This window comes from Chlamydotis macqueenii, chromosome 1 (genome assembly GCF_036417535.1).
Source record: "Chlamydotis macqueenii isolate bChlMac1 chromosome 1, bChlMac1.mat, whole genome shotgun sequence".
In the NCBI taxonomy this organism is placed as follows: Eukaryota; Metazoa; Chordata; class Aves; order Otidiformes; family Otididae; genus Chlamydotis; species Chlamydotis macqueenii.
Genome location: NC_141556.1, coordinates 170,124,458 through 170,251,997, shown reverse-complemented (window position 1 = coordinate 170,251,997; position 127,540 = coordinate 170,124,458). Strand labels below are relative to the sequence as shown.

Sequence of the window (127,540 nt, the reverse complement as noted above, 5' to 3'; positions counted from 1 at the left end):
TACAACCTAAAATGAATGTTTTGTTATTACCATATGGTTTTGAACATTCACAAGGAATTTAGTTTTTAATTTCTGTTGCCTTTGTTTTCATCAGTCTCATCTTATTCTTTATATTGTCTCACATTCCAAGTAAGCTTCACCAAATCTTGTGCAGTTGTTGATAAGTTCAAGTTATCAAACAGTGATTTTATGTATGGACTATAGAATCATAGAATAGTTTGGATTGGAAGGGACCTTCAAAGGTCATCTAGTCCAAACCCCCTGCAAGAAGCAGGGACATCTCCAACCAGATCAGGTTGCTCAGAGCCTCATCCAACCTGGCCTTGAATGTTTCCAGGGATGGGGCATCCGCCACCTCTCTGGGCAACCTGTTCCAGTGTTCCACCACCCTCATTGTAAAAAATGTCTTCCTTATGTCTAATATAAATCTTACCTCCTTCTAGTTTAAAATCATTACCCCTTGTCCTATTGCAACAGGCCCTGGTAAAAAGTTTGTCCCCATATATGCCCTAGGTTTTTTTTTAATAATGAAACATAAGACATTTGCTCTTGCATAATCTAATCGTATGCTAGAATTGCATCAGGTCTGCATTCTCATAATAGATTAGGATGAGCACATAAACTAATAAAAGTATATTAACTTTCAATTTTATTTTTATTTCTACAGAGAAACATGGAAATAGAATGCAAGATCTTTCTTTTCTTAGATAAAGTTACATGCAAATCAGAGTGTTTTTCAGGAAATGTTAGCAGCATTATAATGAAAGATCTGCATTTTAATTACAGATAACTACCAAAATGTCACAGATGTCTTCATTAGTCACTATGGGTTTTTTTGCAGTGATAGTAGAAATTACTGGTGAATGAAACGGGGGTGACAGCCCCTGGAAATTAATCAGTTTTATCTATCCTTGACTCATAGAAATTAGAGATGGAAAAGACCTTTCGTGGTGAATCATCTAGCATACTTTACTGTCCGTTAGAACTTTTTTTCAGTATATTATGTTGTAGCATTTTAGTGTGTTAAGTGAAGGAGCTTATACCTGACTCCCTTGGGAGCTTATTTCATAGCTTAAAATATTTCATTTGCCCTAATACTGCTTGTTTTATTTACATATATAATGCCAATGAAATTAATAGGACAATATGTATTTGCTACCAAGGAGTTTTCCATGACATTCACTGTTAATGCTTCTCTTCAATTTCAGCTGCTTTTCTTAATCATGCTTGCAAATGGAATATGCTCAATTTGTTACCATTTTGTGACTTTTTACTTAACATTAAAAAAAAAATATTTAGGCATCTTTTGAGTCTGAATGACCTTTTGAGGGAGTTTACTGTCATTTCCCAGGGAACTATATAAAAGGTGAACATTCAAAGTTGCTAGCTTTGAAATTATTAACTTCCTTCATTTCTATCCCTTCCTATTTTTTTTCTAATTTTCTTTTTTTAAAAAATAAATAAATAAAAAGAGTTATCACGAAATATCTAGCTGCTTTTTGGTATCAATATTACTCATGTGTATACAGCTTAGAAGCTGTGACTGCATAGGTGTGGTAGTGCAGATGTGCTAGTTGAACCATGTGAGAAATGAAATGTGTCTCTTGAATATTTTTATTTTCACGCATTTATTCTTAATTTTCCATCTAATTTTCTTTTTGTGCCTCCCCTAGAACCACTGCTGTTTTATATCTTCCTCTTTGCTCCCTTCCTCAACAAAATTTTCAGATGACAATATATTGCAGCAGCACAGAGACAAGAAAAATATTGTAATAAGGCTATTGATCTGCTATTTAAGATTGATACCTATATTGACCTCAACAGCTTTGGGAACGTGTACTTGGATAACATAGTAAGAGATGTAAATACAAGTAAAATAATTGTGGAATAGTGCAAAATAATTTCTGAGAGTGACTTGAATTTATGAAAAGATCATAAGATGTGTGACCATAAGATAAGTGAGCCATTTGAAAAATAAAGTAAGGAAAAAAGCATATTTTAGTTTGAGTTGCTAACAGAAAACTGATGAAAGGAGTTGGACAAATAAATTATAAAAACATGTTTCCATTCTTTTAATCAAGAAATGCTGATTTGTTTAAATGTGAGGTTTTTTCATTCATTTCTATTAGCATTATATAAATGGATATAATCTGTTAGAAATGTATTTGGAAAGGAAAATGCCATGGACATATATCATGCAAAAATCCGAGTATGACAGTCTTCAGACTGAGCATTTATTTGGTCATCCTGAGAGCTTTTTATGGGTTTGCTGATCATATTAACAAGATAGTACTCTAAAAACAGATAATTTAAAGAAATCAGGCCTATGAACATCAGCTGAAAATCTGAATGTCTATATAACACTCCAGTAATTCTGAGGAAAAAAAGGTAAAAAAAAATCTAGGGCTAGTTTTGGTCAACTGGGAAAAAGAGGCACAATCTTGAGATAAGAGCTCTTGAATAAATCACGTACTATTAGTGGTTACAATTATAACAGAACAGGGAAGTTAGATCCCATTTGGGATATTGAGTACATTTATGTGCATCAGATAAAATGAAGAGAATAAATGTGATAAAGAGTGGGATGGAGCAGTCAGGTAGGTAAAATTTTATAAATTAAGTAGGAAATAGTGCTTTTGCAAGGCAGAAGGGAGATGATAACATGTGGGAACCACAGAATAATAGTGGTGGGAAAGCAGATTAATTCATTTATCCAAGGTCCTGGCCTTGATTTGCAGGGCTTGCAGCCAGGGTGGATGCATCTGCTAGCAGACCCTCTTAGGAAGCAGTTGAAGGTGCATCCACCATTGTGAAACCTTGATCAGTGGGATAGACATAGAAACATCCAATGCTAGAGAATATGGGAAGGAATAGAAGAGGTAGGAACAGTGATGACAAAGATAGGTGGATTGGGATGACTTTGCGATGCAAGCCCGCTGCTGGTTCTCTCTACATTGTTCTGCAACCAGTTAGGCATTTTCCTAGATCAAAAACTGATCCACTGCCCTGTGAATGAGTGAGGAACTAGCCTCCGTCATGAATGCTGAGGAACTGCATGTCCAAAAGGTTTAGAAGTTAATGATTAGCACTTCCAAGAGGAAAAATATTGAGGGTATTTAGTGACACTCTTTTGAAGATACAGAAGGTATCCATTTGCTCAGTTAACTTAACAGCAATACAGTGTGTTGCCTTCCAGGAGACAGAGCCTGTAAAGCTACAGAAAAGGTTATGACACCCGTGTGACTGTGATTACCATGGGTCATAGGCTGTAAGAATGCTGCCAGGAGTGATCTTAGGCAGGTAAGTGGCTACATAGCTCTTGGAGCAAGCGTGAAATCTCAGCTGGAGTTCCCTTCAGTGCCCCTAGCTATTGATAACAGTCTAGATAGATATAGATAAACTCCATCAAAACATACGGCTGCAGACTTGTAAGCAAGGTGACTTTGTCTTCATTGCCCACAGGTGATGTTCTAAGGAGGACAACTGAGCAGAGGTAGGGTTCATTTCTTCTACTGGGGTTTTCAATCAGATGATACCAAAGATGAAGAAGCATTCTCTATAATGTAGAAGAGGAGAATTTTATAATAGATTAGCAAATGATGGCAGCATAAATTTACTGGTCAGCATTAAAGGCCTAAAATTGAAAAGAGGAATGTTTCTACACCCTGATGGTGATAGAAAAAATAAAAATGTATAGTAAACATTTTAGGTGTATAATCTAATGCAGTAGATTATATTTAGATGATTAACGCAAATGGTGGGCTTGATGTCTTAGTATACAAGTAAAATAATGATTTAACTTGTATTACAGAAACTTAGTTCACAGAATTAGAATATTGATATAGGAAAGTAGAGTTTAATCGTAAACAGAAAAGAAAGAACATGTTGCCTTTCATATTAAAAATATATAGAAAGGCATTCAAGCCCCTAAAATGGTGATACATAGGCATGGTGATCTTACTTGTCTAATGATAAAACGTTATTTACTGTTGTGATGAGGGTCTTCTGTGGAAAATAAAATCATAAGGAACATAAGGAAAAAAATTGTTTACAATGAGGGTGGTGGAGCACTGGAACAGGTTGCCCAGAGAGGTGGTGGATGCCCCATCCCTGAAAATATTCAAGGCCAGGTTGGATGGGGCTCTGAGCAACCTGATCTGGTTGGAGATGTCCCTGCTTCTTGCAGGGGGTTTGGACTAGATGACCTTTGAAGGTCCCTGTCAACCCAAACTATTCTATGATTCTATGGTAAGTGTCAGATATTGTGGCTTTTTAAGGGAAACTAACAATTGAAAACTAAACAATTGAAACTAACAATTGAAAAAAAATGAAAATTGAGGTTTTCCACTGAGTTTCTGTCAGTGGAAAACCTCCAGCTCTTCAGTCATCAGCTTGCAAAGAAATAGAGCAGATTGGTTAAGGTAAGTGATGGAGAGTAAGACTCTTTGGGATTTTGTTATGGCCAATTGGGAAGACCTTACAGAGAAAGTGAAAGTAGATGGTTACGGGTTAATCTGAAATAATGAGTTTCAAAGTTCTTTACTCCTAAGATGGAGAAAACAGCTAAAATGAATTGATTTTGGGAAAGCAGACTTCAGTGAACTCAGAGAACTGACAGTTGAGAACCTGTGGAAAGTGAACTCAAAGGAAGAGAGACCACAAAGTATGATAGATTCTTAGAAGTCATATTCAGGTCACAAATGTAAACTCAGTGCAAAGAAAGGCTAGGAAGTATGCTAAACAGTGTGTTTAAGTGGGATATGAACTCTTCAGCAACTTCAAACACCAGAAGGAATTGCTCAGAAATTTTTAAGGATTAATATAAAAGAATAGCATGAACTTGTAGAGACAAAATCACAAAAGTATAAAATGAGAAACGATTATTAGGAACCATAAAATATTCTGTAAGCATACTGGTGTTTAGAAGAGCAAAGAAAAATCTCTACACAAAAGGAAATGATATCCAGTAGTGGAATATCCTGGGAAATCGGAAGTGTTTAATGTCTTTTTTCTTGTTCATTCTTTACTAAAAAGTCTAATGGTTTAACACAATTAACACATATGGAAATAGACTTAAGAATTATTGTAGTATAAGAAAAAGAAAAGGAAAGAGATTCATGAGTCATTTTCAAATCTGCTCAACCAAGTAAAATTCACAGTAGGAGATACAGCAAACTGAATGAGACCATCTCAAAGCCGTTAGTATTTATATTTGAGAACTCATGCAGAATGGATGATGTTCCAAAGGACTGTAAAAGGGTAAAATTAGCACTAATCCCTGAAAACCAGAGGGAAGGAAGTAGACCAGGAAACTGTATACAATTCAGCCTAACTTAAAATCCTGTAAAAGTACAGTAACAAATAAACTAATTGAAAGCAAGATGAAAAATAACAGCCCTCATCAATTTGTCCATTACAGATCATGTCAAACCAAATTATTTTTGGTTTTATGACATAACATTTTTGACAGGGTAACAAGCTGATGGATAAAGAAGCAGCAGCAGATATGATTTATTTTGACCACTGAAAGCTTCAGGCACCATTTCACACGACAATTTAATGCAGAAGCTAGGGATCAAGATGATCCCACTGCAAGGTGGCTGCACAGCTAGGTGCAAAGTAAAGCTCAAAAGGAGAATTTCAATGGCTTGCTGTCAAACTGTAGGGATATATCAAGAAGGGTTGCACAAAGGCCTATCCTAGGCTGGACACTACTTAGTACTACCATGAATATCTTGTATCAAGGAAAGAGAGACCGTTAACTACATTTGCAAGCAATATAAATCTGGCCACAAACACTAAAGATGGCAGGTTTTGAATTCAAAATGATCTTGACTGACAGGAGTCAGTCAGACTGAAATAGTTATGTTTGATTTATATAATGACAACTGAAAGGTTTTACACATTGGTAGAAAAAGTCAAGGGCAGAAGTATAAGATGGAAAAGGCTGGCTTGGCCTTAATTTTTCTATGAAGGAACTGGTTTCCTGATTACAAACCAAATGTGACTTAAAATCTTATTTTATCTGTTCATTAATTTTTAAGGCAATCGTGTTAGATAGATGATCTCTATGGTTGGAGATAGGCATCTTCCTGTGCCCAGGCTTGTGGTCAGATGTACCTCTTCTTCTCTTCTCCTTGCACCTAGTTTCTCATTTAGTGGTGGATGTTCCATCTCTGCTTTAATTGTCTGATGGGTACCATATACATCAGCTATCTTTTCTCCAGAACTATGAAGTGAAGTCTTCTAGTCTTGGATGGCCCTTCTTCAGCAGCCAAGAAAGGCAGCATGTGTTGGAAATACAACTTCCTGTTTATTTCTAGTTGATGGCTACCATGTTTACTTGATCCTCAGGCTGCTTAACTGATGATACTTCTAAAGTACTGCCGTGAATATTACCATTTTCTGTCTCCAGGATAGTGGCACCACTGCATTGTGAGAGATGTAGTGGAATAAATCAGGCACACAGGAAAGAACTAGGCAGTTGCTTGAGGTCAGCTCCAGGGCCCACCCCTATATAAAGTTCCAAGCCACCGCCCTTAAAAATGTGTTTGCATAAATAAATAAATATCTGTATGTCTAAGTAATTATATAGTTTATAAATTTGTACAATTTCTAGACATGCACGTATTTATATTTTCCTATATGTAGCACATGCACAGATCAAAATGGAGGAATTTAGTATCTCCAAATATCTGAACTGATTGAAATCTGTAGAGAGGGTTACTTAGCAATGCTAAGCAAATTAATGAAATTTAAGAAGATTATCTGGAAAAATGCCTAGGGATTGAGTTGCACTGTAGAGATAGTGGACATTCTTAAATTAGACTACACAGAGTATTAATAAAACCATTTTAGCAAAGTGCCGAAGGTATCAGTCGTAAGTCCGTAACATCTGAAGATGTAAGGCAAAACCCTCTAGTGAGAGGGTGTGAGGGACCTGTGAAGTTACCCAGCTGTCATTAAAGGAATGAAAGTGGGTTTGTACTATAGATGAGCTTTCACAGAAGAATACTGAGTGCCTATGATCTCAGATGAGCAGACTTAAAATTAAGCTAGATTTTTATCTGTTTCTGAAATTAAAAGCCTGGACTTATGAATGCTCTCATGTATTTAAATGTGAGGCCTCTGCTATCATAAGCATTTTTACTCCTTGAGTTGATGTTCTAGTGAGATTTCTTCCTGGACAAATTAGATTACTGCTCTGTGAGTCACACAAGAGCCTGAGGAGTGTAAAATATTTAGTATGAGCATGATTAGCTCTGTATACAATGACATAAATATGAAGGTACTCTGCACACAAATTATTTGTGTTAAGGTAGGTATGAGGTATTCGCATTTTCTTAATTAGAGCAGAGATTGTATTTACATAATTTGGCTTGATTATGAATGTTCACACAAGGCTCTGGGAAATTGTACTGAACCCTTTTCAGAAACATTTGCACTGCCTTAGTATTGGGAGACGAAGTAGACAGTGTGGGGATATTCAAACAAAGTATAGTCTAGACAAGGATTCAGTGAGGTGGACTATACTTTGCTTTAGCTTTTATTGAGGCTCTTATATTACAAAGACCACTGCACTGAGTTCTAAATAATGAACTCTTTCTTGATTTCATATTAATAGTTAATCCAAATGGAACAATACTGAGTTGTGATTGAGTAAAATATTTGCATTTGTAACCATGATTTAATGGCATGCATAAAACCTGTTTTATCCCATTGAGCTTCTTTGAAAACCTGTCTTAGCTAAATTACCAGCGGCAGGTTTTTAAATGAACAAGACCTTTACTTAATAATGGCATCATAAGTGGGATCATATGCCCAACATGGTGATATCTTTCTGCCATTTTTTTATACCTAACTTCTATGTATAGCTGCTAATATTTTTTCTGGGTTCTCTGACACTTGTCTATAAAGTTAAAACTAGTAAAATAAAACAAGAGAACTGGCAAAACATCTAGACTACTTTCATCAGTAAAGTTTCTGAAACACAAATTCCGCATTTGACAGATCAGTGACTCTTCTGATTTTTAGAATATGACATGTACAGAAAAAGATGATCCATTGACTGTTCTTTTTGTTCTTTATGAGCTTTCCACCACTGCATATTGTGAAATATCTGAAGAGAAAATAAGTTTGGTTTCTTTACAAGGAAAATACTCTAAATATAAATATAACTATTTGTGTATAGATATAATACTTTTCAGTAATAATGGCTGCTGAGGACAATCAGGACTGTGTACTGTCCCATGACTTGAGCCGCTCCTAAAAATCAAGTGAAATTTAGGCTCTTGACGTCAGGAAATGATCCAAGAGCTTTTAAAGATCATGCTACCTAGAACTTAAAACATATCTCTACCTTTAAGCTCCCTAACTATTTAATTTAGATACTAGATGGTGAGGTGGCTAAACTCATACCTAAGTCCGTTAGAGGGATCTAGTCATCCAGGCATTTCAGTCAGACTTAACCCATGCAAAATTGCACTGAGGTGTGCACAAAACTCAGTGTTTCTATTCTCAAAAACCAGGATGGGCACAACAGCATCTGTTTTTTCACCATAGGTTCATAGCCACTGCAACATGTTTGAAAGAAATGGGAAGCCTTGCGGTCATATCTTCTGCAGCCTGAAGTGATGCACAGATCTCCTTTCATAAGAACACTTCCAGCACTGTCAAAGTATCTCAGCTTGTCTGGGGAGTGGTGCCTCCATTCTTGTTCTTGAAACCAGGATATATTGCAGCCAAAAATGTGAAATGGAGGTAGAGAAGATAACAACTCAGTAATCTAGTGATTGGGGTTTTCAACTAAGAGGATGTGGAGGGATCCATGCAGTTTTTTAATCCAAGACCTATCTAAAGGAAACTATCGATTGTTAAGTTTTTATCAAAAAGGGGAGTTCCACTGGCATACTTTAAGAGTAAAACCTGCTTAATTAGTTGCCTACTTTGTAAGAACAGTTAGATATTCTATGTTCTTAGTGGCTATAGCTATGTAATCTGCAGTGTGAAAGAAATCTCTTTTGTGTGTGTCCTTATATGTCTTTTCACTCCTCTTCCAGGCTAGTTACTTATTCAGTGTGTAGGTTGCTCTCCAGAGACACCTAGACCTCCCTGCTGGCTGCATAGCACCCATCACACCCCTGGCACCCTAAGTAATTCCCACACATCAAGGTGCTTAATTATTAGACATTGTCATGCCAAAGCATATGTGATCTCAGGCACACGAGGGAAGGAAAGATAGGTCTTCCACATGATAGGCAAAGGCTCCATCTGCGAGGCTAACACATAGAGACACACAGCGTTAGTGTAAGGATCTGGACTGTGAATCCCATGTAGATGCATGGGATTTCATGCACAGAAAAAGCAGGGTTTAAAATATGCAGCTTTCTTTAGGATAGTCTATGCTGCTCTAAATTCAGACGGCTCTTCATGCACTCTGGAGCTCTGGGCTTAATAGTTGTACTTAATAGTGCCTTGCTGCACCAAAGTCCTTTCTCTGAATCTAGTCCTAACTTTTCCTGATACAATATAATAACAATACATTAAAAACCAGAGTTAGTAAAAACACAGAATCAGCAAGGCCACTCCACTGCCTGAAACTATTTCTAACTGCCTCTTAAAAGTCGACAAGAATTCACATTGGCGGTTATCAATTGCTCAGATGTTACTACTCAGAGAAAATATCAGAGAGTTTAAAAAAAGGAAGAAAGAATCTTAAAACATTTCCTAGGATTTACAAGTGAAAGTGTTTTCAGCTCTTTTGAAATATACATCAGGCATAAATGGGACTGAGCAATAGGAAAACTAGAAAGAAAAAAAATCTGCGAAGTTGAATACATAGAATTTGTCAAGTATATTGCTATTTCTAGTAATACTTTTACTAGTATTTATGCAGTATGTATGCACTACTTTTGTGAGGTATGAAATAAAATATATTAATAAGTTAAAGCTATTGCCTAGGAAATGAATTTGTGCCACACTTCAGACATCTTTTAAATTAAGCAGTCAAATGAAGCAATCTTTTATCTCTCTAAATTTTAATCTATTGGTCCACTGTTTTCAACATATTCATAAGCAATTTGATGTGCTAGAAGATATTAAGTGTACAGCAAAGTGCAGAATACTTTTATCTCTGCAGATTAGAACTGTGTGTTAGTCTGGGACACAGAGTAGTTGTATTTCATAAATTCAATCTAGTCCTGGTGCCTCTCTCAATGCAGACAGTTCTGTTCCTATTCCTTTGATTGAAAGAAGTGTTTGATTGTGTTATCCATATGAGCAGCAGGCTGAATAACAAAGATTAAAGGGCACATGATTGTGTTCTTGCCAAAGACAACAAAAGAATAATGGCATGTTGCCACCATCTATCATTATAAGCCTTCCTTTGATTCTCCCCTCTAGAGTTCCGAAAGAGAAATTTTAGCTTTAGTGAATAAAAGGTATCTTTTTGTGTTATCATTCAGTAATTCCAAATAATCATGGCTGATGTATTCTAGAAGTTGCATTATTTTCTTTCGTTTAGAATTACTGATGTCTTCTTATGGTTTTTAATCAGTTTAAATGAAGCATTCTGTTGATAAGGGATTGAGTTACTCTAACTGGAATGCAGCGCAAAGGAGGTGTGATTGGCTCTTGTAATCTGATCAAAGCAGGTGGAATTTTTTAAGATCCTGTGGAGACTGCAGCAGGTAAAAGACTGTAAGACTATACATAAAAATATGTTGATACTTTTAATAATTCTGTCTCTATGCAGACTGAATTCCTCTGAATTTTCTCACCAGTACTCACAGAATAATTTCCATGAAGGTTTTACGAGATGGAAATTATGTGTTGGCATGTTAGCAGATTAGGGTGTTCTTGGCATGAAATGATGTACACATTCCTGGTGTGATATGTGCTTTGTAAAGTTCGTTAGGAGCAAGGTACCATGTTGATATCAGATTAACATCTTCTGATGATCCAAGTATCACACTGTGAAATGAGCTGATATTTCTGTTTGCTATAAATAGAAGTTTGTGTGTTTAGTTAAACATTTTTTTGTTGCATAACAAAATAACTTTCTTTTTATTTCTAATGGTTTTGTTTTGTTAAGATACTCTTGATTGTTATCGATTAGAATGAGATTTGTCTAAACTGTCATTTAGCAATTAAATTTTAGATGAAGTGAGTAAATTTTTTCTGTTGCTTATGTATCATAATTTGCATATGTGTATCAGTCAAGGTTAGCCAAGCTACTGCCAAATTTTCTGACTTGTTATTCGTGAGTGTCTATCATATTGGCAACTCAAATCGTAAGATGTCATTTTTGTTTCCTAATTAAATGCCTCAGACATCTATAAATAAGAAGTAACAAGTAGTTGCTGCCCACAAATTAGTTTGCTCACACATGCTTTACTGCACATGAAATTAGAGGACATGTCATACATACAAATATCCGTTCTAATAAGAAATCCTTCATGAAAAGCATGAAGAACATTGAACCACAAGATGCAAGCTTGACTGAGCAAAACATCCGTTGATGAATGCTTTCTAGGTGCTTGAAAAATATTTGGCTGAACCAAGCATCCATTGCTAGATCTAATTTGAAAGAAATGTTGTAAAATGTAAATAAGGTTACAGTTTAATAAGAAGCTCACAAGGAGACAGTTCTTCAGTAGCCAATTAGAGTAGGTAGACTAGATAGGCCTAGCTTTGAGGATCTGAGCAAAGTCAAAACTCTGGTTAAATTTTTTTTTTATATATAATTTTTTTGCATAACTTACTGTTCACCTCTGAAAACCTCAAATTATAAAATGTGTGCCTATCCAGATGGATCTGTGCTCTTTTTCTGCTCTTTTCTGATTAGATATGGGAGTGGTCCTTAATACCTAACAACTATTGTGCCAAATATTGCTAAATAATTCCCTTCCACCTTTTATTTATATAGCTTGTAGCTACAAGGAGATGTAAAAAAAAAAAAAACTAGAATCCCAAAATGTTAAGATAAATTATTTCCTATAACATATTGTGATTGAACAGACAAAATAATATAATTACTCAGTGTCACTCCTCAACATACGTGGTTTTTCTTATTCCACATACAGGGTACATTCCTGCTGGCCTAGGAACATCAGCAGCTAAGTAATAGCATCAATAATTCTCCTGGAATAATCACTGCATCCGCAGTTAGAAGCAGAACGTGTGGGAGGCAGCTTTTAGGTAGCCAGGTGGGGTGAGAAAGTGTTGAAGTGCTGAGGCAGAAGATTTGCAGGGTGTCTCAGGGAGTTCAAGCCTGCATCTCTGCTCTTATGATAATACTCACAACACCCATCTAGAAGATGTGAGCAGACCTGTATCCCATCATAGCCATCTAACCCCTGACACTGGGTCAGAATTACCTTGCTGGTTAATGACTGGCACTTGAATTAGAAGTTTCATGCTAACACCAAAATTTAGGAACAGAGTGTGTTTCAGAGTATACCTTTACAGCTTCACAAGACACCATTCCCATAGCTACTTCCTCTGATTAATTAGATAGCAGAACTTCATTAATGACTTAGCAGCAGGGAAGCTTGTACCTTCCTCTAGGAAACAGATCAATAATGCAGAAAATGCAGAAATTACATACATAAGATTGTACATATTTACATTTTATGTTTCACATCTCTGAAAATCTGATGCCAAATTTCAATACAGAAGCTGAATCATGGTACTGAAATAAGACTTGCTTAATGTGGCATCGCCTGATTCAATGGAAAAAAAAAAAAAAGGAAACAAATAGTAACTTATCTTCATGAATGTTATTTCTGTTCATGTGTTTTTAGTGAGAATTTAGTATAAAGTGCAGTTAAAAGCTGATCTTCTTTAATGGAAACCATTGAATTGGTCCCTGCAGAGGAGAAAAAGAGGAAGAAGGATCTTTTAAAGTGACAGCTGATTTCTGCAATCTGTTGATGATTCCCTTGGAGATTCCTGAAAGCATCCTGGAGACAAATGAATAAAAATTGCAGCATCAATGGTTTTCTCTGGGAGGACACTATTGCTGCAAAATTCCTTGTACTGGGCAGAGTGAGAAGTATAATTTGCAAGCACTATTACTCCCTGCTTTTGAGACCACGTAATGTGGACCACATTAGCTGAGAGAGCATGCTTACATCCCTATATACTGAGCTGATTTGTCAGCAATTACTTCATTGCCAGTCCATTCAAGTTTAGAATGTAAGTAAATATGCACATGCTATATCTGCGCTTTATTCAAGCTTGCAGCTAGAGGCCACTCATCTTAGATGGAGCTGAGAGAACAAACATGAGGGTAACAAAATGTGTTGTTGTGATATAATGAAAAAGGAAGATCCTTTTTCACGCTCAGATTTATTGCAAAACATTTGTCAGATGTTTCAAAGACCCCCGCTAAATTCTAATTAAACAAAAACTATAAGAATGCAAGAATGAGATCTTTAGGTAAAAAGTAAAACCAAAGGGCATATCTTAGTTGAATCCATCCTGGGATAGTTAACTTCTGGAAGGTCAAAATATGCTGACATTTTTGTTTTCTGAAAGAGCAAAAGAACTTCTGACTTGGTCTAAGGAGACATTTCTTTGCAAGCAGGTTGTTCTTCAAAGTTGTCCATTCCTACAACAGCAGGCTTCTTGCCCGCCGAGAAAAAATTACAGCATTAAGCAAGAGATAGACTCTCCAGTTTTTCAGACCCTCGATTGAGGGGAAGGCTCAAGTACCCCTGCATTGCTGGAGGGGGTGGGAAACAACAGGAGAGAGAGGAGCAGAGGCTGGCAACATTGCAATTGTTATCAAGAAAGGAGAGGTGAAGTATGGTTGGTTATAAATCCACTGCCTTCCCTCTTCTTGGCCTTCATCCGCACATTGTGTTTGCAAGGCTTGACTTCATGACCACATCTATACTGCAACCAACTCTGATTGAAAGTGTCTGACATAATGGGAAGGCTGTGATGGGGCCCAACGCTATGGCATTTTAATGGAATGAAGTTAAGGTAGGCATGGTGAGTCCTAAAGGTTAGTGGAGGGAGAGAAAAGGGTTCAAAACCTCCTGGAATTGCATTGGAGGATGGTTAGGGCAAAGGGTGCCAAACTTGACACTGTCTCACTATACTGCATACTATTTTTGAACCAGAATAGCACCCAGGTAAGCTCATAAAAAAATATCTATTAATCTTTTTACTTGTCCTCGACATTTCTGTAACTGTAGGTGGAAGACTGCAAAACTCCAGTACAGTATATTCCTCTAGGCTGAAGTTTACTTTAACCTTTTAGACTCACAACAAATAGCTGTAGAACTGTGTAATAAACTGAAAAGGCTGAAATGAATTTCAGAACTCATGGATATGCGTATTTGCTAAGTTAAATAAATAGATAATTACCACATCGTCTTCTTATCCATCTTCATGAAAGGTATTGCAGTCTAAAAACTCATCTGCCTCTCACTCAGGGAAATGAGTTGTCACCTTCATCTCATCTAGTTTGTCAGAATTACGGGTTTGTTAAAAAGTTTTCCAGCATTAGCAATAAAACAAATGCTGCACAGTAGATATTTCTGGGAAGTTTCTGATGTGTTGTCTATGCAACACAATCAACTTGAATTATGCTGGCATGTGGGTAAGGCACACATAAATAATTTCCTTAATATTTTCAGAATCTTTTCCAAAATGCAGTCACCTTTCTGTCAGTGCTTTGCATTCTGTCCTACAGCAAAAGTTCGAGGCATTTGGGTGCCCAATTTAAAATATTTTTGTGCTGAGATTGCCAAAACTAGTTTTGAACCTAAGCTGATCTGTTCTGTACAGAAGTAAAAATCTGCTTGGTCTGGGAGATTTATTTGGAACTGGATAGTTAAAGTAGATATTCTTACAAAAATGGTCTATTGTGGACTGGTATTTGGTACCACAATTTATTCATGTAGCTTGACTCATCTTTCCTGTTTTCAGTGGCCCTTGATGAAGCCCACTTAGTGATTCTTCCCCATTTTCAGCTAGCAATTTGAACTTAAACTCAAGTAAAATACAATAAATATTTTCCTTTTTTAAAATTCAATGCAGACGATAGGTAAGACAGATACAGATCTTCTTTGTGATTGTAACTGGGGGAGAAGGACATTCATAGGATTAGTCTACAAGCTAACCAACCATCTATCCATCATTTTTGTTCTAAAATATAAGTCATATTGTTAAGGAGTTTATTTATGTTTTAAGTTCCAACCTCTAACTCAACAGATTACCATACTTTTAAGAAGCTACCAGTAAATTTAAAGTATGTTATAAATATGCAAGTTCTGAGTTGCCTTGGGATTTTAATATTCATATTGAGACTCAAAATGGAAATTATTTCAAATACTTAATTTAGACCTATGAATATTTTAAAAGACCAAATTAATGTGTAGGATGTAACACAGTGCCTAAAGACTGTTTGCAAATCAGTGAAGTTAAATGAGATGGTCTCTGTATTTTTATTTGAAGTTATTTTAAAATATAGATGATTTCTCATGGAAATCACATCGAGCTTTTTCCTTATGTTTTGTTAATTATAGCATATATATTTTTTAAGTAATATGAATGACTTTAGGCTTTATTCTTTCCTTAAGAGAGTAAACTGATTAATCTTATCAGGTGTCTACATTAAGTACTAGTATGCTGTTTCAGGCAAAAATGAGGACAAAAGCACAAAGAATACTCATATAAAATATTATAAATCATAATTCATACCAAAAAAAGGTTTTAATAATTATTGATATTGACATGTTAGGAAAAGACAGAAGAATTTGGGAATTTATTTTAGAATTTAGCTATGAAAGTCTCAGTCATTCTCCCAGGTTGCTACTCATGCTATCAATATAAATACACGTTTATCTATCACAGAAATTGTTATAAATTATAATTTTTATAAATGCCAATTATATTACAGTCCCAAGACGTGCTTCCAGAAAAGTGGTATATAAATACTATGATTGATAGCCTTATTTCATGTTATAAGAAACAGAAATCTGGAACAAGGGTTCTGAACTGCAAATATTACAGAAATCACTACAAATTACAATTATAATAAATAATGATCCAGGTATTTGATGGGTTTTTTGTTTTCCATTAGATGGTAAATGCTGACAATCATGATAGCATTCATGTACTACAGTGAACACAATGTAGGAAATAACGATCAGCTGCGTAACATCAGCTTTTCCACCTGCTGAACAGAAAATTGCTGTATGGTATTTCTGGAAACTTGACCATGCACGTGACAGCACTGTGCTGAATACAGCTCTGGTACTGCCTGGCTTTCCTCCCTTGGTCCAGCGAATGCTTTTCCAGAAAATGCACGCGCATTAAATGCACCGGAGTGGTCTCTGCAGTTGTGGTAGTGAAAACTGTTACCACCCACGTCAACAGGGAGGATGTGCACAGCTAACTAGCCCTACCTAGAACCTCTTCTGAGTTGCATGTGATGAGATGCCCCTTTGGTCGTAAAACAAAAATGACCATTTTCCATGCTGTTTATTTTGTTCTTAGATGAAAAGGTCTGAAACTATTTTTTAAGTATGAAACTGAGAATATACATTCAAGCTATCCTCCAGCACGCATTTCAAAATGAAGCAGCTTCCCAAAAGTCTTGCGTCATGTCTACCAGCCCCACATAGATGTCGCCTATGTCATTAAAGCATCTAAAATGGCACTAGATTATGATGGTTGGGCATTAAATATCATCTTCTATTTTTCTGAGAGAAAGCATCTATTCAAAACTGTGTTCTAAAAATTGGAAACACTGCATATGTGTATTCTTTTATATTTAGAAAATCATTCTCATTACTATCCCATTTTCAAATTCTGACTAACTCTGCACTCTGTTTTGTGACCAAAATTCAGTCATGTATTATGTTTAAAGTGGTAATGGAGCCCTTCAAAGCAAGAATCCATTTCAAATAGATCTTTAGATCATCTGACCTGTCTCTCATCAAACCCTAATTTCCTCTGCCCTTCTATTTGTACTCTAATATGAGAAAACATGAAGTGTAGCAAATTAATTGAATTAGTATTGAATATTTTCTTTGTATGAACCGGAAAAGTATACATAAGTATGAGTATGTGCTGCTTATATCTTTTTATTGCACCTTCTTTAGACAAATACTAGGGCAGCATAATCACAAGTAAGCTCTGCAATCTTAGATTGTAAGCACATTTGTGTGCTTGCCTTTTTCTTCTTTTCCTTTGCATCAATTTTTCTTGTGTCTCAACACATTCATGATACTCTATTCTGAAATAACTACAATTGAAACTTTCATAGTTGTTTTGATGATGGATATATATCACACCCCTCCACCATAAATCAATTTCAAGGAAAATCTTCCATTAAAAAAAAAAATGCAAGTGTACTATCATATATATCTAAATGCTCACACATTTTTCCTTATTTCCCAGACTTTCCTCAAACCAGCTGATTACAAATGGTTTCCATTTAAGTTCAGCATGCATTACATCAAGCAGAATTCACTACCTTACTTAGGAGGCCCAAAAAAGTGAGGCCTCTTTTCCTTTAAATATCCACTAACACAAGACTTTGTAGACTTCTGGTGTCTCTCTCTATCTGTCCCTCCAAAAATTTACTTCCTTTGTCACATTTGTCACTTGTAGTGTTCAAAAGTTTTCAGGCAAAATGTTTCTCTCTTTGAATGCTGAAAAAGCTTCTTGCATGAGCCTGAAAGAATACAACATGCTATAACTGAAATGTCTGTGCATGTGATCTGTGATTGTTCATTGCAATATACCATGTGAATTTAAACTGAAGCACCACAATTTCATCCACTGAGCTGAGAAATGCCCTTTCTGAGCAGCTCAGCCTATTCCCTCCAGTGAAGACTGACTGGGAACCAGAAACTAGGCGTTCCTTTCAGCATCTGAGTCCTTTGAGGAACTCAAATCCCAGAGGAGCTTTCGGAGCAGTTCCAACAAACATAATGAATCAGTCTTCTCGGAAAACTTAGCTGAAAAAGTCTCTTTCTCCAGAAGAGAGCTAGAAGGAGGAGTGATTCTTTTTGCAATAACCCAGAAGGGATGCTATCCACCCAACCTGTGTGGCCCTGATTCAATTACATATCTGAAGGAGTTAAAATCTACTATTTTCAGAGCAGTGTCTTAACAGCAGGCTTCATCCTGCCCCCGTGTCAAACCTGAAAGCAGTACAAAGCTTTGGGAAAAGAAAATGGTAGAGAAAGGAACATTACAACTTATAAACGGTCCAAAGAGTCACTGCAGATGCAAAATCTGATTACTGTGCTCTGAGACTGACATGATTTTACTTTTAGCACTCAGGTAAGTATAAGTCAACTACTACTAGCTTTTAAAAGAAATCACTTGCAGTCCTACAAATTTCTCTGAAAGAAAGGATGTGAACCTCTATTTCCAGGAGAACATTATGCAGATCAAAAGGCCCGAAGCTCTAGAGAGCGGTGGGATTTCAGACGTCTTTTCGTTCAGTCTAGACATTTGCCTGCTTAGCATGCTGGCTGTTTTGAATTCCGTCCTGAGATATCTCCCTTTACAGTGACAATGCAGATAAAATGTCTGTGAGAATTATTATTCACATAACTTTTAGGCATCTAACTTCTTTCTCTGGATTAGTCTTAAATTGATCTTCTCTGACCTTTTTATGTGAATTGCTTTATGCAAAATGAAAGCTAATCATAATTCTGAAAGGAACAATATTGCTTTTTGCCATTATATTTCAAGTATATTTTGTCATTATATTTGACAAGCAGTTAAAACAACAAAATCCCAGCTCTTTCTAAAAACATACACATATGCTTTATTGTGCTGAACAGAGGTGCAATCACATTGGTGTCAGAGGTGATGAGCTGTGGGCTAAATGAAGGATCATTGAAGGACTTCAGTAATGAATCCTATTCCTGCTTTGTCCTCTACTGAAAAGGCACTTGTGAGCAGGGGAAGCTCTGTTACATTATTCACAAATATTTGGTTTCTGAGCTTATGATACTTATTAAAGGTTTGAGAGCAGGGCCAACATGTCCTCCACAACTCTGTCAGATGTGCTTTATGCTGGTCACTCAACAGCCAATGGAGAGAATTTTGGTTAATATCTGTGTTGGTTTTGTCTACTGAGAGGGGGGCTACGGTGGCAACTTCTGCAAGAAGCTGCTAGAAGTTTCCCCTTGGTCTGGTGGACTCAGCTGGGTCTAGGGCAGACCCACTGCTGGCCAGGGTTGAGTCAATTGGTGACAGAATGTTCAGTGCTAATACCTCTGTGATAACATATTTAAGAAGGGGAAAAATAAAATAAAATAAAATAAAGAAGATATGAAGAAGCTGAAGCGGGAGCAGAGAGGGGGAGGTGCGAGCCTTGTGGGCCTTGTGGACCTCACTGTCTGGCCTCCTGCTGGGCAGCCATCTGAGCCCCAGCTCGGTTGCAAGAAGTGGAGAGGAGAGAAGATGGATGATGCGAAGAGATCCTGAGAGGCATCTGCCTGCCTGTTGTGAAGAATTTCTTGTGAGAGGAATGGCTGCAGATGCCAAGGTCAGTGAAGAAGGAGGGGGAGGAGTAACGCGCTCCTGGCCAAGATTCCCCTGCAGCCCGTGGTGCAGCCCATGGTGGAGCAGGCTGTCCCCCTGCAGCCCATGGAGGCCCACGGAGGGGCAGAGATCCACCTGCGGCCTGTGGAGGACCCTATGCTGGGGCAAGCGGATGCCTGAAGGCGGCTGTGGCCCACGGAGGGCCCCCTGGGGCAGCCTCTTCCTGAGGGACTGCACCCCATGGAAAAATGGTCCATGCTAGAGCAGTTTTACGAAGGACTGTGGCCCATGGGTGGGACCCCATGATGGAGCAGGGGAGGAATATGAGGAGTTCTTCCCCCAGTGAGGAAAGAGCAGCATAAAGAGACGTGTGATGAACTGACCATAACCCGCATTCCCTCTTCCCCACTGTGCCGCTCAGGAGGGGAAGGAGGTAGAGATAGTTGAAATGAAGTTAAGCCTGGGAAGAGGGAGGGGTGGGGGTGAAGTTGTTTTGTTCTCTTCCACATTATCCTACTTTGGTTTTATTAATAATAAGTAAATAGTTCTACCCAAGTCGAATCTGTTTTGCCTGTAACAGTAACTTCAATGATCTCTCCCTGTCCTTATCTCAGACCTTGAGCCTTTTTGTTATATTATCTCCTAGTCTCTTGGAGGGTGGAGGGAGTGAGAGAGAGACTGCGTAGTTTGGTCCCAAGCGGGGCTAAACTATGACACTACCAAATGCAGTACCGGTTGGCAATAGATTTCTAAAGGCCTGAACCTATATTGATTATCATTTAAGCCCAGCACCTTTTTTAACTCTGAGCCATGCCAGATCTTTAGCAATCCTACAATTAAAGAAGTAATGTATTTAAATCAATGTTTAATTTACAGTGGATTTTACCACTGTACTATTGAAATACAGTGAAGACTCACTTGTGTGTCTTACAGAGTTACTAGGAAGGATATTATTCTTTTAGCAAGCAATTTGGGATGTTGTGGTATTCCTGGTGAAATATCACCAGGATGATAATTTATTTTTACCTTAACTATATTACCCTATTTGCAAGCCTTTGTCTGTGCCATGACCTTGTAACAACCGTGGTTAACTATTGTCTGTCCTCAGTCCAAGCAGTTCTTTGAAGAGTAAAAGCAAGTGTCTAATTTGTACCTGACTTTTTATTAATGTGCTGTATTGCTATGTCAAACATATTTCTAAAGGTTGATACGTTACGTACAGCACTCAGCCCTAGATTTCATCATATTTACTATGTTTCCTTACAGGAGCTTCGGACTTTTTAAAGCCAGATCATATTTTTGACTTTGTAATTGACCCATAATTTTTTCTCCAGGATTGTCCTTGCTGCGAGTTAGAGTTATGAGATAATTTATTGGTTCTTTTATTAAACTTGATCAGGATTTGGCATCCTAGTTTCTTGTCTTCTAAGGGCTGTACTGGCTCTGTTCCTTCAAAGGAATCTTACTGCCAAATAGGGACAACACAACAGTAAACCCAAAGTCATGAGGGTTATACCGGCAAGGCATTAAAAACAAAACAAAACAAAACAAAACAATATTAGAGCTTCAAGAAAGAAGACCTGAAGTATTAATTCAGGCAAGCATGCCAAATTTTGAGTCTGATTGACTCTTCAATTAGAATTGTGTATGTATAGATGGCACATACCCAGGGGTACTGACTTTTGAAGGATCAGAGTAGGCAAGCACAGCTGTAAACCTGACATCCAACCACTCAGCAGAGTACCTATAGTTTCTGAGGGTTACAAAGAATATGCTGCTTCTAATGAGCTCTGTTTTCCAAATAATTTCTAGGTTCAGAAGGCTGAACATTTTAATATAGGCAGTAGATGCTCATCCAGTGATCCTAGCTACACAGACCGAAGTGCTTAAAATAGAGCTTATTATTTAAAAATGTAATGTTGAGACACTATAAATGATGAAGAACAGATTATATTTTCTTTAAAACAATTTCATCCCTTATTTGTGCTCTGCTGAGTTGTATTTTTCCTTGGATTTCCTCATATTTTTAGTTTCTGTTTGGAACTCAGCCCCTTGGTGTGATATATAACCTCACAACATATCACTGTTTTCCTTTTGCAGTAATTTTCAGCGATACATAATGTCAGTTTTAAATCATTCTGTGACAAAATTAAAGAAGGTACAACATTGACCTAGTGAGAATTCTTAATGTGCTTTTTTCAGCAGGCAGGTAAAACTTAGCTTTACTGGCAGATCAAACACATGATCAAAGAGAAGTTCTGGAAAGATTCAGCCTTGCTGTAAAGGTAAAGAAAAGATATGCATCATGCAATTAGGAATAATTTGGCAGAGTTTCAAGACATTATGAAACTTCTGATAAACATAGTAACAGTCTCTGTTACTGTATTTTTTAATAAATAAAATCAACAGTAAACTGCCAATGCTCTCCCCACCTAAAATAACTATTATGTGTCTTAAAATGATAGGTTACAGATTAAAATGACATTCCAGATCAAAATATGTTCTCAGTTACTGCTGAGTTAACACTGAGTAATTTATTTCACTCAATGGAGATGTTCTAATCAGAGCAGGTATAAAGTGGTTTCACAAGACAGTTGCATCAGTTGTAAAATAATGTGACACTTACCACGCTGCATATCAAGTACCAGAATCTCTCCCTCAGCACCACAGTGGGGGAGAGAGGTGAGCAAAAGCTTGTCTGCATAAAAGGGAAAATAGGTATAAAACCACACTGCAAACTGGAAGCTCGGGGATTCAAATAAATAATGTAACAAATTCCCTATGAGAAAGTTTTCCTGTCTTCTTTGAGATATATTTATATATGTCATATATATATAAAATTGGTAGAGTGCCTATTATTCCACTTTCATCCCAATTATTCTATGGAGGCTGAGTATGTTTGTGGTACAGAGCAGCCTTGGAGACACAATGAGGGAGCAGAATCAGAGCCTCATTGTGCTAAACAACCAGCAGACAAATCAAGCTGACAATGGGCAGACGACTATTTGCATTTGAAAAAGAGTGAAATGAATTTGCTACACTGAGGTCTTAATCCTTCTAGTTCTAATCCTGCAGGTAGCTTAATTCAAGTCAATGGGATCACTTGCTTGAGTAAAACAAGCAGGATTTAGTTCCTCCTCAGTGCGATGCACTAATTAAAACGAGGGGCAGAGTGCACTAAAGCAGTCATACAACAGGCTTGCCTTCAAGTCCTTTGTGTCTGCCTAAGAGGAAGAGGGACACTCAGAACTGCTGTTTTCCTTTCAAAGGACAGATTGTGCACGTTGTTCTTTTTACATTTCAGTCTTTCATCAGGGAACAGTAAAAGATATTGCGTTTTCTTCTATAAGGCTTGTTTGCACAGGAAAATTCACTAGTGCACTTCTAGTAGCGTATAATCAGGCCGGTGTAACAACCCGTTGCTAATACTGTTATGCCAGAATAGTTACACTATAAATTTCTCCATTTTAGACAACACTTTTGTTCTGAAAGTATGATCATATGACAAGTGGCTGCGCTGCTCCACCTACAGAAGTCCTCACTGCCCAGGTTTATTTCCCATGTAGTTTAAGTGTCCCCCTGCATACTGCTTAGTGCTCTCCTTGAAGAAATACTCAATTTTGTATTTACACAAAGAGCTATAATAACCTCCACGAGATCTCCTCTAGATGGGCTTATCACGGGCACCCACAATGCTTCCTGTCAATATAATTCAGGGATTAATCCCCATCCGACAGGGAATATGGAGTTGCATATGCCCATCATACAGTCTGGGCGATTATATGGTCAGCCTTGACCTCTCTGCTGTGAGGCTTGTTAGCCCTTTGCTCCCTTATCACCAAAGCCACCGCTTCCCTTCTGGCTAAGGACCAGAACTAACTCAAAGCTTTTTGACAGTACAGACAATTTTTGCAGAAAAGCAGGTTTCTAAGAAGCTGGTGAGATCTCACAAACAAAAGAGAGGGTGGGGGAAGATCTGTAGAGCTCTAGGGAAACTACAGATAGGGCCAATAGATACCAAGAAAAAAAAAAGGGGTTGAGATGTTGTGAAAAAGCAGAACACCCTCATTCTTCTCCGAGGCCGCTGCTCCCTTTCAGATCTTTTTCATTCCTGTGGTGCTCTGGAGTACAATTTTGCTTATTGCTTTTCACCCTCCAGATTTTCTCAAAGTACAGACCAAAAGATGCAAAGCTACACCATTGAAGAAGGAACAGAGGTAAAGCACAGCAAAGCCAGAGCTACACCGTATAACTGTAGATGGTCCTCTACACATTTTCTCTTCAGGAGGAACAGAAGACTGCATGGGCAGAAGCAACTTTTTCAGCCTAAACCAGCTCTGTTACCAGCTGAGGAACAGGCAAAACAGTCCATCTTGCCTTAAAATAACTGCAGGATGATACATAAGAGAGCCAGTTCCAGAACCTACTTCAAACCAGGCAGCAAGAACTCCAAATGAAAAGGGGAAAAAAGAAGAAAAACAAAAGGAAAAAAAAAAAGCAGCATCTTACCTGACCCTTATTTATCTTCCCTACTCATTTTCCCCATATTACTTTTTCCTCTTCATCTGCAACAAAATATCTCTAAGACAAGCTTCACACCTGCCATCCTCATAACTCTCCCCTCTACCAGCTGCTTTTACTTGTCAGGTGGGGCACAGGTGGAAGAGGAAATTAGAACTGTCAACCATTTCTGCACTGTTTCTCTCTTGGACATGTATATCTCATCATATGAACCTACATGTCATTTTTTTTTAATTAATTTTCAATGTTATAGTAACTAGGTTAAGAACAATAAGCCAGCACACCCAATCCTGATTTCCAATGTGATGTCCCAGCCCTGTAATTCTAACAAAAGGCAGAGTAAGGGGTATAACGAGTCGGTTTAAGTTCTTCTTAAATAGGAGAGGAAATAAAACTGGGTGTTTTTTGTCTTGCCTTTTTTGTAGAAAACAACAGAGCAAATGTTCTTAGAACCTAAATGGGAGTATAAAATGAGTGCAGTATCATAGCAACAGACAGAGGTTTGTATCAATATTTGAATAAATATGAATGTCCTTGTTGAGTGCATAGTATATTGATATTTAATAAGAGAAACCTAGTAAATTCGTGCTATGAAAATAAGCTATCAAAACTGAGGATCTTGGATTACTTATTCTTGGTATTTATTTAGCACTGCAAGAGTAAATTCTGATTCCCAGGCATCTTTTTTAACTGCAGGAGACAGATCACAAGAAAATTACTTGCCATACTAAGAGCAGAAACCCTCAGATGTTTTTGGAAAGGACTTTCTGCTTCCCAATTTTCAAGTCAGTGTGCAAATTATCCTTTTTCTGAAATGAGTTTTCATGCTTCCTGTTCAAACGGGGTGAATTGTCAATGAGGGTATAACATGAAAATCTCGTTTTATTAAAGTTAATGGCAAAAATTACCATCTTCTGTAGAATTGAGTGCAGATCAGGGGTTCTGTGATAAGCTGGACTGGAATTTCTTTTTTAAATTATTTTTTGCATCAGGTTACTTAGGTCTATTGTGTCCAAGTACTTAAATATTGTGTGTTGTAAGCAAGCAACGTAACTAACATTTTGAAGAGCACCTAACTAGCTTCCTACACCAGGGCTAGACTCACAGAAAAAATGTGCTGTTACAATATGTGCCCTGCAAGGACAATGCTGCTTAGAGAAATCCTGCCGTAGCTCCATGGGATGAGAGTACCATGCACGCTAGGAGAGGTATATATGTGTGTATGTTGTTGCATGTGTCTGCACATGTGCGCGCATGTGTGTAGAATTGGAGCTTATGAATGGGGAGCGTAAAAACTCAGCAAGCCAAACAAAGAGCTACTACAGCTGGTCAGTAAGAATATGAGGGGAAAGGCATCTTTAAAAAGACTGTATTTTAATCCTGGGTTGCATGAAGTACTTGCATTAAACTAGGATCCAGAGTAATTAATGTAATTGGAGACCAGGCTTTATTCTTGTGCTGTCTGTCACATTTTATTTGTTTTATTCAAGGTAGAAAAGATTCAGCAGGAAGAATTGAGGGTATTTCCTGTTTCGAGGACAGCCTTCTTATTTTCTAAAAAATTGAAATTATTTTGAGGAATGTGAAGAATGCAGCCGAAATAATCTAGCATGGCTTCATTACCCTCCAGCTATATTTTAAGAAACAGGAATGACTTTTGAGACATGCTTTTAATTTGTAGGAATCAGTAAGTGCTTCCCGGTGATGAATTCTGACTGGAGAGAGGCACTTGCTCCAGCTGTGACCAAGCCTCTCCTGATCTGGCTGGAAAAGCAGCCAAACAAGGGTATCATTCTCCTCCTTCAACGGTCGGTTTGGAGGAAGAAAAAGCATCCCCATTCTTTTGCCTCAGTAACTTTATCAGCTTTTCCTAAAACTTCGTGAAAACTGGTACTCTGGTCACATTAGACTAGTTAGCCCATGTGCTGCACTTGCATAGGAAGGGAACATATCACACCACTTCATCCCATTTAGGGGCTGAGTGCCGGTCCCTAAGTTCTAGTCTCTCTGAATATGTCTCTTTTGTGAATTACCAATTGCTGGCTTTGGGGATTTATTGCTGGCCTTGGGTTCAAATTGCACTGACTGGCTCAAATCCATGCTGCTTAGGGTTAGCACTCTCTATAGCAAAATGGTTTTGGCTGAATAACCAGGGAGTAGACACCACTTAGGCAGTGCAGACAGCTGGGGTCTAGTGGTTAGCAGTGTGGCTTCAATAGCATTTTGGTTGTTCAGTGTTTTTAAAATATGGTGCTCAGGCTTCTAAAGTGCTTTGAAAATTGCATAACTTCCCCTAAAAGAGGAAAGGCTTTAAATAAAGCTTTACAGTTCTGATTTTTTTTTTGAGCTACAGTGTTTTGATCTGATTCTAAACTAAAAAAAAGTATTGATTTTTCTAATGATGTGGGCCAAAGCTTCTTAGAAGCTCTGACAAATATAGAGAAAACCTGGAAAAAAGATAATAGAAAGGTTAAATAGGATATGCATGGAACGTCTTAATTTCACTACAAGCTGGGCTAATTAACTCTAATTCCTTTTAATGAAGCGATATTCAAGCTCTTGTGTCTTATCCTGTCTTTGTTTTAATGCTGGTATTACTCTACTGTCTTTCTCCTGTGATTTCCATAGGTGTAAGAGAAGAAGCATGTCCTTTCATTTTAAGGAGGAAATTCTTGAAATCAGAACTCTCCTCTGGCACTGAAAATCAATGCAGCCCAGGGAAGGTAACTGCTTCCCTGAACAGGTTTCTAGAGGTACCTGAGGTTATTATCCCACTTGGAAACAGCTTTTCTGCACTACAACGTTACTTATTCTGGAAAAAATGGATACTTTCATTTTCGCTGAACATGAAAACTTGATATACTTTAGTCATCTCTTTTTCCTGTAACCACTCCCTCCCTCCAAATTGCTATTGTAGAGGTACCTTTTTCTTTAATTTAAAATGAGGGTTTCAGAGTGCTCTTCTATTGTGTAATAGCAATGGAATATGGCCTGTAGTCCTTTGTCATTGAAAAATACATGCTTTCAACTGAAAAGATGCATTTTTCTCATCCTTGGTCTCTCTTCCCAGACACTTTGAAGTTTGAGAAATGATGCAGCAGATGCTGAGCTGAAAACTGGAAAATATATAATGATTTGTGTCAGCTCCCTAGTATTTACTGTTCTTTTAGTTCACTGTGATAGAAGAGTGCAGCTGTGCAAATTAAAAAAGATATTTTAAGAAGGTCATATTTTTCACTACATCTTTTTTTTCCTGCTAGATTTGTTTCAAAATTATATATTCTTTATCAATTAAAAACAATGTATTTTATTATATTTTTACATGTTAATTTTCTTGTTGCCAGTGGCAACTACAAAAGGAGTAAACACAAACAGCCAATGTATTCCATGCTTGTTTTCTAGTTGTTATTGTATCATGGGCGAAGTACTTGGTAGGATTAATTAATTGTCATAATTTTGCTCTGTTAAATTAGGGGATTATTGGTTCTTTTCATTACAGCCTCAACAGACACCACCAAGACATTTGGGCCAATGAGATATATTATAGCTTGTCTCCGCATGGGAATTTTAGAATGAGGTGGGTTTTTATAGTCGACTGCATCACCTATATACCAACCCAGCGATCACCTGTATTGTTAACTGTTGGCCATTAGCTATTGCTTAGGAATGTTTTAAAAATAAAAATCCTGGATACCATCAGTATTTGGGTTTTCTTGAAACTTGCCCTTCCTTTTAAGGAGTCATATATAAAGGAGTTAAAATAAATATTTTTGGCTAGACTACAACTAAACTGTCTGTATATTGTAAAAGGAAGCTTTGCACTTTGATGTTTCTATTTTGTTTTAATCTGTTCTCCTAAAACTTCTATAATCTATACACCAATTTAACTTCAGTATCACAACTCAGGTCTATATCTCAAAAGACAGTTCTAGGAATTATGATTTATAAAGCTAAAAATTCATGAATGTTCACCAAAAGAATTCTTTCTAGATGTTGCACTTGCTGCTTTCCTGTTTTAGATTCTGGTTTAGGGTACAATCTAACCTGGATACAATAAATACAGACTATTTTTCCCTCTCAACCCACCTTTCCAAATTTTAGGCACAAACTCCACTCTAGAAATGAGCCACTCAACAATATTTTTTTTGCTAATACCAGAAAAGACAATGCCTGAAGAGGCTACAAATAACAATGAGATATGCTTTGGAGAGATAAAAATTACACGCTATGAAAAGAACTGAGTATGTTGGAGTGGGGAATATTCAGACTAAGGAACCAGTGACCTCTAAAACAAAAGGTTCAGCTCCACTTCTACTGCAGATACATGAAAGTCATCCTGATTTTTCTGTAGGCTACGAAGAACGCTTAGGTTTCAGTCTGTTGCTTTGTAGATAAAAGTCACCCCTCCATGTATAAATAATCTAATGTTTTAAGAAAGGTGAAACGTTTCATTATATTTTGGTGGTCTCTTGAGGCACTCTCACATCCTCCAAGTGCAGACTGATTTTTCCCTCCTTTTTTTTTCTACCCATCACCCAATACTATGATGTTTTATCCATTGGATCAATACGAGATTATGTCGCTGTGATAGTTAATCGCTTGTAGTCAAGGATACAAATATCACAGTCATGGTGGAGCTGGATGAGTTAAATTTAACGGGTGTGTAGCTGACAGGCATGTACAGGATAAGCACTTTTTATTATGTACTTCTCAGTGCCACTCAGTTCACAGTGCGCTCCACAAATATTGGCAAGGAAATCTGTCATGTGCCAGGGAATGAGTAATAGAGATTTGTGTGAATTATGATGCCAGAAAATGTCTAATTATAGCTCATGAAAGACAAAACAATAGGGGTAAAAAACAACAGAAACATTCCCTCATCCCAAAAGTGGATTAATGAGTTTTGGAGATAATTGGCAATATTAATAGTCACTGAAATTCCTCTGTGGCCAAGAATCCATGGGTAAAGGACTGGCTTATGTCTGTGGAAAAGAGGGTCTGGTCATCAGAGAGTGCAGGGTAAAATGAACTTCACTTGTGCAAAAGGGATTCCAGCATCTCAAATACAAGACTGTGTGTTAAGCTAGGTTGGAAGCAGGGAAGGAGCTTTTCCCTAACTAAAAAAAAAATAAATCTGACTTGTACTTCCAACATACAAAATAAGGCAGCAGATGGAGTTGCTAGGAGACAGAAGGCAAAGAACAAGAGCATGAATGTGGTCTAGTGTCTCTACACAATAGCAAAGAGTATATGAAACGAGCCAGAGCTACAGATCTTACCATCAGCTATTACTATTACAAGTGATGAAATTTAGTCCTTGTGCTAACCAGGTAAATGGTAAACCTGAAATATTTTAATGAAAGGATCTTTGGGAATGATATTATGTGATATGTAATGTTGCTCTGTGGGCAGTCTTTGTAACCATAGAATTACGATATAATTCAGATGGGAAGGACCTTGGGAAGTCTCTTGTCCAACCTCCTGCTCAAAGCACGGCCAGCTCTGAGGTCAGACAAGGATGCTTACGGTTTTATCCAGTCATCTCTTTCATCCATGAAGATGGCACAACCTGCCATTCTGGACAACCTGCTCCACTGCCTAACTGCCCTCATGGAGAGCAAAGGTTTTTCTTGTATCCTGCCTGAACCACTCTTGTTTCAATTTATGCTGGCTGCCTTTCATCCTTCTACCATGCACCAGTGTGACTCCATCTCCTTGCCGACATCCCTGTAGATACCAGGGCCCTTCAGAGCCATTTCTTCTCCATTCCCTCAGTCTCTGTTCGTGGGGCAAGTGGTCCAGCTTCAACCATCCTGGTGGCCCTCACTGAACTCGTCCCAGTTTATTGATGCCTTCTCTACTGAGGGCCCCAAACTGGACACAGTATTATTCCTGTAGTCTAACAAATGCTGGCTGTTCTCCTGTTAATACAGCTCCAGATGCTGAACAGGTCATCTTTGGCATCTTTTGCCAAGGTGCACTGCTGCCTCGTTTGTAGCTCAGAATTATAACACTAATGCCCAGTTTTGAATCCGTCACTCCAGGGCTTTTACATTTTATACAATCGGCTAAATGATGTAAGAGAAAGGAGATAGCCCAAGGTTGGAAAGAATAGCAGGGTCATGTGCAATGCTGATTAAATTTGAAGTGAAAGTAAAGCCTGGCTGGGAAATTGTCTTAGGGAAGACAAAGTGCATGAGAAATGAGAGAAGTTTCAGTGGACTTTGACTATAAGACACTAAAAGTAAGAAAGATTCAGTAACAAAATAATTTTCTTATGGGAGAAACTCAGGTAATTTGGCCACCACTGGATAAAAAAGCATAATGGATGGGCTTCGTAAAATAGATTAGAAAACAATTTTAGAATATAGATATTAAAATATCCATTGAATGATGATCTTAATCTGCCTCTTTATGATAGTGTTAATGAGTGAAAAAATTTAAAAAATGTATACAGCTATGGCAAAGTACTTATATTTAACAATATAAGAAGAAACTAGTTTACAAACTATGATATTAGAAGGCCATCAAATTCTGAGACAGGTGTGTCTGCACAACAAAGAAATATGGTGAACAATGTGTAGGGCAGGGGCTTAATTGGTTCTATGAGTAAAGAAAAAGATTGTCAATTAAAAAAAAAAACAAAACAAAGCAGACCACCAGTAATTCCTCTGGAAGACAACACAAGGCATGTGATTGGAAGAGTTTTTAATGAAATGTGAGAACTGAGACTAGAATGTAAAATGGAAAGTACAACCAAAAAATATTACAGAGAGCTACTCAGAGTTCTGAGGCAGATGCAAGAACTGCTTCAAAGCCTGCAAAGAAGCCCCCCCAAATTTACAAATATTGTAAAAGCAGAAAGGGCTTATAAATTTGGGTTAAATTAAAAGGCCAAAAGTGTAAGGTATCTCATTAATAAAATCAGAAAATATTACTTTTCTGTAAAAAATAAAGATGTGAGATGTTTTGAAAATAATTTACATCAATTCTGTTTTAACTTCCACTAGTAATGGAATCAGTATATAGAAAAAAATATTCAGATAAAAGAAAGTGAAAAACATAGTGAGTTTATATTACGCTAATGATGCAAGAAAATTTGCTGGAAGAAATTACTGGATGAAAGGAAGAAAGTGGCATAGTTCTTATGTGGATTTTAATGAACCATTTGAATAATTATCCATTATTATTTTAAATATTTATTCCAAATGCAATTTGCTATAAATTCTGTCACATAGATTGAAAAATATCTCCTAAAACTACAATGTTTTAGACAATGTAGTGAATTTAGGTGATATCTACTAGTCTTCTGTAGAGTTCAGTGTTATCATCTAATCATAGTTGTTAACGATCTAAAAAAACCCACCCTTCAACAATGTGTTTGTGTTCTTATGAGATAGCGTTGCAAATAATCACAGAGTCGACGTAAATATGAGCAAAATACAATTAGAAATATAAGTAGATAAAAATAACAAAATTGTTTTCAGGTCCTGGAAAAGGCAGGTGATAAGGTATTTGGAGAAAAACACAAAAAGCATAGAAAATAGAAACAAGCATTGAAGGTGAAAGTGGACAATGGATTAGGGAGGAGTCACCAAACAAGAGGGAGTAGGCTATGCGGTGCAGGAATCTGTACAAAGCATGAAGCCCTGGAGCAATGCTGGTTAACCAAACCTGATCTACAGCATTCAGCACAGGCCATCTCAGTGATTAAAATAAAAACAAAACAAAACCAAAAAAGCAAGCAAGTAATCAGGGCATTCAGTGCCTGACTAGCTGATACTAGTTCTCAAGCTAAGAGTTAGGAGGAAACAAGCCTAACCGTTCTATGATTCTATGATTCTAAGCTTCAAATAAGCTTCGGTAGTTGGCATTGCCAAACTTTTCTCAGTTTCAGGTTCTCTGGGGTTGGCTTGTGATCCAGAGGGGAAAGGATGATGTTGTCTGTGCTAGTACCACCACCTGCTCCAGTGAATTATGTCCCACAACTTGCTGTGTTCCCCCTTGAGCAACCTGCCCCTATCCGTAGGACCTGGATATCACAGGTGCAGAACTATCCCTCGCAGCCACTTACTCACAGGCATCTCTAATGCTGGTGTATTTGTATGTGATGTCAAGGATGTGTTTGCATAAGAAGTTATGTATTATGACAGCTCACCACTCAGTAGGACAGTGTTTGAAGCCTAGGCCAGGTGGAGGTGGTGAGAGTTGGATTGCTTCCACCAATAGTGCTTATTGGAGCAGGCCCTGAGATGGTTTTACCGTTGAGTCAGTTCCAGGTTTTAGCTGGGTGGATACCAAGTTTTTCCACCCCGTGAAGGATCCAGTATGTGCACACAGGCAATAGGAGCAAGTCCAACTGATAGCTGAGATGTACCCACAACTTGTGTTTGCCAGGTACTTTAACTCACTCTTACCACCTGGCAAGCCTTCAAAGTGAAAATAGGCACATTTCATCTAGAAAAGCAAGTGTCTAGGAAAGCAGTCTTCATTGCAATACTGGAAACCTTCTTTCTGCTGATGTTCAGGTCTCCTCATCCAAAGGACCATAAATATTTACAATATTTTTCCTTGTGCCTATGGAATGTAAGTATGTAAACGCCAAACTTGTAGAGAAATCATTTAATAAGATTCAGACCCAGAACATGATATTAATATCAGTATAAAATTAATAGATATTAATATTCATTATCTTATTATCCAGTGGCATTATAGCTATGCTTTGAAAAGCAGAGTTTCTAGAATTAAATTAGATAAGGAAAAAAAAATTAACTGAGTGGTGAGAACACTTTGCAATGTCAGTAGGCATTGTGTCTGGGACAATTTCTCATCAGAAATTTCATCAAGGTAAATGTAAGGAGCATAACAAGGCTCTGTGTCTTCTTTGTGCCTCAGCTGGAGGAAATATAGACGAGAGCGAAGGATGGAGTAAAAACATCTCTCTGTGTGCTGGGATTCAAGAGTCCCTTGGTGCCTTTGCAGCTGTGCAAATGTCTCTACCTAGACAACTAAGGTGAAGCATGTTTTACATTACTGTCCTAAGGGTAATAGTGGTTCTGCATTGAGCAAGCATTTAAAACAAGATTGACTAGTACTTCATGATATGTAGTGTAGATAACTGTCGTAGTTCAGGCCCGATCGGGACCAGACTACGCAGTCTCTCTCTCACTCCCCCCACCCTCCAAGAGTGGGGATGGTGGACACCACCAGGCCAAGTACATTGTCTGATTTGGCACAGCAAGTGATCTATGAGACTTTTTGTGCCTTGCTTCTTTTTGCAAAGCCTTTTTTATTTTTTTTTTCTCTCTGTAGATCACAAATCTCAACAATGCTTCCGTGAAATTAGAAGAGTCAGTGCAAGGCCTTCTGTGTCACCATGGTCTTACTCATATTACTATATATTTCAGCAACCTCATTAATCTACCTGATTACAATTCTGAAATTCTCTCTAGCTCCACTGCGGGATATCTGACAATTTATTTAGACTTTCTTGTCATTCTGAACTTTAAAAGTGAACTCCCCTTCAAGAATGTCATTTAATTTGCCGGCTTAGGTCATCCAACTAGTCAGAGTTTACATCTTTGAACAAGTCCTTACAATTAATATTTATAGATGAAAACTTGCTGATGACCTCTTTATTTTTTTCCAAAATTTTGGCAATGTAGCTCTCTGTTAATAAGGCAATAACTTTTGGAATCTTCAATTCAAAACTGGTAATACATCAAGAATGTCATTATTCAACCATTGAGAAACTATTTTCTAAGAAAGTCTTCTTCCCACCCATAAGAATTTAAAGAACAATGAAAAATTATATGTTAGCAGCATATTTCTGTAACCTTACTTGCAACCTGTCACTTTTAATGTCACATATAATCAGTAAATATTTTTTATTCATTCATCCTTTGTCTTTCTGCTCAAGAATATAATAATGATAAAGAAATTAATGCATTTTTTTAAATCTTCTGCTTGTAAGCAGAAGAATGGGTCCTTGACTCAGATCTATGTGCATACCTAAATTATTGTATTTTAAATTAGCAAAAGAACAAAACACAGTCTTTCCAGCAGCTTGAATTGTTTGTTCATGTACCAGGGAAATACAGAAAATTCTGTGGTGATAGAGAATCGAGCAATATAACCCAGTGGAGGACTAGATCTGATAAAAACTAAGGCACCTATTCATCCCTTTCCCCTTTGGCCTCTTACAAGTGCCTCAGTTAGGAACCAAGTGCTGTCAGCAACCTGCCTAATCAGTAGTGGGAGATAAGTTAGTGTGCCCTCCAGTCCTGCATCTCTGATTTCCCAGACAGGGGAGAGCTGTTGGAGCACATGGAAGTTCCCTTCTGGCTTCTGCACCTGTATCTCCTTCATCTGGAAACCAAGGCAGACAGTGGCATGTTGCTTGAGTGTCTTGTATATCTTTGAGATGAGGTGTGTGGGGTTGGGCATGCTCCTAAGTCTGGGAACTCTCATGGATTCCCAGGGGCATCTCCAGATAGTAATTCAGATTTGAGACACTCCCTAGAGCTGAGTCTCTTGATAGACTACCAAAAACCTCTAGGCACATCAGTTAAATGCTCAGAGATGTAGGGTGAATCCAGGCCTTAGGACCCAGACATGAAGACAGCGAAATACCTGAATTTCAGGGACACTGTTTGATTTAATGTTCCGTGTGTAGTCTATCTAAACAGTGAAATGCCTCACTGTAGGATCCAGAGCAGTCAGTGGTGTGAGTAGGGAGCAGACAGCAGAACACTGCTGGCATAGAATTATGCCTGAAATCCTCTCATGTTGGGTATACGCTCTCTCAGGAATAAGTACTTCTAGCTACTTGTGATCCACCAGTAAGATTCACCTCCTGAAGACAGAGTTTTTTCCTTCAGAGTGGATACACTCTTTCATTTTAAAGGTAGGAATAATAACATGTAGGTGTTCCCCTTGCTTTTTTGTCATTTCGGCACATGCCCAAGCACTTAGAAACTGACATTCAGATCCTTCCTCTGCTTTAGATCTGAGAGAGTCAGAGGTCAGACCCATCTTCTCCACCTCCTAGATAAATCCTTTCACTACAAGGCTACTCTGTGTTCACATGCTTCTTCCTCCTGTTTTTGGAGCTGTGCTGCTGTGTAGTATCGCCAGTTGTTCATTTACCTGCATGACTCGTAGGCCAATGGTAAGGTTACCTTCTCAGAGATGTAAGATGTGGATTTGAGCCTCCATCAGGCTCAGGAGCGAGGTGGAACTATGTCCCAGGTCCTGAGTGCCATAATCTTTGCCCTTGGAGGGTACATGAAGAAAAAAAATTACAAGCTTCAATTGCTATTTTTATGGAATCTCATTTTATTCAAGTGAGTCTTATTCTCAGATCAAGTACTGGATTGGGGGCCTTTGGGGAGGTGAGGTAGACAAAAGCTGTCAGATCATAGTTGGTATGACATTTCGGATATGTGTGGAAGGTCAACCCATATAAAGCATGTTAAAACCGAACAAGAAGGCGACTAGCGAGTCTATGTGACTTTGGCGTACAGGACAGTCAAACAGAAGATCTGATGTTGCAATTTTGGATATAGAGGCACACACTCTGTCACAATACTACTTCCACCCCAGCCCCTTTTAGGTAGAAAGAAAACTGTTTAATTACGAAGGATGTCTCTCTTTGACGTTCATCTTTCACTTCATGTACGTGTCTCTGGTGTATCTGTGGTACTTGGCACCTTGTAGTCTGCCGTTATTCCACACCTTGGCTTCCTGCAGTATGAAATCATTGGTCAATTCAGACTTGTCAGGATTAGTTCTGCTCCAGGGTGCAGTGGGAAAGTGTCCATGTAGAGTCAAGTTCAAAAGCAGTGCTGTCACCAAGACAGCAGGTGCCACATCAAGTGGCACCAGCACATCAAGACATAGATTTTTCTCTCCTCTGACCATCTTAAACCTGCATTCAAGATACCTCTATCAGATTGACCATTTCTTGTGACTCCTGTTGGAAACAAAAATTGCTTAGGGGCACCTACATTCCCTAAATATGTCTTATTCTATGTAATGTCATTATGAGTTGTTACATGGGTGTGGCATTTTAATTGAGATGTGGTGGGGAGGTAATGGGTGAAGCAATTATTTAATATGGCAGTAAGAAATGCTTTAAGATCTTTTATCTTCCATTAGAATCTAGTGTGTTATTTACTAGTGCAAATGCCATTGCAGAACAGGTTCATGCAGGAAATGAAGAAACTTCAGTGAAAGTAGATGTAGGATAAAAACAACATTCTATTTAGCTCATTATATTTAAAAGGAAAATATCCATATCAGTTTTGGCTCAGCGACATGCAGAATGTTTTCTGGTTTGGGGCTTAAGTTAACACCCAGCTGAAACAGCTGTTAATATGCTTTAGTGATTCAGTGTGTACCAAAACTAAATTTATCTTCTAATTAAATGAGAGAAACAGTCAAAACCTAGCATTTTGTCTATCATTATGAATTCCTAAAGAAGGGGCAATGTCTAATGGCCTCTTTTGACTTAGTTGTGGTAAGAAGGATAGAGGTAAGGAATTTAAAACTAATGAGTCTAAATACATTTTTTTTCTTCATTTACAAGTGCAATTGAAATAATCCTTATCTGTTGCAAAGTAATTTTGAAGGGAACGAAACCAGGTTTTTAACCTAGACAATTGGATACTCTCAAAAAGGTGTAATGATGTAAAATTACCACTCCCTCCTTGGAGAAAAAGCAATTACTAAAATTTGCTGGCCTGACTGCTTGGGATTTAATTTGTCTTCTTCCTGCAGCTTTGGAGGTAGTGAATCTTTTCAGTAAATTGAAATTATTGAAAAGAGTTTATTTTTGCTACTGAACTTGATGGTCAACTTTGTCTACACATTGTAAGAATTTTACAAAGTGCTACTCAGTTTTATAAAAACTTGTCTCCATATTACCTTCTGAGTAAAGTAAATATGTAGCAATAATGAATTATTTTATTTCTATTTATATATATATTTACAACTTGGACTGCCTTGCATCTTTTTAAGAATTACATCAGTTTACCTTCTTGTTTTCATGTAAGTGATATAGTAGATATGTTTTTTCTCCTTTCCATTCTGCTTGATTTGTCCTTTATATATCACAATATTGTGTCTAAAAAAAATGGCAAATTTGAGGGAGTTTACTCAGCATTCTGAACTTCAAACAAAAGCCTATGACTTGGCAAGTCCACCTTGTCTCGTTATAATGCAAACATCTCCCAAAGCCATGGAAAATAGTTGACCAAAACAAAGTCAGTAACACAAAAGAAACACAAAAAAGTAACACAAAAGAAACATAAACAAAGTAATACAAAAAAAATCTTGAATCTTGAAAATCCTGAACACATCTGCAAACACTGTGGGATAAAAAAAAATCCTTAGACTTTTAAATATGTGAGGTGTTCTGGGGGCCTTCAATCTCCTCAGAATAGCACATCCATTTACTCCACCTGTTTTCATCCCTACTCAAATCAACATCAGCCCTTACCAAACTACAGCATATAAGCCAAGTTTTCACCTCTTTAAGTCCCCTAGTCTTTCCATAAGTGTTATTAATGTTAGGATTTACACTAACTTCATCCCATTCCTAGCTATACACATGTGTACAAGGTGCAAGGACTACCCCTCTACTTGTAAATTTGGCAGTGCTAGGATTCGTACACCAATCCTCTGGCCAGCTGGCACAGACTAATCTTGCTGTACTACTGAAGTCTCATAAACAAGCTTGCTGCATTCAAGCTACCTATTGGGAAATAGTCCCCTGCCTTTCCTAACTCTGAATCTGTGTGCTGAGGGTTTGTTTGGGAACTTGCTAGCTGGTCAGGGCCAGAACCATGCCAGGGCCTGTAATAGCTGTTTAACAGTAGAGATTACAAAATGGCAGAGTCAGGGTCTGTCTGTCAGTTTGCCAATATAGACATAACCAGGTGGATTTGTTTTTAAGGGTGTTCCTGGATCTCCTTCTGGATCCACACCCTTCTCTGGAGCTGGTGGGGCCCCTCCAAGTGAGGAATCTTCATCGCTCCCCTCCAAGCCTAGACAATGGCAGTCCAAGTGAGGAGAAGACCCCTTGGAAAACACTTCTTCAGTATCCTTGTCCTGTCCATGGAAAAGGGAGATAAGTCTGGTTTTTGCTGTATAGGGACAGTGGTGCTTCTTTTTTACAGACAGTGGTTTTATTGTCTATCTTTTCTGGGAAACCCAAGATTTCTCAGGGGTCAGAGTTTTATGGAGGAGCAATAGGAAAGCCTGAATACTTTTAATCAGCAGGGAAAACAATACTGCAGAGAGGTTTGCTTTCAGAAGACTCATTTCAACTAACACTTTTTAAAATCTGGCAAAATCTTACATGTTTACAAGTAAGAAATACTATTGCATTTATTTCAGAAAGTGCAGGTTAACAGCCCAGTCTTCCCAATCCAATGCAAAGAGGTCTTTAAGAAAGTTGAGGCAGCAGTTTATCTCAGCCCTGTGCAAATCTGAATCTCCTTGGTAATTTAGTCCTGCAAACTGACAGGCCCAAGCTCCAAATCATGAAGCTGTAGTGTAAAAAAAAATAAAATTTTTACTGTATTAAATAATAACTTGCATAATATTAAGCTTCTGATATTTCTATTTCTAATTTTTTTCATGGCCTGTTTTTTAAGTTTTTGTCACACAATAAAAAGGGCAGAGTCACATCCTTGCATCTTGTGATGAGGTATGTAAGTCAGCTGAGTCCTAGTGCGAAAAAAGAAAACAAAGCATTTCTAGTTCACCCCAAACACTTCTTTTAATTGTAGTTCATTTAATTCATCATGGCCTGTCAGATTTGAGGCAACAGAATAAACAGACTTTCAGAGATGCTGTTGGCTCCAAGCATGACTCTTTTTTACTGAAACAATTTTTAGCTCTGTTTGTTTGCTGCAGAATATTTTCCTCAATGTTGTTTTTATGCTGAACTGAGACTTGGCAATGTTTTCTATTGGAATGTAACACTGTCACGTCAGGTCAAAAGGGAAAATGCCAGTCGGTGTTTCCTAGTGCTTGTACACACGTAACGTTATGTCCTTTCATTGAACTCAGCCTTTATTCCTGAGAAAGAACTGCTAGCTTAGCTTGCATCACTGCAGATATTATTGGTCATAAACATATGCAGCTTTTTATAGCTCTTATGTTCAATACTCAGAGAAAAATGCCTACTAACCTTGTCATAAAATATTATGAAGTCTAACTTTTCAGAATAGATCTTCCTTTTTCTTCCTCCCTCCCTTCCTTTCTTTCTCCCTTCTTCTGTCTGTCTTCTAGTACTGGATTTTTTCAGGGGATGGGCAGAGGGGGATGAGTGTATGTCGGGGGGAAGGCCTAGACCTTGAACCACATTTATACTAAGCTTTGTCAGTGATTGACTGGATAACTGGCTCAAGTAAAGCCCTATCGTGTCTTTTGTTTCTGAAACAGAGAAGAATAGTTCTGTAAACGTTTTAGAGAGTATCTTTATAAAAATCTATTATTATCTCTGCTAGAATCTCTCCAAGTAGTATTTAGAAGCTTTTAGAGAATGTGAGGATAGGATTAATTCATTCTTTGATTTATTTTTAATCTCAGCCTTCTGAATGACAGAAATGCAATGCCCATTACCTTGGGGATGGACACATCTGCAAATCTGTTAGAGTTAAGTAACAGAGTACTGCTTGCACAAGCTGTAATTTAAAGGTTGAAAAATCTTGCATCATCCCTGAAATATAAAACCACTGATGCTCAGTTTCCCAGTGCTGCATTTTATGGAGCTCTGGGACAACTCCTTAAGTAAGTCCTTGCACAGTTCTGTTTAGTCCTTTTGAAGGGAAATTATCTAATTCAATGTATCTCTTTTATTGCAATATTAAATGTTCTGAATAAAGACAAATTAAAAACTAAGAATGTATCTCTCTTGTTGTGTTTGATTACTGAAATGTCAGTGGGAAATATGCCCTTTCACATACGGCTTTGTCTAAGCACATTTTTAGCACTTTGCTCTTACCTAGTGCTATATTACAACATGTCTTTGCCTGCAATAGCCTGTGGGTTTACACCAGAGATGAGATGCTTTAGGACTCTAAACCCCTGCAATAGTTGTGAGGGTTTTAATTCTTTCTGAATTTTCCTTTAAATCCAGTCAGAGAGAGAGTTCTCGCTAGGAAGTTGAGTCACACATCTAAATTCTTGATACATGATCTTGCTGTGACTATAATTGGAGTTCAAACTCCTAATAATTTTTCTTGTGAGTGAAAGAAATTTGCTGTAGTAATTCCGTTAACTGCAAATAAAGGAGGATTGATTATTGTTTTCATCACATTACAACAATATGTATATGCCAAGCAAACTCACAAGTGAGTTTCAGTGAAGCACAGATGCACTTGGAAGGAGCAGGTACGGTTCAGTAAATGTCCCTCTATGCACATTAGGTCAGGTCCTGCAAGCAATAGGTCTGTATTAGCATAGCAATGGCCCACACTAATTATTCTTGCCTCTGAGGAAGGGCTAATTACCATAGATGTAGAGTTACATTGACACTGTTATATAGCATTTAGTCTAAATCATCCTGAAATATCTTTACTCAGTGATGCATTTCAGATATACACATACACCTAGCTCTAGATATATACTATATACTAGATATACCTAGTCAGATATAAACTAATTGTTCATCTCCGAAAGTGCATTTACACCACGATGTTGGTTATCCTCTATATTTATCCCAGGTTCCAGCTCCCTGTCTTGCAGACATATTACTTCAATGTCATCTGGAGCAAAGTAGTTCACGCTGGAGCCCACATATCAAATGGACACAGGCCTATCTATACCCCTATTCCCACAAGACAGGGACCTTCACTCTTCGGTGAGGGTAAGGAGCGCAGGTAAACCATGTCCACCCAGCTTTACAAAAAAAAACCTGTCCTTGGCTTGGAAGGATCCTGCATCAAACACTGATTTCTTCATGACTTCTCCATTTTTATTTTCCTTCCTCTGTCCAAGGTAAACAATCAATTTTTTATTTAGGTACCGAAGTGAGGCAGGTGGTTAGAAATATCTTGAGTACTGAACAACTTGCAAATGAAATGCAAATAACTTTCATTTGGATGCAAAAGGCTAGGCCTCTGCCTTCTGAAATTTAGCTTACAACTGGAAATCAGCTTCTCCTTTGTCACATTTTGCAGTGAAGTCATAATTGTCTGTTTGGCATTAGTCTGTTGCCATGGATAGTAGGAATCAGGGTAGGATGTGATGACATTAAAAGGTCACTTCAATCTCTAATGGCTATGGTTCTGTGAATGACTAATGGCATTGTGCTGCTACAAAAGTAGTGCTGGAACAACATGATGAACTGTAACTGACTCTTGTTTAAGCATAAATATCTCTGAGATTTAGAAGAAAGGATGACAAAGCCATATTAAAAAGTGAATGGATTTATTTTTCATTTTGTTCTTTTTTTTTTTTTTTTTTTTGCGTGAGATTGCATGCATGCTCATTGGATGGGGTCATTTCACTTGTACAAAAATATAACTTAGCAAAGTGGGTGTATCAATAAATGTTATTTCTGGTATAAATCTATGATTGTATTTAAACTATCATCCCTAGATATGGCTTTACAGGGGAATTACTTTGACTAATAATCATCACAACTTTTGTTTGCCAAGAAATACTTCCAGGCTCTCTTTAAGATGTGACTCTTCTTGTCTGGTCATAGGAAATAAAGGATAATGTTTATTTTCAGAAGTACATGTTTGAAGTGTCTAACTGAATCCACAGAGTTTGTGCTTGGGACAGTTTGGTTTGATCTGGCAGAACAGTATGACTGAGCCATTCTGAATTGTTAACACAGTCCCAATGGTTCTGTCAGAAACTCTTTAGGGGATGGGAAGGAGATGGAGCACACATTTCATTCCCTTTCCTCTTTTCCTTCCTTCCTTCCTTCCTTCCTTCCTTTCTTCCTTCCTTCCTTCCTTCCTTCCTTCCTTCCTTCCTTTCTTCCTTCCTTCCTTCTTCCTCCCTTCCTTCCTTCCTCTCTCTCTCCCTCCCCCCCTCCCTTCCTTCGTCCCTTCCTCCCTCCCTCCCTCCCTCCCTCTCTTCCTTCCTTCCTTCCTTCCTTCCTTCCTTCCTTCCTTCTAAAATACAACAAATTTTAAAAGTGAATGTATTCTATAGTCTGTCTTTCTTTTAAACTGGCTATTTTAGCACTGAGCTGTACCCATTTTCTAGTTGTGATATGTTTATTCATCAGCCAGTGTTGCCACTTATGTGTTGCTCTATATTTCACTTTTTTCATTTAGAAGAGTTCATTGCACATTTTGCTTCCTTTAGAACTGTTTGTAGAAGGTTACCTTTGTTTGCAAATTGACATCTAGACCAAGCTGCTATTCACTGCTGCTGTGAAATGGTGGTATCTCCATCTACCCTTAAACCTTTTCACCCTTGTGAAAATATTCACAACTTCATGATAGGTCTAAACAGCGCTTTGCTTTAATGCCATCTGGAGTTATGTCATTTAACACTCACAGTTCCCACAACTTGTACTCCAGATGAAAATTCCCTCTTGTCTCTCAACCACTGTTTCCCAGAAATAGTATAGGAAAACAAATAAAGTGTCTAGAGAAGAAAAGAGGTTAGAGTAAAACCTGGATAACCCACAGTGCTCTTCTCACTGTCAGTAAAGTCTGTGCTTTCAGCGACGGGCTCATCCCATAGAAATGCATTTCATGTGGGCAACCCAAAAGCTCAAGTATATTCTAAGTTTTTCCTTCTGCTGAAATAATCCAATGCTGACCATGAAGCCAGTGTTAGAGTGTGCTGCCCAGCCTGGGCTGACTACAATACCTTTGGCCATAGTTTGACACATAACCATTGGCTACATCTACGCTGCTAAAAGGAGATGGACAAGGGACCTATTCCTGACCCCATGGTCAACTGTCACAGACTGGCTCATGTTCCCACTGCCTGTGGCTTGTCAATTCTCCAACAGACTCATTTTGGAGATGGCTAGTTGGTATAGTCCACAGTGGATCCACAGAGAGAAAAAAAAGTTAGAAAACATGGGTAGTGGAGGATCCTGTAGAGGAGCCCACATCCCACTCCTATTTATTTAGCAGTGAGGAGCTACCTTCTGGGACTAATTCAGTGCCTGGTCTTAAGCTGGTGAGAGAATCAATAATAAATAAATAAATGAAACCCAAATCCACACTGGTAAAAAGCCCTCCCAAAATGGTTCATCAGGATGCACTGGCCAGCACATGTTAGTGTAAGGCTGCCCTTTGAAAACCCTTCAGCAGCAAAGGCAGATTTTGCGGTGTAGTAACAGCTCTAGTGCGACTTTCTTTCTGATGGACGGGAAAAGGGTGACATTGCCTTTATATCCCCAGTTTTACAAACAGCGGGGACTCTTCACTCCCTTTTCCACCTTTCCTGGCATTGGCAAGTAGCTTGGCACTTGCTATGGGCAGTGCGTCCTGAAAGGAAGCTTAGGTAAGCCATGGTGTTCCTCCTGTCCATCCTCACAGCTTTTTCTTCTTTACAAAGTAGTGAAATCCTTTTGTTTCTAAACAAGGACTGCAAGTTACTTGATAATGTCCCTTGAAAACAGTCAATAATCAAACATGAATTTGCATTTTGTTGTGAAAGCTTTTGGTTACATTCATTCATTAATGGAGATTTACCATTGTCAGCTCCACTGAAGAGTGGAAGTAAGGCATCTCACAGTTAGGGCACTTGTCCAGGTGACAATGGAAGATCAGAATAAAAATCTGTATCTTCTCCTGCCCAATCCTTTGCATTAATCACACATCTCCACTCCTGATTATGAGTACGTGGCCATTCTCAGAGGTGGCTGCACTTTGCCTGCAGCAGGAAAATAAATAAAGGAGGAGTAAATCCCTTCTTTAATCTCAAGTGTAGAGATATTTTTTTCCTCCAATAATAAGAAGTTTTCTTCTGAGAGTGCACAACTGCACCATTGGAGCATCTGTCTTGTGTCTTGGCACATGTTACAGATGATCAAAGCAGCAGCTTTTGTTTAAAGCAAGAGAAAACCAGGGTGGCAGAACATCCAGAGTTGGATATAGCACCACAAAGCAGGGAGGAAATAGAAGAGCCAAACTGTATAAAATGTTTTTTCAACAGTTTACCAGTGTGCAAAATAATATTGTCAGGTAGCTCAAGTGACACTGTTCTGAAGTAATTTATTCAACAGACATTCTCCCCATTTTTGTTCTCAAATTCTACATATTGATTTTGTGCATGTATTTTTTTTTTCAGCATCTGTTTCTAAGTTCTGTAGATCATCAGTCCAACTGACAAAACAATGCTGCTGTTTTCCATGACAGTGAGAAACAAGGGGGTTTTTACCAACATTTTTCTTTGCTTGCTAGGGAACTTTAAACTCTGTTATTAAATGAGCAATAAATAAAGCTAGGCACTTTATGCATAAGAAACAATTCTCAAAATGCAGCAGATTCTATTTGTACTAGTTCTGCTTTTATATAAACATGACATTGAATCGAGCAATAACTTTTTCATAGTATTTCTATACATGATTAATTCATTACATACCATCAAACACTACAGAGAAGGCAAACATTCTCAATCCACAACAAACCAGTGAAATACATATTTTTAGGCACCTGGCTCTTTTCAGGAATATGAGGTCTATAGTATTGCTTGTGAGTAATCATCAGTATTAGTAATCTTCACATGATTTATTAATGCCTTGCTAAAAAGCTCTGATGTAACTGTCCAGTGCTGTTTTCTTTTTTTCTATAGGGAGAAGAAAATCCCAAGCACTGTCATCATCAGCTGGCTTGTGTCCAATAATTCCAAATTCATTTAAGCGGTCAAGAGCTGGGCGTTAACTTCTCTCATATATCAGGAGAGTAGGTAATAAAATAAAACCAATCAGTCAAACCATAGCAGCTCTTTACTCTGTAACAGTGGGAGGAGAGGGTGAGATCACCAGTTCTGCAAAGCTGGAGTGACCAGCTGACTTCTTTGTCTGCTAGCCTGCACGCTTTCCACTTGCAAAAGAAGAGAGGAGACATTTTTCCCTGCTACTTTGTGAATAAGAAGCTTTCACATATAGCCACTCTGCACCACGAAGCTAAGTGACCTGGTGACAGTCCTCCTGAAGACAGTTTATACCTTCGAAATTTTATTTCTTCTTACATCACACCTGTGGAAAGAAACAGCTTAGTTAATGAGAAGAGTGATGCATAGCTTTAATTCTCACGGCTGTGAGTATGAGCAAGGCCCCTGAGAACACTGGAAGTAATTATGCTATATTCCCTTCTGTTTTAGCTGCTGGGGCTGGCTGCATTCACAGCAGATGTTACAAGAATTTCTTGCTACCTTTAAGACTGGCACTTGCCCTTTTTAGCTTGGAATGATTTAGGATGTGGCATTTTAATTCTGAGGGATGGATGCAGGCATTTATTGCTGAGCTACCCTCTACGAAAGAAACAATCCCACTTCCTGAACTCAAATTTTCCATTTTTTTTCTATGAATATATTAAAGTACCATGTGTCCATACTGCATTGTAATGGGCTACTTGAGTTTGTGAGTTCTTTATTGAAGACCAAAAGCAGTCTGTTTCAATTTATCTATAGTATGCATGCCTATAGTTTGAGTTTAGTCTTCCGTAGAGTCATAGAAGACATGATACAATAGGTTAACACAAAACACTATGAACTGAAAAAATTCTTAAGGTAGAAGTCACACACTTCTGTATATTGCATAAGATTTCGTTTTTCATGTGCCAAATAGGCCTCTAGTTAAAATGTAGCTATAAGTGGATGTGTTATCAGTCAAAACCCAACTGATTTTTAGATTGTTGTTTTATACAATGAAAGAGAAGTTGTGTCTACTTTTGACTGAAAGTCTGTTGCGATTTCCTCAGTGTTTTGAGGAAACACCAGTCAGTAAGAGTCCTTCAATAGTTCCCTTCATTCCAGCTTGAAAGGAAAATATTTTAAAGTATCTCCAGTTAGAAACCACAGAGGGGGACTTAATACACCGTAGTTATTCTGAATTAAGATTAAAATGCTGCTTGATAGCTGCTGGCTTTTTTTAGTAGCAATTATTCTGAGTGCATGATAATACTTGTTAGTGACAGCGTGTGCTTTAGGCTCTCCACTCCTTGATATGTTCTTGAACTTCTGCCATTTTGCAAGAGGCACTGAATCAAAGGTTTTGATGGGGTGACGGAGGACTGACGTTACAAAAGTAACATGGCCTGAATTACTATCCAAGAATCACAGACTCACAGGCAGTGTACGTTTTGTAGAATTACAGTCATTGTTAACTGACATTAGACACTCTTGTCATATTAAAATACTGTTAAAACTCCTACTTAATCATTCACTGTGATTTTATGATCAAGTATGCTAAATACTGTAAGATATTGTTAGTTATGAACTAGTTTCATAAGAAACTGTTGTGTCAACCTCATATATTAATGGATAAGTGGTATTTCAGTACTGTCCACTGACTACTGGCAGATACTGGTTTATTTGGTTGTATATCATTGTAGTTTATGCTATCCAAGACTCATTCATAATAATATCATACAGTCCATCAGTCTATCTAAATAACGTAAAATAAATTTGTTGTGGAGACTGAATTAAACACGAGGAGTTAGTATGTGCATGCATGCATACATCTGTGTATACAGAGCTCATAATGAATTACTTTCAGTACCTTTTAGTTATGAAGATGAGGACCAGCATCCAAAATCAAAGCAAACCACACAGATAAACTACTTTTGCCTTTAGATAAGGCTTGTACTTCTAAAAGTATCTTACAGGCAGCAGCTCTGCATCTAAGATGCTTAGACAACTAAGGGAGAGATTAATTTATAGCTGTTTACTCATGGATCTGATGCCAAAAAATTTTGCAGTGTTAAAGGATGACGGAAAATGATCTGAGGACCATTTGAGAATTCTTCCCTGGCCTGCCAGTTTGTTGGCCTAATTTGAGTAATGAGCAAATTTTGTTATACCCTGCATACAGATTCTGCAAATAACTGTGTTACAGATGCAGCACTGCTGCAAAGATCTAGTTTTCTACTCTCTGAGATAAAACAGAATGTATACTGCACTGTAATTTATTATCCACTTTATCTGAAAAAATATGTTCTAATATAAACAAAATTCAGGGCAGTCCAATGGCCTTGACAGGATGTCAGAGTGAAGATCAAATGTTCTCTTTCATGATTGTAATTTATGGTTCTACAATATCATAGGGCAAAAATATGCAGATTCATTAGTGGATGAGCAGGTGATTCAAGTTACTACTCACGGAGAAATCCTGACTTCACTTGAGTCAAACTTCTTATTCCTTGAATTCTATATCCTCATTTCTCCTGAATTTTATTAACAAATGTTTTGAAAACTGTGTTTATTTCTGTTTGTTCAGTTTATTTGAGACAGCAAGCTTAGATATAATCTAAGCAAAGAACACAGTTGTATATGGCTTTTTCTGTCTGTGCCCAGCTTATTTCTACACATTTGAAACAGAGATTCCTGATATCCTCTGTTGCGAAAGTGCAGTTCCAGTCTGTCTATTGAATATATACCTTTAAAATTTTATACATGCAATTTCAGTTTTACAGAGGCAATTATTAGCTTCAGTGAATGAATACAGAATCCTGCTGGTCACCTGCTTAAAGTCCAGTCTGTCTGCAGGAGATATTCTACACTGCCAAGACTTATAATGTGTGATATTAACCCAGGAAAGCAAATTACTATCCCCACAATTTGCAGCAGGGAGACATGCTCTAAAGAACTCAGCTGAATGGCTTTTGCTTCAACACAGCTATTCACCCGGAAAAAAAATTTCGTGTGTAAAGATTTCAGATTATGCTATTAGCTGGAATTTACCTTGACCAAACCAAACTAGAATATAAAGGCAGCCTGTCTGAGGAAACAGTGAAAATAGGACAGGGTACTTTGTCATGAGTGGTTTTCTGGTAGGGGAAACTGGCTGGAAGCAAAGATGGGAGAAGATGCAAAGAAGTGGCCCGAAGAGTAAGATGGAGAGGAAGAAAATGGGCTTTACAGGAAGCCTCCTCCAAAGTGGTCTTTAGTGTCTTGGGGCAATGCCATTATTCTGTTGAGATCGGTGCGACTTTGCTCTTGGCTTTAGAGCAGCTGGGATCTCACTCTTGATGCTTATCACCCATGCTTGACCTTGCAGGCAAGGAAGTCATTGCAATTTACAGTGACTCAAAAAATAACTTCTGTCACATGCCTGTTGGGCTCAGTATGAAGACAGTCTTTATGTGTCAGAAAGGCAGATATATTTATTGCATCTAAAGATCATCAAAGTCAGCTTTCTGTATCAGATCACTTTGTTTACAGAGCAGGAGGAAAGCGGGGCATGTCTGGATTTATCCCATGTTGACTCACAACTATCCTGTTCAAAGCCAAAAACCACTCCTAGTAACACTTTCAGTCACCAACAGCAACTGCCAACCAGCAAGAGTAGATAACAGCAGAGACAAACTTTCAATCTGCTTTAACCTGAAACTTTAATCTTGGTGGAAGAGGAATTTTAGTTGTGGGAAGTAGCAATGGGAGACACATTAGGAGTCCTCTGTTCAGTGATCGATAAATCAGTGGCTTCATAAGCAGTGGAAGTTCTTGCATCTGGAAATCTGACCCTAGCTACCCTCCCTCTTCAGTGCCAAAACTGGTAAGTCCATGTTATAGCAATAAGCTTACCTGTGGAACATGGAAATGGGTATTAATTTGAAATTGAAAAAAAAATAGAACATTTTTGTTTGACTTTCAGTGTTTTCCATATAACCTCTGCTTAATTTACAAGTAGCATTTCCCCTGCACTCCTGGCATGTGTGATCTGGGCTCTGATTGTAATGAAAAATTCTTTTTTTCTTCTCAGCTCACTAATATGTGAATTCTTTAAGTTGGCATCAGGAAACTGTTCAGTCAAGTAGCTAGATTGTACTAAAAAGTCTCATTAGTATAAAATCCAGTTCATACATACTTAGCAGAACTGAAATAACAGGGCAAATCGAAGACAAGCCAGCATCTTCTAGCATTGTTTCAAGTGGAGATGATATTGAATGCACAAAAGAACCTCGTTTCTTAAAGACGAGTTGCCACTCTGTATTTTACAATTGATATCTTTTATTTAGGAGTTCATTACATTTCAGTTGTAAATGAAGGATGACTGACACTTTTAATATATTGCAAGGACATTTCCATGCTATTTAACACATGCGTTCTCCTCTAAAAGATGGTCTTAAGGATAAGGATCGGGATGACCGTCTTGTGAAGGACAAAGAACCAAATTAGACATTACTTGTTCTACAGAATTTATATATATATTTTTAATTGTAAAAAAAAACTTGGAGGAAATATACACTATCTCACTGGTAGGTTCAATCCAATGGCATCTGTACTGACTTCCTCAGAACCCTGGAATCATGGAATAGTTTGGGTTGGAAGGGGCCTTTAAAGGTCTCCTAGTCCAACCCCCCTGCAAGGAGCAGGGACATCTCCAACCAGATCAGGTTGCTCAGAGCCCTGTCCAGCCTGGCCTTGAATGTTTCCAGGGATGGGGCATCTACCAGCTCCCTGTTCCAGTGTTTCACCACTCTCATTATAAAAAAAAAATTCCTTCCAAACCAGGAGTTTTTACTTTAGAATTGCATTTTTATCTTATATATGCCTTACTATCTAAGCTTCTTTGCACCCATCACACACAGGCTTTCTTCAGGAATGCAGACAGTAAGTCTTATGCACCTACCTGATATTTGCTCTCTGATTTCAGCACAGCATTTCTTCCAACGGAGTTTAGAAAATGTACTCAGAATCATTTAATCTAACATATTGAATTGAAATCCCCAGTAGATAGAAGGTTATATTTACTTGGTAGGGGAACAATAGGCTTAGCTATTCCCCAAGCTTCAACAGGTTTCAAGTTCAGTTAAGATTTTGACTTGCATTCCACCAGTATGAATACTTGCTCTGGTATCTGAGCCAATTGACTAAGTCACCTCGGGCAGTTGAAATCTGCTTCAAAACTGGCCTGTGATATTAGTATCTGCCCTTAAAAGGTGAGTGTTAAAAGGTGAGTAAACAGGCAGACTTTGGGTAAACATGCAGAATGAAATAGAACAAGTTACTACCTTGATCACCAACATATCAACGAAAAAATTAGAGGAATTTGGAAGAAGTGAAAATATTGCAGGAAACCTCATGGTTTGTTATGTATTAATTCTGGATACAAGCACGGTACCAATCACAGATGGAACAGCATGTCATGAACTAGAAATAATATCCTTTGCTACTATACCCAGACTTTTCAAGCTCTGCAGACAGTACTGAAAGGGGCAAGGGATCACTAGAGTCTCTTCTGGGGCTGTGTAAATCATGGCTGTATCCTTTCAAATGGATGGTCTTACACTAAGATTGGTCATTTCTTGGAAGTAAGATGAGAATGCCTGGATGTCCTATCCTGACCCCACATGCTTGGACCGGCACTGCTGTTGTGCAGCTCAGTTCTACTTTGTGGTTTCCAATGAAGTGCTACATCATTCCTCCTTATTTCTGCGGGCTTTTGCTGCACTTGCGTTCTGCATATGGGTTTTTTCTGGAGCCAAGTTTTCCACAAGCAGCACAATATCTAAAAGATGGCTATCATCCAAAGCTAAACATCATTTCAGCTTTCTTTTTTTTTTTTGAGCTGAAATAACTTAGAATTATAATAAAGAGGCTCCTAGGACTGGGTGATTTTCTAGCTGTGCTTTTCTTGTTGCATAAGCATGCAGCAAGAGAAAGGATAGCATTTATTTCTATTTTCACTATTTTATTTATTTAGATTCTATGACAAGCAAATGGCAGCAGACAAAATCAGCTCAGTTCCACCTGAAGTTCTGCAAAACTGCAATAGCAATAGAGGAAAAATTGCTACATGTCTAATTCAGATACTAAATTCCACTGAAATACCTGAACAACAATCAATATAAATAATATCTGAGCACTCTAAATACATGTATCCCAAAATTTAAAGCAAGACAGCAAGGCAAGAAATTTTTAAAAATCAAGTTTAAGAAGTCTGTGGAGAATATTTTCTTTTCTTCTTGTGCGCAAACAATGAGAATGATAGAGGTCCCCAACAAAACTGAAGCAGGTTTTAGCTGCCATTTCTCCGTTCTGGGATTTCAGTAATGTGTGGTGGTGAAAGCACTTCCATTTGTTGTACTGAAGATTTGCTAACAGGTCTTATTTTCATTGCTCTATTTCCACCTAGTGTTCAAACTGCAAATTGCACTAAATTGTAAGTAAGTTCTAGAATCGATGACTGCAAATCAGTATCGGTCTCAGTTTTGAGGGAATGCGCATTACAAATAAGCAAGTGGATACAGTGATATTAAATATTTCTTTTACAAAAAGGTGTTTGCACTATCTCCCAGACTAAAGGCTGTCAAGTATCTACTATGGACTTTGCGGCACAATGTGTTCAGAAACAAGTACCAGTTGTTGGGTTTAAATGTTAGAATCCCTCTCGTGGATGTAATATTTGTGTGAGTTCTGTTGTTAACTGAAGACAAATGAAGGCATATGAATAAAAAGGGCACACCGTGGTCATTGAGAGGCATTCATTCCTCTCACAGGCAAGTGTGTGCTCAGGATGAAGTCTAGAAGGTGGAATCATAGAATCATAGAATGGTTTGGGTTGGAAGACACCTTTAAAGGCCATCTAGTCCTGAAATCATCTGGCAGGAGATGTAAACTAGGAAAGGGACCACTGTGGATGTAGCTCTGCACTACAGAAAGCAGCTTCTGGAGAGGACAGGGTCTATATGTGGGGTCTGTGGAGAAGTCCCACCCACCTTGAAACAGCTGCTCTTGTTTTGGATCACGGTAAGGTGAGGGGCTGTTTTATTCTCTGCAGTTGCCCCATCAAATGAAGACTATCTAAGTCTTTATATTACTTCAGGCAGAGTGCGACTAAGACAGTATCCTTCCAAGTGGATGGAAGGCAGGACTTTGTTATAGGAGAAAAAAAGTACTGCCAGTATCTAAAACCAGCTATAAACTAGTGCAAGCAGAATATTTTTTTTTTAAAGTATGGGAAACCTCAAGATTACTTGATATAACTCAAATTAGTACATTCACCTCTAAGTAATTATTTGTAATAATACATGTAGTATTTCTTACCCTGTCATCCTTCAAGGAACTGCTCTTGGCAAAATAAAACCAGATTTCCTTGGAAGATTGTATTTATGTAAATACTTAATAGATTGTGATTAAATTAAATAAGCATCGTGTATCCTCTTCAGACTTGAGTATATTGTCTTGTCCTCTGATCTCTGGACTAATAAGTATCTGTATGAAAATATATATTTTTTGAGAGAGAGACTGCAGAAAACTAATTTGATTATTACAGTTAAAAATAAGGGGGAACCTGACTTTGATATTTGTAACATTTCAATGCCAATATCATATTTTGGATCACTCTTGAAGGCTGGTAGAAAGAAGGGCATTCCTGCAGTTAATGCTTTCCATTATAGTGGTATGGACACACTAGATGAGACATACACACCATCCAGGCCAGTAATTTGGTTTTGACAGAGCCCAGAGCCAGATGCCTCAGAGGAAGGTGCAAGGACGTGCAGTCAGAAGTAAGGACGCTGCTCACCCTCTAGCATGAAGATAATAAATCTGTTCACACAGCTTGTGCAGCCTCCTGAAGATTCATTTTGTGGTGCCAAAAATGACAAATAAACCCTTCACAGGTTTTTTCTGTCTGTTGTACTGAGTGATTCTGAAATATAGCAGAAGCTCTCAAGTCTGATTCTTCCTTGAAGCTGTGGCGTAACAAAACGTAATAGTTGCTGTGACTTGAAGGCACTGCACGGGGCTGGGAGGCAGAGGCAGCAAAAGCTAGGGCAGACCTCAGCCCAAGACCCATAACAATTCATACCTGAACATGCCTAAGCGCGTGTACTGCAAATCCCTATCCGCTGATAGAAGTAAGCAGATACTTCCTTGTATTTGTTACAAGGGAGTAACCTAACCCGTTGCGTTTGGTGCTGTTTTGTGAGGATTTCAGAACTTGCATCTATCTTTAGTCTTAGTCCCGAGTTCTCCGTGGATTTATGGGGAGAACTTGGAGAATTCTCAATAAGAATATTAGAGCAGTTCAAGGAAGGTCAGACATAGCCAGAGGATGCAGTGAGGTGTCTGGCACTTACACTGGTAAGCTCTGAGTCAGGCTATCTCTGCCTGTCTTAAACGATGCATGGAGTCAGAGACCCCTGAAGATGGAGCCACCTGAAATTCCCTTTCCTTTTGTGCAGTCACCTAGGAATGGTTAATACAAAAACACCGAGGGCAGTGGATGTCTTATGTCTGGCTTCCAGGTGCCTTATTCTGAGCTCTGTCCGTCTGGAACTAGAAACAGACGGGTGCCCACCATCATTACTTCCAAGCACTGACTAAGGACTACTCCATTAAACACAAATTGAGGAGAAAGTAATACAAGGGACACATGGCCACAGTGTGTTCATAGACTCTGCATGAGCAGCCCAGGGGCCAGAGCTGGAGCTGCTCCTGTTTGTGTGACACATGGCTCAGGACAACTCTAGAGAAAGCTTGTCATCTGGAACATTAATTTTGTACATAACCATACTTAAGCTCAGTAAACTAACTTTTTTATAAACATTAAATTTACCGTGGAATTGAAATATATAAAGTAGAGGTTAAGGTTTCCCTTATCTGTATGCTATCTATGATGTCTTCTTCTACCGCGTGGTCATACATTTGCCTGAATGCATATTCTGTACCTTGTTGAAGAAATCAAAGCTGTTATGTATTATACCTTTCATAGTACTACTGCTTATGAGATACTGTGCCTATGTATCCAGATTAGCTTGGATGTTCATCACAGAGCAACACCTTTAGTACTTACTCAGGCAAAACTGCAAGTGATTAATACTATTTGACTTGGGGGAGCATTGCAATATAATATGCCTACTTATTATGTTCATCTCCTTTGCTTCTAATACAAATTTATATTTGTATTTAAACAGCCTCTTGTATATGAATTTCAGTTTTTGGGCTTGTACTATTTTTTCTCTTTGCATACTTCTTAATAGTCACCTCTGTTGCAACAGAAGAATGAAAAAACATCAGTACACTTTTGTAATTACAATAAAATAATGAGAAGCCAGAAGTGGAGATATTTTACATTTCATTAACTTTATAATTATAGAGTTGACAATGTATGGGTGATTACCTCCTTCCTTCTCGTTCATTATTAAATGAAGAGCTCAAGGAAGCCCTTAATCATTTCTACCTACCATGGCTGTCAGAGACGGGATGTGGCAAGGACGGGAGAAAAAGAGAAAGGAAACAGGTTGGCTCTGTCCCATGAAGAGACGATGCACATAATTACAGAGTGAGTGTGGATTGCTTTTCAAAGTTATTCTTTCTGGCTTGGTCTTCCCTGTGAGGAAGTAGTAATTCATATAGTGTATATACAGCTTAGGGAGAAAAGAAATTGTCTCTCATCATCATAAGAAGAAAGGTCTATGCTTTAGATGGCTGAAGTCACTAGTGATGTATCCCAGGGCTTAATACTGGGGCCAGTACTGTCCCCTTGACTTCATTAATGACCTGGATGAAGGAGCAGAGTGCAGTTTCAGCAGGTTCACAGATGATACAAAACTGGTACAGATTGTGCAGAGAGGTTGTTGAATCTCTGTCCTTGCAGATATTCAAAGCCCAACTGGACATGATCCTGGGCAACACATCCTAGCTGATCGTGCTTGAACAGGGGCATTGGACTACATGATCTTAAGAGGTCCCTTCCAACTTCAGCAATTCTGTGATTCTGCGATTCTATGAATTGATATTATTTTATTAAAGTCTGTGCTGTGGGTTAACCCCAGTATGCAACTAAACACCACACTGCTGCTTGCTCACTCTTCCCATGGTAGAATGAGGGAGAGACTCTGAAGGGTAAAAGTAAGAAGTCTCATGGGTTGAGGTAAAGACAGTTTAATAGGTAAGCAAAAGCGGCACCACAAGCAAAGCAAAACAAGGAATCAGTTAACTGCTTCCCATTGGTAGGCCGGTGTTTGGCCATCTCCAGGAAAGTAGGGGTCTGTCATGCTCAACGGTTACTTGGGAAGACAAACAACATAAGTCCAAATATCTCCGCTTCCTCCCAGCTTTGACTGCTGACATCATATAGTATTGGATAGTCCTTTGGTCAGTTGGGGTCAGCTGTCCCAGCTGTGTTCCCTCTCAGCTTCTTGTGCACCCCCAACCTACTTGCTGGTGGGGCAGTGTGAGGAGCAGCAAAGGCCTTGATGCTATGTAAGCACTGTTCAGCAATCTCTAAAACATCTCTGTGTTATCAACTCTGTTTTGGTCACAAATCCAAAATATAGCATCATACGAGCTACTATAAATAAAATTAAGTCTCTCTCAGCCAAAACCAGTGCAGTCTGTTTTCAAGAGCAGTAGTGGAGAAACATAAAAAGTATCTCTTTTTATCTTTTGAGTTGACAACTTTGGAGGTCAGATGATTTCCTTAGTATCTAAAATGACAATGATTCCTGTCACTCAAATCCCATCCTCAAATTTCGCCCTTCTCAGCAGTGCCTGAAAGATATCAAAGACCACTAATATGAAAACAGATGCTGAGATCAGAAGTTGTTCTTCCATGTGGAAAGTAAGGTGTATGTGTAATAACTGGCAAATTGCTGATGTTACCCAACTATGTTTTTAATAACTTTTCCCATATGTGTACATGTAGACATTTCAGCAAGGTGTGATTTATAGATGAGAGGAAAGCGAAGGCAGTGTTTCAAGAAACTTAGGACGTACTCTGTAAGGCCATAGGTGGTTCATCCTCAGCGTTCGCAAGTCCTTTCAACTGAACTCCTGGGAAGACTTCTCTTGTATTAAAAAAATCTGCAGCTGTTAGGGAAGGGAAAATACTCTAGTGAGGGATATCACTAATAACAATAAGACTGATTTTGCAGAGAAGTTAATATACTAATTTTGAGGTGGGAACTGTCCTTTTGTTTCAGTAGTTGCTAAATTAAGGTGCTAGCTTTAATAGTTGGTTTCCTGACTGGTGTGAACCACCTAATAGCACATTACGACTATGGGGTGGTCTTGCCCTACCCTGTATCTTTCTTTTTTTTGCCATACGCTCTGCTTCAGTTCTTTTAATTGTGAGATTTGCTGTGAATAGGATCAGTTCACTGACCTGACTGAAGCTATCTAAAGGACTAATAGCAGAACATGGTCAAGAGTGGGACAAGGAAAGCAGAACTGTTCCTTTAGCTGGGAATATGGTGATAGATCAGCTTAAACTGATAATGAAACCTCACCCTTGCTGTTCACTGCAAAATCTATTGTCAACACCCATTTACTGGATCACTGCACTGTACAGTTAGATAAGAGAGTGAGATACTGATTGATGACAATCTTTGTGGAGTTTCCTGAATGGGGACTCTCTGCAGTTACACTGGTTGTTTAGGAGGCTGACCTGCCAAACTCTCAGAAAAATTCTATTAAGAGGCTACTACTGAACTTGCCCTTCAGCATGAACCTCTGAGGGCTGCTTGCTTGTGGCATTGTCTTCAAATCCCTCAGCTCCCTTGTTTGCAGCTAAGCAACCATCTTTCCTCGTCCTATGTGTTTGCCTTTATTTGCTCCTTCTGCAGCATAATTCAGATGTTGATCTATCCCAGTCACAAGCCATGTGGAAGGAATAGTTGACATGCCACACATTGTTCATGACATAGTTCTCATGCAACATCACTCCTCATCTTGTCTCTCTTCATTTGATTGCAGTTTTTCTGAAATGTAAGATTTCCGGGGAAAGAGTTGTTCTGTTTTTTGTATAAACACTTCTATCATCGTTTACAAAACAGCAGAAAACATTAATCTTCATACACAAGGATACAGTTCTCAAAACCCTTCATAAGTACAGCTCCGTAGGATTTGCATTGTCAGTAAATGAGATCAGACTGATCTTTGCGCTTCCAGATCCTTTTCTGTTTGTTTCCATTTTCTCTTTGACCTCTTCCTCCTTTATTTTTATTTCAGCTTCTCTTAAATTACTTTGCCACCTACTTCCAAACTTCAGTCTCCGTCTGCTCTGTTTCTTCCAAGCAGTGGCACTTAGAAGTCTTGTTCCCAATATGCTCTTTTCATCAACTAAGTTTTGATCTGGCTAACAATGATTTTTGTGTGTGTCATTGTGCTCTCTTTTTACCTTTGGAATGGAGAATTTAAAAGATGCATTTTCTCCAATGACAAAATACTGAACCTTTGGGTGCCGAATGTTTCTATTATACAGAATATCAGACAGCACTGTAAGCAATATAGTATAATTCCATGAGAGTGGTCCAAAGTTTAACATATTTACCAGGTGAGGGGAAAAAAGTTGATTTAAAAATGTTCCCTAGAGAGTGAGGTTGAATCCTTCCAAACAAAGACTTCAGTGTTGTTTGCAATAATGGCAGGCTGTAGTTTGTGTATACATGTTGCTCTGCTAATTCTATTCTCCTGTCCTGAGAGATGGATTGAAATTGATATTCCAGTCATCTCTTGTGAAATCCATTTAAGAAAGATTGCTCTCATTTTCAGTTGGAATTATCCTTAATTCCAGCAGGATATCCAGAAGGAGAAAATACTCAGTACTTCTCCAAGCCTTAAAGCGAAATGCTATGTGTATAAAAATTTAAAATCATGTCCGTTCTCTGTGCAAAACTTCTGAGAAACAAGAAAATTCCAGTTCAAGATCCTATGACTTTTGCCAAGGTTCCTGGGAACTTGCAGCCCAGACTTTGGACTGAGGTATTTCAGACCTTAAAGTGGTGGCCCCAGCAAGACCAGCAAATGACTTCTGTACCACTCTGAGTGGAGAAATAGTTTGATTCAAGTGTTGCTTGTCCTCACCACAACTATTTTTACAGAAAACCACAAGATTTTACTGGCTGGACTCGATGACTTGTGAATTATGCTTTCCAAGGAGGGCAAAAAACACCTGTTCTGGCAGTTTCATTTCCTGACTAATGGCAAAAAAAAAAAAAAAAAAAGAGAATAAAGACAGAGAAAGCGACCACTATGACACATAACTGCTACATTGGATTTTGTGGTATCACTTAATTAGAGAGGCAGGGTGCAGCTCAGCTGTTGGTAACCACAGAAACAGAAAATGTTATTTGGAGGGAAGGAGGAAGCACACCACTCTACTATGTCTCAGACCTGACAGTGTCTCTTTAAAATGTTCTTAAACCTGTTTAACACACCCCTACTTTTCACCACTCCCTGGGAACATGCACCTCTTATAGCAACTTGTAAATCAAGAAAAACCAAACCCAGCAACTTATTCTCCAGTGTGCGGTGGCTATCTTCACACACCCAGCCTGGCCGTATAATTAAGCTACAACACACACCTCGCTGACTTAAAGCTTTCTGCTTCAACCTAAAATGAGTTTAGCACTGTGAGTTTAAAGGTTTCAAATATTCTGGAGCACAATGCTGTATTTCAAAATGACAATTAAGAAAAGACAAAGAATGCAAAGGTTGTGATTTAAGCACGATACTATGGAGGTTCTGCCTGCAGGTTCATAGAAGATGCCAAACCTCGTTTATACGAGTTTGTCTGCAGCTCAGGGATCTGAACGGAGTGAATACAGTTAACTACAAGTGATACAGCTAAACTCCAAAATTCAAGTCTTAACTGTTGCTGTAGCTAGAGACTTCAAATCCAGAAAGATCTGACATATTCCTTCTGAAAATAGAAGGAATATTTCCTTTGTACCCATGAATGAAAGATACAGAACTGATAGGAAAGCACAATTATTTTTTTATTTCTCTCTCTCCTGTTGTCTTGCAATTTCTCTGTGCGTCAGACTCCCACATGGCCAGATTATAGTTTCCTTGTCACGCTTTTTGCGTAAGTGGCCACAGTGCAGTAGGGAAGCTGTTTTCTACAAGGCATCACAAGTCACATAGTTTGCTTGAGAATGAGACAAATTTTGATGTAGTATAGATACAGTACTGCTGGGCCTGCAGAATGAGCTTTCTGACTTGAATTTTGGTCAGACACGGAGAAAAAAAATACGCATGCTTGTTTCCGACTCCTTTTAATTTGGCAAGAAATCATTTCTTTCTGCAAGAGTAAAAATTTTATTTGAAATCCTGCCATTACATGGGATTCATCTGACCTGTCTAGGTGTTTACAGTGAAGATGCCTACATCTACATCTGACTTGTCATCTTAGGCTCCCTTTCAAGATAGGGGAGAGAAATAGTAACTTCTAGATCCCCATGCTCTGACCTACTTTAGTCATTTACATTAGAGTGAGATGAATTACATCTGGGGAGCCTTGAGTGACAAATGTAGAGGCAGGAGTCCAGCTTTTGATGTAGCCTAGCTTTTTTGTTAAATAGGGCCTGTGATGGAAAGTCTCACCCAGCTCTGAGGAAACAAGTGTTTGAAAATAGCTGTCATCAGTTTGGCTTCCCCTTCATTGAGCAGAATTCAGATTATTTACTTAGACATTAATTGGTATTTAGTTTTCTCAAGTTAATATGAGGATCCAGTGCAGCCCACGCTTGAAATTACTGCGTTCTTCATGGTATGCTCCTAGAGCACTGTGGCAGGATCTGGAAGTTCAGGAACTGATCTGAGGCTCCATGATTACATCCAGATAATTATAATAATTCTTTCTGACTCTTTCCCTTGTAATATCACCCAAATTATTTTAAAGTCTTCCTATTTTAAAGCTCAGCCTTGTTTTCATTTCACTTAACAACAGCAGCAGCAAAAAAATGAAAAAAACCTTCAGCTCAATTCTTGTGTACTGAACATTAAAAGAAATGAAAAAGATTCTTTCTGCCAACATTATTTCCAAAGTACTCACAGTTTTGAAAACAATTATTCAGAAGAATACAATTTACTCAAAATAAAAAGGAAGGAGAAGTTGATATTTTAAATGTACTAACTTCCTTACCATTGTAACAGTCTCTATTGGCCATTTTATATCAAAGGACAAGTATTTTGTAAAGGCAAGAAGAGAGCTCAGTTTTTATTTCAGCTTCTCAGCCCATGAAGTCCTACTTGCAGATGTGTTAATTTAGGAAATGTATTCTCCTTTGTTTCACATAGTTCTGTTTGTGATTTAAATCTGCACCTGAAATGTATTCCTTGGAATATGCTTGTAAATGCCATCAATCCTTGCACTTCTACAGACAAGGGAAGGCAATGAGACAGCTGAATTCTGCTCCAGAGAAGCTGGGAGGGGAACGGGCAGGGAAGATGCTATTTCTGTGATACCATTTTCTACTTTACTCCTGCAGATGACCTACATTTCAACACATATCATAAACCTGCCTTGTTATTTTATCTGTTATTCGAACAGATGAGCAATTTCATTTGACTGCAAAGGTATCTATGAGTAAGGAAAGGGCCTTAAACATCTGCTAACAAAATATAGTGCTCTCCATATTTACATATACACATACTCTCCACATTTGTCATGTAACTAGAGAAGAAATTCAGTCTGAAGAAACTAAAATGACAATGCTGAATGACTCTCTGCTGAGGGGCTGAATGATAGCCCATTCACTAAGGAGAATAGCTTATTTAAATACCTAAAGCATCAACATTATACAAAAATTTAGTATCACCTTGATTGTGTTGCTAATTGCTTACATCAACATTGTTGAATTAGGAAACCATTTCAATGCAATTTTAGTTGTATGCCTTATACAAATTTTGCCAATAGGTGCACAACATAGGAGGAGTGGCAACAATTGATCAGTCTGAAGGTCCATTTAGCCCAATATTCTGTCTCCAACAGCAGTCAAAAACAGATGCTGAGGGAAGAGTGGAAGACCAGGGAAAGCATATAAATTGCTTTCCCTAAGTGCTGTTACAGTCTCTATCAATTTGCATCATAGGGTCTTTCTTAGCTAAATGTAGTTTCTATTTACTTAGTAACCATCAATGGATTTCTCTTCCACAAGCTTGTCTTGTTTCTCATTGAACTGTTTTATGTATGGGTACATGCACATGGATATATAAAAATTTCTATACATTCACACACACACAAGTAGAGATATACATGTACATAAATAAACTGTTGCATTTCATAAACTATAGGAAACACAGCTTCCTGCAGCAAGGACAGCTTACATACATATTGTAGGAAGAAACACCTCTTTTTCTTTTTTTTTTTTTTTCCTTCCTACTAGCTTAATTTTGATGTCAAGTAGCTCTTGTACTGGGAGATAATTGAAACATACCCTTCTCATACTGCTTGTGATTTTTTAGACCACTTATACCTCCTTTCAGGTATCCCTTCTCCACACTAAAAGGGTCTTAGCTGACGCATTTGTTTCTTGTGTGGAGAAGTAATTTTACATCTTTGATTAACTTTTTTGTCCTTCTCTGAACCTTTTTTAAATTCAATTCCATCCTTTCTGATTCCCATTTTAGGCCTTTTTCTAATTTCTGCAGTTATTGATTTTGGAACACATTTTCTAACTACTCTTCTGCAGGAAGCCATTCTGTGCTAACTGTCTCACAGCCAGCATCTTCCAGGAATGGGGAAAAACCTACCTTTCTTCCATGTTCATGTCCAGCTTTGATGTGGATAGAGAACAGGATCACAATCTGTTACATTTGGCTGGCATGCGTAGCAGTTATGTGTGCCGATAACACCAGTGTGGAATCCACCTGCCAAATGAAGATTTCATTAAACAGGTGGGATATTGGTTCACTGGGTTTTTTGATTGGTATAAAATTTTCATATAGGTTTTCAAATGACAATGAAACTCTCAACAAATAATTTGGTCCAAATAGTAAAAGAATCATCATAACAAGAGAAAAAAAAAGGCTGCTTAGCCCTAGCAGATAATCCCTGCGCAATACCAGGACAAGGAGAGAAACCCAGTCTATCAGATAAGTGCAATTTGAAGCTCCACACATGGATATCATTTTATAGGGCTGATACGTCTCCTTATCTGCTCCATAAAAAGAGCACCCTGAGGGAGTTGTCTCCTATATATTTACAGTTCCCATGACCGATTTATTGCTATAAGAAAATGTCAGATAGGGAGCAGGAAGAAACTTTCCTCCTCTTAACTTCTGCTCCTTTAACATCTTTTAACAAGGTGGCTTTCCCTGAGATCAGCACTGGTGGTTCTTTCCCAGAGCTCTCCCAGTGAGGATTTTTAGGTGATTATAAAGACTTTCTTATTCTTTAATGAAAAAAAAAATCACATCCAATCACAAGTCTCACACTGCCACTACTATTGGTCAGAGTCAGATTTTCATTTCTTTAACCACCCATAGAAATGCTCTTTGTTAATTCAGATGAGGGTAACACATTAACAAATAAGCTATTTATCAATAGCATAAGCTACAAAACTGGTTACAGCCATTCGGCTGGTACCACACAAATGTTATTTGACTTAGCCAGATTTTCAGCACAATTTTCCTTAGATTACTGATTTTATCAGTAACTCTTTGTGTTGTTCAGCTAAGGTAGCGATGGCAGTGGTGCAAGATCAAGATACACAAGTTTAGTATACTATGGACCAGTCTCTCAGGGAAGGCTGCAAGACATTTCACTCATTTGCAGAGTAGAGAGTTATTCAAATTGTGGGAAAATCAAGCCCACTAATGCTGAAGATTGTGTATCTCCATGAAATGTGGTGCCACCTGCTACAATTAGCATTTTTCTCTGCCAAGTAATTTTAGAAATGGAAACAGAAGACACTGCTCAGCCATTTTCTGTGGCAACTAGAAGCAATGAAAAGGTTTAGACATTTTGCATACTATTTATAGCAATTTTTTTCTTCCTTCTTTAGTTTATGAACTTTGCCACACCTTTTGGGAGAACAATGGGCTGCCAAATACATCTGCATTGTCACTACGGTTTTCTTGGCATTTAAAAAATGCATGAGAAAAAACTCTGATGGCGCTCCTTCCCGTACTGCACAGGAAGGTGTGGTTCGACAACCAGGCTGCACACCACACACCAACAAGCTGAAAGATCCTCCCCAGGAACGGCAACCTGCAATAGCCAAAGGAAATGTAAGCTGGGCTGGCAAAGGTTAATCCATCAACCACAACATTATCCCTAGTGCATTCTGGCGTTTCAGACCAGACTTACTGAAATGTTGTACTTGCTTTAACAGTAACATAATCTAGTGAAAGTGGCTTTAAGTCGTTCTGCCTCTGCACAACAGCTGTTGCTGCATGATATTACAAAATTACTCTTCTCTCTACCTATTTCAATCACCCGAATGATAAAACTCTGAAAAGTACAACATAGAAAGGACAATGCCATTAGCAGGGCCTGTTGTGATAGGATGAGGGGTAATGGTTTTAAAACAGAAGGAGGTAGATTCAAACTTTTTATAAGGAAAAATTTTTTACACTGAGGGTGATGAAGCACTGGAACAGGTTGCCCAGAGAGGTGGTGGATGCCCCATCCCTGGAAACATTCAAGACCAGGTTGGACAAGGCTCTGAGCAACCTGATCTAGTCAGGGATGTCCCTGCTTCTTGCAGGGGGGGTTGGACTAGATGACCTTTAGAGGGCCCTTCCAACCCTAACCATTCTATGATTCTATGATTCTATATATAATATATAAATATATATCATAGCAAAAGGGCTGTCATTTTATTCTCTCTCTAGTGAATATCGAAATTTTAGGGAGGTAGAAAAACTGTGGTAATTATGAAAAATATCTTATAACAGTGGTTAAGGTAGTCTGCTGGTTAAAATGAGCTGCTGACAAAAGGAGGAATTATTTGAACTTGGGTTTAGTTGTAGACTAAGTGACTTTCCCAATTGGTAGGCTGTTGCTTTCTTGTTCTGCCCTTTGAAAGGGTTAGGCATGCTTGGAGATGAGTCTTGCGTGTGGATTAAGCAGAGGAATTCTGTCTTTCTGAGTACCAAGGGAGGAATAAAGTTGTTAAAAAGGACCCCAGGCACTTGGCACTGCCGATAGCCGGCCTTTGCAAGGCTGCCCAGGACATTGCTTATCTACCTTTAAATCCTGTGTCTTATTCTGAGCTAGGATGCCCACAGAGAAAGGGTTCCATCTCACATCAGATCAGTAGTTTAGTTTGTTTTGAGATGTCTGTCTAGGAGCAGGAGGACCAGAATCTTCAGCAGAAAGTTACAGAAATCCCATGGGAGTCTAATGGCAGAATAACCTGTCCATGGAAAAAAAATCATACTACTTATTTCTCCTCTCGTCTCTGTTGCAGTCGTGAATGCTACTGGGATTCACGCAACCGTTTTGAGTCTGGTTCTGAGTCATACATACCTCTTAGTAAGGGTGTACCCATAGGCAGTATGTTCCCCTGGTTAATTATTTTGACCGGGGTGAAAAGTACCTCTGTACATAGAGGCAGCACAAGTCCCAAGCATCCCCTTATTATATGTAAAGCTGGACTGAGAGTTAAGGGAGAAGCAGTCCTTGTGCTAGTCACCTTCAAGAGGAAGGTGTCACCTTATGCATGAGCACCACTTCCTTTTCTATGTTAAGTAGTACTATATTTGCTGCACTGGGTGCTTTTTTTCTGTAAACGACTCTTCTCCTTTTGACTTAGCCTGGTAGAACTGCTAATTATTTATATAGGTGACCTTAGACCAAGCTTAAGCAAGAAAAATATGCTGGTGGCACAGATGTGCAACCAACCTCCCAGATAAATGTTACATTAACTAGCTGTGTCTGCCTGCTAAGTGCTGCCTGGCAGTTGGCCATCATCCACTGCCAACATCCATCTGTATGTTTTAGAGTGTTTAGTTTTAGTCATCTTTTGACATGAATTATGTCAAACAATTCACTTTGGAAAAAACAGGTCCAATGAGCAGGACCATACTAGTTAACTAAGGAGGGGTAGGACCTGGGCTTGAGCAATATCCTCTGTTCATCCATGCCATTATCACGCACACTCCTTGGCACAGTTTTGGTCCTGCCGATTAGTTATCTCTGAAAAGAACCTTGGGCATGGATCTCTCTAGTACAAGCCCCAGACTGTTTCCAATAGGAGTGTGGATGAAGCCACATGGTTCTTTTTGGAAAGCAAGTTTAGTGATACAGATACAAATCACACTGTGCCACTTGCTCTCAGGCCAGAGATTGGGCTTTGGTATTTTTAACTAAATAGGATAAATGTTTATCTGTATCCTGAAATGAAAAGATTTTAACAGCACTTGATAGAATGTCTTTACATCTTTTGGACACAATAATAATAATGACATCTGATAACCCAGAAGATGATAATTTACCAGTCCTACCTGGAAGGTCTGAGGTATTAAAGGACCTTTCTTTTGGAGGATGAAAGATGCTTTGGTGTATGAAAAAGAAAGTATTTAGTAATGTATTCCTCCATTTTTTGGGAGGAGTCACAGAATGGTATTTGTCCAAAAAGTTGCCTGCTGAGTCACTGCTCATTGCCATCTCTCACCTGTGAATCTACATAAAAGCTCAATAGGGCTAGGCTACATTATGCTGTTTTCACATGATGGACATCTTATAAACCTTAATAAGCATGTGGAGGTAGCATAATATTTTGTACTTAAAAATGGAAACTCAACAAAAAAATGACAAGAAAATCTTGTAGAGAAACTGCATCTTACTAGCAGTTAAGGAAACCATAGACTTTGTAGAAAAGTGTAAACTAAAGCTAAGTACACAAAACACAACCATCTTGTTCAGAGAATGGTGGGAATTGGGAAGTACAATAATGTATTGCCACTGTAGAGATGCTACATGTGTTTGACTTCAATAGCACTGAATAAGCCATTCAAATCTAAATGATGGCATTTCTCAACTAGTTATGTTCACTTTTCTGCGAGTTCTACTCTATTTTAAAAGTCAACATCCTCTACTGGTGGTTTCTTAGGAGGCATTTTAAGAATTATTTGGATGACAAATAAGCCTAAGCCTCCATTGTTGATGAGGTATTTAAAATGAGCTTGCTAGAAATGGCCTCCAAAATACACTGTCAGTCTAAGTAGCAAGAGATAGTGACTTCTGATTACTAATCAGCAAGGTATCCATATTGCTTGTTATTAATATATTAAAAAGAGGAATTAACGTAGGGAGAAATTCTAAGACATTTCTTTTTTTCTCTAATAAATCATGTCAGGCCATGCACTCTATGAACATCAAGCTATCATCAGGATGATTTTGGTGGAGTTATATCCTGTTACATCAGCTGAGGATGTGGCCAGTTATGTTTGTATCTATTTTTCAGAGAAGTTCCTCTTTTTTTTTTCTTGAGAGAATGGCAATCAAAGGCAGAGTATTCACCTTACTCCCAACAAGCAGATTACATAGGCATTATCATGATAGGTAGGTAGATATGAAATTAATTACTGACATCACCAAAGCACTTTACTGTTTGAACTAAAAAAAAAATGCCTTCAGCTCTGATAAATCAATAGTAAAGCATGGCCCAATTTGGTGATTCAATAAATTACATCCTTTGATTAAAAGTCTTTGGTGGACTATACAGAGGCATACAATGTAAAATGATAACAAATTAATATCAGCTAGTACCTGGACTATGAAAGAAAAACACTTTAAACCAAAAAGATATTCCTAGTCTCAGATGTTGTTATAAATCAAAGTTGTATGTCCATTTCAACTCAAAGCATCTGTAGATTTTTTTTTTTTTTGAGCTAATTCCCATTGTGCATTGCTTATGAGGAAAGGCATCTGTTTCATTTGGGAGGCATGTGTGTTAAAATTGTAAAATCATAATATGTCTGTAAAGAGATGTATTGGCCAAATTTTCTTCTTAATCATAAAAAGATAAACATATAGTATGGTGCACCTGAACATGCCAGGACAGGTGTAAGTATTTTTCACTTTCAGAAACCTGGAAGATGAGATGTACAAAGTCCAGAAAAGTTTGCTTCTTTGTAGTCATTAATGCTGAAACTTGAGGTAGCTAGTTGCTTATACTTGGTATTTTCTTGTCTGCTGCTCTGCTTCATCAGCTGTATTTCATCAGATATAACCAATGTTTAGACAACAACTTCATACTACTAAGTACTGAGCCTGTGAAGAGGTAGCCATCAGTAAAAATTAGGACTAGAAATATGGCTAAGGAGATATTTACTAAGTTAGTTTATGTCAGAGTTTGCTTTTTTTTTGGTGTGTTGAAATAAATTCTTAAATTTCACAAAAGACAATAGGACTAAAGGTTGCTTGGAGTCTTGTATAACCACATCTTACATATTTCATTACAAAAACTTTCCAAATATAAAATAAGTGTGGGCTTGTATAAGATACTTCAAAAACAGACTCTGTATCTTAACCAGAACCATAGGGTCATATACAGTATTCCTATAAGGAAGTTTATATTCCTTGCTACTGTATTTATTTATAGTAAGGCAGTTCTTAGCCTACAGAAAAACATATTGCAGCCATTGTCAAAGGGGAGGTGGGGGGGGGAAGTGAAGGCAGTCTGTTCTCTCCTTTCTGTTTATTACTAGCTGTACTGAATGAGAATACAAATGTGCACAGATAAGAGGGACTTGCAACAAAATCTCATGTGGGAGGGTTTTCCCCCACCGATCTTTTGCCTCTGCCCACGTACTCAAACAGCACAAATACTCAATGCGTATCAGATTCCAGTGGTGTCCCCTATATAACGCTTTTGCAGAATCTTCCTTTGATGAAATACGATGCTTCTTCCTGTTCAACTATATGACTACCTGAAACCCTCTAGCTGAGAGGCAACCCTATAGCTCTGCAATGTATACTTCTGTGGAAAATCCAAACGACTGTAGTATATTTTTTCCAAATACTAATTGTTTGGCTTTCTTTTTCAAGGTCTGTGAAAGCATTTCATTTGGTGAAACCCAGCCCTGCTGCACTTAAAAAGTACAGCAAGCACAGAAGTGTAACAGCTCACCGGTACTTTTAATTGATCTGGTATTTCTACAAGGTGCCACCCTTTTCCACACCTCCTACCTCCTCCTTAAGTGACTCAGCCTCTGAAGAAGTCTCTTGACTTTTCAGACAGCTGGATGGGGAACAACAGTTCAGCTCTCTGTCTGCTTTGATTGTACCTCACTTCCAGGTATCTTCAGGTTGACTTACCACACTGAGCTACACTAGGACACTACTACCAGACCTAGGTAAGGGTTTTTACTGTTCTGGTTTTATATAACATGTATTGAAAGTCCTACATTTTCCAATGTTCAGTGATTTCTTAGTGTCCAGTTTAGGATCCTACTTCAAAGGATCTGATTTTCAAGAGGTAAGGAGAACTTGACTATGAAAACCCAGCTCTTTAAGTGTCTCAGCTTAGGTGTCCAGATTCCCTGGACCTCTCTGAAATAGTCTCTTGGCCACACTATCTTAATTACTTCATTATTTGTATTATATTGCTAATTGTATTTTATTCTAGTGCTATTTCTCTGATGACAAAGTCACTGTTCAGACCACTTTTCAACTTTAATTTTTCCTCTTCTGTTCATTTTACTCTTTCTCTATTCTTTCTTTGGAACTTTTATCTAAATTTAAAGAATATTAAAATCTTATTTACTGGAATTTGCCTCAAGTATATGATTTTGGAAAAAAAACCACAACACTTTGCTTTCATTTTCACCTTTGCAAAACGTATAGCAAAAAATATTCATTGTACTTTGATACAATCACTTATCTGTATCATGAACTGAACCCATGTAGAAATAGGAAAGGTTCTTCCTTTAAAATCTAGGAAAGTGAAAGGAAAGTGTTGAATAAATAAATTTAAAATTATCACTCCCTTTCTACACTCTATTAAAAAAAAAGACACTTAAAACTAATCATATATTTCTAATTTGAAAACAAATACAAATCTGGGTTCTGACTTAGGAGCTGATTTTACATTAGTGACAATTCCAAAGCTTAATTTCTTCCAAAACAGAATCTCCCCCGCCCACGTCCTGAAAAACCAGTTCTGAGAGCTCTTTCTGCTACAAATAGATGAATGATTCCTGTCGTACATTCATGTGTTCTCTAGTCCTACCTTGCCTGTTCTAACCTTGCCTATTTTCTCTTTTATGTTATGTGTATTCTCTATGAGGGTTGTTACCAATTCTGTGGACTAAACTGTACGGTAAAATACTCATTTAAACATAATGTATTATTTCCAGAAGTTTGCAAGTTTATATATATGGCTACTGCTCTGATATGTAACTCTCAAAAAAAAATTCATTCTAGGAACATGTTTTTGTTGTTCTTTAATATCTATAAAATTAATGTAGTTATTTTTACATGTAGTTTTCAGCAAAAGGGCAAAAAGATTAACTAATAAAAGTCAAATTAACTAAGAATTGCCAAATAAAAAGAATTATGTTACTATGGTACTATGCTGATGTAGCAACACCATTATCCCTGATCTACAATCTTGAGCCACAGCAATGGATACTGGTGTCAATTCTGTGTGGAATAAGGTGCAGCACCAGTTATACGTACAGATCTGCACCTGGCAGAGTGGGCCTTTAAGGCTATTTAGGAAATCTTGTGTTTGGAAGTGTGAAAGATGGTACAGCCTTGGCTGGCTCTAGCTGTGAAGGGTGATTTGAAAAACAGCCTTTATCTGCAATCAAGAAGTAAAGCTGTATTTAGAAATATAAATTCTCATTTGAGTTGAAGTATAGCGTAGCCAGATCTGGCAGCTCAGTAACAGCACTTCTGCTATTTGAGGAGAGAAATGATGGATGTAGAGAACAGCATAACTGGTATTGACTTCCAAACCAGAAAGATTTCACCTCACTCACTTATGGATGCCTATCTGGAAGAGCAACTGTAATGGCGTGTCTCCCCAGTGCCTTATTTCTAAGGCTTCGAGATCTTTATCCTGTTTCAAGTCAGAATGACTTTAATCAGTTGCTTGCTCACACATCCAAGTCTTACTATATTCAAGAGAAATGATGGAGAAAATAATAAACTTTACTGACCTGACATGAAAGTTGTTAACTGAAGGCAAGGAAATACTTGTGTGATTATGAAGTGTACTTCATAACTGTGATTGAGTAGGATCAAGTGTGCTCTTGTTTAAAATGTCTTATTCTCCCCATTCCTCTCATCTGAATGAAAGATAAGGCATGTGGTATAGAATTAACATTAACAGTTACAATGGAAAAAAAAAAAAAAAGAAAAAAGAAGGCTGAAGTAAGCCTTCACTATATTAACTCACCAATAGTTATTCCATGCAGAATTTCTCCTGGACTGTAGTGAAAGCAAGCAAATGGGTTAAAACACAAAGGATGTAGAAAATTAATTTCCTAACCTTTTATTGTTTTTCTAATGGATAATTTTAAAATTTTGAGCTCTGATTACTCACAAGATATTGAATGTTCAGCTTACTTCAGAGCAGAATCGTCTTTCAAGAAGATTAAATTTTGGTGGAAAGTTTCATATTTGAGATAAAGAAAGAACAAAGTATATGTCTATTTTCTTTTGCATATGACAGATATTAGATGTTTTTTAAAAGCTAGAACTTTAAGGAAACATAACAAATAGTAGTCAGCAAGCTGTGGCTGTGTAGAGCCACGTATAGAAACCTATTTGTTCCAGGTGGCATTTTATGTGGACATGCCAAATTCAATGGCTTCTCTACAATCCAGGCTGCTTTAGCAATGCAGCATGAGAAACTGGAAGACAGGAAAATTCTGAAAGTTGGTTTTTTTTAAAAACTAGTTGTTCATCTACAATTTTTTGTATCATCCAGTTCACGAATAATAGTAGGAAGTTCGATACTTTAGACATTCATATTTGGCAATGCCTTATATGAAAAACTGCAGCATAAACCCAAAGGTTTTGACTTTTAAGAGAAGAAGGTGTACCTCTCTTGACAGTCCCTCTACATCTACTCTGTTGAATTACTTACTCTACAGTATGATGATATGCAGTACCTCTAAGTTGTGGAAATAAATATTATTTATTAAAAACAAAATACATATAAACTGAATATTTATAAATAAGGTCTTCATCACTGTCATAGCTAGAAGCTAAAGAACAAAGACTTTTTTTGGCCATAAACAGCTCCGTCTGATGTGGAAAACATGATTCTTTCAGGAAATGTTTGTATTATTCTTATATATTTTTTAAAATACAGCAATACATATAGGTGAAACATAATTACATAGAACGCTACAGTCAAGAACAGAAGAAGGAAGGCAAGAGGACTCTGGGTTGGAAGGATGAGTGTGTTCAGACCGGCTGAAAACCAGGTCTAGTTTTGAGAACTTAAGGCAGGCATGAGGTCTTCTGCTGATCAGTCACTGTAGGACGTGGAAAGGAGATGCAGAAGTGTGAATATGGCTATTTGTAATAAAAATAGAATTGGAGACCTGTACTGCTTTCAGAATAATTTGCTACCAGCCTAGAAGGGCATTGACTTTCCCTGAAGTCACATCTGAAGTTTTTTTTCTGTATTTCTTTGGGATTGTATTAGGATTTCCCAAAGAATTGGGGAGGGTCTGAATCCAGGATTGACATGTCTTAAAATTTTGGGGCAACTGCTCATGGGACTGGCTGGGGCAGTTTTAATTTTCTTTTAAAGTTTCCTGACGCTGTTTTAAAATTCAAATTACACTGGAGCTGCAGTCCTGTTTGTTTTTGTTTTGCATTCCAGCTGAGTTGTTTTGCTTCAGTGGTTGAGATCTTATTAAGAATGCCTGAACATAATTTACTACTATACTGTAGAAGCCTATAACTTCTTTTTTTTTTTTTTTTCTCAGAATTTCATTTATAAAGTTAGAAACTGTGGGTTTTTTTTCTCTCCCATGGACTATAGCCAAGAGATAAACAGTTCACTGACCTGTGTCAACAACGTGGTGGTTGCAGATCTTCATGAGCTGAAGTTTTTAAACTAATAGGATCTTCACAGTCTGCTGTCCATTCCCCTTTCCACATACATAGATACACACATACACACACTTAGTTCACTACAGTGAAGACCAAGAACAAAAATGCTTTGATTAGTAGTATTCTGCCTCTTTTCACAACATTATTTTCACTTCTAAGATCTTGAAATTTAAATCTTACTACAGTGATTCTCGATCCTCTGTGCTAGAGATTAAAGTAGATTCTTTTAAATTTGCATTTTAAATTTCAATTGATTAATCTGTGATATGCAACTTAAAAGTTCTGAAGCAAGACGTAAGCCTTGAGGACAATACAGCAGTATTCTACAAGACTAAAATGTCTGGGTTTAAAATTTCAGAATACCTGTCATATTATCAGTGCTGATTGTAAAAGGGATTGTGCCTGTTTCTTATATTCATTTATGCATGCTACCTTCAGGCTTGGAGACTAGGTAGAAGTTTATTCTGGATGCTGTGCACATGTGCAACAAAATTATTGTTTTGCCCTAAAAGTGTTCAAAAATTGATGTAGGACAAGAGACAAAACACTATTTCAATTAAATGATGGAAAGAGAATGAAGCACATTTGCTCTGGAATGATTTTAGTTCTGTGTTGGAATTTGTTTTGTCACGTGTGCATACAAGTGGGAGTTGCAAACCTGCTTTCCAGTTGCTTTTCAGGGTCTCAATGTCATTAACGCATTTATATTTATTCTGTAGATTTTAAAAACAAGCCTTAAAATGTATGGATTTTTTCTTACTTTGGAGATAATTTATACTTCAGAAAAAAATGTCTGAGGCTTTCTTGTTTATTTTTAACAAAATTGTATGATACTTTCTTTCCAGTTCTGTGAGAAATTTCAGTTCCCATCATGAATCTATGGAAAGGAAGGATACAGTATAGCATGAAGTCTACATAGCAGTTTCCTATTATTTTTAATGAAAAATATCTAAACTGCAAAGTGTGTATCTTCAACAAGATATTCTAAGCCTTAGACTGACCACATTTGGTTTAATTTCCATAAAAGAAAGCTCTGTTTTCAAAGTTTTATTATTTGCTTCCTTTAGGAAATGGCTTTAAAAGTCTTCATTAGAAAATAAATCCAGTTTTTTTTTTCTATACAAAACTACTGCTTTTTCTCCAGATAAAAAGTGCCAGCAGTAATTGCTTGTGAAATATACTGAAATGTCAGGCTTCCTATTATCCTGGGACTGACTGAAATAAAGACCAGTATCAGATATCCAGCTGTTGCTAAGCTAAAAACATAAATAAATTAGAGCCCTTTCTATCATCTTGTGGCAGCTTGGGAGAATTTATAGCAAGACTGGTTATTACCTAAAACTGATTGCTTGGTAATCTACCTGAACAATTTCTAGGAAATTCAGTGCATATCTGCTTAAAACCTTGTATCAGCAATTTTTAAAGATATTTTATAAATTATTGCAAAATAAATAAGGTTCACCATAGCCCTGGGCATATTTTTATTGAGTGGGAACCAGACCCAGCAGTCACATGTTTTCTACACACACCATGCCAATGCATGCTGGTTACCAACAACTAAGGTTAAAAGAAAAGAGTATTAGTCAGAGCCTTCCAATCAACATGCCAGAATTTTAAACTCTTATAAACATCTGGAATTTCACAACTGGGTAAGATATATGCAGACTTTTAGACTCCAATAATTTTGTATTTATATATTTACTTTCTAAAAAGATCTGTATTTGTTTACTTCCAAGTTTTGGTTTCCTGCTTTTTTCCTTGGTAATCATAAGGTCTTTTAGTAATTGTCTGGCAGTAAAAAGATAGAAAAAAAAAATATCTGCTTTAAGAGCAATTCATTGTGGTATTGTGTGTTTTATATGCTTTGCTGTCAGCATTACTTCTAGTATTTTTGCTACGCTTTTACCAAAATTCAACATCTTCACCTCCTATGAGTAAAGAAGCAGCCACAGGCTGTGGTCTTTCAACTCACTCTGTCTTAGGTGAGTGAGCAATACGCTCTACATTTGCAAAAAAAAAAAAAACAGGACAATGGTGTCACCCAGATAACTGGGAATGTTTCTGATTTTTAATGACTGCTTCTGTCACAAAAAAAAAACCTGTTTTCTGCTGCTTCTGTAAATTTTAGCAGCCTGACCAATGGAGCTAGCTGGGAGCTTTCCAGCTTAACATTGTTTTCTTGGAAAATGCTGTTTTTCAAAAAGGAATCCTTTTGCTTGAGAGAGTCAGTTTTGTCCACAGTCTGAAGGCAATGTTAGGATTGGGGTTTTTTTACTTAAGGAGGAATTTTTTTTTGTCATTAAAATGTCATTATGTTCTGCTTTCTCTAGGAAAGCTGATATTCAAAATACAGTTTCAAAGCATTACATGAAATCTTTGGAGTGGCTCAACTCCCAAATAATTATTATTTTTTTTTAAATCAGCAGTCTCAGAGGCTCATTTTTTAAGCTTGTTTGAGATAAGGGAAGGAGTCAGTGACTGGAAAACTTCTGCAGGGCAGAAGAACCACCTCTGTCTGGACCCCTGCATTAGCTGGGGGCCACTGAAGCGGCGAGACCCGTCAGTAGGGCTGGGTGAGCCCACACGCGCTCGAGGCACTGCTCAGAGCTGCAGGCTGTTATCATCTTCCCATTAAGCTAATCACCTCACCCCATTCTTCATTACTCTTGTTTTCTCCTCCAAAGGCTCTTATGGCCCGACATGTTCTCAGGGAAGGTGCACCCAACAAGGGAAAAAAAGAGAGAAGGAGTGTGACAGGCAGAGGCACGGGGCTGGAATACACATAGCCATGTCCAGGGAGGGAAAAGCCACCGTCATGCCTGAGCTTCAGTTCAAAGAGGGCTCCAGCTAGTGCTGTCATTACACCCTATCAGACTAAACTTGTGCGAGAAGCTGATCAAAGTGGCAAATGAACTAAAACTGTCTTTGGGGCTGATTCCTAATCTCACCACCAACTCTCTCTTCTTTTTTTTTTTTTCATGTTTTCTTTTAGGTTCCCACAGAAGAACACTCCACTAAAAACAAAATGTCAGCTTTCAGCATACGAAAACAGTCTCCTACTCAAAACGGTAATACTGAGTCCCTTTCATTTTCCACTCTCAGAGCACTTCAAGGTTGAGGCACAGCCTCCTTCCTTTCCAAGCGTCACCATGCCCATCATGCAGCTCCCTCACAGGGCACACTGCCACTCTTCGGTGGCGACAGGTTCACAGTAGGACCCGCTTCAGCTGCAAAGCTAGCAGTGATGTATATAAGCTTTTGCTGACAGAGATTCAGGCAAAAACACAGCACCGGGCAGTGCAGTGTGGTGGAGCGGTGGTGGTGGGCAGTGTGGTGTAAGATGGCATTTCCCTTCACTGAGGCTTGTCGTGATTGCTGGTGAAATCCCATAGGAGCATGGCGGCTGGGAGGGCAGTGGGCAGGCAGGGCATCTGTCACCCTCAGCATTGCCTCTTTGACTCACTCAGGGGAAATTAGGATAAACGGAGGAAAATTAGAACTGAGAGGAGGGGAGAGAAAAGCTATTTAATCATTGTCAGATGGGATTGATTGTTCCTCTGCAGGGACAAAAGTTGAGGAGGGCTGGAGTTTGCTTTCTATGCAGAGAAATGACTAGAGGCAAACTGGAAACATGAAGAAATTTTCCATTTCACTCAAACCTGCAAAATACTTCTAAAGACTGAAAGGTGCTGAGGCACATGAGGACCTGGTTTGGGTGAGAAGTGATAGGCCTAAGTACACCAAAATGGGAGCAGCCACAGCAGTGAGCAGCTTGGCTCTACCGTGGTAAGGATATAAACTTTTTATTGCCAAAATAAGAAGGGGAAAAGATCCATCTGCCTGTGCTCATGTGATCTAAACTATCGTATCAGATCCATATTTAATTTTGTAATGGAAACCTGGGAGACAATTCATCAGACCAGAGATGAGTACTCTTCAGCAAACCCAAGGCCTCATGCATTAGCAAATTGCTTGTGATGTTTCTTCAAAAGAAAACACAATATATATTCCTTGGCTACTGCTTTTATAGGAAATTTCCCAAAACCTTATTTTGCACTAAGCAATTAAAAAAGCCAGGATTTTTGTGAAATTCAAGTGATTTTGGGGTAGATGATAATAGTTTTCAAAAAAATCCTACTGGAAAAAAAGCCAGTGTTGGATATGCAAGGTTAATTTTAATAGTTGGATATATAGTGAGCACTTATTGAATCTATAGAAATGCTTATGTTATGTTTGTGTCATTGAAGAGTTTTTCTTCAAGATTCAGAGGAGGTTATGGCTGACAGCACAGCACAGATTAAAATGTATTGCAGACTGTTGAAAGCATCTTTGGCTAAAACTATTAGTATGAAAGGAATGCTGGAATCATTTCCACCCTGTTAGTTGCCAGCAGCTATCCTTGTGTAGAGAAGCTTTATTTCTGGAGTGCATATACTGGAATGCACATTTTTCCTACTTTCAAAAATTAACTTTTCTTTTTTTTCAATGCAAATGATTGTAGCAAATTAAAAACATCTAAATATTTATGAGAATGGGAAGGTGCAGTTTTTGCTATTGGCTCTTCATTCAAATCTTTGATTATTGAATGTTGTAAATTTTTTTTCTATGTCTATATGTTAATCCAAGTCCATATTACATCCCAGTCATTGCTAGTGTTATCAGTATATTCAAAACCGGTAAATATTCAGAGCAAATGCACATAATATAGTCTTGTTTGCTAATTACAACTATCTATCTCCATTCTTGACAGGGACTATGAGACAACGCTATTGTTTAAACTGATGGAGGTCCTTCCTCTTTTCAGTTTGCAAGGTGTTTATTTTAGTAGATATCTTAATGAATCACTGGAGCTATGTAGATGAGGCTGTCTTCTTTTTTTTTTTGAAGTCTTTAAAAACAGATTTTACTAAATATTTTTAAGAGAAAAACTAGCTCAATTGGCAGCAAGCAGGCTGATGCAGAAATCATACCATGAGGACAGATGACTTTTTGTTCTTAATCTCTACCATGATTGTCAGTTCATTCTTACATATCTTATCTTTGATGTGCCTGTTCATTTCTCAAAGGTCTCCAAGGGCTGCATCTATGCTGCTCAAAAAAAAATAAAGCCAAACCTTGTTATCAGGGCCAAGAGACAGCAACACACATCCATGCTATCACAGCCATGCTTCTTAAATATCTGTCACTTCTCTAGCAGCTCAGCCTTGGAGAGAGCAAGTCCAACACAGAGCCAGAGAATGTTTGCAACTAAGCAAACATGAATGATGAGTCCAATCCTTTAATTCCTTCACTGGCCTTCTTTTATTTGGCAGTATGGACATATTTACAGTGAATTGCAACGGACAAGAGCAGACACAGTTTGAGTTACAGTCAGATATACAATTTTAGACTGAATTTTATCTTTGCACTGCAGTATTTTTCTTTCATGAGAAAAAGTGTATTTAAAAAAATCAGTCTTGGCCATTGTCACTTAAAATAAATGTTTTGGTGGTTTGTTATTATTTGGTCTTCCATTCACTGTAGCTATTTTTCATGTTATAACTACAGCTGAAGTTCTTAGATTAAAAGCAAGAGCTACATTTTCTTATAAATCACAGCAGAATGCCAAAACACAGCTCTGACAAATGATATAATACTGACTGCATGTATTTTCTGTGAAGTGTGGTATTTCTATACGCAATCTTTATGGTCAAATGTCTCTACTGAACACTAGATAATGATGTCTCCTGCAATCTGGTGGTGTTGAACTCCTTCTGTGTGAATGCTAAGACCGTGAGGAATTAATGGAGAAAATAATGAAAGTCTCTAAAGAAAAATCTGAGAAACTCAGTATTCTTCATCAGTCAGTTCCTTGATTAATTTGATGCTATTGCCAAAGGTTTTGCATATTTAATTTCTCACTTTCTCTTGTCTGGGAAAGTTTGGGCAAGTATCTCAATTTAAAAATGGAGTTTCTATTTGAGCTCAACTCCTTCCATTTTAAAGGGGAATGTTAAAATGGCATAACAATATTCCCCTTCACCTCAGACAAGCTGATGATATAAAACTTAGGTGGGAAGAAAAAGAACGGAGAATACTGGACAGTAGTCATTGAATATTTTTGCTTGCTTCTGGGTCAAACCCCTCATAAAGAGAAACCAAAGGAGCTTTCTAATACAGTGAGGAATATATATTCTCACAGATCAAGTGAACATCATCTTTTTAGTTCCTCACTATAGTAAACACCAGCATTTTGGGGAAAAGATATTCTAGGATGCTTTCATAAGTAAATAACGCTTCCATGTTCATACACCATGTGAGTGTGCATGTCTGTCTGTCCCTCTCTATTACCTTTGAAACCATACACCAATTTTAGTTAAATCTGACATAAAGATACAGACCTTAAAGGTATTGCTTTTATTAAAAGTTCAGTAAAACTAGGTAGCTGGTTAGAAAAGAGACGCTATTCGTTCAGCCATTGAGAAAAAAGCTTCAGATGGAGTCTGACCCTTTTGTGAAACCTGAAAATCCACACATGTTGGGCTAGATGTAGGTGGAGGACCATGTGATCATCTCAAGATTAGCTTTCATTTGAAATTTGCATCCTGTCACATATCTAAAAATACAAAAAGCACAGACAACACCCCAGGAAATAGGATTCATTAGTATGACTTTCCTGGATTTACTGTTATATATATATTTCATAATTCCTTTATCAGATCTCTGGTATTTGTTTACATTAGAAATATACCAAGTTGTTTCATATTAAGGATGAAACTGAATTCAGTTTGGTAAACTGGGCTTCTGCAATCCCTTCAAGGTTGAAGCCACAAACTTTTCAGGGAAACGGTCTGCACTAAACAGTAGCAATAGCTGAAGATTCAATCTGTGCTAAACTTCTACATATTTCAGCCTTTCTACTAGTACATTAAGTTTCCAAAATTATCCCATATGTTCATTTTCAAGACATGTTTCTCTGCATTTCCAGATAATAAGAGCCCCTCTATTGCAATTAAAAGCAGACAACAGGCTACTCATGATACTAATAAACGACGGACCCTTTTGCAAGATAACAGCTGGATAAAGAAGAAGCCTGAAGAGGAAAGGTAAGAAAGATATGAAATGCATGTCTATATTTAGTACAGTATGCTATGTACATTTTCTTGGAATGTTTGCTTTTTCATGAATGATATCAACCAGAATTACATACGTTTAATCATATAACTATTATTTGCTTATCTTGATGAGATATTGATTGCCTTTCCGAAGTATGAGTCTGCTGGACTTTCACTGACTATGTTTTTCATTGGGACTCTTGAGCACTGAGCATTTAATGAGATGTCAGGTTTTTGCTCTACAAGAAAAATCCCACATTTCTTATATTTAGGTTGCAAGAATGCAATCTGGCTCTTTCTTTTTACAAGCATGAAGATTAACTCTTGACAAGTTCTTTTAAGGAGCTTAAGTCAGAATCAGCTGAAATTCACTATAATGCAAACTGGGACTTGTATGACAGTAGAAGCTCCACTTTTAGACCAGACCCTAATTATTTCGTCCATGAATAGCATGTAGGAAGATATAATTCTTACTCCAAAATGTCTGGAGTCATCTAGTGCAGAGATCTGTAGCTGGTGTGGTTACTGTGATAGTGGACAGCTGTGAAATCTGATTGAGGACAGAAATCTTTTGCCAAGAAACAATTTTCTATTTTAAATATTCAAATTTTAACTAACCACTGTCTTTCTTTTGCTTGAAGTGCTGATGAAAACTATGGAAGGGCTGTACTTAATCAGTACAAATCCCAAGATAGCCTACACAGGTAGAGTATCTGAACACCTTTCTGACGATATTGCCAAAGAAAACTAAGTATCCTTTTACTATATCCTGTTTATAGCAAGAGCTTTCTTTTTTTTCAGTTTTAATCTACGCATGTTTCCACTGTAAATCTGACTTCAGTGTCAATAATTGTTAAGTTGATAATTGTAATAGATGCAGGGTTGGATCTGTTGACACCTGGATGGTCTGAAATCTTCTATGATACCTTAATTCAAGACTTATATATTGTTTTATTGGTGATAAATTGTTTAATAAATCAGTGACCAAAGTGTCATTTCTAACCTTTTTTTTTTTTTAATAGCAGTAGCACAAATGAAAAGGACGATCAGAAAGCTGTACTTGGACGATACAGGTCTGATACTACTTTGGACAGGTAGGGCCTTTTTTTTTGTATGTATTGTAATTTGTGATACTTGTGAGAGGTCTTAAAAATAAAAGCGTGAATGAAATCAGTGGGGTTTTTATATTTTGTTATTTATTAAGCATCTAAGTAGAAGACTTTGAATGATTTTTGTATGACTTGTCAATGAGACAAATGGCAATGTGTTTTGAGCAAAGGTTCTTTTGACATGTTGCTCTTCTTTTTCTGTATTAATTTCTGTGTATTCTTGTCCTCATAAATGCAAGTATCTCTGCACAGAGGATATCCACTCCTCCCCAGTTTCCTGTTTTTCAAGCTATAAATCAAAGTCCTGTTTCCAATAGTTAAGTACAACATGGCTAAACCTCTAGTTCTTTGCAAATCCTTGCTGCTACTTCATACCATGATCAGTACAAATATCAGAATCATATGCTTTTCATACAGGTGCTTAATTTGAATGTCCTCTTCAGCCTTGACCTCTGTTGAGTTAAGACTGCCTGTGTTTGCAGATTCTTTCTGCATCACACCTTCAAAATTCAGCCCTCATTAACATCTGGTATCCACAACATGCTGAGGCTAGGAGTACCAGCACTTAAATGCACACTGTGGAAAAAAGCGCATTTGTTTGGCTGGATCTTAGCATTGTGTAATTTTGTTTGATGATCCTTGCTTCTGTTGTAAGAAACAATGAAAAATTGTTGCTTAAAATTTACCTTCTCCGTAGAAGTCTGGAACAAAGTAAGCTACAGAGCTGTGTCATACCACCCCTCCATTAACTCTTCTACAGGCTGCTGAATCCTGCTGTATTTGTTCACTTACCATGAGGAAGCCATTCTATAACCTCAATTTACTTATTGCTCTTCTCTGTATCTTTTCCATTTTCATATTAGCCTTTTTGATCTGAGGGTCCAAATCTCCATGCAGGTGCTTAAGATGGGAGCACAGCTTACAGAGGAGTATAAAAACATGGTTCATTTGCTATTTTTTCACTCATAGTTCATAATATTGAATTTGTTCTTTTGAGTGCTGCCGAGAATTGAGCTTTCATTTTCATAACATTATCTATATAACTCCGAGAACTCTTTCCTGAGTGATAATTGCTAGTTCAGATATCAATTGTTTATCTCGGCAGGCATTACTTTGTATCTAAGAAAAGTGAATGTCATCTGCCATTTTAGAAATCTGACATGTTAGCAGATGACTTCTGAAAGCCTTGCCAGTCAGCATTTGTTTTGACTACCATGAGTTAGTGTCATTGGCAAAGAGATATCATCTCACTTTCCTTCTTTCCCAGACAATTTGTGAACATATAGAAAAACATAGGTCTTGTACAGATCCCTCCTTCCACTCTGAAAAATTGTTGTTTACTTCAAAGCTTTGTTTCTTACTTTTTAACCAGTTATTTAAGCATGAAAGGACCTTCTCTGTTACTGCATGAGAGATCAGTTTACTTGAGTCCTTAAAGCAAATTTCTGTGAAAATCTTTGGAAATTCAAGTAGAATATATCAGTATCATATATCAGCTATGTCAGTCTTATCCACATGCTCACTGACTTCAAAATAATTTTTAAGGCTTGATTTTCATGCAGAGAAGCCCTGATGACTAATTCAGAAGTCATAGGACAATTCTAGTTTCTACAGTGTTGCTGAACAGTGTTGCCCTTTTGTACCCTATCTTTCTATGTTTTTTTGCTTTATGTTGAGATATTAAGACATCTGAATTATTTTAGGTTGTAAGTGGACCGTACGCATGTTTTCTTATACACAAATATCGTACATAAGGTGTTCTTAATATGCAACAGATGCCAGAGAATACAAAGAAAGGATTATAGGTGTGGATATACAGTTCTAATAACTAATGTGGAGTATGTCCATAAATAGAGTCAATAATGACGGTTCTGTCTTGAAATGATCACAATAAGGAAGCTGCGGCCAAGTTTATTATTTGTCCTCACTCATCACTGATCTTCTCAGAACTGTGGAACATAGCCATTCCCGGATTAATCTGTGCACACCCATTGCCAGCAGGCACTTCTGTAAGGGATGACCACGTGTTCTGTATCTCCTCAAACTTGCAACCTAAGGCGTAAAAGGGTGTGGTGATTTATTTTCTATTAGCACATTTTTGTAGCCTGCAGTTAAATCTGGTACTTCCGCTTCCTTTGTGAAGGATCTTCTTCATGAGGTACATTTCCCTTATTTTCTTATAAATTATTTCTGGCAAGCATAACCATAGTACAGAAGTCTCCAAGCTTAGAATAGACCAGTTTGCAGAACAAGTAGATTGTTTAGTTAACTGTGTGAAAAAGGAGAATTCTTTTTTTTTTGCTGTTCAAAACTAGAAGGCAGAGTTGAAAATGGTGCATGTCCCTGGAATGTGAAATAATGTCTCAAGGACAGCTCCTAGTAGACAGTTCTGGATGGGAGGAAAAAATTTATTTATCCATTTATTCCTTTCATATTATTAGCAATGAACATAATTTTTGACAAAAGGTGGGAGAGACATTAAAAATCAAATAGCAACAATGAAAATTACATTGCTGTTTTTCCAACTACTAAATGCTAAATTCAGAATTGCTGCCAGGAAGAATAAATCCTAACTGCATTTATAACAATCAGATCTGAATAGATGGGACCGAAGCAAAGAAGACACTTTCATTGCCTGCTTTATTAATAACCTAATCCTTTGGAATGAGAGAAATTACTAGAAAATTCACTGAGAGCAAACCAGAAGCCACTGTTCCGTTCTGGTGTGAACCTCTTTTGCACATCCTGAACACTCCATGCAGTATTTCACTTATGTGAAGAAACTACAGTGGAACCAGAAAACAATAAAGAGGAAGGTGAGAGAGGATGATCGCAGGGATAAAATAGCTTTCATATGTGGAGTGTCTGAAGAGGCAAAGTTTCCTCACCTTGGAAAACAGTGATACAGGGAAAGTGAGTAAGGAAGGAATATTTTGTTTGTTGCACTGTGAGAATGAGGAGATACTGTATGAAATGTTTAGCTAATGCCTTAAAGAAAAAAAAAATTTAAAAAGAAAAAAAAAAGAAAGAAAAAAAAGAAGAACACTTGTTTCTCCCTTAACACATATATTAATTATAGGAGTCACAGGTTACCGTGAAGGCAGGAAATTTAAATTGGTTCAGAAAAACATTAGATGGGTAAATGGATCTTTGATCCAAATGTGTCTGTTGGAGACAGCATTCTGGGTGCAAATAGAGTACGTACTTTGACTGCTGCTTATTATAAAATGAAAAGTTGTACAAGAAGTTAACATTATAATTTTTTTTTCTTTCACTTTTTACAAAGCTTCTGCTACATTGGGCAGCAGTGGAGTAGAATGCCAGGTGGACCTTTTAAGTCTTTAAAATGCGCAAATACAGAACTACTTAAAGTATTGTGCTGAAATTCTGAAAATATAAAATGCAACGTGAAGGAAATGCTGGTTCATTGGATAGTTGTGAATTAGAAGAAACACTCATGTTTGCATCTGTAGTAATGCTGGCAAGTTTAGTGAGACCTCTAGCGATCTTTCGAGTAACTGTAACTGCCGGTCACAGTCAGAGGCTGCCTGTGATATGAGGTGGTTATTTGCACAATTAAATTTAAGATTTTAAAAAGGCACAGAACACATGCTGGCGTGGATTGTGTCCCAAAGTTTCCTTGAAGGTTTTTCATTAAATACAACCGTATTCTGTGATACTTGGCTGAAGGCAGGATACAAAATATTTTGCACATATAGTAGATTACAGTTCTAGGATTAATTATTTTATATCTATAGTTTCAGTTTATAGATGGGAATAGATAACTAAAATGAACTAATTTCTATATATATAAATAAGTTATAGCTCAGAATATGTTTCAGCTATTTTAGCCAAATATTTACGATAACCCTCTCAACTTATTTGTAACTTATTTCAATGTACCTCACTTTATATTGAGCTTTCTAGAGTTCCTTTGTTCTTATCAAAGGATATTCCACATATGGGAGGAAAATTAAAATAAGTGCTTAAGCTATTTTGGCTACAATAGCAACATGGTGCTTTCTGTGAAAATTCAGAAGGGTTTTAGGCAACAGCTGTGGAATTCATAAAGGGCTCGAAAAATCATATGATTGTTTCGTAGTGTAAATTTCATGGCTTAATAAAATCAATTCAAGCACAAATAATCTAACTTCTCTGATAGATGTTATTCCTGTAGATCACTAGTATGTTTTATCAGGGATTTTACAGCAGAGCAACCTGATCTAGTTGGAAATGTCCCTGCTCCTTGCAGGGGGGTTGGACTAGATGACCTTTGAAGGTCCCTTCCAACCCTAACCATTCTATGATTCTATGATTCTATGATTCTTTTTTTCAAATCACATTGATCTCTAGAAGCTGTAAAGAGAACAAGACAAGCATCCCTCAAGGGATGGTGAGGGAGAGAGAAAGCGGATGGCTTACATACTGCTTGACCGAAAAACATTGCTTGCTTTCTAGTATTCTTATCTAATTCAAAGGAGTTGTAATAAATTGCTAACTATGAGGCTTGATACAGTGTATCAGTTAGTGTTTGAATATAAACTTTTAAAATAGTTTTTTTTTCAGTGAGCTACGTAGACTCTTCAGATATTAATCCACAAAATTTATATTAATTCAGCTTCTGCTCTATACCTCTTTTGATACTGGGGAATTTTTAATCTATACACAGGGCAAAGTGATACTCCATCTTCTAATTTTATTGAAAGGATTTTAAAAAAAAAAAAATATCTAGAGTGTGTATTATAAATAATTTCTGTGGCTTTTTTTTGACAGAATTCCAGCCAGAAGTGATACTGATAAAATAAATAAGTCTCCAACTCTGAACAATAAGCAAAGCAACAGGTATGACTTTATGCATTATAATTTATCATGTATCGTATCATTTATCATGCATTATCATCTAAGTATTCTATATTATCATAACTTTTGATTACATGAACATACCAAGAATATATAGAGAAATAATTTGTATGGCATATGGCCTAATAGTAGGGTTTATTTCACCACCTGACATCTGGAATGCAGACATCTGTGTCTAGGTTATCATAGACTCTTTTTCTAGCCAGGGAGGAGAAAAAAGGGTCTTTGGGGGGACAACTCATCTGATGTCTCTCAGGTATTTTATTTAAAATAAGAGGAGTTTTCCTTAAAAATGCCTACTTCTCCATATAGATTAAAAGAAAGACCAGTTCAGATTGCACATTTACTCAGAATAGCAATTATTTAGTAAACACAGTATTTTAAATGCAAAGAAGAAACAATAAGAGTGTTTTGAAAACAATTAAATGTGGATGTGTTCTAGAGCTCTACATTTCTCTGCATGAATTCTACCAAATGTAGTACTTTTTTTTGAGGAAAGAGTGCATGAAAAAGTTCTAATTAAGGTTTTCACTGGAAAATGGCATTGAACATTGCCAGTGGAAAAATCTGTGTACCAAAATATAAAAGTACTTTTTGATAGACAAGCTAACTGATTTTTTCAGTGGAAAGCTTTTCTTTTGTCAGAAGGTCAGTCTTTTGTTTAAAACAGGTTGAAACCAATTTTTAATTTTAAATAAGTTAGTACAAAATCTTTGACATGTTATTTAGAAAGCTGTTCTGATTCAGAGATGGCCAGTTTATATACGTAATATGACTACACTACACTGACATTTCTTTTCTAAAGACCTGACAGCTCTCACCTAATTGAAATTTTTATTTAAAAAATGAAAGTCAGAAGAGCTCAACCACCATACCTATAAATGTAAAGGGAAAAATATATTGCTGTGTGCCTTCAACCATGTCAGCAGTGTTCTATCAGTAATAAATTACACTCAGTATAGTTGCTAGTGAAGACTGAGTACAGCAATTAAATGTCATCTTGTGAAGTGTAGAGGTATTACTCTCAAGAGCAAATGAGTACCTCTGGCATTTAAAGTTCAAGTGAGGTCATTCTTTTAAATTATGATTTTGCACCATTATGTTATAAATCATGGTGATGATGACACATGAAACATCATATAAATTGGATTTTATGTTATTTTGTCTAGAGATGATTTTTAATAGACCTACCATGAATTCTGAAGTGGAACTTAAGTGAGACTTAAATGGGATATGCTTTTTCCTGACAGAGAGCAATAAAATTATTTGTAAAGCTCTGTTCTTCAGTTATTCTTATTACATCAACAATTGCAGAGGACAAGACAATAACTTTTTGATAAACTTTATGAGAAAAATCACTGGTTTGGAATTTATATAGTTAGAAGTATGAGGAATATCAGCTCCTTTTGCAAGCATATAATAAAATAGAGCAGCATTGACATAATTGAATAAGAAACATCCAATTTAAAATATGAAAAATAAAGATATTAATATTTCAATGGTTAGAGACTGAAATGTAGGTACAGAAGTCAGGATCTTAGGAAGTCAGAAATTACTTTGAATATCAAGTAAAGACACATCTGTTCTCTAAGCATCAGGGTCTCTTTAAGGCGTCCCAAATCTTCTATCCTTTAAGGTACTTCCAAAATTTCAGGTGGCATAAATATAGTCATACCATTTACCATACCCAGTTGCATCTTTCTAATAGCAGAATTATGATTTCTTATAATTGTTTGTTGTTTTTTTTTTTTTTAAATGAAACACTTACTGAAGATTAGGCTTGTAGTGATAGGATGAGGGGTAACAGTTTTAAAATAGAAGGAAGCAGATTCAGACTGGATATAAGGGAAAAAAATTTTATAATGAGGGTGGTGGAACACTGGAACAGGTTGCCCAGAGAGGTGGTGGATGCCCCATCCCTGGAAATACTCAAGGCCAGGTTGGATGGGTCTCTGAGCAACCTGATCTAGGGAGATGTCCCTGCTCCTTGCAGGGGGGTTGGACTAGATGACCTTTAAAGGCCCCTTCCAACCCTAAACATTCTATGATTCTATTAATCTATTAATGAATTAATTGGGTATATTTCCTTAACAGACAATCTTGGACTCCTAATGCATCAGCCACAAACACTGCTGTGACTTCTCCAATCAAGAAAAAAAGGTATTCATTACCCCCATTGCTTGGTACACTCTCTTAAACCTCAGTAATGTATCACAATTATATTAAAAAACACAATTATATTAAAAAACACTATCAACTTTCTCCTCTGCAATGCTCTAACTCATCAGTAAGCTTCAGGAATTAATCTTTTACATGCTCTGGCATTTTCTGTGGGAGTACTCTGTTGCAAGGTTGCCTCTGTAGAACCAGTTTTGTGGACACAGGACAACAGACGCTAACTCTGTTGCAGCCCGTAACTCAGCTAGCATCTGCTTTTTCAGTGTCTAAATTTAAAGCATTGTAACTCACTGTAATTGTGACCAGCTGAAATCTCTAATGCCAAACTTGACCCTGTGCTATTGCAGTACATAGGAACCACACTAAGGTTTTCTGCATGATACACAGCTAGCTTTAAAAATCTGGATTTCAGATAGTGGTATATGGGCAAGAATAAAATCAGGGTGTAGAACAAAGAACTACATATTTAATTTAAAATGCACTGCTGGCAATAGCCATATTTTTATGCATCCTTCTGAGCCTCAAATCCTGTCCATTTATGATTTTCTCTTCTGTATTTCACACATTAAAATTGTGATCAGTAGAATTATGAAAGTAGAAATTAAAATGCCATTATTTTCTTATTAACAGCGCTGTTTGTTTGGTGTAAGTTTATAGTGTTTTCAGCCCACTAGTTCTCTTCGGGCTCTTTGAAGATGTGAAAGGCCATCACTGAATTGCACTGTTTATGGTGCAATTGCTTTTTCCTCAGAAACAATTGCTGGATTGATAGTTTTGAGGGGAAAAAAAAAATAACAGAATAACTATATAAACTGTGATGTTTACATGAGCTCTAATACCAGCCTGAATGTGTTTCTTGGGTTGATACTTGACACTCTCCTTTGTGCATGCTATCTGGTTTTCTTTCCCATGAATGATCCATTTATTTGTACCATTCAAGTTGTAGAAAAGACCATCTAGAGCCAGAGAATACTTCTTTTTTTTCACAACAGTAATTAAAATTACTATATTATTTTAAATTCCATTCAAATGTCTGGGAAAAAAAATGGTCTAAAAAGTATCTGTATGCAGTATTTCAAAATACTAATAATAATTTAATAAAAATTCCGGGTATTTCTACATCACTTCTGACATTCTAACATTCGTAGTATGCTCTTCAGCCCCATAGCATTAAACTAATACTCAATTTATTTGTTAACACTGACAGGCAGTCTTGGATGCCTCCTCCAGTTTCGAGTAGTAAGACTACGACAGAAACAGTGGAAACCAAACGGTGAGTACTGATGATCGCTAGTTATTTCCTAATGCTTGGCTAGAGCTAATTTTAGGAATGAGCCAACAGGGCAATTCTTTGAGGCACTAAGTTTGATGAGTAAGATGGCATGGGAAGAGAAAGTATCCCATGCCTAAATACTTGTTTGTGCTATTAGCAGCTAGATGCCCAGCATTGACTGAGGTTCGAGTATGTGAAATGCCAGCCACTTAAGGTTATATAAGTCGTCCCAAAATTTTCCTACGATGCTTGTATGCGTTGTTCATGGTTTTGCTTTGGACTATTCTGCTTAGCTCTCCACAAGACAAATCTGCTCCAGAGTGACTAGCCATAAGGGCAGGAATCTATTGATGTCATATGTTCTGGCAGCCATGGGGTAACCCTGGATCTTCTTGGTTATCAGTGTAGACAAAACCTCAAGATCTGCTTAGTCATCTGTCAGTAAGGTGCCCAAGAAAGAGTTTAGAACAAAGCTCAGGCTAAAGTCACTTGCAGGTGAATGTTTAATGTTTATTTCTAAAGTTGTGGTTGCTTTCTGGCAGGTGAGAAAGAGAACAGAAAACATTTCTTGTGCTCTCATCTAAAAGCAGAATATGGATGGTTTAAAATACTCATGAATGAACTTTCATTATATTCTTTGCTTAGGTCCCCTATTGACTGCAGCATGGCCTTGTGCTTCCCTAGTCTTAATCTAGGAAGCTTCTAACATGAGTCTCATGCATATCAGTGATGAAAATTAAATGAAACAGAAATGATTGGGTACATGGTTGTGCTAGGTAGAATTTCTTGGTAAAATATTAAGAAACAAAGAAAACTACAATCTTGGAAGCAAGGAAAAGTAAAATTAATTGCTGCTGATTGATCTAAAATCTTGCAAAGTGCTTTGATACTAGCGTTTTGCTACTTGGTTTCTGAAACATTTACTCTTTTCTTCTCTAGGACCACTTCAGAAAATTCAGAGGATTCAACGATGTATGTTTTGCTTACTTTGCTTCTTAGTAGATTTAGAAACACAACACACTCTCGTGCACAAATCTTGATTACTTTTTCACATTTATTTGTAATACAAAGACTGTATAATTTATCTGAGAGGCTTCCTCCATAGTCAATGTCACAGAAGCACATGAAGAAGACTTCCTTCCTTGCAGATATGTAATTATTTTCACATGGCTTCAAATATTTAATTGGATATTTATTCAAATTGAAAAATTTACTGTAACTGCATAAAAAATTATAAACTGCTTCACAATTTTCGTTCCACAGTTATATATGTTGCTAATGCAAATAATCCTTTATATTGAACTGATGCTCTAAAGGGAGAGTGAAAATGAGAGTGTAAACAAAGTGAAGAAATAGAAAATGGTAAATTAAAAAGCTGTGCAGATGCAAAGGCTTGTAATAGGAGGCATTACCATAAGATTAATTGACATAAAGTACTCTAAACTTATTTGAGTGTCTGCAAAGGTTGTTCTAATTTTAGAAAATGAATTTATTAAATTAATTCCTTAATTAAATGTACATTTCACATGGCCTAAATTAGGAAAAGATTACTCAACCAACCTGTAATTTCATGGCTTATAATTAGGAGAGTTACAAAACTTGTCATGGTTTAGTTGGCATCCTACTAGAAAGACTCTTTAAAGAAGCATGTAGCTCTCATATCCAACTGTACCATCCATCTTCTCCCTTTCTTATATCTTGTTATAATTTTAGTATCCCTTCAGTAACCAATCTGACTTTTCACACAAATAAGTGAAAATAGGGAAGTGTAATTGTTTACTTATTTAGTTTTTTAAAACTAGTACTTTGCTAAATAAGTAAAATGTTAGTCTTTACAAAATAAGTAAAATTTATTTAATAGGTAGTAGAAAAGTATTTTAAAACTCCTTTATTACTAAAATATTTTTGAAACAGTAAAGAAACTCCACTTTATTACTATATCCATAGTAGCAAAACAGCTAGTCTTGGAATACTAATTTTTTAAAAAGCTCAGTGGATGCAGTAATCTTGTGAACTAAAGCATTACATAGCTCTTTATGTATATATATTCTCTATATATTATTTTTTATATAATTTTATATATTATATATTTATATAAAGAAAAAAAAAACAGAAAAAAATGTTTCTCAAAGAAAATCCAAAGTCACTGTGGTTACGCTTGTAAGAAATATAATACCTGCAGTGATAACCCACTTAAATGATACAATGTGTTTTCAAATATCTTCTTATGCATTAAGTATATTTTCAACTTTCATATTGCAGGGCTGCCTTTTCATCAGAACAGGAGACCCTGCAGAAATCAAAGACTGATGTGGATGACCAAGCTGCAACAAGGTAACATAAGCAGATATAATCAAAGCAATGTTTCGATAAACATTGATAAATGTGATGAATGTGGTATTTAAGTACTCAATTTGTGTGATTTCCATATTTGACAGCTCATTTGGACATGGCGTGTGAAAAATGCAACATTTTTCTAGTCCTAACAATTGATCTAGAAGTATAAGCTTTGAGTTCGTCTCCATTGACTTGCTAAGTTATCTATCTATCATCTCAGATGTTTTATTTTTTATTCTTTCAGTCTATTTAGCCTGCATCTTAAAAAGCGGCATATAGATAGTTCCTGCAACTGACTGCAAACAGATGAATTGTAGTAGTATGGATTATATAGTATACTTTATTTGGTCTTCAATAAATTGTGGGAGAGGTAATATCTACACACTACTATGTACATAAAAAAAACCCCAACTTGTGCATTGCAGTGTTACCATTTTAGATAGTGAAAACCCAACATACACCATTTAGTAGGACAAAATTAGTACATTTAAACAGATGGACTTGTTCTTGTGGTATGAGTTAGATGGCATATGTACTAATGTTTTTTGGAAAGCATACAGAATATCTTGAAAACTATTGGTGGAAAAGACATTGATTGGTTGTTTGGGTTTTTTTTTTAACTGAAATTCCAGCAATTGTAAGGTTCTCTACTGATGGAGATCTTACATTTTTCAAAACAATCAGCTATAACCATGCAAAAACTTTGACTCCGTGACCTTGACCAGAATAAAATGTCTGAATATGCAATTAAAAATTTAAGTAATTAGAAATAGATTTAAAGATAAGCAGTGAGAATTACAGTAGCTCGTTTTGCAGTTTTTACCTGGAAATATTAAAGGATGCAGACACTAAAATCAGTTTAAATTAGCTAATTTTATTTAATTTGATTCATAAAGTACTGTTTTCTGATGTCTGAAGCCACAGTCTATATTATTTTGAATCATGCCCCCTCCCCGAAAGCCCCAGTAGGTAAAATCAGCACAAAATAATTAAAAAAAAACCTCCAAAAGATGTGTGACAATGTAATCCCTAGGAAAAAAGCAATGTTTCAGTGAAACATTTTCCTGTCAACAAATGTGGGAGATCTTAAGAGAATTAAATACACCACTGTATCAACTAAGGACATCACAGCCATTCCTCATTCCTAAAGGCTTGTTAAGGTCTTACTTAATCCCCACCCTCAATCAGTTAACATTCATCACCCCCGGGTGGCTCTCATTACCGTATCGAGCTTTGTATTCCCCTCCCTCCATTGGCAGAGAGCTGGAGGAATATTTTAACGGTCTACGAGTTTCTATGGTAACATTGCGCTGCTACAGCTATTTGTGTCAGTATATAAACTATAAGTAGCCTGTAATCTTAGTGGGCAAAATTCAGCCCTCTCTCTCTACTCCTGCTATAATTCCTTTACATTCAATTGGTGCTTCAGATGTCATCCATCTGCTGCCGATGTGTCAGCTTCACAAAACTACAGATTTTTGTTAAATTTATGCTAACCAAAAATGTCAGCATGTCAGCAGAAGTGCCTTTTTTCTATTAAAGATGTCATATAAATACTACACTTTTGGCAAAAAAAATGATTGTGCCACACAGGGGAAGTAAACAATTACATGGAAAGTATTTCTAGTAACACTGACATTTATTAGAACAATATTCTGTCTTACGTCCTTTAATTTCCTGATTTTTACTTAGAATAGAAAGATTTTCAGGTCATGCTTTTTAAAGTCATACTTAATTGATTATTTGTCTTCGCTCAGGGTTCTGATAGGGATGTTAATGGCATAATGAATTAATTTCAGTATAAAATAAGTGGAAAATGGTTATTGGTTTTCTGTCAAACTGGTCAGTGATACAAGGAAAATCTTTTGGAAGGGGTTTACCCAAAAACAATGACAGATTTCTTTTGACTAAAAGTGTAAGCTTCACTGTGTACTGTTCCACGCAATGCCTAAGCCTGGTTCTGTTAATGTGAAAAGCCTTTTTTTTTTTCCATTGTTTTCATGTACAATGGTTAGAAGTGGTATCCGTCTTAAAATATAGAGTATACAATAATATATAGAGCATATCTGGAGGCATGGACCTATGGACCTCCACCTTTTGGATGTCATGAACAAAATGGAATAGGTATCTCATGATTAGTTAGGACATCTATAGGTACCCTAGACAACATAAAGAAGTAGGCTAATATCCCAAAAAAGTAAAGATAACCACTGTCTAATAATTGTATATTTTTCAGAGCATAAGAGGTCATCCTCAAAACAGGTCGCCTGGTATCTTATAAATGCAGCAGCATATGAGCACTGCACTAGATACATAAAAAGACATTTTTCTTATTTACTCAGTGGTTTATTTCAATTTCAGTGGAGAACCAAGATTCTCACTCTGAATTTTTCCATTACAGAATTGTAGCAACCATTAAATGCAGGTGTTTAAAACACGGCATTTTTGAAGGAACCATGTCACATGGGGATTCTTGTTAAACCACTTCAAACACCTTGAGGGTGTTTAACACAGCTTTAGTCAATCTTTCATTAACGATTATAGTTTGGAGGCAAAAATGTGTATTTCTATAAAATGCCATTATATGGGTTATTCAACTATGCTGCTTCCTTGCATGTGATCTATACAGAAAGTAACAGTATTTGACACGGTGGGCCACATTTACCAGTGCAGTAAAAAGGTATTACCAACAAGAGATGTAGAATAATTAGAAAGCCATATTTCCAAGAGTTCATAAATTGCAGAAGTAACGAATTTATCTTTTCTTTTGCATAGATATATCAGAAATTGTGTTGGACGTACTTGAGGAGAAGCTTTTGAAGTGACAGTAACAGGGACTACATAAGAAAGATCTCCCTCAGCTCTTAAAGCATCTGTAGTGAGATTGTTTACTACCAGCGAATCCGTGTTAGTCTGTAGGGGCACAGGGCATACTGTAGAAACTTTTACATAAGTGTGTCTTTTTGGTATGCCATCAATAGCAGAGTTAGGTTGAAGAAAAACTTTTGAGTAGTGTACTTGTATGTATGTGGGTGAGAGAGGCCATTTCTAGGGAACAGAAACAAGGAAGTAGAATATTTTTCTGACATAATTAAGCAGATACTATATTCTTGGCTCTTCAGCATTTTATTTTCTGTAAAGTACAGTACACTGAATATTAGTTCTGCACAGTGTTTTCCTATACTGTACAGGGTAATTCACTATAATTACTCCTGTCAGCAGCAAATTTAGACAATGTTGTAAATATGTTTGTATTATGCTTCTTTTTAATGATATTCCTGTTTGACCTGAGATGTGTTGACAGTTTTCATTATAAAAGATCGTGAAAGAACACATTAATTACCTGTGCTTGAACTCTCTCTTGTAACAAGGACACATTTTTCTGTGGCTATCAATGTTTGGCAACTTTGAAGAGCAGAAAAAATAAGATACAGATTTTTTTCAAGTTATTTTAAAAATACAAATAAATTGGTATTGACTTGGAATTTTCCAAACCAATGGAATTAAAACTATCATGTCAGGTCTCCTAAACAAACATTTATTGATAAAACTTTTATTGCTCTAGAGCTGCAAAGAGCACAAAGCTGAGAGAACATGTAAACGCATTTTGAAGCATTGGACAATTATGTGTTCTCATCACATGAAAAAGAGAAATCTGGTCTATGGAGAGAGGCAAGCAATTCCAAACAGCTGCTAGAAACATCCTAGAGAATTATCTTACGTTAGACTGAAGTTTAGATTATGAAAATTAGAAGGCATGACTCCCACACCAGGTATTTTTGTGTGAGTTTTCTATTGTGATGTCTTTTTTATTTGCTTTCAATTTTTAGTGAGACCTTCAGGAGACCTCTAAAATGTTCTGGAGGATGCTTGTGTCACTCAAAAAATGTTGAAAGCAAGGATACTAAAAGAGAACTCACATAGGCATATCTGTAATTCAGTAGTAACAACTGCAGCCTGATCTTGCTTTGGCGACAATGACAATTTTTTCTTTATTCTAAAGTGAAGTGGCTGTACATTTTCTAAATTGTTTTCTTAGTCCAAATTAATACAGTCATTTTTGATGCTACATTTTTGCATTTCAGTAGAAGGTGCTTCCTAATGACAGGGATCTTCCACCTCCCAATTCTGACAGATCCAGCATTCAGTGGAATGCTGGTTTGCAGCTTTTCTGCATCTTGATATAAATGATTTGCTGTTGCAGAGCTTATGTGGAGAGATCCAAGCCCATTATTGCTAACTGAAAAGTTAATACAGTGTTTAGGGGGTCATATGTATCCTCCAAGTGAAACTGAACAAGTTGTTGTCCTTTTTTTCAGTGATCTTTCCCAGTTCACCTCCTATAAAACATTCCATTCAACAGCTTCTTCCTCTGTATTTAACTCCAAAATCCTCTGGACTAAGCATTACACTGGTTTTGGCAGAGTATAAATTGGCTTTCACAGTTGATTGCGGATCTCTTCTGTTCCCTCATCCTTGTGTTACTGACGAAACATTTGAATGAGGGCTCCTGGCACTGATTAGTGAGCATAGCGATATGGAAAGAAATGCACCCTGCTTTTCTCAAAGAACTTCTTTATTCATTCTCAGCTGTACATGACAAAGTCTGATACAGGGACAGTAAAGCAGCCACGGATGCCAGATGAAAACTCAGCCGGGCCCATGATGTTAAGCTTTATCCAGTGAGATGCCTGACATATTTAATATACTCTAGACCAACTCTTTTAGTTCAGATTTGGAAGGTCCAGTTGGCAATTGGTTGGTTTTGTCTTCTTCTGTGCTGACATGACTAGGTCAGAAATGCCCTTAAGCTTTTAGCCAGACTTGGTTAGTGTGATCTTTGCATATTCCATCATGTTAGAAGAAGAAGCTGTTGATCAGGATGCTTTGTAGGAGGTCAGCTGGAAGAGATGACTGAAGAAAGGACAACAGATGCAACTTGTTTGGTATCACATTTAGAAATATTATATGTATCTTGTAATATCATCTATTAGAAATAGGGAGTCACCCCAGTAGTTTTTATAATGCTACTCAGGGCTTCTAATCAGAAAACAGATGGAGATCTGTTAAAAATACTGTCTATGACTCCTTTAATGGATCTGCCTCTGGATTGCTCCTGATGGTGCTCCTGATGATAGAATGAGTAAATTTGAAACCTCACTGAGTATCTTGACATGAAGTGCCCTACTGACCAAAGATATTACAGCAAGTAGTCTGAAATTTGTGTGGTCCTTCAGTTCTCTGGTCCATAAAACAATACCTACAATATTGGTGCTTGGATACTGTGAGAACTGTTTTTCTATGAACACAGAGGGATGATTAAATTCTAGGTAAAAAGGCAAGAAAGCCTTTAGAAATTAGGGAACATCTGGAACTAGAAACAGGCTCATCAACTCTTTAATTGGTTAAGTAAGCATTCACTGAATGACTAGGAAGTTATGGTCACATGTTGTCCTGCCTGATACTTGATGTTAAAGAGCATGGCTGGAGTCTATTTAAAATTTCATTTCTCACTTTCTTTCCCACACATGCCCAGGATCAACTTCAAATTGGCCTCAGCATAAGGACAATCAAAAAAATGTGACCAAACTTTTAAAAAATCTACTTTTCTTGATTGTTTTCTTCATTGCCTTCAGAATTCACAAATACAAACATTAGAAAGGTTTTCATTGCTTTCATCAAACAACTAATGACATCACTAAAGCACTTTTGTAGGCATGGTGCACATTTCCTGTTTCTATGCCATTTGAAACTTTATCTGAATGTTTTGAAAATTAAAAAAAAAAAAAACCAAAAAAACCCCAAAACACCCCAGAAACTATTAGCTTGAATGTCTGGATGGGATTCATCTGTGTTTTCCTTTTTGATGGTGATCTGATCTGTCACTGGTTTACAGAACTATTATTCAGAATTACAGAACTATTATCCACCGAAATAAGTGAGATTCACAAACATATCTCACAGAACAGGAGGACTGAAAAGTATTAGATCTCAAGTGAACTGAGTTAGAAATAAAATGCAGACTGAAAGTCAAAGCAAAATGCAGACAACTCAGTTTCTCTAAGTTTTTGATACAGAGCATAAAAGGAAAAAATCACACTTTGTGATTACATCATACATACATCTTTATACCTTTAAAGATTACTTACTGAACATCTCCATAGGTCTTTTGTACATTAAACCAAGGAAGACATTAAATACCTCACATGAATAAAATGAGATAATGCAAAAGAGAATTGTTCTGCAAATGAAGGAACATTTGCTAATATTGATTCAGGGTCAGGGATACTAAGCTTTTGAAATTTAGCTAATTTCTGGAGAGCTTGTCACATAAGCTCTAAATAATTTCCCTTTTTGTTTGTGTCTCAGAGGCATAGGGGTCCAAGATACAGCAGAACAGGAGTGTCCAGCTAAACTAAGCCATAAATTTTGCATGCAGCCTGCCTTGATAGATTTTTTAAACCTACATTGCTTTACTTACCTTCTTTGCTAGCCTTTTATTCTGCTGGACTCTCTTTGTTAGTTGTCAGATTTCTAATCCTATTTTACAAAAGCAGCTAGAGGCAAAATAATAGACAGCAGCAGCAAAATTCATGGTTAACAAGTTTATAAGCATTTTTCTGCAAGGGGGTGTTAAAGGCAGAATAGACTTTTTTTTTTCTGGAGGGGGTCACTTACAAAGGGAAAAGTAAATGAATCAATAGAATTGTCTTCCATACTTCAGTGATGATAACAAGCACATCTAGGTATTAATCTAAGTCTTAATGTTTTTATTTTATAACAAATTCATTAATTTTTTCAATACTTGATCCTTTTGTACAAAATATGATACAAAATCCTCTGTACTGCTGCTCCAAGTATTTTTTATACAGAATACAAAAATATATATTTGTTATCCTGAGTTAGGTGCTCCTAAAAAGTTCCAGTTATATCCTGTGGCTATATTAAAATATTTCTTCCTCTTGAATTTACAGGCAAACTATATATTCTTCTCCTGGCAGGCTGTCTGACCTACCTCATTCTCATCCACTTCAAAAGATACTCACCCTAGGCAGAATGTTCACAGTGATGTAATGACCGTCTCTAAAAATATTATACTTGGAGGTGGCATCCTTTGAAATGACCTATGAAAAATGTCAGCATCTATTACAAGCCACCTACCATATTTGAAAAATATTTCCCCAAGTTTGTCTAAACTGCTTTGTGTAGAAGTTTTATGCTGCTGTTTTTCATCATCATCTATCTTTTTTTTTAATTGTTGATAAATTTAAAAAGTATGAATTCAATTCAGCCAGCCTTAGACACTGAAATAGTCTATTTTTTTTTTTTCAAATAATAGTTATACCTGCAACTGGAAAGACTTCTCCACAACAGCCTTTCACTACATCCGATATTCCGATATTCAAGGAATTTCTTTAATGAATGAATATATAGGTTAGTCTGTTCCCCACTTTAATATTTGACATCTCTTTTAGAAGTATTAGAAAAGGCATAAATTGTATTGCTGATTTTTAGCATGTGAACAACTCTCAAACGAAACCTAACCTGAAATTCTGTTTAGGGTCTGTATGGCACATCCCCTCTAAGTTTTACTATGAGACTGGGTTATGTGGTAATATCAACACTGGTGCCCACTGTGTGCTATTGCTAAAGCAAATGTAGCTTTGCTAACAATGAGAGATTTTAAAAAACTCAGCAAAAGTATGCCCTGAACCTAATCAGATAAATTCTGACTTACCCACTTTGTCCTGCAGCTTGCACTACTTTACATTTTATCCTTTCCTAAATGCCAGCTCTCAGACTTTAACTTTAGTTGCTAATAACCTGAACCATGCTTGAACCAGCAGCTTGAAGTCGCATATCCTATGACCTCTCCTTTGCATTAGCCAGCCACCTCAAGGCAAAGAACGTGCAAGATGTCAGCCCTGATTACTTGCTGCAGTCATGTCAAGCAGATGTTTCATGATAGTGAAAGTCTGAGAAGTCTTACCCATGCAATAAATTAATATCTTCTAAAACAGTTACATTTTACAGACATTTTGTTCCATAGGAACCATAAAGCGTAGCCGAACAGGTCAGTCAGCATGTATTTTTGTGCTGTAATCTGCAGCTGCAGCTGTTTCTGTTCATTATTAGGTCTCTTCAGTGTTGACATTCTATAAATCAGGCTGCTAGTTGACAAGGAATGCACATGTAGCCTAGGCTTTTATTACTTTTGTTACTATCTCTTTGGACAGCAAGGAAAATCTTCCTTGCAAGCCAGTTAGTGCATTGGGATACTCTCAAAGCACTGAAAATACTGTGTGAGGAAGTAAAAAAAATGCTGTTGGCTGCAAAGACACGATGATTTGAAGCCTACGAAAGGGGACTAACTCATCTATCCCTTGAGTTGCATCAAGGATTAATATGGGCCAGTAAACACATTTCTGAAGGAATGATTCTTAAATTACTGGAAGTTTGTAAATTTTTTTTTTTCATGATTTCCAAGTAGGCAGTAGGCCAATGTTGAACTGTTTTAGATAACTCTTCTTTTTTTTTTTTTTTTTTTTGTTTGTTTGTTTGAAAACTGTGCAAAGTGAATGGAGCAATTAAAGGCAAAGCAAATCTGAAGTTAGCTGGGAAAAGTGTTAAAATACATGTGAAAACTTTAAAAAAAGGTCGTGTTTTAAAGATGAAATCTTTCCTGCTGATCTTGAGTAAGTTCCTTCCTTCCCTGTTGAGAGAAAAATATTACCTACAAGAACAGGTATATAAGTGATATAACTTCCCAGTGTTCTACAATCAATTTCTATAGTATTATTAATTCAATTTGTAGCTTTTGATAAAAAACACTAAGATATTTTAACATTTCTTAAAAAGATTAACACCAAAAAAAATCTAGTAATTGGGCCTTATGGTGGGAGCATATTTTATCTGCATTGTATTTGATTATTTTTGTAGGAAGGTGTGTTCATTTCATTTATCTGATTCTAAAAGAAGAACCACCAGGAATTATTTAAAAATATGACATGAAAAATTGTAAAAAAGTGAATACAGTATTTTATATCTATACTGTGAGGAAAAATTTCAAATGTATCTATTTTACTGAGCTAAGTCTCATAAAAAGCATATTGGAATTTTGTTCTCCAAATGCTTATATTCCTTTGAAAATCAGACATAGAAGGGACTGACCTGCAGGGCACAGCTTTGCTACTGTCACAGCCTTTCTTTTGCTCCACGCTGTGAAAGTCAGCAGAAGTAAGTAGAAAGGCTACTGATAACCCTGCTGAGTAAACTGTATATAATCCCATGATTGCAGCCAGAATGAACAGGAGTCCAAATCTCCTGCTTTCTATGTTTTGGGTGAATATGCAACACTGAGGCCAATATATCATGTCACAACATCATGAGCATCACTCTTTTCCCATTGCTTTATTTTGAGGAGTCAATTTTTCAGGTTTTTTTCCCAGTGTTTTAAGGTTACTAGATAGTAAATTCTTAGGTAAAGTTGCTGAAAGTTTTTCAGTACGGGAGTTTGCAGTTGGAAAATCCATTTTCACTGAAGTCATAGCATCATGAAATGGTTTGGGTTGGAAGGGACCTTCAAAGGTCAGCTAGTCCAACCCCCCCACTGCAAGAAGCAGGGACATCTCCAACCAGATCAGGTTGCTCAGGGCCTCATTCAGCCTGGCCCCGCTGAAGAGTTTCTCCCCATCTTTCCTATAAGCCCCCTTTAGCTACTGGAAGACTGCAATAAGGTGTCCTCAGAGACTTCTCTTCTCCAAACTGAACGAACCCAACTCTCTCAGCCTGAATGAAGTGTTTTATAGATACATTAACACCAGTGTAATCCTTTGAAGGGAAATAAAGGCAGTCAAAGCAACACCTCATGTTGTGACTTGATACTACTAAATGTTCCATTCAGAGTACAAAATACATTGACTTACATTTCTATTTTAATAGCTAAATTAATATATATTATATGTTTAATGTTAGTATATTAAAAAAAATTAATTAACCAACAAGACCTAATTCAAATAAATTTTTTTTTTCTTTACATCAGATAATAATAGCAAATCACATCCTAGCTCTAGTTCAAGAATCAGTGGATGTAACTAGATCTGAGCATCCCTCAATTTAAACTCGAAATTTCTTGTGGGAAAGGAATGTTTAATTGGGAAGAAGCAGGTCTAGATAGCCTACCTAATAGACTACTGGACTTTTTGACTGATTTAGCCAGAAAGACTTAGTCCATGATTACTTTTTAGGTAAGAAATTGTTCATATACATATCAGGAATACTCAGCTGATTGTATTATCTGGTAAAGTTTTTTGTTCTATCATAGCATGTTAAAGGTCAGACACTCTTTGAAGTTGTCCATGATGCATGTTCAGTAAGAATTATCCTTTTTTGACATAAGTATTAGGTGTAACTTGTTTCCAAAACATAATTTGGCCTTCTTATTCCAGGAAGAGTGTGTGCTTATGTGCATATGGGGTGCATATGGCTATGTCTATGAATATTTTTGAATTACTAAAATCATATATGCTTTGAACTTTTCATCAGTTTAATTTTATCTTTCATAAAGAATGTGTCAATTATAATTTCTTTTTAAGTGAGTATTTCATTTGGCTAATGGATAGCTGGCTATACTAGCTGTGATTTGATCTGGTTTTTGTTTTATCTCTGAAGGAACCAAGATCTCGATAACCTCATCAAAGTGAATCCAAGTTCTTTCACAAGTGACAAGGAGTAAGTCTTCAAAGCTTATCAGGCCCTGCTTTTCTAAGGCAGTGAGTAGTTTGTAACTATAAGAATGTCAGGAAAGGTAATGTTGCAAATCTGTAAAATGTTTATACATTGATAAGTAGCATTCTTTATACAGAATGATGAATACAAAAATACAGACTAATTAACTGGCATATGCACGATCAACTGAACAAGTAATATCTATGGCGAGCTTCCATATATGTCTTACATGCTTCCTCAACTAAAGTATTAAAGAAATACTTCAATATAGAGAAGGGGCATTAAACAAAATATTGTGGAACTCAAGGACGATAAGTGTTGCCCCAACAGGGTGCAACAACGCATTTCAGTCGGCAAGGGCAGTGATCGATAAAGAACAGCTTGAACTTACATTTTTGAACAGCACAGCAGTTCAGTGTGTTTCAGGCCAAGTTTCTTGCGGTCTGTAACCAGCCCTTCAGCATGCGGAGAGGGAGGAACTGCCAGGGTACTGTGCAAGTGAGAGCTCTGTAATATTTGTCACATCTAACACCAAAATTCTACAGATAACTTCAAGAATGATGTTCTAAACTGTGGCAGCACATAAATGTTGCCAACATGTGATCATTTATTTTACAGCAGACAATCTCACATATATGCATGCATACATACATACACATATGTACCCTTAGCATTAGACTATACACTAGACATGATTTTGTATTTAATTGTACAGAATTTTACCTTGCTAGTGGAAAATGATAAACATATTTTCTTATTATGGTCAATAACATAAATGTTCGCAGATTTTGAACATAAACATAACTAACAATTTACTTTTTTCCTCTTAAATGTGCAAATGAATATATTTCTTACTTTTACTACACTTTACTTCTTCCCAGATAGGGGGAATATTTAAACAGTTGTATTTGTTTGTTGTTTCAGAGGAACACACCTTGAGGATTTTACTGAAACAGATACTGCTGGTCAGAAAAATAAGAGGCAAGGCTGTCATAATCTTTCTCTTATATACTTACAAAATGTTTGTGGTTGGTTGGATATTAGTATGAAATAGGGTTGTTTTTTAAAAATCATTAGAGGAGTCAAAAATAATATTTTTATTTTATTTAAACCATAGAATTTTATTTTTTTTAAATTTCTCATTAAATACAGGCTAGTAAATATAAATAATTCAGTGTGGAAGAAACACAGTAGTACTTGACTTTATCTTATTAGAACACTAAACAATCAGTGCATGACCATTAAAGGTCTTTAAATTAATGTGAAATATGCCACCAAACTAAAAATTTTCCTTTAAATACAAAATAAAACTATCATAAATAAATTTTGTTAATCTTATTTTTCCTTAGTATCATTATTCATTTTCCAAGAAGAACCAGTGTGGCCTTTTTTAAACTTAAACAATTCTTCAATGGATAACATAAATATTTCTAATAACAGACCATTTAATTTAAAATATTAATGTAAAATTACATTATATAGATAACATATGTTTATATATGACACTCATTATATGAAATTAACTTTTTCACAGCCAATGAATTATGAGTTGCTAGTATAAATGAGATCATATGGTCCTAGAGATTGTATACAACCCTAGATAACAGTAGTTGTAAGAAGAATCTGGGCCGGATATAACGACAAAGCAAATAACACACTTTTGCAACGATTTCCATAGCTCAGAGTGCCAGTGCCCTGAATGAAATTATGTTATCAAGTTGAAATGACAGAGCCATAGACAGTTTAGAAGATGTAAGCAGGCCCTTCAGCTGTAGAACAGCAACACAATGCAACACAGCAGTCATAAATAGAAACAAGAGAGATTCAGACTGGATACAAGGAGGACTGTCCAGCAGTGGAAGAGGTTGCCTGGAGAGGTTGTGCCTTCTTTGTCCTTGGAGGTTTGTCAAGACTCAACTAGAAAATGTCCAGAGCAACCCGGTCTGACCTCAGAGCTGCCCCTGCTTTGAGGAGGAGGTTGGACTAGAGACCTCCCAAGGCCCGTGAATTCCAACCTGAATCATCCTTCAATATGGCAATGAACTTAGCATTTTTAAGTAGTTTGTCATTCTTTTGTAGTGTCACACTAGAGAGAAACTGAAAAATATTGAAGTCTGAACTGATAACTCTTACTTCATAACTAAGTAAACACTTATGATATGAAACAATTGTGATACCTACTCAGTGTGATCAGGAATATTCCTTGTGAAATGCATATAATTTTTTTTCTCCTTCAACATAAATAATTCAACCCATTTAATATGTTTAGATTGAATCAAATAATTTGATTAATTCTTAGGTCTTTCTTATTTTTGCAGAGATGAGGACCTTGGTGATCATATTGAAGTAAACTCTGCTGATGACCGAAGTAAAAAATGGTGAGATTCAACTCATGGTTCTCTCTAAAATTTAAAATGTGAATTCCTAATACAAACAAGCAGAATTTGCATAACTTGAGTACGGTATCTGTATTAGTTCTAAAATGTGCCTGATCAACCAAATATAACAATATAGCTGCATGTACTTTGATAATAAGCAATGACTCAAACCTATAACCTCTTGTAGTGAATTAAAATACCTGGTGGCAAGATCCTAATGAGTATTTTTGTGCTTATCTAGGTTTTTTGTGAACTCAGCTGCTAGCATCTCAAAGAACAGATGCAAATATATTCATAGTTTAAAAGTTTCACTGCTACTAGGTTTCATCATTTGCAAAAACTAAGATCCATTTTGGTCAATTAAAGTGAAGTTAGTATTATGTTTTTAGGTACCATTCTGATGGTCTTCCATTTAGCTGTATTTTAAATGAAAAGAAAGAACTTAGCTATCTGTATACATAAGCAGTTTTGCTATTTTTTAAACATGGCTGGATGGCTGAACTCAGAGAGTGGTGGTTAACGGCTCAATGTCCATGTGAGACCGGTCACAAGTGGTGTCCCTCAGGGGTCCGTGTTGGGCCCGGCTCTGTTCAACATCTTTGTCGGCGACATGGACTCTATCCCACGATAGAGTGCACCCTCAGCAAGTTCGCCGATGACACCAAGCTGCTGGAAGGGAGGGATGCCATCCAGAGGGACCTTGACAGGCTGGAGAGGTGGGCCCGTGCCAACCTCATGAAGTTCAACCAGGCCAAGTGCAAGGTCCTGCACCTGGGTCGTGGCAATCCCAGGCAAAAATACAGGCTGGGCGGGGAATGGATTGAGAGCAGCCCTGAGGAGAAGGACTTGGGAGTGCTGGTGGACGAGAAGCTCAACATGAGCCGGCAATGTGCTCTTGCGGCCCAGAAGGCCAACCGCATCCTGGGTTGCATCAAGAGAAGCGTGGCCAGCAGGTCGAGGGAGGTGATTCTCCCCCTCTACTCTGCCCTGGTGAGACCCCACCTGGAGTACTGTGTCCAGTTCTGGAGCCCCCAACACAAGAAGGACATGGACCAGATGGAGAAGGTCCAGAGGAGAGCCATGGAGATGATAAGAGGGCTGGAGCACCTCTCCTATGAGGACAGGCTGAGAGAGTTGGGGCTGTTCAGCCTGGAGAAGAGGAGGCTCCGGTGAGACCTGATAGCAGTCTTCCAGTACCTCAAGGGGGCCTACAAGAAAGATGGGGAGAGGCTGTTCAGTAGGACCTGTTGTGATAGGACGAGGGGTAATGGTTTTAAACTAGAGGGAGGTAGATTTAGATTGGATATTAGGAAAAAAATTTTTTACGATGCGAGTTGTAGAACACTGGACCAGGTTGCCCAGAGAGGTGGTGGAAGCCCCATCCCTGGAAACGTTCAAGGCCAGGCTGGATGAGGCTCTGAGCAACCTGATCTAGTTGGGGATGTCCCTGCTCCTTGCAGGGGGGTTGGAGTAGATGACCTTTGAAGGTCCCTTCCAACTCTAACCATTCTATGATTCTATGATTCTAAAATGCTTTTATCCTAGCAGTCCCACTTGACACTGACTAGAGAAGCACACACTGAATATCTACTGTAAATGAGTTTCTCTTTTAATTCTGAAAGGGGGGCTGCCAGACGAGGAGTCAAGCACAATAGAGGGTGCTGCTTCATGCAGCATGCCATGCATATAAAACAGCATCCAGCATTGAGCAAGGTTCGTTTAGCAAAGCTTCAGACCTTGGCAAGCTCACTGAAATAAATCAAGCTGCAGCTCAAACATCCAGAGTTAAGGTTTATAATCATCAGGTTGTTTCAGATTAAAACCTTTGGCAGAACCAAACAAGAGCGGCCTTTGTCTGAGCTGCTTTGTAAAATCATCAAAAACATTATTAGCACTTATTCCTTAAATCCTACAATTTGTCTGACAAGGTTTATTTTTATGTTTGGTTGCATGTTGCATTCGTGGCAGGGAAAACTGCAGGAAACAAAGTTTCTTTTGCTTGAATCATCATCCTGCTTTTTGAAATACGAGTCTACATATCTGTTTAGCTGGTCATTTCTAATAAAAACATAACTGTAGTATATCCAATAAAAGGAAAATTTTGAAGGAAAATACAGTAAAATCAAGAATATTAGAATATAGAATACTGCCAAGAAAATGCAGAACGCTATCAAACACTGAGACATTACTGCACAGCTGAAAACCTCAGTCGGCACTTTGAGGAAACCAGAGTTCATTTAAAGTTTGAGGAAGTTTCTGATATGAATATATCTACCAGCATAAACCAGCAGTCAGTGATTCCGTTACACTTCACAAGCAACAATTTATCAACAGGCAAGAAAAAGATATATTTCTTTTACCTACTGTTACTAGCCGAAGCTTCTACATTTATGACTGTAACTGAAAGCTGTGTAGCTGAAAATTATTTCTAATAAGTGCTTGTTTTCTTAGTGTGTTTGATTTTTTTTTCTTTAAGGATAACTGAGCAAGCATATGAAAATCCTCCAAGGGCTCCAAATAATTTCCCAGAAACAAACTACTTCAGAGACAGTGAAAGAAAGACCAGGTACTGTGGACAATTAATTGAGAAACAGAATGTCTGAAGTGCTGTTTCTTGGGGGGAGTGGTGGGGGGGAGGCGAAGAGAGAGAAACCATCTTTATGCAAGAAATTTCAGGGATGTTTATAAACCTCACACTGGTCTCTGGAATCATGCTCGCTCGCTTCCAAATTCTGCTTCCAGGGTCCCCCAAACAGAAGCCCACAAAGCATAGCTCCAGTGCACAGGGTAGAGAGCGGAAGACATGCCCTACATCACTCTAGAAATGTAGATGAGGCGTGAAATTTAGGAGAGCAGTTAAGCCAAATTTCTTATACAATCAATAGAGGAAAGGTATTTCCCGCATCTTAGATGCACCATGCTCTCAGGCAGCTCATTTTTTTCCAAGGCTGTAAGAAAAACATCACACTTTTCACTCAAGTGCTTTGTTAAGTTCCTGAAACCATATGGGATGAATCTGAACCCATGTATCATCTCTCATGCCGATCACTGAAATTGTAACATGGGTTTCTGACTTTTTGACCAGGTACAAACTATTTGTAAAACCTTTTCTCTTGCAATACTCTTGCTCTAGCTGGATTCTGTCTCTACAAGCACACATATTGCAAATCTCAGTTAAAAATGTGATATAAGAATATCTAATAGAACTAACTAAATACTAGGTCTGTTGGTAACAGGAAATCATTTAAATAAATGAAACAATATATTTTTCTTCACAGTCAAAATGTATTTTCAAGAAATCTGACAACAAAACCCATAATATATAATTATTGAATGAAGGAGCTTTTTTGATTAGGAAAAGGCCTCTTCAGTACCAACTCACACATCTATGTGGATTTAAGTATTATGTAGACAGGACTATTTAAAGACCTATGTCGTAGTTCAGCCCCGATCGGGACCAGACTATGCAGTCTCTCTCTCACTCCCCCCACCTTCCGAGAGAACAGGGAGAGAAAATATAAGGAAAAACAGCTTGAGGTTTGAGATAAGGACAGGGAGAAATCCTTAAAGTTACCATCACGGGCAAAACAGACTCAACTTGGGGAAAACTATTCATTTATTACTACAAACAGCAGGATAATGAGACAGAGAACAAGATAACCTCCCTCCACCCCTCCCTCTTCCCAAGCTTAACCTTATCTCTACTACCTTCCCCTCCCTGAGCGGCACAGGGGGGAAGAGGGAATGGGCGTTGCGGTCAGTTCATCACATGTTGTTTCACGCCGCTGCTTCATGGCTGGGGGAAGAACTCCTCACATTCCTCCCCTGCTGTGTTGTGGGGTCCCACCCATACACCACAGTCCTTTGTGGAACTGCTCCGGCGTGGGTCATCTCTTCCACGGAGTTCAGTCCCTCTAGAACAGCTGTCCCAGCGGGCCCTCCACGGGCCACAGCCGCCTTCAGGCATCCACCTCCCCCGGTGTGGGGTCCTTCACGGGCTCCAAGTGGATCTCTGCTCTTCCGTGGACCTCCATGGGCTGCAGGGGGACAACCTGCTCCACCATGGCCGTCACCACAGGCTGCAGGGGAATCTTGGCCAGGAGCCGCATTACTCCTCCCCCTCCTTCTGAACTGACCTTGGCTTCTGCAGCCGTTCCTCACAACAGGCTGGTAGATGTCTCTCAGGATCTTTTTTTACATCTTATTCACTTCTCATCTCCTTTCCACTTCTTGCAGCCAGGCTGGACTGAATTGGGCCCAGTTGGCCACCTGGCAAGAGGCCAGAGGGTGAGGCCTGCAAGGCCCATGAGGCCTGCGCCTCCCCCTCTGTGCCTCTGACTCCACTCAGCTTCTTCACATCTTCTCTCCTCTCCCTTTTTTCTTCTGTTTTCCCCTTCTTAAATACGTTATCGCAGAGGCGTTATCACGGGACATTCCAATACCAATACCAATTGGCTCGGCCTTGGCCAGCAGTGGGTCTGCCCTAGGCCTGGCCAAGTCCCCTGAACAAAGGGGAGCGACTTCTAGCAGTTTCCTACAGAAGCTACCACCTTAGGCCCCCCTCACTAAACAAAACCACGACAACCTATTAAAAGTCCTATATGTATGTTGTAGCATTGCTTTATAGTGGTCATGAATTGCCAGAGTCTAGCCTGATAACTTGGAAGGGAGAGGAGAAATCTTCTACCAAGCCTTACGAACAGGGAAAATAGCAGGCACAGTCTGGTACTTCATGGGAACTATGGCCAATGTCCCAGTCCTTAAGCTTATGCACACCTGAGCCTTGGTGTCGGTGTGACTGGGCACAGTCTTTGATTTCTCATTTTCTTACATTTGCTGTAGGAGGTTGGAGCGCAGTTGAAATTTGTGTATTCTGAAACTTCTCCTTGGCCTTGAAGACCAAGCCTATAAATTGGCTGAGAATAAAAGAAAAGCTAAACAGCATATATTCTTAAGACTCAAAATGAACATTCAACACAAAAATTAATTAGCATTTTGCAGACATGAAACTTCTGAGGTGTATTAATCTGATTGTCTTTGAAAATTAAAATAGAGAACGATAACACAAGAATCACAGGTCAAAGAATGTGCTTCAATATGCAGTGTTACCTTACATTTGACAAAATATATAGGCCTTACTTGAAGATGTAATCCCGATTTAATTCATGACAGCTTACTAAATGAATGGTCTTTGCAGGTTATTCTTTCGGGTTTTATGCAATAGGTTCTACAGAGTATTTGCTGCTGGGGAGTTTGCTGTATAAACAAGTCACACCATAGCATGTCAAGGAGTGAGTGATATGCGCTGAAAGAAGGGACAGTTCTCAGGCTGCACTGTGGCTCAGTTTTAACTTAGCGTCTTGTCAAGCTGTCAGCCCATGCATCTATTTGAAAAGGTTCTGAGTTTCCTCACTCTTTCGGTTGGCAAGACTGAATGCTTAGGAAATATTTTTGCTGTAGCTTCAGTTTTTTTTGTTCTACACAGTACAATTAATTTTTTTTTAAGATGTGGGTTATACATATTTGTGTAGCCAGTTATTAAAATCCAAGGGACACTGTTCTCTACACTAGGACACTTGGGGGAAGTGTTTTTCTCTAAACAACTTTCTATAAAATAAACAGTGTTATTTTCAGGCATGCTCCATCTAAACACAGATCTTATGTTGACTGTGCAATGCATAGTACTCACTTTGCCCTAACCTCAACCCTGATTTAACTAGACAATTTCAAACAACAACCTGACTCAGCACTAGACTGTACAGCAAAATACAATGAGTTAAATGGAAGATTTGGGAAAAATAAGCTTAACAACAAAAACAAGAACAGACAGGCCCATACTTTATAGGAATACAGAGGTGATGCTCCTATGCCACTTTTCACTACCGCAAGAAACTTTAGGCACTTGCACCATCAATATACTCCACCCTGTGTTGTGTACATGTCTAGCTGGTCGGGGAAAAAACAGCCAGAAAAACTCTTTCAAAAGGTGATCACATAGCTTTAGTTAGCTTTTCTACTTAGTAAGCTTACTTTCATCTTGCCTGAAATGTAAATGGAGCACCCGATGTTCATATGTAAAGATACTTTGTGGTGAGCAAAGCCAGGTTTGCTACATTACTATTAAATAACAAGCATATTTTTATGTTCTATGAAACACAAATAAAACTTTTATCATTCAAGCTTCTCAGTAACTGTGCAATTTTAATACATTTCTGGTGCTGCACAGAAATCAAATAAGACATACACATGACAAAAGACAGGTATGTAGAAAAGTGTATCTGGGCTGTGTAACACCTTACACAATCATGTTATCAGTCTGTTATACTTTCATTGAAGAAAAGACATGTTCTGCAAATGCATGATTATAAAAAACTATTCCTAACATTCCTAAACATTATTCAACAGTGATATGAAACATGTAATAATTACCATATTCGTTATGAATTTCTGGAGGAATAGGATAATTAAATCAGTTCAGAAATGTTCAAAACATGTATGGCAAAGTTACTTCTTCAGCTGTTGCACACATGCTCATCCCTTCAATGCAAACAAGACTGATAGTCAAGGAATGAGAGCTAGAACTGATAAAAAGGGAAGATTTAACTTCCCTGATAGTTAAATTCAGTATATTCCTTTCTACTCTGATACAAGGAACAATTACTGTAATGAACAAAAATCACACATTGAACAGCCTGTATTATAAAGACTCTTACTGTACTTCTAGGGACATGATGTAATTTTGTTTGGCTATTTGACAGCTCTTTGAGAAATGAAAGAAGGGGGGAGAAAAGGAAAAAATGCAGTGTGTTGCCATTTCCTGATATGTATCATTTAGACTGAGATATCACCACAGGTAAACCCAATACCATAACATAGATTTCTCTCAATGGGCTTGTGGATTTAATTTTGAAATGTTGAAGAATCACTCAACAACAGAACACAGTCTAAGGACACTGTTTTTCTAATTTATGCTTATTTATTTGATTTTTTTTTCTTGATGGTTATGAAAATATAGAAAAAGAACTCATCACTGAGTACGATAATTTTTTACAAGCATTTACATTAGTTTAATTTGCCTATTATCACTAGTGTAGTGAAACCTTTAAAAATAAAAAGTACCATTTAGTAATTGCTATGCGCTCATTGCTTCACAGCAAATCATCATATGGTGCCTATGAAGGAAACAGAACTGGGAATACTATCAAAACTGTTTACTCTACTTCTGATCGGTAAGTACACGTTAATAACATTGTAGAGTATCAAAGGACACAGACATTTTGCATAAGCATTCAAGTGTCCAGACAAAAGAGAGCAGTGGAAGTCATCATTAGGCTCGTCAGGCAGCTTTTCATACATAGCTCTCTTTCAGTGGGATCTTGCCATCAAATCATTACCACCGTTCAGCAGCATAATATTACGTTAGGCTTGTCACAGCGGACATTTAAAAACATCTACAGAAACAATAGCCAAAGCCTTAAGTGCCAGAGTTGGCTTTGTGATTCTGTAGGTTTCTACCTCAGGCAGCTGCTTACTCTGCAAAATTTCCGTCCTTTGTGAGAATGGTGTCTGTAATGACCAACTTTATGTACAGATGTGGAGGAACAGGTTCACATGTTAAAAACTTTATGTTTTCACACCAGTTAAGATATTCCCAAATATAGGAAGGATATTTGCTTGATCAGTAATATCTTACCTCATGGAGGAAAAAAAAAAATTTAATGTGACCACTACTTTCAGTTCAGACAATTTGGACATTCCTATTGCTTGGAAATATTGAATCAGAAAAACTTGTATCCTTGCAAAGTAAGTATAAGGAACTCTGGGAATTATTAAAAATTAGTACAATGTACTTTCATTGAATGGAAAGAAGCAACAACAGTTGATTTTGTAGTGCAAAACTAACACTAATAGTTGTATCTAAAGAAAGTACAGATTTGTGTCACATAAGAATGCAAAGACAGCCAAGAAAATTTAAAAAAATATTATTGTTCTGAATACCAGGTATACTGTTCTAGACATGTGTTCACTGTAACTGCCATGAAGGTAGGATTTCTGTCCGCAGTGCAGAAAATTAAAAATGTTTTCAGGCACTTCCGCAACATAGAGAAGAATTCTGTATCAGACTGATCAAATGGTGGCAGTTTAAATTCAACTACCAATTTACTTTTGTGATTAAAACTTTAAAATCATTACCCCGCATTGCATCCCCATTTAGTATACATGCTCCCAGACATGCAGCAGCTTAATACAGTCTCATTACTATTCAATGTCATTCAGTTCACCAAAGACAACCATTCTTTCTATCAAGGTATTTTTGCTACTTGACAATTATACTCAGCAATTTGCCCATCACAGGAGCATGTATATGACGCCTGCCAACTAGAATGGAGGGAATATACACATGACATTTTTCCATGTATGGCCTTTGTACAGTATACCAATGTCTTTCCTGTGTAGTGCACTATGCTTATCAATTTTCTCCTTGAGATTTCAGCGGTAGCTCCTTTTCTGACAGCTGATGTTATATTATATACACAGGAGTATAATTGGAAAAGATATATGTACATACTGCAGGAAGCCCTTGGGCATAGATGCCAAAATGATCTTAGATGCCTTGCAAATTTGCTGTCATTCCACTTGCTTCAAGGTAAGAAGACTGCACCTGCTACAAAGAAATACAACTTGAATGTAATACCTGCCTTATATTACACATATAATAAGATAATATTTAGGCCTTAGGCCTTCTCCACCTGGGAGAAGAGGAAAACTTGCACACTGGATGAGATTAATGCAGGAAATACTACTCTCTCTCTCACCCATATGCAATCCCTTCCTCTTTCTCTCCATCTGTCTCTCTCTCCCTCTTCCCCTACTCTCCCTTTCCCTGCCTCTCCTCCTCTCTGTTGTCTTGCAAACACAAGGAGGATAAAGGATGCAGTGGAACGTATCCTGAATGCCTTACACATTTATAAACCTTTAGTTATACACACTTCCAGACTGATACAGTGAATTATATCCTATTTACACTTTCTTCATATTGTAAAATTTTATTCTACTTCTTTTTTTTATGAAGCTTAGTAAATGATCTTGATTAAGTGACAACTAAAATCATGGCTTGTGGAGAAGCCACACTCAAAGGAATTAGTAAGAGGTATTAAAAATAAGGAATAGAGGTGAAATCATTTTACCCGTTGGGGTCAAAAAATTGGTTAAAATTTGGGTCCTGTGGATAGTTTCTGCTGTAGGATAAAATGGTGCTGAAATTTGATATGTCTTTGCTTCAGTTTTATTTATTACTAATTATGTAGAAGTCTTATTTCCTGTTTTCAATAACAATGAAAGAGCACAGAATAATTTTTTTTTTGCTTGTCTTGCAAAGTTTAAGCCTCACCCCAAAATTCGCTTTTAAACTTTTCTCAGTGTATGCCTACTAGTGCTCAGCCCTGTAGTCCTGTTTTCTTTCTGCTTCATTTGTCTTAATTCTGCTTGCATCTCCACACAGAGTTTGTTGTTCTAACAGACAATACTCGGCAAAATCACCACATTAACATAGCTCGTTTTTCTACCCAGTCTTGCATAGCTTTTCCTTCTGCTTCTGAGAGCGGTTCTTTTTCCTAGTTAGTGCATGAAAAGTAACCCAAAACGGAATACAGCAGTAAGGTTGTACTTAACATGTATGAAGTTATAGATGCTTTTTGTCTCATATGGACTTCTTGAGCTCTGTGAGCACTAAAAATGCAATTTCTTCCATAGAAATTACTCTTTAATACTTCCTCAAATCTATTATTGCAAGTAAATACAAACTCTGTTTTGCTTACATTGTTTTTAGATGGATCAACCCCCATAAAGAGGAATGGGCTTTTTATGTGGTTAGGAGTTGGTATTGTCTGAAATGTCTTTTAAATATTTAAGCTTATTTTTTAAATTATATTGTTTTTGCTACCTGTTCCCAAGTGAGGACCTGTCTGGCCAGCAAAATTCAGCTTAAGTTTTGTATAAATACACATTTATGAAAGCACTGGCAAAAAATTAAAGAACTAATGTAAGTCTGTGATTCATGCTTGTAGTTATGTATTTAGCTAAGTAGTGCAATTTCTCATCATTAATATTCATTTAGCTCCTTACAAATACCCTGTATCCATTAGAGATTTGCATGTAGCTGACAGCAGTATAAGGTCTTTGTTTCCTTGTAAAGGTATAAACCAAAAGTGCAGCAAGAAAATAATCCAAACTGTTGGGTTTTTTTTTTCTCTGTATAAAAATGCTAGCTAATCTTGGGCATCAAAGCTTTGAAAATATGCCCATCCTTTTGCTGATTTATATAAGGAAACATAAAATGAATGAAGAGAGTAGATTGTTTTGATGGCACCTTAATACTAACAGCTTATGTAGAAAAGATACAGAAAAAATATATTTCTGTAAAACTGGAAAAAAAAAGTTCTCTAGCACTCTAACATGTTATACTAATCAACACTGAGTGCTCAGTTTCAATGTCACGCTAGCTCTAATGAGCATGTGTAACATAAGGCAATTGTATATTTTCTGGATCCTGGATCTAATAGTTCACAGTGCCTCTCAGTCTATGGTGTTGCCATCACACCATTTCTTTTTTTTTCATTTAGCTGCAAAGGGATGTTCTAGGTAAGACTGTTAATTTTTAATTTTAATAAAGACTTTCAGTCCAAATTGATCTGAATAGACAGCCATCATGAAAATTATGGAAAGGCTTACAGCCCTTCTGGGATGGCGGGCAATTTGGTTACTGAATTGCACTGTAGAAGTAATGCTGATTTTCACTTAAAAGAGAATAAAATATCCAAAGAAAGCAGAATTTGCCATTCAATTCATTAGATTGCAAAAAAAAATGGATGATCTGGGTGTCAAGATTCTGGTTTATAGATAGAATTACTTTGCTCCTTAATCCACTGTAGGCTTTCCTTGTGATCTTGGGATGTCAGTCTCTGTGTGTATCTGTGTATTTTCATATGTGAAACATGGGCAATGTTTCTCTATCTCAAAAGTTAGTTTTCCGAGAAATTTGTGAAACCAATGTCTAGATTCTGCAATAATGGGAGACATACTTAATGGTTAAGACAAAGTATCATAAAACATTTTTAAATAAGCAGGTTTAGATTCTTTTAGATCTACTCTGAGTTGGATGATTAACTCTGATCATGATTCCTTTAGTCAATGAAGAAACAAAAGGATCTCAGAAGAGGGATTAATCTTATTTTAGAATAAATTTCTAAGCTAAAACAGAGAAATTACCTTTTGGAAATGTCTGGGGGAGGGAAGGAGTTGGTGAGTATAAAGCGAACTTAGGGAATTAGTAGAGACTTAAATATACAATTTTTAGATGTATGAAGGTGAGATATCCAGATGTCTAATTTAATGTTCATGAAAACTACTCTTTCAGAGTTCAGATTTGATGATATTGTGGTACTCATAACCCCTATTCTGGTCTGCGGTTGCTTACTCCCTAAAAGACAACATGCTAGGAATGAATATTAGAGAAGGGTTTTGTTTTAATTTTTCTTGTTACTTCTACTTGTGTGTTGAAGTGTGAAGTATGCAAAAGACCACTGGAAGATCTGAAAGCAGGAGACAGCATTTGGATTTATAGACAAACTGTGCATTGTGAGCCTTGCTATTCCAAAGTTAAAGGTAAGAGGCAAGATGTATTATACTGAAAACAAGAAAAACAATGCAGAGAACTTCATTCAAATAACTTCAATGTATTACAACACAGCTATTGCTTTTGCTTGTTTCTGTGTACTTACACCCTTTCAAAGTATTTCTTTCAGTAAGACTGGGTTGTTTATGATCATATCCAACCCCAGACATAATAATTACTCTTTACCTGTGAGGGAGATCTTTTAAGGTCTCATTGTAATCTGTAGACTCTCACCTGTGTAATCAATGGAGACACCTACAGTGACACAATGGCATCTTGCCCTGAAAGTCATAGAATCGTAGAATAGCTTGGGTTGGAAGGGACATTTAAGGGTCATCTAGTCCAACTCCCGTGCAAGAAGCAGGGACATCTCCAACCAGATGAGGTTGGTCAGAGCCCCGTCCAACGTGGCCTTGAATGTTTCCAGGGATGGGGCATCCAGCACTTCTCTGGGCAACCTGTTCCAGTGTTCCACCACCCTCATTGTAAAAAAAATTCTTCCTTATATCTGGTCTAAAATCTACCTCCTTGTATTTTAAAACCACTATCCCTTGTCCTATCACAAGAGGCTCTGCTAAAAATTCACAAGAATAAATTATAAGGCCATCTGAGAATCGGTTTGTTCTATCGAAATTAATAAACCAGAGTTTAGAGGTATTTTCACTTAATGTAGTCATTCTGACCAATAAAGAGAAGACACAAAATCTATTAAAACATAATGAAAATATTATACTGTGAGAGACAAATGGAAACTTAGATGAAATGTTCTGATAAGCTGGTGTTCACTTATGTAACTCTTCTAAGATAAGATCATGTTAACTAAAATGATATTAATCAATTTGTTTTGTTAAAATACTTTGTGCTATTATGCCATTGTAAAATTTGATGAGAAGACTGAATTTTACAATTAATCAGATTATAAACTTAGTAAGGCATTGTGACAATTATAAAACTCTAGAAAGACATACCAAAGATCTGTATATTAAGTATTATAAATTGACATATCCTATTTCAGCAAATGACAAGTTGGGACAGTCAAACTTCAGTAGATTTTCTAAAAAAATTAATTGATCTAAAGTTTTGTTGTGTGACATTTAGAAAATGCTGATTTGCTCAGCATTTCTGATCAATCTTTTCTCTCTTGCAGAAAAATGGATCTACTAATTTTGACATACAGAAAGCATGATAAAGAAGCTCCACCAGTGTTTAGTTAAGTGTATTGGCCTGTTAATTCAAACCGCTATGGAAAATGATTACTTTTTATTGCTAGGATCAAATTCTCTGAATGCAGTCCTACTGCATGGTTCCCAAAGGAATTTATTCCATGAGAATTTAGATGCCTTTTCATACACACATTCCAGGAAGCAAAAGGTGATATTGTTCAGTACATTCATCAGAACTGCCAACCTGTATGCAAAACTAACGATAATTTATTGAAATTTTCTGAACAGCAGGACATACCTACACATATGTTTTGAAGGGGCTGTATTCTCTTTACTGAAACCATATCTCCTCAGATATGAAGATCTACTACCTTTATATACCATTAATGAGATTAATCTCATTTTAAAGTCAGTTATTCAGTTTAAACTACTGTTTTCATATAGAGTGAAGGGGGTTCACTCTGTACCTTTGAGGAGAGACATCAATGTCCAGAAGAACATTCTTCCCAAGTAACTTAAATGATAACTCTAGGATGGAAGAAATAATCTTTGGAAAATACATCTCTATTACTGCAGAGGGATTCTAAACAAAAATTGTCAGAGGATTTAAATTAGAAGTATCCCACTCCATGTTTGTAATTCTGGTAACTATTGTATTAGCAGGTTTTTTTTAAAAGTTAATAGTTGCCGTGAAATCATGAAATACACACTTTGCATGACATTGTTGTATTTACCTTTCCTACTTTATTAAGCTGACTATCTAAACACCTTGGATGGGTTCATCTCACCTAAATTTAAACATCTACAGTGTAGACATTTACTTTTAAGTTACTTATCTATTCTGTCTTTATAGTCATATAGAAAAGTAGATACTTTTAGGAAGTGATTCAATTGATCAGATTGCAAAGATCCATTTGACCATGCTTTGAATGTACGTCTTACTTTCCATGGTGTACAAAGGAGCTTGGAGGGAATAGTTCAGATTTCTAGACATCTACATGAGGCCAGACAAAGTCCTTCCTTTGAGACTACAGTGAAAGCATTTTTTTTCCTTTTGGACAGTGTATGCGTATTAAAGTATAAGGCTGAAAGAAAAGTCCAGGCTTTGTTATAACACTTTTCCACAACACTCAATAGTTACCTGCCTTATTTGCCTAAGACAACAAATAGTTCAGTGTTTTACTGGACAAACAAAGGCATTGTTTGTCTCTCCCATTAGATGTTTTAGATCATGGTTATTCAGAACTGATTTTTCTCCCTTACCTCTCATCTGAAAAGGGCTTCTTGGATATCATCATGACAGAGGTAGGGTGCTCAGAGGCTGCTGGACCTGAGCAAGAGCTTAAAAAAGGGTGAAAAGTGTCAAAGCCATAGATTAATACTAGACTGTTGAATGGCTGTCCCGGCCAAGCTTTCTCTCCTCGTCTGCACGTTCAGTAGTGCAGACGGGACACATGGCTGTCTGTGTAATTAAAACCATTGGGCCTGTAGCTGAATAATGATGTAATCTGTCCTGCCTGGCTTAAAGGATGATCAGACTGATAAGCAAAGGAGCCATGAAACCATAGATAGTTTGTTTTGTTACTTTTATGAAAATTTCTTATGAATTAGTCACAGTACCTTTAATAAATCTGTTATTATAAATACTTTTTCTAGTGTGTGTCTATTGCTATTGATGACATATTCTAGTTAAACTACACTCAGTGTTACCCTGTGCGGCACCAGGAAACAATGATACTTGCACAACAGGTGGAGAAAATTAGTGGCAAAGTTTTAACCTTGAGGTCACAAATTTGGTCCTGTTCAGAGACCAACAGTTCTTGCTAAGGCTCAGTTACCGTGGAAGATGTTAGATATTCATCTCAGACAGCACACTATAATCCAGGACTTCCCAGTGTTTTAGGAGATGCAAGAATTTAGTTCACTCCATTAGAGACCAGGAACACTCTGGATCCAAATATCTGCTACTTAAATGTTCCCTCACAGAGAAGCAGCAATAAGAAACAACAAATAATAATTCTGTGCTTATTAATTCATCCTTGCTGAACAGCCCTGGTAATTTTGCCATGTGGTTTTTTGTTATTTTTTATTATATGTTGTAAGTTTGCTGAAAAGAAACACCAGTTTTGTGATGCTTGGTATTTACCACATAAAAGCCTGGATGGCAGTACTCATTAAAAAAAAATCATATTAACATCTCAATACCGATGTATCAAAACTTAATTGTTTTTTGTCCTTTTTTGCATATCATTAGCATATGATGTTTTATTTCTCTTTGACTAGTGCTTCCACGAAACAATCCACATGAACAGTTTGCTGGCAGCTGTTTTAATGAACGCGTTATCTTCAATAATGCATTAAATTAGACTGAAAAGCTGTATTGAGAGATGATGCACTAAATTATGTGGGGGTTTGTGATTCATCAGGCCCATTTTCTCAGTGTGTAATGGATACTTTATTTTACAAAGCCGGGGTATGGCTCTACAGGGGGGAGAATCAAGCCATAAGAGGAAAGGAGTGAAATAATGCATGTAATACATATTGATGCATTTAAATACGTAGATGGCTTCAAAGCTACTGATATTTACAGGGATAAGGAATGCCACAAGAACTGTTTTGCTGTATTAGTGTATTCCGTGAGGTATTCTATGGTATCCTGTGCAGGTTCTCACAGGATGCTCAGTCTGAGCATCCTCTCCCTAGCAGTGCTTAACGCAAGGTGGCAAACATCTGTAATATTGTCCTCTCATCCTCTTCTTTATGGAGATGCATGTCATGTTCGGATATTTTCACATGTTCAGTTTATTTAATCAGAATGTATATAGGTCAGAACTCTGCTACCTCTCTTGCCTTCCTTGATATTTACGTAATCCTGTTTTTTATAATGAAAAGTATCCACTTTCCCGGCTGGTTTTGCTTTCTGATCATACTTGCATATTGCTCACCGTAGCTACTCTGTTACACCAGGAGATGGTTTTAGCTTTCAGTCAAGTCGGTATCAAACTACGAGGGAGAAATGTAGCCTCCTTTTCCCAATTCTCCTGCACCAATACACCTCGTTTGTCTTCACTGCAGCATAACAGCAGAGACACCCTTCATTCCATTATGCCAAGCGATAAAGACACTTAATACTTAGGTAGTTTTGACATGACGAAGTCTGAAATTGTTGACCGAAATAGCTCTGTTTAGCTGCTTAACGGATGCAGAATAACTGAGGTCTTAAATCATGAGATATTTCCTTCCTTGACTTCAAAGGCTTACTGTCCCGTTTTGCACTTTGCCTGGTCTGAGCAATCCAGCTCTAATCGCCCGCATCAGTAAAACTGAGACTTGGAAACATTCCTTGCATTTCAGGGAGAAGAATCTGCAGATATTCTCAAAACATGTTTGTCATACATTGCTAAGATCAGATCCCCTCAAAATTCTCCTGACAACTACTGCCTTTTAAAATCATGGAGATGGTGTTCTCCTCTTCGAACAGATCACTGGCCTGGAAAGTGGGAGGGCCAAGTTCAATTTCTCCCCCAAAGTACCTATGTTTTAACCAAGTGGTGTAACACAGTGGAACAGACTCTTCTAAAAGAGATGTCCCCATTAATGGTTTTGCCACGTTCCCTGACCTGTGCAGGGTGGATCCTTATGGCTCGTGGACCGTGGGATAGCTGCATTGCCTGCACACTCACTATCTACCCGCCCTCCAGATCCTCAAGGAGTGACTGCCAAAAAGAAAATATAGAGACGTGCCTGGCTGAAAAGACCAGATCCTGGAATTTCTCCATCTCATCTGAGTGGTCTAATTCATAATCAAAAGCAGACTGAATGTTTCTTTGTTTATATCTGTTAATGTAATGTTCCTTTCTAGCAACATTAGAGGAATTGGCCGCACACAGACTTGGTGGGAGCAGGATGGTGAGGGAGTGGAACTTTGGGGTTTTTCACCTGATAGTACTAGAAATATCTTCATACGATGATCCCTTCTAAGCTGTAGTATCTTCTTTGCCTTTCTAGTCTCCGAGCTATTTTGGAGAGGGATTTAACTCCCTCTGTTTGTGCAGTGCCCAGCATAGCAGTGGCCTCTGGGTGGTACTGCTGCACCTGTGTAACTGGCTCAAGAAAAAAATCAGATTTCATCTCCCTTTCCAAGCAAGCTACTTGTAAATTTACTATTTTTTGGTGGTGTTTTTATAACTGTGTCAGTTATAAATTGACAGCTACAGTCTCATAGCCTGTGCCAAGACTTACAATTGGTTGGTTTTGTCCTGTTAGAGTCAATATCTGAGTATAATCATGCCAAAAGCACTTGTCTGAGCCTTGGCGTTGCTATGCAGGCATCAGACATCTGTTTAGGGAGCTCAGATAGCTATTGTGATCAAAACAATGGGCAGCCAACATTTTAAACCTTCCTACTAGGGAAAAAAAAACAGGAAACAGATCATTTCTGGAAAAAAAAAAAGCTATGTTTTTCTGGCATTCAAGCCATTTTTCCTAATGGGGGAAAAAATAGTGTTAACATGTCAAAATACTCAAAAAAAGCAGAAAAAGGAGAAAAGCTTAAGAAAAACATTAACACATTATGCAATGAACCAATTAAGGACAAGTAGAATCAGTGATTTTGAAAAACAGTGATAGACATTTGAAAAGTAATAGTGTTGCCATAAATAATACTGCCATTGAAATCAATAGTCGAACTTGACCGTAAGATAAATACTCCAGAAAATGTTAGTCTATCTTTCTATCTTCTGGTTCCTCTAAGGAGTTTCCAACCATGTAACTTTAAATTATGTAATTCTTATGTGGAGTTCAAATCTTGGCATTGTGAATGGGAATCCAGCTAGCCATACTTGTAGCATTACAATCTCAAATAGCTAAATATTTAAAATACTAATATTCAGAAAATCTACAAAAGTATACAACTGATAATGCATTTGAACATTGCTTTTACCCTTTTACCAAAGCAACAGATAAGTAAAAATAACAGCAAAGCCTTTTGTAGTAAAATACCAGTTTTCACACAACAAAATTCTCCATGTCAGTAAGCGTATCAGTTTTGACATGAATGACATCTGTGGAAGGCTGGAGGAGGAAAACAGGGAAGAAGCAGAATTTTTTCTGCCTCTTCCACTCTAGTGTGAGACATCCCAGATACGCAGTCAGAGGAGAGCACATGCTTTTAGAACTCAGGTTTCTGGGTTTTAACTTGGAGGTCACCAGGACTGCTTAAAAACTCTTCTGCCTTCTAATTCAGAATCAGGATCTCCTCAGTAGGAACATAAATGAAACAGGGGATGAGGTAGCAGGGACTTTGCTTCTCATAATGAAATTGGAATAAACACAAGGAAAAAATCTAGGTAAGAACAATATGCTTGTTTTGTAACACCAGAAGTCATACACACCTTTCATCAATCCTGTGAGCGTACACAAGAAATGCCTTTGCTGCACCACATTTCTTCTGTTTCCAGATTGTCCCAGAAAAGGCTGAGCAGAGAGCAGCTCTCCTCCAGCCTCAGAGGTGACCGTACACCTGCAGAATGGACAAAAGGGACCTGGAGTTGGACAGACTGATCAGTCCATCACTGCCCAGACTCAGGAGACCTGGCATGGCAGGAGGAATAGCAAAGGTTTTCATGCTGCTCTAATGATCTGTTGCAGAAAAGATCGCAAGCACTCTGCAAGTTACATAGTATATGGAAGAGAGTGTCTGGAAAACAAATTTGGATTTAGCTTTTCTAACTGTATCTAAGTTCCCCTCTAGGTATCTTTGCCATTTATTGGATTTTTTTGTGATTCAGTGGGTTACAGATAGTGCAAGGACAGGTTTTTGCATGATAGGCTGGTTTTTTTTTAGATCCCATCTGACAGGAAAAAAAAAGAAATCACAAAAATAAATTACATGGCCAAAGATTTTTACTTGATCAAATTGAACCTGGATGAAAAGTTCAGGTACATATTTTTTTGAAACCATTTACCATCTGCAAATTCAATACGCCCACTTTGACATAAAAAAAAAAGCTTCCAAGCAGCTACAAAATTTCCACGCACTTTTGACATTCATTCAACCACGGTATCAGTGCTGTTCAGATGTGTCTTCTCAAAAAATACATTTACTGCTGGACTGAGGGTTTTTTTTTGCAATATTTAATTTTTCCTAGTTATGTCACATAACCAGTGCTAAGCATATTGCTGGTTAGTTTCTTAACACGGTAACTTCTAAACCATTTTATAGCATCACAAAGCATTCAGCCTCTTGACCTGAACTTACTAAAATTCTGCAACTGTAAAAATCATTTAGTTATCCATATGATTGAGTCACTAACATTAATAGTAATTTTTTTCCACTTTGTTGCACAGCTGCTGAATTTCTTGAAACTGCTTCTCCAAATATATGTGGATAGAAAAAATTAAAGATGACAGAAGACAAAAAAAAAAAAAAGAAAAAACATGACTACAATTAGTTGAACACGCCAGTATATTCACATGATGATGAAATAAAGCATTTTTTCCTGTGTCAACAGCCATTGTTCCTTGAAGATAAATCAAGTTGAAATCAGGATTCTTGGCAAAATATGCGTTGTGGATTTTTAGTTTCCTGGAGAGAAGCTGTGCTTCTGTCATTACGATCTTCAATATTTTACACTCAAACAGCCTATCTGCTATTTCAAAACCTTTACTCTAACATTATCAGCTCATTTATTAATAATCTTGAACTCCACGTCTCCCCTTCTGCCAACTTCTTAGTCATCAGTGGTAAGGTTCTGTGAAACAAATTATATTCTCCAATATACGTGTATACTGGAGACAATGAAAATGTTCAAGCTTTGGAAGTATAATTAGTCTTTGTTCTTGATGAAGACTCATTAGAAAGAAACAACCCATTCTGACTTGTAAGATTCAGGCCTGATGTTTTCTGTCTATAGGGAAGGGAAGAGTTTAATACATTTGAAAGCCAGAGTGATTTGATACAGAATTGATGACTCAAAATAAAATAAATCTCCATTAAATTAGAACTGTCATGTACAGTTCTGTCTAGATGGATCTACAGACTAAGAGTCCTGAAGCTTAATGCACAGAAAATATCTTTGGACACCATGCCCACTGATTCTCTGGAGCAACTGGGGCTCACAGAAAATGATGAGATTTTGGGTTTGATCCCATAGAAAATCCATTTTAATAGCGATTACAATGTACTTCAAATTAATATTAATTCAGTAAGGAAGAAGCCAGAAGGTATCATGGTAATTTAAAAAGGGAAACCATATAAAAAAGAGAAAGTAAATTAGCAAGAAATTAGCAAGGGCTAGGAAGTCAAAAAGTTTGCGAGAGACAGTGAGCATGAAGAATGCATGCTGTAACTCCAGGAAAATGTTTAATAGCTGAAATCTTTTAGAGCAGATTTATAAGTCAAACAATAACAAATTGCTAGGACCAGGTAGCATCTATGCAAAATCCCTACAGCAGCCGAAGTGTCACATTGTTGAACTTCTCACCATCCAAAGCAGGCTTGGTGCCAAACAAATTGGAAGCATCAGCTGGGACATCAGCCTGGAAAAAACATGAAAGCTGCTCTGGGGAACTACATTTCAGTTAGTCTGACTTTCTATCAAGCCCATTTGTATAAATTATAATAAATAACAGAATACAGAGGCATCTGGATATGTATGATATATTGGAGGAGAGTTCATGGTATGCTCACGAATACATGAGCATTTCTGAAGGAGCCAATATGCTTTTTGCTTAAGCTGATTTCTTTAACAGAGTATATTTGGATTTACAAGAGTTCTTTGCCACAGTCTTTCCGTAAGCTATCACGACATAAGAAAACACAGAGTATTCCTAGAAAGGAAACAATGGGTTAGAAAATTCAGTTTTCATTATGGAGAGAGACAGGAAACAATGGGAGGTTCAGCCCGACTTCAGTGGGGGCAAGGCTATATAAATTAGGGCTTCTCAGCTTGGAAGAGAAGTAACTGAGTTTTATAAAGTCATGAATGACAAAGAGAAGCTGAATAGAGAATGATTAATCGTTCTCTCTTTCTCAGAAAACCAGAACTAAGGGACACCCAACTAAATTACCAGGCAGCAGATTTAAAGTAGATAATAGGAAGCAGTTTTTCTTACAATACATAATTAAATTGCAGCAGTAATTGCCACAGGGTGTTGTAGAGTCATAACGTTTAAACAGTTTAAAAATGGGGCTTAGCAAATGTCATATCATTATACTTTGGTGGCTATCAAAAATAAACGGTCCAGATGTCTTGATTCAGTGACTTACGAAAGCTGGAGAAAATCCCTCAATATTTTTTTCTTGTTTCTGAGATATTTTCCTTACAAAGCTACTACCAGCCTTTGTTAAAGACAGAATACTGGATTAAATTGACTTCTGCTGGCATGGTAGTGGCTCTATTTTTATAAAACTACTTTCACAGGCATTTTTCAGGCTGGAACTGCACTTTAAAATAATCTCACCAGACTTGGGAGCTTACTGCCCGTGCTCTGACCTTATTGTAACACATCTTTTGTATAGCCCAGACTAGATTACTGCAATTAATTCTTTACCGGCTTGCCAGTCCAGCCTGCAGCTATTGCAGCATAAAGCAACAGGCTTATTAACAGAGGAGAGCAGATGGGATTTGTAGACTTCCTGCTTCTTTGTTCTCTGCATCAGGAGCCTATTAAAAACCATACTGATTCAGAAATTTCTACTATAGGATACCACGTAAATAGCATCCTATAGTAGATCTCTACTGATTTAGGGAGTATAATTTCTCAGGTCCAGGAATAACAGGTTTCATGGGCACGTTAGGATGTTTGGGATTGCTATTAAACATATCTTATCAATGCCTTAAAAAAAAAAGGAACGGGACCATCAAGTTTTCATTGTGGTTTGTAAAGAACTAATGAAGCCCTGGGTTGATCAAACTCATCAGCTAGTGCTGGGGTACCGAACGGAGCTCCTTCACAATTTATTAGTAATGTCAATGCTGGGAGGAGAAAAAGTTGTGTTTAAAAAAACACAATTAGGTCAAATATTTTAGGACTAAGATGCTCAAAACATCTTTGCAGAAGACTAGCAGGCCAGCATGATGACCATAAGACAGTGTGTTCATGAATACACATTTTATCTGCCAGCACCTCTATGTGAAGCTACATTGTTAGTGAAATTACAGGTACATATAAAATAGACAACATAGTGAAATGCATTTTTACCCTTTACAAGATCCACCTGTCCAGGAAACGCCTGGAAAAAGCATGCCCAAGTTTAATCTGCTTTCTACCCATACTGCTGGACAGAAACTGGGCTCAAAGCAGTCCCACTCAAGGAAGAGCCAACCTTCTGGACCATTTTCTTGAGGATGAGATGTAATGAGCCTGATCCTGCCTGTGATCAATGAATCTGAGCTGCCTGGAAAAGCTTTTGTACCTGTGCTAGGGCACTATGCTCCGCCGTAAGCTTTTTTCCCTTAGGAAGTCAGTTCTGAAATAAGTGTCTGCATGCAACATTTGCGTACGTGGCACAAACAGTAGAAGGCAGTTGAAAATTTGCAACTACTTTTACCGATAATTGAGGACAAGCATTTCCATGGTGATTCTTAAAATCCTGCACCATGATGCTACATGCTCTAGTGTGTCTCCAAATGTGTCTCCTGACGCATCTCCAAACTGGTGTCTCTGTTAGGTTTTTTTAATGATGCAATATCCTGACCACACTGTCATGTTTCTGTTCTGACAACTGAAAAAATCAGATACATGTTTCCCATTTTTTGTTGGCCCATTGCTTGCCTGGCTCAAAAAGAAAAAGCAAGTCCTCCGTTTTTAATCTCTTTTGAGTATTTCCTCTGCCTCATTGCATCAGCCAGTACTGATCATAAACTTTTTGGCTTTTTTTTCATTGTATATTACTGATGTCTAATAAACCTGGTATTACACACGCTGCTAATTATCTTTTTCTCTCACTTTACAATCTTACTGGATTAGCATACGTATTTCAAAGAATCAAGGCTAGTACCATGATTAGTGATAGCAACCTGAGAGATATACCTTTTGCCTGGGGCTAAACATGTAGAAACTCAATTCTTCTTTTACTTATGGGAATAAAGATTACAGCTGTCTGAAGTAGTGAAAACCGGATTATGTTACTCACTCTGATGATGCACAGAACTGGGGCCAGACAGTTTTCACACTCTCAACATTTTACCACTTCTTTCTTCCAAAGGGACAGAAGAGACCGAACAAAAGTTTTGGATTAAGCGCTATCTGGTTGCAATGTAGTGCACTGGGACTGTGCTTATTCTCTTCAGCGATACAAGTTACATTATCTGGAAGTCAGTGCTTTCTGCCTTGCTCTTGTCTTCCTTCCCAGCCATTCTTGTAGTACCGGTTGTTACTATTTGCACTGTAAAAGCGCCTAAAAGACCAACAAACAATAGCACTGTTGTCCTGTGCATACGCAGAAGAAAGTTTACAGACTGTGAACAAAAAAAAGAGAACTGTGACAGGCTGGATGATTTCAAAGTTGACTTATGCCCTGAACCAAGAATTGGCATCTACTCCTTACATAAGAAACCTGGGACAGCAACGAAGCACGGTTGGCCATTATTGCTACTATTTTGCCTAAAGCTCATGCTCAAGAATTGGGTAGTGACTGACTGACAGCTGTTTTTAATGGACGGCTGAGCAACTTACATGCTTCCTGGAGATTCGTTCCCTATTTCATACCAGAGCTCTAGGACACTCTGGAACAGGTTGCCCAGAGAGGTGGTGGATGCCCATCCCTGGAACCATTC

The 127,540-nt window shown here is 37.4% G+C and overlaps 1 protein-coding gene across 1 annotated transcript; it reads left to right on the top strand.

Moving 5' to 3' along the window:
* Positions 1 to 74,990: 74,990 nt before the first annotated feature.
* Positions 74,991 to 120,740, top strand: SCEL (sciellin). The gene is made up of 17 exons (XM_086756560.1): positions 74,991 to 75,033; positions 78,933 to 79,050; positions 79,701 to 79,763; positions 80,082 to 80,153; positions 84,942 to 85,010; positions 87,123 to 87,188; positions 88,414 to 88,479; positions 89,419 to 89,451; positions 90,742 to 90,813; positions 101,488 to 101,547; positions 102,469 to 102,525; positions 103,863 to 103,922; positions 106,399 to 106,488; positions 111,077 to 111,151; positions 112,461 to 112,569; positions 115,484 to 115,586; positions 120,622 to 120,740. Exons 1-17 carry the CDS (start codon positions 74,991 to 74,993, stop codon positions 120,738 to 120,740), a joined length of 1,275 nt encoding a protein of 424 aa, XP_086612686.1.
* The last annotated feature ends 6,800 nt before the right edge of the window (positions 120,741 to 127,540 follow it).

Coding starts and splice junctions, on each gene's coding strand:
- SCEL (XM_086756560.1), top strand. CDS start 74,991: ATGTCAGCTTTCAGCATACGAAAACAGTCTCCTACTCAAAACG. Junction 106,489..111,076: donor GACAGTGAAAGAAAGACCAG/GTACTGTGGACA, acceptor ATTGCTTCACAG/CAAATCATCATATGGTGCCT. Junction 112,570..115,483: donor GTCATTCCACTTGCTTCAAG/GTAAGAAGACTG, acceptor TGTGTGTTGAAG/TGTGAAGTATGCAAAAGACC.